The sequence below is a fragment of the Monodon monoceros genome, unplaced genomic scaffold (genome assembly GCF_005190385.1).
Source record: "Monodon monoceros isolate NGI ecotype Baffin Bay Population unplaced genomic scaffold, NGI_Narwhal_1 Super_Scaffold_6, whole genome shotgun sequence".
NCBI classification, from domain to species: Eukaryota; Metazoa; Chordata; class Mammalia; order Artiodactyla; family Monodontidae; genus Monodon; species Monodon monoceros.
The window spans coordinates 25,450,775-25,594,953 of record NW_021703783.1 but is presented as its reverse complement, the minus strand read 5'-3'; the positions used below and the strand labels follow the sequence as shown (position 1 = coordinate 25,594,953).

Sequence of the window (144,179 nt, the reverse complement as noted above, 5' to 3'; positions counted from 1 at the left end):
AAGAGTAAAGGTCTGAGATAAATAATGGAAATGATTGGAAAATTTGCAAGTTTAGTACTGCAGTAAGTCACATCCACCAGCAAAATAATTTTTTATGCTTGACTCTTTTACTTATCATAAATGGTTAAAAGGGGAGGACAATTCTCTTGGATAATCTGAAGCAGAACTTCAAGAATCAGTTTCAGTTCCACCTGGTTATACCCTCAAAATTAGTTTTCCCTTCATACTTTTTTTATATGATCCCATTTGGCAGTCACACCCTCTTGCTGGAAGAATTTCTCATTGTTCTGTGATCAAGGGTATTCATTTGTCTTAACTGGTACTCTACTGTTCGTCATGCAAACATGATTTTTGCTTTGAACACAATTTTGATTTGATACATTCTTAGATTGTTCTTCACGCATGTGTGGGTTTTTAGTATATATCATTTTCCTCTGCCTGGTTAATTCTCACGTATGCTATCTGGGTATTTGTTCATGCTTTTATGTTAACACCCATACTGCTTTGTTCAGTAAAGCCTTATTGCTGGATAATTTGAATATAGTAGCAAATAGCTCACCTATCACTACTAACCACTTTAAAAGCAAAATTGCTTTCTCTAAAGTTTATAATAATGTCGCATAACACATCTTTATCAAATGAATGATTAAATGGATATCAGCTAAGAGAAGAAGTATTATGGCCAACTTTGAGTGGGATGTTACAAAAAGTAGGAGATTCTAATGTTTTAAATATTTTTTGAAGTGTAATAAAAATGGTTTGTGTAGTCGTAGGTTAGAATTTGAAACATTTTAAGAAATCATGCCTAAGCAATAAAGGGTGAGCAGAAGGCTCACCCTAATAATTAGTTTCTGCAGAGAATGGTAAAAGTAAGAGCTGCACCCAACTTCATGTCAACTCCTATGTGCCAGCAGCTCCTTCAGATGCTTCCTGGTGGCTGTCCCAAGACTCCAAGAACCTTGCTGCATTCTGTCCTCCTAGACAAAATTGCTCAACTAAGACTGAGTTCTCCCTGGAATGCTCAGGGTTTCATACCTAAACTTCTCCTCAATCACTGTCATGAGACCAAATTCTAAGAGTTATGTCCCACAGTGTGCTGTTAGCATAGACTCTGAGTCCACATCCTGCAGCTGTTACTACTGCAGCTACTCCTGCTCTCCCTACATTTCTACCATATAAATGTACTGCAAACGGGGGTTCATCATGCTCAATAATACCGTAATGCCCAATCGCAGGGTACCAGGGAGCAGCCCGCTGTTCATAGGCATACAAGACCAGATATTTTAACATCTCCATGTTGGTATATGCCCTTCCTCAAGAGCAAAACCAGATGTCAAGTGGACAGGTGTTTTCTCTCATTCAAGACTTGATCCTTATTTTTGCCAGTGTAATCACTGTCATTGAGACCGAGCACTCAGAACTTCTTATGCTGCACTCTCCAGAGCCTCCATTCTAAGAATGATGAAACCATCTCTGTACTTCAAGCCCATCTAGTCAAAAAGACTGCCCAGAAGCCAGTCAGCAGTGCTACTGAGGTCCTGAGGCTTAAAACTGATCAGGGGGAGGGACTTCCCTGGTGGCGCAGTGGTTAAGAATCTGCCTGCCAATGCAGGGGACACGGGTTTGAGCCCTGGTCCGGAAAGATCCCAGATCCCACACGCTGCAGAGCAACTAAGCCCGTACGCCAACTACTGAGCCTGCACTCTACAGCCCGTGAGCCACAACTACTGAGCCAAAGTGCCACAACTACTGAAGCCCGCGTGCCTAGAGCCCGTGCTCCGCGACAAGAGAAATCAGTGCAATGAGAAACCTGCACACCGCAACGAAGAGTAGCCCCTACTCGCCGCAACTAGAGGAAGCCCACGTGCAGCAATGAAGACCCAATGCAGCCAAAAATAAATAAATAAAATAAACAATTAAAAAAAAAACTGATCAGGGGTAACAAGAAGAAACTCATGTTTCATCCAAGAAAACTAGCTAAACACTGAAAAACTTCAATAGTATGTGTGGGGGGGTGGTTACAAAATAAAATGAAATTTTAAGTAGAAAAAAAATTGAAACACATAGACTGAGAAAATGCCATGTTTAACAAACAATGCTAGTCTTAGATTATTTATATAGCTTTAAAAAAGCAGAGAGGAAGGAAGGAAGGAGGGAGGGAAAGGAAAAATATAAAAAGGGAGCCTCTTTATCCAGAAATCAATGAGAAAGGTATAAGCCTTGGTTCTATATACCCTGAAACTACCTTTTCAAGTTAGTTAACGGTCCTTCATAGCATAGTGCTACTTCTTTATTTATCATTGGTATTGCATAAATTTATGGCTGATGTACTTTATACTGATATGTTCGTATTTTTGTTATGTTGAGAATGCTTTATAGACTCTTTTGTAACTAAGACATAATTCACATCCTTTACTACATAAATTATTTGTAGCCATATGTAATCTTGATGTTCTGATGATTGACTGAGAAAAAGGCACAAAAAATTTCAAATAGTATCTCTGGTGCCAGGACAAACCAGGAGCATTGTGATCCTAACAGTTGTTCAAAGACTGAATAGTACTGACTTCCACTGCATACCAGAAGCCCACAGTAAGAAGATAAGCTACCAGATATGACCTTCACGTCTGACATCATCAAATTAGGAGGAAGAATTTCAGCAGCAGAGCAAATTACAACCTCACTCCATTGGTCTACCCAGTTAACACTGCATATTACAGAGTGGTGCATATGTGCAAAAGGAACCACTTCAAGTATCACAAACACTCACTATAGGATGCAGATAATGGTAAGGAGACTGATTAATGTTGTAAATTTGGGATAGCTTTAATTATATATGTTATTTCAAAAAGTTCTTCTTACTAGCAGGGTTTAAGAAATCATGACACCGACGTGAATTACAAGATCAATACAACCTTCCAAGATTCTGCAAACCTCGCACTTCTGTCTCCTTGACATTCTCCTGTTACACTTGAGACAGGCTGTTGAGATTGAGGGGGAGGCTGAATGGACAGCCTGAAGAAAGTTGTAAAAGTTTGTTAAAACCTGATGAGGGAATTTTGGAGAAGCAGATGGCTCAGAACAAATAAAAAGATTGCTAAGCTCTGTTGGAGGTTCACCTGAATTTAGAGGTCACAGATTTATTGTGGTGTTTGCATGCCAGACCCCTTAAATTTATTTTCACATTTAATCCTCATGACATCCATATACGTAAATATAATTTTCCTGATTATACAGAATTTAAGTCACTAATATAAGCTTCCACTGCTAGTTAGTTAGGGTTTTATGGTTGTAGACAACAGAAAATTACTCTGGCTAATATAAGATAAAAGGAATTTCTTTTAAAGGATGTGTGCAAGCTGACAAAACAAAGAGGAGGCTAGTGAACCAATATGTAAAGGATGAAACTAAAGCATTTTTACGGGTCTCACTAATAGAAATGGATAGACTGATTCTTTAGGACATAGCTGCCTGTGTAAATCACTTAATGTCTTTGGATCACTCCACTCCAGAGTCCAATTCCAGAGAGAGAGAGAGAGAGAGAGACTATTTGCCCTAGCAAAGGTCATATGCTTACTTAGCGGGGTGCCTCCAGGATTGGAACACAGTGTTGGAGAGTTAATTCACCAAAGGAGAATTGGGATGCTGTCACCAATAGAAAAGGGGCTGCGATCTCTTACCATACTAAGATATTACATAGTTATTGACTAAATTCCCAAGCTGTACATTTTATCCCTGTGACTCATTTATTTTGTAATTGGAAGTTTGGAACTCTTAATCTCCTTCATCTATTTCTCTTCTCCTACATCATACCCTTGCCCTCTGGCAACCACCTGTTTCTTCTCTGTTCTATGATTCTGTTTCTGTTTTGTTATATTATGATAATTTTGAAATGTATAGAAATATTGAATCACTGTGTTGTACAATAGGAACTAACATAGTGTTGTAGGTTAATTACACTTTGAAAACAAACAAAAAACCAAACAAACTCATAGAAAAAGAGATCATATCTGTTACCAGAGGCAGGGGGTGGGGGAGGGGGAATTGAATGAAGGTGCTTAAAAGGTAAAAACTTCCAGTTATAATATACATAAGCACTAGGGGTGTAATGTACAACAATTAACATTGCTGTATGTTATATACAAAAGCTGTTAGGACACACACCTATGGTCAATTTATCTGTGACAAAGGAGGCAAGAATATACAATGGAGGAAAGACAGTCTCTTCAATAAGTGGTGCTGGGAAAACTGGACAGCTACATGTAAAAGAATAAAATTAGAACATTCTCTAACACCATTCACAAAAATAAACTCAAAATGGATCAAAGACCTAAATGTAAGGCTGGATACTATAAAACTCTTAGAGGAAAACAGAACACTCTTTGACATAAATTGCAGCAGTAACTTCTTTGATCCACCTCCTAGAGTAATGAAAATAAAAACAAACAAACGGGACCTAACTAAACTTAAAAGCTTCTTCACAGCAAAGGAAACCATAAATAAAATGAAAAGACAACCCACAGAATGGGAAAAAATATTTGCAAACAAAGCGACTGACAGGAATTAATCTCCAAAATATACAAACAACTCATGCAGCTTTATATCAAAAAGTAAACCAAACAACCTAATCAAAAAATGGGCAGAAGATCTAAATAGACATTTCTCCAAAGACATACAGATGGCCAACAAACACATGAAAAGATGCTCAACGTCACTAATTATTAGAGAAATGCAAATCAAAACTACTGTGAGATATCACCTCACACTGGTCAGAATGGCTGTCATCAAAAAATCTACAGTCTACAAACAGTCAATGCTGCAGAGGGTGTGGAGAAAAGGGAATCTTCTTGTACTGTTGCTGGGAATGTAACTTGATACAGCCACTATGGAAAACAGTATGGAGGTTCCTTAAAAAGCTAAAAATAGAACTACCATATGACTCAGCAATCCCACTCCTGGGCATATATCTGGAGATTCAAAAAATACATGCACCCCAATGTTCATTGCAGTACTATTTACAATAGCCAAGACATGGAAGCAACCTAAATGTCCATTGACAGAGGAATAGATAAAGAAGAGGTGGTACATATATACAATGGAATATTACCTAGCCGTAAAAAAGAATGAAATAATGCCCTTTGCAGCCACATGGATGGACCTAGAGATTATCATACTAAGTGAAGTAAGTCAGACAGAGAAAGACAAATATACGATATACTCATATATGGAATCTAATTTTTAAAAAAATGACAAAAATGAACTTATTTACAAAACAGAAACAGACTTACAGATATCGAAAACAAATTTATGGTTACCAAAGGGGAAAGGTGAGGGGTGGGGAGGGAATAAATCAGGAGCTTGGGATTAACATACACCTACTACTATATGCAAGATAGATAACCAACAAGGACCCACTGTATAGCACAGAGAACTCTACTCAATATTCTGTGATAACCTCTATGAGAAAAGAATCTCAAAAAGAATGAATATATGCATATGTATAACTGAATCACTTTACTGTACGCCTGAAACTAACACAACATTGTAAATCAACTATACTCCAATAAAATTTTAAAAAGAAAGGAAGTTATTAGGAGAGTACATTCTAAGACTTCTCATCACGAGGAAAATGGTTTTTTTCTATTTCTTTAACTTTGTATGAAATGATTGATGTACTTAGTGTGGTAATCATTTCATGATGTATATAAGTCAAATCATTATGCTGTACACCTTAAACTCACAGAGTGCTGTATGCCAATTATATCTCAACAGAACTGGAAGAAAAGAAACAAAGAAAAGGGGTTGGATGATGGTGAGCAAAAGTTAGTAAGTATCCACAGCAGATAAAATAGCAAAATTAAGATGTGAATTTGTCAGATGTAAAACCTAATGTTGTATGTTCTTTACCAAGTTGCCTCCTGATAGGAATGGAGAAGGTAGATTGCCATGTGAGGTTAGAGCACAAGTGAAACAGAAGAGTAAGAATGTGCAAACTTTGAGAATGCAGGAAATGATGGTGGCTGACAGGGTCTCTGAGCGAGGGAAGAGAGTGAGGCCAGGAGGGGACTGGAAAACCAGGAGAAGTGGAGGGACAAGGCAGTAAGACATGTGAAGTGAGGACATTTCTGAGAATGTTCTGAAATGATGCCAGAAATTCTATTATGTAAACCAAGCTAGAGATGTCCTGAGAAGCTGAGTATGTCATGAAGGGTCATCAAAGAACAAATACATTTCTAATTGTGTTTTAGTTTCTGACATGATCAGAAGCACACTAGTCATTTGGTTTATTGAAAAGTTCAGCAGGAGGGAGACAGTTAATGGCCATAGACATCTTAAAAATAAAAGCTGCCCCAGAAATATTATGGCTTTGTGTTAAACAAAGAAAAAATGAAAACTATATTGATCATGATATTTATTTATTTATTTATTGGCTGTGTTGGGTCTTTGTTGCTGTGCACGGGCTTTCTCTAGTTGTGGCGAGCAGGGGATACTCTTCGTTGCGGTGCATGGGCTTCTCATTGTAGTGGCTTCTCTTGTTGCGGAGCACGGGCTCTAGGCGCGTGGGCTTCAGTAGTTGTGGCATGCGGGCTCAGTAGTTGTGGTTCCCGGGCTCTAGAGCGTAAGCTCCGTAGTTGTGGCACGTGAGCTTAGTTGCCCCGCGACATGTGGGATCTTTCTGGACCAGGGCTCAAACCAGTGTCCCCTGCATTGGCAGGAGGATTCTTAACCACTGTGCCACGAGGGAAGTCCTTGATCATGATATTTAAAAAGTAGAGAATGTCTGAAGAACATTTTATGAATGAACTTATTTTTCTACCTACCCCCTTTCCCAAAGAACTGCGCTATGATTCTAATTCTCTCAAACAACAGAAGTGTTAACAGAAACCTAGAGGCAATAGGTTTTAGGTGCTTAAAGATAGTCTTACTGGTTGGAAAAAAAAAAAGTAAAAAGGTGTCTTTATTTGCTTTGTATGAAAGAAAGGAAAATACATCAGAGGAAACCTGCCATTTATGAAAAGAGCAGAGCATACTGAAAATGAACCTTCCTAGAGAGTAGAGAAATGGCTGTGGCTACAAAAAGGCAACATGAAGGATCCTTGTGGGGATGGAAACACTGAATCTTGCCTGTATCAATGTCAATATCCTGGTTGTGATATTGTACTATAGTTTTTGTTTTGTTTTTGCAGTACGTGGGCCTCTCACTGTTGTGGCCTCTCCCGTTGCGGAGCACAGGCTCCGGACACGCAGGGTCAGCGGCCATGGCTCACGGGCCCAGCCGCTCTGCGGCATGTGGGATCTTCCCGGACCGGGGCACGAACCCATGTCCCCTGCATCGGCAGGCGGACTCTTAACCACTGTGCCACCAGGGAAGCCCCATGAACCTCTATTGTTCTACCGGGAAGCCTGTGTTTTTCAACTGTGCCAGTGAGTAGTGCATAAGTCTGGGGAAAGTGTGAGTGTGCCCACTTGGCTACATCTTACAGTCAGCTTTATTAAGATGATATTTTGACCTTCATCTGTCTGACTCATATCTCAATTGATTCTGAATTCAGGAGGAAGAATGGGACAATATTTATTAGGTACCTGGTGCTTGCAAGGAAAGTTTTTTCAGCTGGTCTGAATTCTTAGATCAGACCCAGCGACCCTGTGGACATAACCTTAGATTTGCCTTCTTGCCACTCTGCTCTCCAGAATGTAGTGATGTAAGATAAATGCGGAATGTTAGTGGGTCAGATTACACCTGGTTTACAGAAGCACTCACTGTGAAATCTCTGACTGATGGGTTGCAGCTGCACTGGGAGGCATGTGACTTGGCACTCACTCCTAGAGAGACCATGCAGCAAGCATAGGACACACACAGGCAAGGGAAGAGGAAGGGTGGCTGCCCTAAGGTGAAGTTGTCTGCACCGGGCTCTACCTCATTCTTGGGACTGAACCCTGAGGAGTGGAGGAGAGTAGGAGCTGCACCTAACCTGTTGCCAGATGTCAGAAGGCCTCTGCTATTTGGCTTTGTGCATTGTTACTGTGTATCTTTCAAAGCTAAGTAAACTGGTGTAGGTGCCGGGAACATGTCTTGATCTGTGAGTCTTTTTATCAATTTTGAACATAGGACCAACCAGTATTAACACTTGTAGCAAATAGTCCATGAAAATTCCAATACCTGCTACCTGCTCTTCAATAACGAGATAAAGTTCTTTGTTAAGTTCACTTGGTTGTTGCAGTACTTCTGTAGGTTAGTATATATATCACTCATTTCAACTTTATTTCAATTTTCCTTCCTTTTTTAGAGAAGCGGGAAAATAAAAAACTTACCTTCTCAGATTTCCTTTCCGTTAGAGGTGATCTCATGATTCAGTTCTGGCTAATAAAATATAAACTGAATTTTTCTGGCCCTGCCCCTTCTACTTCATTATTCTTCCCCAGAACACATGTGTGATGCCTGAGGCTTGGCAATCATTGCTAAATATGGTAAAGTGCAAGACAAAAGGGGATGGTTTCCTTGATGGCATTATTGAGCTACCATACCAGTCTTGGACCTCCCCTTTCCCAGACTTGCTGGTACATGAGACAAAGAGATCCTTTACTGTTTTAAGCAGTCAAGTGCAGTCTTAACTGACATATTCATCAATTCCATGTGTTGTAGGCAAAATAGTGGTCCCCTAAAATGTCGATGTCCTAATCTCTTGAATTTATGAATATATCACCTTACATGGCAAAAGGGGCTTTGCAGCCAGGATTAAGGACCTCCAGGTGAGAAAAGTATCCTGGATTCTCCGGGTGGACCCAATATGATCATAAAATTCCTTATAAGTGGAAGAGAGTGGCAGAAGGAAGGATCTGAGAAAGAGATGTGACAACAGAAACAAGGTCAGAGGAATGCTATGTTGCTGGCTTTATAGGGGGAAGGGAGCCATAAGCCAAGGAATGTGGGCATCCCCTAGAAGCTGAAAAAAGAAAGGAAATATTTATTTTTCCCCAGAGCCTCCGGAAGAAACACAGTCTTTCCAAAACCCTGATGTTAGCCTAGTGAGGCCTGTGTCAGACTTCTAACCTTTTATTTTTGGCTGAGTTGGGTCTTCGTTGCTGCACGGGCTTTCTCTAGTTGCAGTGAGCGGGGACTACTCTTCATTGCGGTGCACAGGCTTCTCATTACGGTGGCTTCTCTTGTTGTGGAGCATGGGCTGTAGGTGCGAGGGCTTCAGTAGTTTCAGCACGGGGGCCCAGTAGCTGTAGCATGTAGGCTCAGTAGTTGTGGCACACGGACATGTTCTCATTTAATTTTTTGCTATATATTCTTTTTTGCGGGGGCTGCATCAGGTCTTGGTTCCGGCATGCAGGAGCTTTTCGTTGCCATGAGCGGGCTTCTCTCTAGTTGTGACGCACAGGCTCCAGAGCACACGGGCTCAGTAGTTGCGGCACACAGGCTTAGTTGCCCTGTGGCATGTGGGATCTTAGTTCCCCAACCAGGGATGGAACCCACGTACCCTGCATTGGAAGGCGGATTCTTAACCACTGGACCACCAGGGAAGTCCCTGTGTATAAACTTTAGAATTAGTCCGTCTCTTAACATTTTTTTCTTAAAATAGGGGTGGGTTTTATAGATGAATTTAGAAAGAATTTTACGTTTTATGATGTTAAGTTATCCTATCCTATGCCTTTGCATTTATTCAAATCTTCTTTTGTTTCCCTTGGTAGTTAGTTAAAAGTTTTCTTTGTTTACTGCACATTTTCTGTTACATTATTCCCAGGAATTCAATCTTTCTTTTGCTATTGTAAGTAGAGCTTTTTGAATAGCTTGTTGTTTATATGTATGAAAATGAGTGATTTCTGAATATTAATTTCATACTAACCCACCTCAATTGTCTGATAATCTGTAAGATTTTGTGTTTTCCTCTTAGATTTTCTGGGCATATAATCATATCATCTGCAAATAATTTATAAATTTACCACTTCCTTTCCATCAAAATTATTTTTTTCCTTTTTTGAAAAGTTGACTACTATACAATACCTTAACGCTTGGCAATATTTTTGAGATATAATTAAAATACAATAAAATCTATGATTTTAAAGTGTGTAAGTTAGTGATTTTTAGGATATTCACAAAGTTATACAGCTATCACCACTATCTAATTCCAGAAGATTTTTTTTTTTTTTTACCGGTACGCGGGCCTCTCATTGTGTGGCCTCTCCCGTTGCGGAGCACAGGCTCCGGACGCGCAGGCTCAGCGGCCATGGCTCACGGGCCCAGCTGCTCCGCAGCATGTGGGATCTTCCTGGACCGGGGCACGAACCCACGTCCCCTGCATCGGCAGGCAGACTCTCAACCACTGCCCCACCAGGGAAGCCCCCCAGAAGATTTTTGTCACCCCAAAATAAACCCCATAGCCATTAACAGGCATTTCCCATTCCTCCCTCCCCTTAACCTCTGGCAACCACTAATCTACTTTCTGTCTCTATGAATTTGCCTATTCTGGACATTTCATATAAATGGAATCATAAAATACGTGCCTGTTTGGCTTCTTTCACTTAGCATAATATTTTCAAGACTCATCCACATTAGCAAGGTTCATTACTTTTTTTTTTTTAATTTTAATTTTTGGCTGCACTGGGTCTTTGTTGCTGCGTGAAGGATTTCTCTAGTTGCAGCGAGCTGGGGCTACTCTTCATTGCGGTGGGCGGGCTTCTCATTGCAGTGGCTTCTGTTGTTGTGGAGCATGGGCTTTAGGTGTGTGGGCTTCAGTAGTTGCAGCATGTGGGCTCGGTAGTTGTGGCTCACAGGCTCTAGAGTGCAGGCTCAGTAGTTGTGGCACACAGGTTTAGTTGCTCTGCAGCATGTGGGATCTTCCCGGACCAGGGCTCAAACCCATGTCCCCTGCATTGGCAGGCGGATTTTTAACCACTGTGCCAACAGGGAAGCCCCCTCATTTTAGTTTTGATTTGTATCTCCCTGATGATTAGTGGTGATGAGCATATCTTCACGTGCTTATTGCCCCTTTGTATTTGGAGAAATGCCTATTCAAATACTTTGCCAGTTTTTTAAGTTGGGTTGTCTTTTATTGTTAGGTTGTTAGAGTTCTTTATATATTCAAGATACTTATCCCTTATCAGATATATGACTTGGAAATACTTTATCCCATTCCATAGGTTGTCTTTTCAGTTTCTGGATAGTGACTTTTGAAGCACAAAAAATTTTAATTTTAACGAAGTCCAATCTATGTTTTTTTTTTTTTTTTGTGGCTTGTGCTCCTGGTGTCATATCTAAGAAACCATTGCTTAATGCAAGGTCACAGAGATTTATATCTATGTTTTCTTATAAGAGTTATATATATATATATATATTTTTTTTTTTTTTTTTTTTGACTGTGCCACTTGGCTTGGGGGATCTTAGTTCCTTAACCCAGGTCCATAACAGTGAAAGTGCCAAGTCCTAATCACTGGACCACCAGGGAATTCCCAAGAGTTTTACCTCATATTTAGGTCTTGATCCATTTTGAGTTAATTTTTATATATAGTGTGTGGTACTTGGGTTCCAAATCGTTCTTTTGTTTGTAGATAATCCAGTTGTCCCAGAACTGTTTGCTAAAGACTATTCTTTCCCCTATTGAATTGTCTTGACACCTTTATCGAAAATGAATTGATCATAAGTGTATGAGTTTTCTCAATTCATTCCATTTATGCCAGTACCACACAGTTTGATTACAGCAGCTTTGAAATAAGGTTTGAAATGCAGAACTGTGAGTCCTCCAACTTTTTTTTTTTTTGCGGTACGCGGGCCTCTCACTGCTGTGGCCTCTCCCGTTGCGGAGCACAGGCTCCGGACCCGCAGACTCAGCGGCCATGGCTCACGGGCCTAACCGCTACCATGGCATGTGGGCTCTTCCAGGACCCGGGCACGAACCCGTGTCCCCTGCATCGGCAGGCGGACTCTCAACCACTGCGCCACCAGGGAAGCCTGAGTCCTCCAACTTTTAACTTCTTTTGTTTGGTCATTTTGGTCATTCAGGGCCCCCTGCAGTTTTATTCAAATTTAAGGGCCAGATTTTCCATTTCTGCAAAAAAGGCTATTGGAATTTTCGTAGATTAATTTGAGTGAATATCATCAATATTAGGTCTTCCAATCCATGAACACAGATATCTTTTCGATTTCAAGTTTTCTTTAAATTCTTTCAGTGGTGTTTTGTTTTTTGAGTATAAGCCATCCACATTTTTTTGGTTAAATTTAAGTATTTTATTCTTTTTTATGTTATTGTAAATGAAATTGTTTCCTTAATTTCATTTTTGGATTGTTATTACTAGTGTATGGAAATACAACTATTTTGGGGACTTCCCTGTTGGCACAGTGGTTAAGAATCCGCCTGCCAGTGTAGGGGACACGGGTTCAAGCCCTGGTCCAGGAAGATCCCACATGCCACGGAGCAACTAAGCCCATGTGCCACAACTACTGAGCCTGCGCTCTACAGCCTGTGAACCACAACCACTGAGCTCACGTGCCTAGAGCCCCTGCTCCACAACAAGAGAAGCCACTGCAATGAGAAGACTGCGCACCACAACGAAGAGTTGTCTCTACTCACTGCAACTAGAGAAAGCCCGCACGCAGCAACGAAGACCCAATGCAGCCAAAAATAAAGTAATAAAAACAAGAATTAAAAAAAAATACAACTATTTTTGTATATTGATATTATATTTCCACAACATTGCTGAACTCATTTATTAGCCCTAATGGATTTGTAAATTCTTCAGAATTTTCTTTAAATAAGATTGTTATCTGCAAAAAGAGATAATTTTACTAGTTCTTTTCCAATCCAGATGTCATTTATTTCATTTTCTTGCCTAATTGCCCTGGCAAGAACCTTCAGTGCAATGTTGAATAGGAGTGACAGGAGCAGGTATCCTTGTGTCCAGAATTTTTATACTTCTAATTTTTCTTCAAATTATAAAGATAATCACATTAGATAGAAAATGTTAGTGGAAATAGTAGTCATAATTTTTTAAAACTTTTGTTAATGAGAGTGGCTCTAATATTTTCCTATTGAACATAAGCTGGCTTGGGGGTTAAAATAGATTCATGTTAAGGAAGTGTTCTATATTCTTATTCTCTTTTTTTAAAAACATCTTTATTGGAGTATAATTGCTTTACAATGGTGTGTTAGTTTCTGCTTTATAACAAAGTGAATCAGCTATACATATACATATATCCCCATATCTCCTTCCTCTTGCATCTCCCTCTCACTCTCCCTATCCCACCCGGCTAGGTGGTCACAAAGCACAGAGCTGATCTCCCTGTGCTATGTGGCTGCTTCCCACTAGCTATCTATTTTACATTTGGTAGTGTATATATGTCCATGCCATTCTCTCACTTCGTCCCAGCTTACCCTTCCCCCTCCCCGTGTCCTCAAGTCCATCCTCTATGTCTGCATCTTTATTCCTATCCTGCCTCTAGGTTCTTCAGAACCTTTTTTTTTTTTTTTTTTAGATTCCATATATATGTGTTAGCATACAGTATTTGTTTTTCTCTTTCTGACTTACTTCACTCTGTATGACAGACTCTAGGTCCATCCACCTCACTGGACAGCTCCATGTAAAAGAATGAAATTAGAACACTCCCTAACACCATACACAAAAATAAACTCAAAATGGATTAAAGACCTAAATTTAAGACCAGACACTATAAAACTCTTAGAGGAAAACACAGGCAGAACACTCTATGACATAAATCACAGCAAGATCCTTTTTGACCCACTCCTAGAGAAATAGAAATAAAAACAAAAATAAACAAATGGGACCTAATGAAACTTAAAAGTTTTTGCACAGCAAAGGAAACCATAAACAAGATGAAAAGACAACCCTCAGAATGGGAGAAAATATTTGCAAATAAAGCAACTGACAAAGGATTAATCTTCAAAATTTACAAGCAGCTCATGTATCTCAATATCAAAAAAACAAACAATCCAATCCAAAAATGGGCAGAAGACCTAAATAGACATTTCTCCAAAAAAGATATACAGATTGCCAACAAACACATGAAAGGATGCTCAACATCACTAATCATTAGAAAAATGCAAACCAAAATTACAATGATGTATCACCTCACAGCAGTCAGAATGGTCATCATCAAAAAATCTACAAAGGCTGGAGATGGTGTAGAGAAAAGGGAACCTTCTTGCACTGTTGGTGGGAATGTAAATTGATACAGCCACTATGGAGAACAGTATGGAGGTTCCTTAAAAAACTAAAAATAGGACTACCCTACGACCCAACAATCCCACTACTGGGCATATACCCTGAGAAAACCGTAATTCAGAAAGAGTCATGTACCACAATGTTCACTGCAGCTCTAGTTACAATAACCAGGACATGGAAGAAACCTAAGTGTCCATCGACACATGAATGGATAAAGAAGATGTGGCACATATATACAATGGAATATTATTCAGCCATATTCTTATTCTGTTTTTGTTTTTGTTTTTGTTTTTTTTGCGGTACACGGGCCTCTCACTGCTGTGGCTTCTCCCGTTGCAGAGCACAGGCTCCGGACGTGCAGGCTCAGCGGCCATGGCTCACGGGCCCAGCCGCTCCGCGACATGTGGGATCTTCCCGGACCGGGGCACGAACCCACGTCCCCTGCATCGGCAGGAGGACTCTCAACCACTGCGCCACCAGGGAAGCCCCATATTCTTATTCTTTTAATGACATTTTGATTCAAAAATAGATGTTAAGTGTTTTTATCAAATTCTTTGCAAAGTCTGTAGAATTGATCTTTCTCAGATCTATTCATAAAATATATGTCCTAATATTTAATCATCCTTGTACTCCTGAAATAAACCCGATTTTGTCATGTTATTTCTTTAAGATACTGCAGGATTCCCTTTCTTAATATTTTAGTTAGTATTATTTCATCAATATTTACAAGTGAGATTAATGACCAGGTTTTTTCCCCTATAGTCTTTGTCAGATTTAGTTTTGAAATTATTCTTGCTTTGTATAAAGAATTTGGAAGGTTTCTTTTTTTATATGATGAGATAGCTTAAATAATTTTGGCATTAGGTGCTCCTGAAAGGTGCAGCATAACCACCTATGAAATGCACCTGGCACTTTTTTTGTGCTTTTTTTTATGGTAATTAATTCGTTTAGACTTTCTTTTGAGATCAGTTTTGGTAAATGATAGTTTCTTTAAAAAGAATCTATTTTGGGACTTCCCTGGTGTCCCAGAGGCTAAGACTCCATGCTCCCAATGCCAGGGGCCCGGGTTCGATCCTTAGTCAGGAAACTAGATCCCACATGCCGCAACTAAGAGTTTGCATGCCGCAACTAAAGATCCCGCATACCTCAACTAAAGATCCCGTGTGATGCAACTACAACCTGGAGCAACCAAATAAATAAATGAAACAAATAAATATTAATAAGTAAATTAATTAAAAAATAAAAAGTATCCATTTTATCTAGAATTTCCAAATTTTTGCACCAAGTATATTTTTGCTTTTTTTCTTAATTAACTTAGCCAAAAGTTTACTTTTTCAAGCAACCAGCTCTTGGGTTATTTAATTCTACCATGTTTGTTTGTTTGCTTTATAATTAAGTAATTTCTACTTTTATCTTTTTAATCTCCTCTTTCTATTTTCTTAGATTAATTTTCTGATCTTTGTTGAACTTCATTTGGATACCTCATTTGTTTTCATTCTTTCTTATTAGTTGATATAGTGAAATTTTCTAGGTGCTTTGTTATTTATTCACCTGTGAATAAGACCTAGTTTGGAATATTTGTAGAGCAAGATTCTAGGATATGTTTGTGTCAGCATAACTTGGAATATATGCAATTTATATCTGCAAAACCAAAATCATTTAAGAAGGCACTGACAGCCAGTGAAAAGGCTGGTCAAACTTAGCTTGACATAACTTTAGTCTGTTAAAGGAAGGTTAGGCCCTGAACTTTATGCAAACTTTCTACACTGTAATTTGTTTGCTCTATCTAAGACCCAAACTCCACCCCATGTGCCTAACCACTGACTAATACTTCCTGCCTTGATCTTCCTGTTTTTGCAATATTTGACATAGTTCGTTAAGTTTAGGACTTTCCTTACCGATTTTAATACACCACTTCTTCTTTCCACAGCCACCTGTCCCATGGTCTCTACATATAAAGCTATGCTTGGGCACTCCTTCTCAGAGATGTTTCTGGCTTCAGTTTTGAGTATCTGCCTATTGCAATAGTCTCCCGTAACGAAATGTTGCTTTGCAGACTCACCATTTTGCCTTGATACCAGAAGAATTTGTAAGACACTTTGATTCCTAGAGTTACATTGACTTTTCTCTAAGTTGAAGTATAGTAGGTTTACTATATTATTTATATTAGTTTCAGGTGTACAGCATAGTGATTCAGTATTTTTCCAGATTATACACCATTAAAAGTTATTACAAGGGCTTCTCTGGTGGCGCAGTGGTTGAGAGTCCGCCTGCCAATGCAGGGGACGCGGGTTCGTGCCCTGGTCCGGGAAGATCCCACATGCCGCGGAGTGGCTGGGCCCGTGAGCCATGGCTGCTGAGCCTGTGCGTCCGGAGCCTGTGCTCTGCAACGGGAGAGGCCACAACAGTGAGAGGCCCGCGTACCGTTAAAAAAAAAAAAAAAAAAAGTTATTACAGGATAATGGCTCTAATTCCCTGTGCTATACAACATATTCTTGCTCCTTACCATTTTATACATAGTAGTTTGTATCTCTTAATCCCATTCCCCTAATTTGCCCCTCTCCACTTCCTTCTCCCCTTTGCTAACCACTAGTTTGTTTTCTATGTCTGTGAGTCTGTTTCCATTTTGCATATACATTCATTTGTATTATTTTTTTAGATTCCACACATAAGTGATATCAAATAGTATGTCTTTCTCTGTCTGAGTTATTTCACTTAGCATAATACCCTCCAAGTCCATCCATATTGAAAATGGCAATATTTCATTCTTTTTTATGGCTGAGTAATATTCCATTGTATACATATATACATAGCACATCTTCTTAATCCAATAGTCTATTGATGGGCATTTGGTTTGCTTCCATATCTTGGCTATTGTAAATAGTGCTGCTATGAACATTGAGGTGCATATATCTTTTCAAATTAGTGTTTTTGTATATTTTCTGGATCATATGGTAGTTCTATTTTTAGGTTTTTTTTTTTTTTTTTTTTGGCTGCACCATGTGGCTTATGGGATCCTAGTTCCCCAACCATGGATTGAACCTGGGCCCCAGCAATGAAAGTGCTGAGTCCTAACCACTGGACTGCCAGGGAATTCCCTATTTTTAGTTTTTTGAGGAACCTCCATACTGTTTTCCATAGAGGCTGCACCAATTTCATTCCTAGCAGGTACAAGCGTTTCCTTTTCTCCATATACTCACCAACATTTGTTATTTGTAGACTTTTTGACAGGTGTGAAGTATTACCTCATTGTTGTTTTGAATTGCATTTCTCTAATAATTAGTGGGTTGAGCATCTTTTCATGTGCTTTCTGACCATCTGTCTGTCTTCCTTGGAAAAATATTTATTCAGTTCTTCTGCTCACTTTTTGACTGTGTTGTTTGGTTTTTTGTTATTGAGTAGTATGAGCTGTTTATGTATTTTGAATATTAACACTTTATCAGTCATATCATTTGCAAATATTTTCTCCCATTCCATAGGTTGTCTTTTTGTTATGTCCATGGTTTCCTTTGCTGTTGCAAAAGCTTTTAAATTTAATTAGGTCCCATTTGTTTATTTTTGCTTTTATTTCTTTTGCCTTAGGAGACAGATCCTCCATTGATTCTTGGATTGTAATTTTGCTGCTAGTGATTTCTACATTAACTAGTATGTTTATATATATAGTAGGTTTTTGGAATCCCCTAGTACAATCCCTAGCTATTCTGAGCAAATCCAGGTCAATATATCTGCTAGTATGGCATACTATAAAAGTATTTAAAGTATAATGTTTCCTCTGAACACTGCTTTAGCAATATCACATATGTTTTGATATGTAATGTTTTCATTATCACTATTTTCTAAATAGTTGTAATTCTATGTGGATTTTTCCCTTGGGTTCAAGAACTGTTTAACCTAAGATATTTTACTTCCAGATGGGTAGAAGATTTTGTTTTCTTGTTACACCTTCTAGTTTTATTGCATCGCTACTAGAGAAAGCTGTCTGTACTGTTTTATCTTTTTTAGAATTTATTGAGGTTTCCTTTTTAATTGGGAATATAAATAGGAGGTATATTCTCTATTTTCAGAATCACAGAATTTGATATCTATAAATTAATTTTACCTTATTAATTATGTTATTTAAGCCCACTATATCCTTCATTTTTTTTAATGTGCTTCATCTGTCATGGACTGAGGGGATGAATTAAAGTATCCTGCCACTAATGTGCTTCTGTTCACTTCTCTGTGTAGACCTTAACTTTTACTTTAAGGGCTGTGTTTAAATTGATGCCATGTTATCTGTACATAGATATCTGTAAACGCTCTCTCTCTAAATTGGGCCCTTTAGCATATGAAGTGCCCTTATTCTTATTTAATGCTTTTTGTCCCAAACTCAGTCATATTTGAAATGAAGATCATGACCACTTTTTTTTGCATTAGCCTATTCAGGTTTGCCCACTTATCATTTTTTTTTTTTCATTTCCTATTCTTTTGATGGTTTTAAGTTTCTCATTCTTTACAGTGTTAAATTATTTTTGTTTTGTATCCAATTTGACTTTTCCCCTTTTACTGGGTGAGTTTAACTCATTTATAATTATCATAATTATTGATATGAAAGATATATTTAGTCATGGTTATGTTGTGTTATTTTGTGTTATGATTCATGTTTTCAAGGTTAAAAAGTAATTTCTTGTGTAAGATTTTGCATGGTTTTATGTGCAGTCTTCTGATGATTATGAATGTTTGTATTTTTATGTAATGTATAATCTTCTTTCTTTAGACATTATAAATGCCCTATTCTGAATAATAATTAAATTAGTAGCTTTCCTCTTCCTTCTCCCCTTTCTCTCCACAACTTCCCAATTTTAATTAATTATATTATCTTTCTTAATATTATCTTTCTGTTTAATAACAATTATCCCCACATTTGTTTTAGTTTTAGTCTTATTTACCTGCAGTCCTTATGCTATCTACCTTATTCTTTCTAGTCATCTCTTTGATAAAACGTGTCCACTGGCAGCTTATTCAAATGAGTTCATGGAAACAATACCCCTAAAATCTTCTGTTTTCAAAATTGTTTGCCTTTATACCTAAGCAACAGTTTGACTGGGTATAGAATTCCTGGGCCACACCTCTTTCCTTGAGGATTTTGTCTGTATTGCTATATCTACAATGTCTTCTAGGAGTGAATGTTGTGATCAAATACAAAGTCAGCCTAAGTTTTCCTAATTATAAGTAACTTATTTTCTTTAACTTTCAAAGAATACTTTATTTTTGAAATCTAATAATGTTATGAGGACATATATTGGTGTTGACCATGTGGAATCATTTTTTAAATTAATATGTGTCCTTGTACATTTTCAGACTCAAGTCTCCTTTCATTTCTGCAGTTTTTTCTTGAATTATATTTTTCCTATTCCATTATTTTTTTCTTCTTTGCTTTCAGGATCTGGATTTATGTTTCTCATCATTTCTGGAAAGTTCACAGCCATTATCTCTTTATATATTACCTCTATTCCTTTCTCATTTTTCTTTCTATTTGGAACTCTATCAATTGTTAGATCATATCATTCTATCTTCCATGTCCTTTAATCTTTCTTTCATATTTTCCTTTTTTGTTGTTGTTGTTTCTCTTTCCTGAAGTTCTTCAGATATATCTTTTGGTTCACAAATTCTCATTTGAGTTATCTAATCTAGTTAATCTCTCCACTGAGGGATTTTTTTTTTTTTTTTGCTGCCAACAATTATATTTTTTATTTCTGATTTCTTTGGATTGTTTCCAAAACATTTCTGTTCATTCCTGAGTGGATTTTTTTGTTTGTTTGTCTGTTTTTTTGTGGTACACAGGCCTCTCACTGTTGTGGCCTCTCCCATTGCAGAGCACAGCCTCCGGACGCGCAGGCTCAGAGGCCATGGCTCACGGGCCCAGCCACTCCACAGCATGTGGGATCCTCCCGGACCGGGGCACAAACTCGCATCCCCTGCATCAGCAGGTGGACTCTCAACCACTGCGCCACCAGTGAGGCCCCATTCCTGAGTGTTTTTAGCTGAATGTTCACTTTTCAAATTGCATGCTTTATTTAACACACTTCCCATATATGTGTTTTATGTTATATGTATGTAATTATAACTCCAATACTTGAAATCTTTGGGAAATTTAAATCTGCTGTTTCTTGTTTCTGCTGATTCTCACTCATGGTTATTGCCTTCTTGTGTGTTTGGTAGTCCTGTTTGTGAGTTCATTGCTTGATCATAATATGTGGGAGTCTCTGAACCAAACTTGGATAGCTCTCCTTCAGACAAGGTATGTTTCTGTTTCTGTCAGTAACCAGGACCACTCAATCCTTCTTGGAGTTTGGGCTTAGAGTGTTCCAGGTTCAGTTTGTCCATACAGCTGCCATTCCAAGATTTGGTACCCACTACAATTGTATTGCTATAGGAATACTTCCTTAGGCCAACACTGTACTGTCTGGCTTCCTGCCCACCCAGGCAGCTTCCTGCTACTCTGGCTCTCTACTGTTTTTCAAGCCATCAGGAATTTGGATTATGACCCAGCATTCTGCGTGTGAGTCTGTTTGACCTTGACTTCTCCCCAGCCAATGGAGGTAGGCCATTACAGGGATGTTTGCAATGTAAAGTCTCTCTTCTCCCTGACTGTCACAGATGCAGACTGTTTTCTGCAAAAACAACTTGTCCGTGTGATACGTATGTTGCTACACTTTCTGCTTCTTGGAACTGTATGGGGTCTAGAGAAGCTCCTCCAAACAGCCTGTGAATCTCATTCCTACCTCTGAAATGAAAGATTTAGGCTCTAACAAGAAATTTAAGTTATGTCCTTAACCTTTACGCAGTATATTTAGCTACTTAATCCTAACCCTGACCCATATCAAATCCCAAACCCTAAATCTAACAAGATCTTTCTAAAATATGCACTCTTAACATCCTCCCATACTCAGCCCTTCTACTTTTTGTAATTTAGGGATTTGTCTTATAATTTCTTCTGCTCAGTCTGCTTGTCACTTCTGAGTGATACTCCCCCAAAAAGGAAAAATTCTAACTATACTGCTGTCTTCAAATCTTAAGTCCCACTATATCTTTTGTGATAATTTCATTTTTGAAGGTACAAGATGCACTTTAAAAACTGTGTTTGGCAGTTTGTCTCCACTAACATTCAACTACTAGGTGCAACTCATCTTGGTTTAAAATATTTTCACAAGACTTTAACTTTTCGTGTGGTTACTGTTGTGTGGACTTCAGTGTTTAAAAAAAATGTTATCAAGGATTTTGAAAGTGTTTTACTAAAGCAAAAACATAATGATAAAAATAGTAATGTAAACATTAAAGTTCAGAATGTCATAAATGTAAAAAAATGGACAGTACTTCCATTTTTAGGTAAATCAAGAGGCAAATATGATAATTTCATAGAAACAAGTGAAAAAGAAAAAATATAAACACAAGTATGAGAGTGGATATCTAAAAACTCACAATCCAGCTACTTTTTTTTCTCACTGTGTTATCTTCTGAGAAACTTGGTCAAGTTTCGGTATGAAGTTAATGCTTTCATTTCAATTTCTAACAAAACGCTGTGGCTTCTGGTAACCCAATTAAATTTTTCATTACTAAAACAAAAAATATGGTACAAAATTAAATAATTCTTTTGCTAAAGTCAGAAAGAGGCCAAAACTGCAGATATTTTATACAAAGTTGCACTCCTTATACACTAAAATAGGCAGTTCTTACTGTTCTTGAAAGGTTTGTAAAAATCAGCTGCAAAGTTATTGAAAATACACTCAGAGCAAAACAAGCTATTGGCAAAATGCTATTGTCGTATTATTCATCATTGTGTAATGTCAATGCCATACAATGTGAAAGAGGAATTATGGCCCTGTGTATACGCTACCAAGTATTGTTTAGAGCTGGATGAAGCCACTAACCACTAGAAAATGAATCAGTTCGTGGCATATATGTGGTGTATGAAGGAGAAGTGCTAAAGTAATTTTTGTTCTGCTCATTACTAAAATCCATTGCTTCAGGAGAAAATATTTTTATTTAGATTATCAGTATTTTGTAAGCTATAACATAGACTGGAGGAGTATGCTGGATTCAGTTCTGATGCTACACCAGCTAAATACATGTAACAATGCAAGGTGCACTTTAATGCCAATACATGCATTGCTTTATAAAGAAGAACAGGTGGTCGATAATATGCCTCCAGATCTTATTTAAAAGAAACTGTAAAAAACATGAATAAACCAAAGGTTGGTCACTTGTCCAACTCCCCAGTGTGTTGTGTAAAGCCAATCAGGCTTTTATCTGCATCACCAATGAAATATCCCTTATCAAAGTCGCCAAACATTTTTATCTTGTCAAATCTAATGATTTAAGTCTCTGTCCAAATCATAGTTAATCTCTTAGCAATATTTGATCATTCTTTTTTCTTTGAAACATTTTTCTCTCTATGCCACATTTTTTTCTCTAAGCCACAGTCTCCAAAATTCTTCATCACTGGCTGTTCCTTCTTAGTCTCCTTTTGTCTATATTCTTTCTCTATGTAATCTCAACCAGTCCCATGGCTTTATGACAACAATATGGTATAGATTCCTATAGCCCTGCTTCCCTCACTAAACTCCAGATTCATTTATTCAATTGTTTGTCTTTTTTTTTTTAAGTGCTTTTATTTATTTACTTATTTGGCTGCATCATGCGGCATGCAGGATCTTAGTTCCCAGACCAGAGATCGAACCCATGCCCCCCTGCAGTGGAAGCACGGAGTCTTAACCACTGGACGGCCAGGGAAGTCTCTCCAATTGCTTTTTTGACTTCTCTGCTTGGGTATTGAAAAAGCTACTCAAAATTAACATATCCTAAAGATAATTTTGTTTCTTCCCCCCAAACCTTGCTCTTTCTGCATTCATTGCTGTCTCAGTTATGGCACCACCATCCACCCTTTTGCTTCAGCCAAAAACCCATGAGACATTCCAAATGGTGTTCCTGATTTGTCTGTTGTTCCACTACAACTTGCTCTCCACATACAGTATCCAAAGTGATTATTTCTTATTTATACTTTTAAATCTATGAAATATAGTCTACATACAGAGAGTATATACAATACGTTATAAAGTGAATGTCCATGTATCTACACACAGCTTTAGAAATTGAACACTATATTCAAAAGAATTATGTTAAACTCTCTACCTCACACTATATACAAAAATTAACTTAAGATGTACCAAAGATCTGAATGTATGAGCTAAAACTGTAAAACTCTTTGAAGAAAATATAGGGATAAATCTTTGTGTCTGTGGATTAAAATATGACACCCAAAGTATAAGCAACCAAAGCAAAAATATATATAAATTGAGCTTCATCATAATTAAAAACTTTTGTGCTTCATAGAAATGGAACTTCTGTGTTTCATAAGGCTACTTCCTATTCATATCTCTTCCCTCCTGTTGAAATAACCACAGTACTTATTTATTTGTGTTTTGGATCATTCTGTTGCTTTACTTTAGTTTTACTATATATATATATATATATATATGTACAATATAGTTTAGTTTTATCAATCTTGAAATTATATAAATGGAATCCAACTGTATATGTTCTTTTGTGACTTGCTTCTTTTTTCTCAATATTATGTTCATAAGCTCCATCCATCCTGATGGATATAGCTGTAGCTCTGTATAAAATTTTATAATATAACATACCATAATTAATACCATTAGATTATACTAGTTATGGACTTTGGGATGTTTTCAGTTATTAACAGTGCTACAATGAACATTCTGATACATGTCTCCTGATACTTATGTGCAAGTTTCTCTAAGATCTTTATCTATGAGACTGTAGATATTGGACTGTCTAATAAACATGAAGGTATGCATCCTCATTTTTCCAAAATAGTTACACCAATTTAATACTCTGACAACTAGTAGAGGGTGAGTTTGCATTGATATTGTCAATGTTTTGGTAATGTCACATTTTTTCCCACTTTTACCAAGCTAGTGGCTTATACAGTTATGTTATTGCAGTTGTTTTTTTTGGGGCGGGGGGTGGCTAGTAAAGAGCTGGCCTTTATTTGCCTCAGAGATCTCCAGGCATAAGTCTCCTCACATAAATTAGGTCTGAACCATTGGACCAAAGGTTAAGGTAAAAGGGGGCTTATAATTAGACACAGAATGGGCCAAGCTTCCGGGTAACTGAATGTGCAGGTTTCTGAGAGAAGCAGTCTCCAAACTAACCAGAAATGACTAGCAAGTCTTCTCTTGTTTGGTGTGTTTGCCTTATTATTTCTCTCTTCCTTTGTTATAGACAATCAGTAGCTTAATGCACAGGGAGAATTGCAGGCCTGTAAGCTTTGTATGCTTTTATGACGGAGCCCAGCCCTCTACTGGGAGTATATTTGAGCTGATTCCAGAGCAATTAGCTGAATGGAGCATATTTGATTGTTATAATGAGTAGAGCAGAACTATCCAGAAAACTGTCCTTTACATCACATCTCCCCCTTTGGAGTTTTCTCAGTGTTAGTGGAGGTCGTTGTCTTTGAGACTCAACTTCTTGAAACCTTGAAGAGCATACATCCCACCCCGGATTTGATGGACTCTTCTCCTTTACCCTGCTCCAGAATTGAGCTCCAGGCCCTGGGCAAGATCTCAGAAGGAGAGGAGCTGACCGTGTCCTATATCGACTTCCTTAACGTCAGCTAAGAACGCAAGAAGCAGCTGAAGAAGCAGTACTACTTTGACTGCACGTGTGAGCACTGCCAGAAAGGGCTGAAGGACGACCTCTTCCTGGGTGTGAAAGACGACCCGAAGGTACAGGCAGCCCCACCACTGGAGTGCTTCTGGGCATCTTCCCCAAGAGCCAGGCAAGGGCAGATTCCACAGCTAACCAAGCTACCGCTGCCCTTATGGGTGGTGGACAGAGCACTGCAGATGGGTCCCAGCTAGCATCCTGGTACCACTGCTTGCCAGGTGTTTGAGTTTGGGGAAGTTACTCTGTTTTCTCATTTGTAGAATAGGAGTGATGGCCCCCACTACAAGGGGTTGTTACGAGGATTAAACAAGATGATATATGTGAAAGGAGTGGCATAGAGAGTAGACACTCAGTAAATTTAAGTTCCTCTTCTTGCCCCTTTGCAGGTTAAGTGATGCTGAGAATTTCATATAGAGAGACAAGATGGGCAAAGAGATTTGTTGTCTGGTTATCACAAAGATATTCCTAGTCCCATGGAAATTGGCAATGTGGAGATCGGGCAATGTTTAGATTGCTTAGTATGCTTAACTTGCCTAATTGATGGTGAGACCACTGAGCATTGGAAGTCTTACCAAGGGGGATGTCAGGAGCTCTGCTGAGTTGAGAGATAGCTAGGCTGCCAGGTGTCAGAGTAGCCGATTAAAGCAGCAAGCCTTTAATCACTTCCTATGATGGTAAAGAAGGAGACTGAGACTACAGCAGGTGCCAACTCCCCCTGGTCCATTTTTCCCCCATGGGAAGGCACACAGGTGGAGGGTCAGATGGATCAGCACAGATGTGAGGGTCGGCTCACTGCTGAGGGACCCAGAACAAAAGGCTCCAGCAGTTTTAGGGACCCTGAGGAGCATGTGTTGGGGAGGAAGGTGGGGGAAGGGTGAGGAGTGGAAAAGTACTGGGTACAGAGTCAGAGTGGGGAAAAGTGCCTTCAAATCTCCCCCAACCCTCCCTTCACAATAAGCAGGTCTTAGTAGAGCCTCCTGAAAAGACCTCAAGACCTCAGATAATCAACTATATTTCAATTAAAAAAAAAAAGAGAGAGAAAGAGAGAGAGACTTAGGAATGAAAGCAACCTGGGCCAGGAATGCAAATATGCGAAGAGCGTGACCTGCCAGGGGGACCTGAGTCCTTGGCTGCATTTCCCTTCACAGACTGTCATGCACTGGCCTGCACCAAATCCCTTGTGGGGAGGGCAGCTTTCCCCCAACCCATGAGGCCTGCCAGGTAGAGCCTTTGTAATTGCCTATGGTCGGGTCTGAAAAATCACACATAGGTTTTTAACCGGGAGCCATTTTCCTTGGGGAGGCTAACCCTGCACTTCTATATAATTCACAGTTCACCAGAGGATTTAAGATACAAATATACTTCTGAATTAACTTCTGCATCCTAAGTGTGAGCAGAAACTTTTCTCTGGTTAGAGCAAAGGCTACAAGCAAGCCCTTTTTTTTTTTTTAACACCTTTATTGGCGTATAATTGCTTTACAATGGTGTGTTAGTTTCTGCTGTATAAAAAGTAAGTCAGCTATACACATACATATATCCTCATATCCCTTCCCTCTTGCGTCACCCTCCCACCCTCCTTATCCCACCCCTCTAGGTGGTCACAAAGCACCAAGCTGATCTCCCTGTGCCATGCAGCTGCTTCCCACTAGCTATCTATTTTACATTTGGTAATGTATATATGTCAATGCTACTCTCTCAGTTCTTCCAAGCTTAGCCTTCCCCCCTCCATGTGTCCTCAACTCCATTCTCTATGTCTGTGTCTTTATTGCTGTCCTACCCCTAGGTTCATCAGAACCATTTTTTTTTTTTTTTAGATTCCATATATATGTGTTAGCATACGGCATTTGTTTTTCTCTTTCTGACTTCACTCTATATGACAGACTCTAGGTCCATCCACCTCACTACAAATAACTCAATTTCGTTTCTTTTCATGGCTGAGTAATATTCCATTGTAGGGCTTCCCTGGTGGCGCAGTGGTTGAGAGTCCGCCTGCCGATGCAGGGGACACGGGTTCGTGCCCTGGTCCAGGAAGATCCCACATGCCATGGAGCGGCTGGGCCCATGAGCCATGGCCGCTAAGCCTGAGCGTCTGGAGCCTGTGTTCCGCAACGGGAGTGGCCACAACAGTGAGAGGCCCAAGTAATGCAAAAAAAAAAAAAAAAAAGAAATTCCATTGTATATATGTGCCAAATCTTCTTTATCCATTCATCTGTCAATGGACACTTAAGTTTATTCCATGTCCTGTTATTGTAAATAGTGCTGCAGTGAACATTGTGGTACATGACTCATGTTTTTTTCAGGGTATATGCCCAGTAGTGAGATTGCTGGGTTGTATGGTAGTTCTATTTTTAGTTTTTTAAGGAACATCCATACTGTTCTCCATAGTGGCTGTATCAATTTACATTCCCACCAACAGTGCAAGAGGGTTCGCTTTTCTCCACACCCTCTCCAGCATTTATTGTTTGTAGATTTTTTGATGAAGGTCATTCAGACTGGTGTGAGGTGATACCTCATTGTAGTTTTGATTTGCATTTCTCTAACGATTAGTGATGTTGAGCATCCTTCATGTGTTTGTTGGCAATCTGTATAACTTCTTTGGAGAAATGTCTATTTAGATATTCTGCCCATTTTTGGACTGGGTTGTTTGTTTTTTTGATATTGAGCTGCATGAGCTGCTTGTATGTTTTGGAGATTAATCCTTTGTCCATTGTTTCATTTGCAAATATTTTCTCCCAGTTTGAGCATTGTCTTTTCATCTTGTTTATGGTTTCCTTTGCTGTGCAAAAGCTTTTAAGTTTCATTAGGTCCCATTTGTTTATTTTGTTTGTTTGTTTGTTTGTTTGTTTTGCGGTATGTGGGCCTCTCACTGTTGTGGCCTTTCCCGTTGCGGAGCACAGGCTCTGGACACGCAGGCCCTGTGGTGATGGCTCACAGGCCCAGCCGCTCCGCGGCATGTGGGATCCTCCCGGACCGGGGCACGAATCCGTGTCCCCTGCATCGGCAGGTGGACTCTCAACCACTGCACCACCAGGGAAGCCCTATTTTTGTTTTTATTTCCATTTCTCTAGGAGGTGGGTCAAAAGGATCTTGCTGTGATTTATGCCAAAGAGTGTTCTTCCTATGTTTTCCTCTAAGAGTTTTATAGTGTCTGGCCTTACATTTAGGTCCTTAATCCATTTTGAGTTTATTTTTGTGTATGGTGTTAGGGAGTGTTCTAATACCATTCTTTTACATGTAGCTGTCCAGTTTTCCCAGCACCACTTATTGAAGAGGCTGTCTTTTCTCCATTGTATGCTCTTGCCTCCTTTATCAAAGATAAGATGACCATAGGTGTGTGGGTTTATCTCTGGGCTCTCTATCCTGTTCCATTGGTCTATAGTTCTGTTTCTGTGCCAGTACCATCCTGTCTTGATTACTGTAGCTTTGTAGCATAGTCTAAAGTCCAGGAGCCTCATTGCTCCAGCTCCGTTTTTCTTTCTTCAGATTGTTTTGGCTATTCGAGGTCTTTTGTGTTTCCATACAAATTGTGCAATATTTTCTTCTAGTTCTGTGAAAAATGCCATTGGTAGTTTGATAGGGATTGCATTGAATCTGTAGATTGCTTTGGGTAGAATAGTCTTTTTCACAATGTTTTTTCTTCCAGTCCAAGAACATGGTATTCTTCTAGTCCAAGAACAAGCATCTGTTTGTTTCATCTTTAATTTCTTTCATCAGTGTCTTATAGTTTTCTGCTTACAGGTCTTTTGTCTCCTTAGGTAGGTTTATTCCTAGGTATTTTATTCTTTTTGTTGCGGTGGTAAATGGGAGTGTTTCCTTAATTTCTCTTACAGATTTTTCATCATTAGTGTATAGGAATGCAAGAGGTTTCTCTGCATTAATTTTGTATTCTGCTACTATACCAGATTCATTGATTAGCTCTAGTAGTTTTCTGGTAGCCTCTTTAGGATTCTCTATGAATAGTATCATGTCATCTGTAAACAGTGACAGTTTTACTTCTTTTCCAATTTTGATTCCTTTTACTTCTTTTTCTTCTGTGATTGCTGTGGCTAAAACTTCCAAAACTATGTTGAATAATAGTGGTGAGAGTGGGCAACCTTGTCTTGTTTCTGATCCTAGAGGAAATGGTTTCAGTTTTTCACCATTGAGAACAATGTTGGCTGTGGGTTTGTCATATATGGCCTTTATTATGTTGGGGTAAGTGCCCTCTATGCCTACTTTCTGGAGAGTTTTTATCATGAATCGGTGTTGAATTTTGTCGAAAGCTTTTCCTCCATCTACTGAGATTACCATATGGTTCTTATCCTTCAATTTGTTAATATGGTGTATCACATTGATTGACGTGCATATATGGAAGAATCCTTGCATTCCTGGGATAAACCCCACTTGATCATGGTGTATGATTCTTTTAAGGTGCTGTTTGATTCTGTTTGTTTGTATTTTGTTTAGGATTTTTGCATCTATGTTCATCAGACATATTGGCCTGCAGTTTTCTTTTTTGTGACATCTTTGTCTGGTTTTGGTATCAGTGTGATGGTGGCCTCACAGAATGAGTTTGAGAGTGTTCCTCCCTCTGCTATATTTTGGAAAAGTGTGAGAAGGATAGGTGTTAGCTCTTCTCTAAATATTTGATAGAATTCGCTTGTGAAGCCATCTGGTCCTGGGCTTTTATTTGTTGGAAGATTTTTAACCACAGTTTCAATTTCAGTGCTTGTGATTGGTCTGTTTATATTTTCTACTTCTTCCTGGTTCAGTCTTGGAAGGTTGTGCTTTTCTAAGAATTTGTGCATTTCTTCCAGGTTGTCCATTTTATTGGCATAGAGTTGCTTGTAGTAATCTCTCATGATCCTTTGTATTTCTGCTGTGTCAGTTGTTACTTCTCCTTTTTCCTTTACGATTCTATTGATTTGAGTCTTCTCCCTTTTTTTCTTGGTGAGTCTGGCTAATGGTTTTTCAATTTTGTTTATCTTCTCAAAGAACAATCGTTTAGTTTTATTGATCTTTGCTATTGTTTCCTTCATTTCTTTTTCATTTCTTTCTGATCTGATCTTTATGATTTCTTTCCTTTTGCTAACTTTGGGGTTTGCTTTAGGTGTAAGGTTAGGTTGTTTATTTGAGATGTTTCTTGTTTCTTGAGGTAGGATTGTATTGCTATAAACTTCCCTCTTAGAACTGCTTTTGCTGCATCCCATAGGTTTTGGTTCATCATGTTTTCACTGTCATTTGTTTCTAGGTATTTTTTGGTTTCCTCTTTGATTTCTTCAGTCATCTCCTGTTTTTTTAGTAGTATATTGTTTAGCCTCCATGTGTTTGTACTTTTTACATTTTTTCCTGTAATTAATATCTAGTCTCATAGCATTGTGGTCAGAAAAGATACTTGATATGATTTCAAGTTTCTTAAACTTACCAAGGCTTGATTTGTGACCCATGATATGATCTATCCTGCAGAATGTTCCATGAACACTTGAGAAGAAAGTGTATTCTGTTGTTTTTTGATGGAAAGTCCTATAAATATCAATTAAGTCCATCTTGTTTAATGTGTCGTTTAAAGCTTGTGCTTCCTTATTTATTTTCATTTTGGATGATCTGTCCATTGGTGAAAGTTGGGTGTTAACATCCCCTACTATGATTATGTTACTGTCGATTTCCCCTTATCTGGCTGTTAGCAATTGCCTTATGTATTGAGGTGCTCCTATGTTGGGTGCATAAATATTTCCAATTGTTATATCTTATTCTTGGATTGATCCCTTGATCATTATTAGTGTCCTTCTTTATCTCTTGTAATAGTCTTTATTTTAAAGTCTATTTAGTCTGATATGAGAATTGCTACTCCAGCTTTTTTAAAATTTCTATTTGCATGGAGTATCTTTTTCCATCCCCTCACTATCAGTCTGTATGTGTCTCTAGGTCTGAAGTGGGTCTCTTGTAGACAGCATATATATGGGTCTTGTTTTATTTATTTATTTATTTTTGGCTCTGTTTGGTGTTTGTTGCTGTGTGTGGGCTTTCTCTAGTTGCAGCGAGTGGCGGCTACTCTTCGTTGTGGTGTGTGGGCTTCTCATTGTGGTGGCTTCTGTTGTTGTGGAGCACAGGCTCTAGGCCTGCAGGGTTCACTAGTTGTGGCACACGGGCTTAGCTGCTCCACAGCATGTGGGATCTTCCCGGACCAGGGCCGAACCTGTGTCCCCTGTGTTGGCAGGCAGACTCTTAACCACTGTGCCACCAGGGAGTCCCCATGTCTTGTTTTTGTATCCATTCAGCCAGTCTATGTCTTTTGGTTGGAACATTTAATCCATTTACATTTAAGGTAATTATTGATATGTATGTTCCTATGACGATTTTCTTAATTGTTTTGGGTTTGTTTTTGTAGGTCTTTTCCTTCTCTTGTATTTCCTGCCTAGAGAAGTTCCTCTAGCATTTGTTGTAAAGCTGGTTTGGTGGTGCTGAATTCTCTTAACTTTTGCTTGTCTGTAAAGGTTTTAATTTCTCTGTGGAATTTGAATGAGATCCTTACTGGGTAGAGCAATCTTGGTTGTAGGTTTTTCCCTTTCATCACTTTAAATTTGCCCAGCCACTCTCTTCTGGCTTGCAGAGTTTCTGCTGAAAAATCAGCTGTTAACCTTGTGGATATTCTGTTGTATGTTATTTGCTGCTTTTCCCTTCCTGCTTTTAATATTTTTTCTTTGTATTTAATTTTTGATAGTTTGATTAATATGTGTTTTAGCGTGTTTCTCTTTGGGTTTATCCTGTATGGTACTCTCTGTGTCACTTGAGTGACTATTTCCTTTCCCATGTTAGGGAAGTTTTCGACTATAATGTCTTCAAATATTTTCTTAGACCCTTTCTTTTCTGTTCTTCTGGGACCCCTATAATTCGAATGTTGGTATGTTTAATGTTGTTCCAGAGGTCTCTGAGACTGTCCTCAATTCTTTTCATTCTTTTTTCTTTATTCTGTTCCCTGGCATTTATTTCCACCATTTTATCTTCCAGCTCACTTATCCATTTTTCTGCCTCAGTTATTCTGTTATTGATTCCTTCTAGAGTATTTTTAATTTGAGTATTGTGTTGTTCATCACTGTTTGTTGCTCTTTAGTTCTTCTAGATCTTTGTTAAATGTTTCTTGTATTTTCTCCTTTCTGTTTCCAAGATTTTGGATCATCTTTACTATCATTACTCTGAATTCATTTTCAGGTAGTTTGCCTATTTTGTCTTCATTTATTTGGTCCTGTAGGCTTTTACTCCTTCATCAGTAAGATATTTTTCTTCATCAGTAAGATATTTTTTTGTTGTTTCTTTCTTTTTTTTTTTTGATGGGTGGTGCTGTATTCCTGTCTTACTGGTTGTTTGGCCTGAGTCGTCCAGCCCTGGAGTTTGCAGGCAGTTAGATAGAGCTGGGTCTTGGGGCTGAGATGAGGACCTCCGGGAGGCCTCACTCTGATTAATATTCCCTGGGGTTTGGGGTTCTCTGTTAGTCCAGTGGTTTGGACCCAGAGCTCCCACTACAGGAGCTCAGGCCTGACCTCCGGCCTGGGAACCAAGATCCCACAAGCTTTGTGGCATGGTAAAAAAATAAAAAGGGCTTCCCTGGTGGCTCAGTGATTAAGAATCCATCTGCCAATGCAGAGGACACAGGTTTGAGCCATGGTCGGGGAAGATCCCTCATGCCACGGAATAACTAACCCTGTGTGCCACAATTACTGAGCCCGTGCTCTAGAGCTTGTGAGCCACAACTACTGAGCCCATGTGCCACAACTACTGAAGCCCACGCACCTAGAGCCCGTGCTCCACAACAAGAGAAGTCACCACAATGAGAAGCCTGTGCACTGCAATGAAGAGTAGCCCCTGGTCACCGCAAGTAGAGAAAGCTTACACGCAGCAACGAAGACCCAATGCAGCCAAAAATAAATAAGTAAATAAATTTTTAATATTATTTTAATAAAAATGATTAAGATGGTCAATTTAATGTTATAAAAAAAGGAAGAAAGAAAGAAAAAAGGAGCAGTACAATATCAAAGGATAAATAACAAAATAAAAATAGAAAGATAAAAATTTTTTAGGAAAAATAAAAGTATAATTGAAACCACTGCAACAAGGTAAAATAAAACCACAGCAGAAAAAAGAAAAAAAAGGGGGGGAGGCAACAAGCCAAAAGGAGAGATCACTAACAAAGTATAAAGAATAAAATAGAATTAGAAAAATAAAAGCTTCATTAGGAAAAATAGAAATATAAAAGAATCAACAATAATGAATCAACAAGGTAAAACAGAACCCCGATGTAACAGAGGAAGAAAGAAGAAAAAAAACCCCTTGGCTATGGGGGCGGAGTTTAGTTGGGTGGTGGAACCTTAGGCAGGGGCGGGGTTTAGGTGGGGGGGGGGACCTAGGTGGGGGGGGGTGGTGATGTTTGAGCATGGGGCAGGGCCTAGGCAGGGCAACGTTCAAGCGTGGGGCGGGGCCTCTGCTTAGGACCTGTGCAGAAGGGGAGAGGCAGCATGTGGAAAGGAGGGCACCTGGAGTGTGGAGTTCAAGAGTTTGGAGCTAGGGCCCTGCGTGAGGGTGAGTGGGTGTGGTTTAGGCCCAGCTCTGTTGGAGGGTGTCTCCGAGTGTAGAGGTAGAGGCCTGGGTGGGGGTGTATTGGGGGGCTTGGGCTTTGTGCGGCAGAAGGGAGGCTCCGAGGTCAGAGGATTAGGCCTGGGAGCTCAACAGGCTCCCTGGTGCCTCAGTGGACAGGGAAGGCGCTGGCCCCGCTCTGTTCCGTTCCTTCGCACCCCTCCCCCACCATCTCTCCCAGGGTCTCCGCCTTCCCCACTGGACCGTTAACCGTGGGTGGCTCCCGCTGGGTGTAGGGACTCCTCCCCTCCCCCAGCCACCCCTCAGGGGTGCTGGTCCCAGAGGCCCAGCCTTTACTTTTGCTCCCCCTTCCCTCCCTCCCACTCCCTCAGGACCCGCCCAGCTGGAGGGGGCCTATGTGGGCAGAGGATCAGGCCTGGGATCTCAGCAGGTTCCTGGGGGTCCAAATGGTCAGGGGAAACCTGGCCACGCTCCCTTTTGATCCTCTGTCCTCCCAATGGTTCCCCAATTTCCCCCCTTCTGGCGTGGGATCCCTTCCCCTCCCCCAGCCACCCCTCAGGGGTGCTGGTCCCGTCCCACCTCCACTTCTCCTCCCCCTTCACTCCTGCCACACCTCACATCCTACCCGGTCACTGGGGTTTCCTCCCGTTCCCTTAGGTGTCCATGGTCCCTCACAGCTACCTGGTAGATGCCCTAGTTGTGAGGAGATGCTAATTCCACGTCCTCCTAGTACACCATCTTGACTCTGCCCCCGTTATTGCAGTTTTAATACGTATTTCCCTGGTTAATTAATGAGATTAAACATTTTTCATATCTTTATTGACTATCTGCATTTCCTCTTTTGGAGAACTGCTTAAGTATTTTGCAAATTTTCTAATTGTGTTCTTTTTCTTTTATCATATTGATTTGTAGGAGTACTTTTAATACTCTAGGTACTAGTCTTCTTCAGTTACTTGTTTTGCAGATACTCCTCCCAAATTTATGGCTCCAAATTGATCTGTTAAAAATGCCTATCGGGGCTTCCCTGGTGGCGCAGTGGTTGAGAGTCCGCCTGCCGATGCAGGGGACGCGGGTTCGAGCCCCGGTCCGGGAGGATCCCACATGCTGCGGAGCAGCTGGGCCCGTGAGCCATGGCCGCTGAGCCTGCGCATCCGGAGCCCGTGCTCCTCAACGGGAGAGGCCACAACAGTGAGAGGCCCGCATACCGCAAAAAAAAAAAAAAAAAAAAAAGCCTATCAGATCTAGTCATATCCTTGTAAAGTATATAATTTAATAGATTTAAATATTTTCAGAGTTGTGCAACCATCACCACAGTCAATTTTGGAACTTCTTTATCCCCCTCAGAAGAAACCCTGTACCCATAAGTAGAGCATTTGCTCTTTACACGTGAATGCTAGTCTCCAGGTTTCATAAGACTGACAACTTCTTGACAAGTCTCAAGTAAAACATTACCATCTCTAGGGAGACCAAGTTACTGCCCCTTTTAATTATTCCCTGACTCTCTGTGGATGACAGTGTTTGTTGCTTACACTAATTCCCTGTGCCCTCCTCTTCTCTTTTAACAGAACCCTGATTTTGTTCAAGTATCAGGTGGCTATATGCTACAGGGGCAGTCAGGCCCATCCCCAACCCAAGAGATAAAGCACGACTGATCTAAGCCAAAGGTGATGTCTCATTTCCCTTGGCAATGATTAGTTTAGTCATGGTATGCGTTATAATACAAGGGTACTGCTGGGGGTTCTTCTAGGCAAATATTTTGTGCTCTTACAATGGGACATGTGAGAAAACACAGTTCCATTTTCCCTGCCTCCAGACACCTTAGCATGAGAATATATTGCTTAGACCCACAGATCCATCTTACAAGCATGAGAGGAAAACTCAAGAGAATCACAGAGATGCTGAGCTGGAGTCACAATGCCATTGAGCCACTGAGTAACCAGCCCTGGAACCATCCTACTTTGACTTTTCATGTGAGATAAAAACCTTAAAGTTAAAGCATTTTGAATTGGGTTTTCAGCCACATCTATCCTACCTCATAATCTATTACATTGCCCTCTTTTGTTTTCCTCTTAACACTTAGTTTCTGTAATATTTTGTTTATTGCTTGTCTCCATCAATTAGAATGAAAGCTCCTTGAGATCATGGTCCTTCTCTTCTTTGCCACTGTACCTGAAGCATCTTAGGTAGTACCTGGTATCTAGTCAATACCAGTAATTATTAGTTGAAAATTAATGAATGAACAACACCTTTATTTCTCTCTTTCCCTTACTTCCAGTCCTTCAGCAAGTCTATTGGTTCAATCTTCAAAATATATCCAACTCTGACTACTCTGACCATCCCTGGGGCTGTCATCAGTGCATGTCCAGGTGGGAAGTGTTGTCTCACCCTCCCGTTCACCTGGTAAACTCCCCACTCTTCCTATTTTCACTGACTCTACTTTTGCCAAGGTACATGCAGGGCATTGGTCTGCCCATATGAACCCACAGTCTAGTGGGGGAAGTGGGAGAGGGGTACTGACACAGATCTTTTCTGTGTGAGATATGAGGAATGCAGAGGTGGGTATGGTGGTCTGGGCGGGTGGAGAACTGCAATCCCCACTCCAGTTGCACAGAAGACTAGGCAAGAAGAAAGGAGCCCCTCCTCTGTGGTCTGTGTGGGGGTAGGGGTAGGGCTTAGGATTAGGGTCAGGAACATTTCTGTTTCCTTTGTGTATATGAGGAGAGGCCAGACAAACCCTTGCACCTGTTCTTCCCCTCAAATAATACTCAAGACAAAAATAATCCCTCAGTCCACAGTGAGTATATCTTGTCATACAAATAATTAGGTGGGAAGGCCCAACCAGCTCCATTTCACAGACAGAAAAACTGAGACTCATCAAGAAGCCATTTCCCCAGGGTTGTGCATCTCTTCTGCAGTAAGGCCACAAGCAGACCATAGGCCTTTTCATTCAAGAGCAATTCACATTACAGCTCGCTGAGCACCCAGCCCAGAGGCTCCCCAGAACAGGGGCTCAACACGTAGGTGTTTCTGACCCTTTCTGGACTCCTCTGAGAGGCCCTCCTGTTAGAGATGGGGAACCTGAGAGGAAAAGTGACTTGGCAAGGAATAACAGAGCAGACAGGCTGACCTGCTGCAGGAGCTCTGATTTTAATCATAAGAGTAGCCAATATTTATAGAGTACTCCTGGGTGGTAAATCCTATTCCAAGCCCATTACACATGGTATCTTTTTTCATCCAACAGCAACCCTGCAAATTTATATACCTCAAGCTCACAATCCCTAATCTGTAATTCGGAAACAAAAAACCTCTGAAAACTAACAGACTTTTCCTATATTTGCTGCCCAAACTCTTTTGGTGGCAAAATTTGTCTCAAGCAGATGTGAGGCTATTTCAATTATTTATAATTTTTTATATCTTTTATTTATTAATTTTAAAGATCAGGGAAAAGCATGAATAGCCATACCTTTATTAGTTTTCTATTGCTGTGTGATGATATTACTACAAAGTTAGTGATTTAAACCAACACATATTAACTGTCTCTAAGTTTCTGTTGGTCAGGAGTCTGAGTGTGGCTTAGCTGGGTCCTCTGCTTAGGGTCTCACCAGGCTTCAATCAAGGTGTCAGCTGGGACTGCAGTCTCTTCTGAATTCAGATGGGGAAGGATCCACTTCCAAGCTTACTTGTGTTATTGGCAGAATGCATACCTTGAGTTAGTAGAACTGAGGGCTTCAGTTCGGGTGTTTTTTTGTTTTTCTTTTTCTGCCTGTCAGCCAGAGATTGCCTACATCCTGGTTGTATGGGGTCCCCTAATGTGGCCACATGCTTCCTCAAAGCCGGTAAGAAGTGGGGCGAGGGGAGGCTGAGACTGAGACTCCAGCAAGATGAGTGCTGCAATCCTATATAACATAATCACATATGTCTAATCATATACATCCTATTACCTTTGCCTTATTCTTTCAGTCAGAAGCAAGTTACAGGTCCTGCGTAACACTTGAAGGGACTAGATCACATACCACCAGGAGATGGGGATTGTGGGGCCATCTTAAGAGTCTGTCCACCATAATTTTGATACCTTTCAATGCAGAAATGTTAATGTTTTGATTATGCCCTAGACCCCCATGGGGGTGTCTCATAATATCTGGTATATGTACCATGACATCTTTCTAAAATCCTGAAAGTTTTGAATTCTGAGACATACTGTCCTCATGGGTTTTAGGTATGGTACTATATTACTATTGCCATTTTACAAGTGAAGAAATTGAATTACTCAGGAGTCAAGTGACTCAGTCTAACACACTCACATCTGTGTTTTTCTCCTCTACTCTCAATACTGTGGTACTCCAAGGACTAAAAACAAGATAAACTCAAAGGCCAACATCGCAGGGACAGAGAGTTACCAGACACTTATCACTCTGTCACATAGTGACCATTACAATATCCCCGAACCCTCCCAAACAGCATATGCCCTGCTCCTTTCCCATCCCATATAAGGAAAGGTATTTGTCCTGTTCTTCTCCCGGTCTGCACACTGGAAGTATGCATACCCTGCCCAATCAGCAGGTGACTCACATGTTCCTTTGTTCCCTGGCTATAAAAACAGACCAGTAACCGCTGCTTGGGGTCGGCTCTCCTGGATTATCAGGAAGTCAGCCCGCTGTTCCGGCAGTGACCCTTCCCTTTAATAAATTCTGTCTTTTTTATATTCTGCCTTGTGTCTGGAAATTCTTTTCCAACCCACACTTGGACCACGACAAATACTACACTACTACACTTCTTCACTTCTGACCCCAGCTGTGTAGGTTTTCCACACATCAAGCAGTTCTGCAATTCCAGCTGGCTGTCCTATAATTAAACTCAATTCTGACACTATTTACCTGGAGATAGCATCAGATCCCATAGGTTAAGGATTCAGTCCCACAAGGCTGCCTTCCCACCAGATGCCAATTGCAAGTCCAGGTTGTCACCTGGGCTTCTGACCTTCTAGCTATAAATTGGAGGTTCCCCTCTCTGGGTTCAATTATACTTGCTAAAGTGGCTCATAGAACTCTGGAAAATACTTTACGTACTACCTGTTTATTATGAAAGGATATAACTTAGGAACAGCCAATGGAAGAGATATATAGAGCAAGTTTTATTGGTGATTGATTCAGTCCCAGGCCCCTCTCCCCTCCCCAGAGGTTGGGGGGCAGGGGCTGAAAGTTCCAACCGTCTAATCACTAGCTGGTTCCCTTGGCAACCAGCTCCCATCCTTAGGAACTTTCCAAAAGTCAACTCATTAACATAAACTCAGGTGTAGTTGAAAGGGGCTTTTTATGAATAACAATGTTACTGAACTCAAGTCCCTGTGCCTAACTCACAGTGAGGCCAAACAATACTGAAGTTCAGAGTTTGGAGCAGAGAAAGGTTTATTGCAGGGCCATGCAGGGAGATGGGTGGCTCAGGCCTTAAAAAGCCTGAACTTCCCGAAGGCTTTCAGCAAAGCCCTTCTAAAGGCAAGTTGAGAGAGGGCCATGGTTAGTTGTTGCAAACTTCTTGGTATTGGATCCTTTGTTCTTGCAACTGTCCATGTTGGTCAGGTCACCATGTTCCTGTAAACATCCAGCAAGACAGATGTTATTCTCTGTTCAGGTCACGGTCAGGTTATCCTGTATATTTCAAGCTATAGGCAACATTCTTTTACAAAAGGTGCAGAGCCAGCATGACTAAGCACAGGCAACAGAGCACAAAGGTTAAAGTAAGGTTAAAGCAAAAGGAACAGATCTAATATGGTGTCAGATTTGTTCTTCCCTATTAGAACAAGATGTTCCTCTGAAGCTGTTTCAGGAACAAAGACCAAATACTATAACAAAAGATGCTTCCCTTGCTCTTATTGCTTAGGAAAGTATGAGGGTTTTAGGAGCTCTTTGCCAGAAACAGGACAAAGAACAAATAAATATATATTTCTTGTTATAAATCACAATATCACACTAATCTTGGGCCAAAATAAGGGTTCAGACTCTGAGGTCAGGGCCCAACCATGCAGGCTCCATGGTTCTGAGATTTAGGGGTCTATGATGAAGAGATTCCAAGTGTTATCACTGCCATGACAGCAACCCAGGGTCAAAGGCTTCAGAGCCCCAGGCACTGAGGTCCTGTAGATACACATGCTTCCTGATGCCATTGTAATAAGGAAGAACAAATCTGACTCCATATTAGATCTGTTCCATTTTACTTTAAACTTTGTGCTTTGTTGCCTGTGCTTAGTCATGCTGGCTCTGCACCTTTTGTAAAAGAATGTTGCCTATAGCCTGAAATACATAGGATAGCTTATTCGCAAGGCTCTTGACTTTTAAGAGTTCATTCATATAGAGATAAAAAGTTGCAGAACAGAGATTAACATTTATCTTGTTGGAGGTTTACAGGAGCATCATGACTTGCCCTAAGTGGACAGCTGCCAGAACAAAGGCTCCAACACCAAGAAGTCTGCAACAACTAACCATGCCCCTCCCTCACCTGGCCTTTAAATAGGCTTTGCTGAAAGCCTTTGGGGAGTTCAAGGTTTTTCTAGTGCATGAGCTCCTTGTGTGGCCCTGCAGTAAACTTTTCTCTCCTCTAAACTCTGTCATTTCAGTATTATTTGGCCTCACTGTGTGTCAGGCACATGGACTTGTGTTCGGTAACACCATCACCGCTACCACCATCTCCAGCAGCACCACTGCCACCACCACCACCACCACTGTTCTTTTTCCCTGGAGGGCACCTTCCACCTGTTTGTAAGGGGATTGAGGATTCTAGGTGGGGGCTCTGGAGAGGTGTAGCCTTTGAGGAAACCACTACCAGGCTCAGCTCTGTTCAAGACATGCTGTGATTCACTCCCCACAGCTTCCTCCATTCTTCACACTGCAGCCCAAATGGTAACAATCCCCTTCTTTAAACTTTTAGTGGTTTTCATTGCATCTTTTTTTTTTGGACAGTTTTTAGTTGTACCTTTATTCATCTTAATTCATTACAAATGTACTTGTTTTAAAGATCCTATAGGGACTTTCCTAGTGGTACAGTGGTTAAGAATCCATCTGCCAATGCAGGGGACACGGGTTCGAGCCCTGGTCCTGGAATATCCCACATGCCGCGGAGCAACTAAGCCCGTGCGCCACAACTACTGAGCCTACGTGCCACAACTACTGAAACCCCCATGCCTAGAGCCTGTGCTCTGCAACAAGAGAAGCCACCACAATGAGAAGCCCGCGCACCGCAACGAAGAGTAGCCCCTGCTCCCCACAACTAGAGAAAGCCTGCACGCAGCAATGAAGACCCAACACAGCCAAAAATAAATAAATGAATAAATAATAAAGATCCTATAAATAGTGTCTACCCACTAATGTGGGATATAAGTCACCCCTCTCAGCATGGTATTTTTGTCTTTAGAAAGCAGAATTCTTATAGGAATCTTATTGATCACACAGTGGTTACAAGAATGTCAGATATAATGATGTATACAATCTAAACAGGACAGGCTGATTAAAAATGTACATAATGCAAAAATATACTTATTAAAAGTTAGCCATGGGGACTTCCCTTGTGGTGCAGTGGATAAGACTCTGCACTCCCAATGCAGGGGGCCCGGGGTTTGATCCCTGGTCAGGGAACTAGATCCCACATGCGTGCCGTAACTAAGGGTTTGCATGCCACAACTAAGGAGCTCGTGTGCCACAACTAAGACCCAGCACAACCAAATAAATAAATATATATGTATATATTAAAAAAAATTAGCCATGAGGACAGATGAATGCAGTGGGAAGAGTAGTTGATTGGGGTTGACGGCCCATATACAGTGACACTGCTCTTTCTTCCTCCATTACAGTAAAAAACTGCCACTAATAGATACAGGTATTCCACACACATCTAACTACACAAAGGTAGGTGGTGACCTGCTACGTGTATAGTCTAAAGTGGGTCTGTGATCCTTCTGTGATAAGTCTCACAAAAATAGTACATAGTGAATCCCATGCAGGTAGTAGGAAACACTGGTTATCCATTCTAGTTAGACTTTGAAAATGTTTAACTTTTGACATTAATATCTGTAAAGAACATGTTTCCTTTTGCTGTTTTCAAAATTAACAGGCACATAGAGTGGAGGAATTTTGATGGTTGCTTTTCCTAACAGTGATAACTGAAATACTCTTTTTAAATTTTTTTGAATTTACTTATTTTTCACTGCATTGTGTCTTCACTGCTGTGCACAGGCTTTCTGTAGTTGCAGCAAGCAGAGGCTACTCTTTGTTGCGGTGCACATGCTTCTCATTGTGCTGGCTTCTCTTATTGTGTAGCATGGGCTCTAGGTGCAGGGGTTTCAGTAGCTGTGGCACATGGGCTCAGTAATTGTGGCACATGGGCTTAGTTGCTCTGCGGCATGTGGGATCTTCCCATACCAGGGCTCAAACCCATGTCCCCTGATTTGGCAGGCAGATTCTTAACCACTACACTGTCAGGGAAGTCCCTAAAATACTCTTTAAAATACTTTTTAGTAACATATTTCATTCACATACAACATAAAACGTGGATCATCTACAGCTTTAAGCTGAAAGGTAGAGGACATGCATCTGAATTTTAATGCTTTTACTTTCAGTATTCTGCAGTTTTCTACCTTTGCCGTGAAGAATGAAAGTGATGTAACTGCTTGTTTATTTTCCATTTCATTTTGAATAACATTCAAATTCAGTTCTTTGGTCATCAAGGTTTTACCTGGTCTGGCTTCTGACTTTTCCAATCTTATCTCCTACTATTCCTCGCTCCACACTGACCTCTTTCAGTCCTTCAAACTTTACTAAGTGCATTTTTTGCATCAGAATGTCAACCAAAAAAATAATGCAGGAGGCTCCAAATAAGAAAGGAGTTTATTTGGGGTCTTAAGAACTGCAATTCGAGAGATACAGATTCAGGTGAACCCAAAGGAGAGTTCTGAGGAAGAGAAAGGGTCAGGAGCTTATAAAGACAAAAAGACAAGGCTGTTAAAAGTTGCCTGGCAAGAATTGTGATTGACTCTGATATGAGTCAGAAAATATCTGTCCTTAGGAATTACAAGTTGTTTTAGGATAGGAGTCCAATAATTAGATAGACTATCACGAGTTATTTTAGGGTAAGGATCCAATAAGTATCTTGGGTTTCTGGCAGGTGTTCTGGATTACTTCATCAGGTCAAAAGGTCAGATTCCATCCAGACTGAGATGTGCATAAGCCATACTTCCTTAATGGTCTCCTGGCTCCATTTTAGAGAGCTCTCTTAGCAATGCTGACTCCATTTTTACTTTCCTTTCACGAGAGTCTTTCTCTTCCCTCTGTCCCCAGATCTCTGCATGGTTATCTCCTTTTTATAGTTCAGGTCTGAAGTATAAAACAATTAAATAGGGAAACAATTAGATTGGGGTTGGCTCTAATGCCATGGCATCCTATGTAAGCAAACCAAAATCTAAGCCTGTAAATGCCTCAAAGTTATGATATCAAAACACTTAACCAATAACAAAGAGCCAACTAAGCTTTAAGCCATAGCCAACCAAATAATTTCCTTCTTTGCTTTCTCTGTGTAAGTCTTTCCTCCCAAATCCTATTAGCAGAACACTCTTAACCACTTCTAGTTTGGCACTGCCCAATTCTAAGCAGTTTTTGCTCAAATAAACTCTCAAAATTTTTAATAAGCTTCAAGTTATCTTTTAATAGGTTTCAGCAAAAATGTCACAGCCTCAGAGATGCCTCCCTTGACCATCCGAGCAAAAGTAATCCTTCTCTCATCTCTCGGCCTCTCCCGACACCCTCTCTCTCCCTGATCCTATCTTGTTCTTTATAGTCCTTATCTTATCTCCACATGTTGTTTGTTTGTGTGCTTGTTTTCTATCTCTCACACTAAAATCTATACTCCGAGGACATGTTTGTTTACTGATACATGCTCCCTGGCACATAGTAGGTATTAAATATCTGTTTGAATGAATGTAGTTAATGGATTTTAAAAGTCCCATTTAAATGACCAATAAATGTGAGTTAGGAATCATATAATTTTGTAAAAATAAAAATAACTGGTGACGCTAACTAGAAAAAGACAAGGTTGTCTTTGCAGTGGGTCAGCATCCTGATGAAGGACAACAATTGCCATCCCTGTCACTGTTACAAAACTGATCATTATTATGTTGGCATTACTAAGCGATTATTCTTAATTTTCAAAATGTTAATGACATTTAATTACATTATCTAAAAATCAGGGCTTCCCTGGTGGCGCAGTGGTTGAGAGTCCGCTTGCTGATGCAGGGGACGTGGGTTCATGCCCCGGTCCGGGAAGATCCCACATGCCGTGGAGCGGCTGGGCCCGTGAGCCATGGCCACTGAGCCTGCGTGTCCGGAGCCTGTGCTCCACAACGGGAGAGGCCGCAACAGTGAGAGGCCTGCGTACCGCAAAAAAAAAAAAAAAAAATTCAGTGGTCTGTTTATGAATTGGATATTTTCCACTCTATCCTTCTCTACTCTGGGCTCTAACAAGCCGACCTTTATAGATTGCATAAACTAGGATCCCTTGACCTCTGATTTCTGGTTGGGTTGAGGACATGACCGCAACAGCAGACCAAAAGGAGAGGTAGAGAATGGGTTAGAGTATTTATTCTTCCAGCTCTCTCCTGGCTGGGTTGCCACAGGCTGTTTACCCTAACTGACCCAAAGGCCATAGCTCCTTTTAGGTGGGTGTGGCCATTCTCTCCAGGTCTCGGTAACTTTCCCTCCCTGCCCTTTCAGGACTAGGAGAGGTAAGGGCTTCCTCCTATTGCTAGTCCTAAGGTATTGAAACATTATTACCCCTGCTTTCCCTTAACTGTGCCCAAACCTTTGTAAGCAGCCCCTTTATTAACACCTCCTTGCTTATCCTGTTTGAATTCGCCCAGCTGTTTCCTGCCTTGGATCTGGAGTCATACACTGTATGCCTCAAACTCATGAGAATTTGAAAGACATGGATCTATATAGCCTAGAAACAAATTAAATCAAGGATCGAGCTAATGGAAAATTTTAACAATGCACAAGAACTCATGATCATGGGCACTATTGTTTCCAATTTGGAGTGAAGACATAAGTTGAGATATAAAAAGAAATTAAATAAAAAGAATGCATGTTATTTTCACATTACCTCGAATTAAGGACACTCCTACTGGGAAATAACCTGCATATGGTAGGATAATAAAGTAGTGGCTCATTTGGCTTATCTTTATTCTATTTGCCCTAAGCCCCCTTCAAAGTTATAACCTAAAGATCAGGTTTTAAAAAGGTACCAGACAAGGGATTGGCTACTTTCTACTCCCATCTTTGCCATTTTCCTGCTCGGAAATCATAGATGTGGTCAAGACGGCAGAGTAGGGAGACCCTGAGCTCACCTCCTCCCATGGGCATACAAAAATTAAAACTACTTATAGAGCAACTATCTATGAGAATGACCTGAAGACTAGCAGAAATGATTTTCCACAACTAAAATATAAACAAGCAACCACAGTGAGATGGGTAGGAGGAGTGGAGACACAATATAGTCCAGACTCATACCCCTAGGTAGGCAACTCACAAACAGGAGGATAATCACAATTTCAGAGATTCTCCCCAAGGAGTGAGGGGTCTGAGTTCCACATTAGGCCTCCCAGCCCAGAGGTCTTATACCAGGAAGACGAGCCCCCAGAACATGTGGCTTTGAAGTCCAGTGGGGCTTGCTTATGCAAGAGGCAGAGGGCTGTAGGAAACAGAGACTACACTCTTAAAGGGAGCATGCAAAATATCACATGCTCTAAGATCTAGCACAGAGGCAGTAATTTGAAAGAAGCCTGGGTCAGACCCACTTGCTGATCTTGGAGAGCCTCTGGGAGAGGCAGGAGGCAACTGGGAATCACCCCTGGAGACAGAAACTGGTGGCAGCCATTCTTCTAAGTTCATTCTGCCATGAAGACAATGGTGTTGACAAGCGCCAACTTAGAATCTTCCCTCTAGCCTATTAGCACCAGGGGTTACCTGTCCACTAGTGGGAAGGCATCAGTCAGTCCTGGACCCCTTCACCCCCAAGACCCAGCCTCTCTCATCAGTGGGCCAAGGGCACCCCCATAAGACTGTCAGCTGATTTTTCAAGCAGAAACTTTGCCGGCCAGAAGGGAGTAGCATGATATTCAAAGTGAATTAAAGGAAAAAAACCTATAACCAAGAATACTCTACCTGGCAAGGCTATCATTCAGATTTGAAGGAGAGATAAAGAGTTCACAGACAAGCAAAAGCTAAAAGTCAGCATCAATAAATTGGCTTTATAAGAAATGTTAAAGGGACTTCTCTAAGCAGAACATAAAAGACCACAGCAAGACATGTGAAAACTACGAAAAGAAAAATCTCATTGGTAAAGGCAAACATACAGTAAAGTTAACAGGTCAACCACTTGTAAAGCTGGTAGGAAGGTTAAAAAACAAAAGTAGTAAAAGCATCTATACTCACACTAAGTATTTAAGGGATACACAAAACAACAAGATGTAAAATATGATGTCAAAAGTATTAAACGTTGGTTGAAAAGATAAAAGAAAAAGAAAAAAGGGAGGAAAAAAGAAAAAAAGAAGAAAAAAGTTAAAGAGTGGGAGCAGAGTAAAACTGCAAGGTTGTTAGAATGCATTCAAACTTGAGATCATCAACTTAAAATAATCAAGTATATGTATATAGGTAATTATATATAAACCTCATGGTAACCACAAACCAAAAACCTACAATAGATACACACTCGTAAAAAGAGAAAGGAATCCAAACATAACACTAAGGATAATCATCAAATCACAAAGGAAGAGTACAAAAGAAGAAAGGGAAAAAAAGAACTATAAAAATAACCAGAAAACAAGAAACAAAATGGCAATGAGTACATACCTATCAATAATTACTTTAAATGTTAATGGACTAAATGCTCCAACCAAAAGACATAGAGTGGCTGAATGGATACAAAACCAAGACCTATATATATGCTACCATCAAGAGACTCACTTCAGATCTAAATATACACACAGACTGAAACTGAGGGAATGGAAAAGATATTCCATGCAAATGGAAATGAAAAGAAGACCTGGGTTAAAAATACTTATATCAGACAAAATAGACTTTAAAAAAAGACTGTAGGACTTCCCTGGTGGCGCAGTGGTTAAGAATCCACCTACCAATGCAGGGGACAAGGGTTCAATCCCGGTTTAGGATGCCATGGAGCAACTATGCCCACGCGCCACAACTACTGAACCTGTGCTGTAGAGCCCACGAGCCACAACTACTGAGCCTGCTCACCACAACTACTGAGGCCCGTGCGCCTAGAGCCCGTGTTCCACAACAAGAGAAGCCGCTGCAAAGAGAAGCCCGTGCACCGCAACAAAGAGTAGCCCCCACTTGCGGCAACTTGAGAAAGCCCATACACAGCAACAAAGATCCAATACAGCCAAAAATAATGTTTATAATAAATAATAAATAAATAAATAAATGTATTTTAAAAAAAGACTAACAAGAGACAAAGAAGGATATTACAGAATGATAAAGCAATCAATCCAACAATAAATATAACTTATTATATTTATAATAATTGTAAATATTTTTGCACCCAACATAGGAGCACCGAAATACATAAAGCAAATATTAACAAACATAAAGGGAGAACTTGACAATAACACAATAGTAAAGGACTTTATTACTTTTCTTCCAATTTTATTGAGATATTATTGACAAACAGCACGTATAAGTTTAAGGTATACAGCAAAATAATTTGACTTACCTCATGAAATGACTACCACAAAAAGTTTAGTGAACATCCATCATCTCTTGAGATATGAAATTAAACAGAAAAAATGTTTTTCCTTGTGATGAAGAAAATCTTAGCATTTACTCACTTAGCTTTCTTTTTCTCTTTTTTCTTTTTCTGCAAAACGCTTTACTGTTTTCATTTGGTCCAAGGCTTGGGAGAGGGTTCCAGGGTGGTTAAAAAGCTGCCTAGAGGCTGCAGAGTGGGACTTCAGGTAGAAGCCCTGACACCAGAGGGGCTCCTCAAATGTTTCTGGGCTTCAGAGGCTCCTAGTCATGCTTGCGGTTAAGCCTTTTAAGCCTTTTGAAGAGATACTCACCCAGCCCAGCCTGGGGACCAGCCAGCCTGCAGATGTTGGTCAGGTGGTCGCCCAGTTTCTAGATGAGTTTCACCTCCTCATCTAGGAAGTGACTCTCCAGGAAGTCACAGAGGTGGGGGTCTGCACGGGCAGAACCCAGGGCATGCAGATCCAAAAGGGCCTGGTTCAGGTTGTTTGCCATGAGTACAGCAACTTCCATAACATCCTGGGTTTACCCCTCTCATCTTGAGGTGGCTTCTGCACATCCTGGAAGAGGGTGTGGCTGCCACGATGGTTTTGCATTTTCAAGAGACGGTCCTGCGGTGCCCTTGTGATTCTCCTTGGCCAGTTCGTGGATATAGTGCCCCACGCCCTCCGGGGCCACATAGTCACGGTGGAAATAGAAGCCCAGAGAGAGGTAGGTGTGGGAGGCCCACACGTGCATGTTAATTCTGACGAATCTGGGAGGTCATGTTTGTAAGGAGTTGAGGCCAAAAAATGGTGTTGGCTGGTGCCAGTGGCTGATTCTGAAGGTTGCAACTGGAAAAAATGTTGGAGGATGGTTGCAGAGGCTGGAGCATGGAGGCGTCCCTGGGTCTGTTCAGTCCAGACACTGTTGAAGCAAGAGACAGATCCGTGGGACTCCAAGCACACTGCAACTTAACTTTCATATATAATATTCAGCAGTGATAATTATATTTAGCAAGTTGTACATTACACCCCTAGTACTTATTTATCTTACAACTGGAAGACTGCCTTCATCCACTTTCCCCTCCATACTCACTGCCTCTGGTAACCACAAATCTGATCTCTTTTTCTATGAGTTTGTTTGTTTATGAAATATAATTGACCTACAACAATATGTTAGTTTCTATTACACAACATAGTGATTAGATATTTCTATACATTTCAAAATGATCGCTATGATAAATATAGTTACCATCTGTCACCATACAAAGATATTACACAATTATTGACTATATTCCCCACAGTGTACAACTCATACCCATGACTCATTTATTTTATAACTAGAAACTTGCACCACTTAATCTCCCTCACCTATTTCTCTTCTCCTCCCCACAAGTCCTCCCCTCTGGCAACCACCTGTTTGTTCTCTGTATCTATGACTCTGTCTCTGTTTTGTTATGTTTGCTCACTTGTTTTGGTTTTCAGATTCCACATATAAGTGAAATTATATAGTATTTGTCTTTCTCTGTTTGATTTAATTAATTTCACTTAGCACAATATCTTCTAAGTCCATCTATGTTGTTCCAAATGACAAGATTTCATTATTTTTTATACCACATATTCTTTATCCATTCATCTATTGATAAGCACTTAGGTTGCTTCCATATCCTGGCTATTGTAAATAACACTGCAGTGAACATAGTGGTGTGTATTTTTTTGAATTAGTGTTTTTGTTTTCTATGGATAAATATCCAGGAGTGGAATTGTTGGATCATATACTAATTCCATTTTTAATTTTTTGAGGAATCTCCATACTGTTTTCCATAGTGGCTGCACCAATCTACATTCCCAACAGCACTGCATGAGGGTTCCCTTTTCGCCACATCCTCACCAACACTTGTTACTTGTCTTTTTGATAATAGCCATTCTGACATGTGTCAGGTGATAGCTCACTGTGATTTTGATTTGTATTTCCCTGATGATTAGTGATGTTGAGCATCTTTTCATGCATCTGTTGGCTATCTGTGTGTCTTCTTTGGATAAATATCTATTCAGGTCCTCTGCTCATTTTTTAATCTGATTTTTTTTGTTGTTGTTGAGTTGTATGAGCTCTTTGTATATTTTGGATATTAACCCCTTATCAGATATACTGTTTGCAAGTATCTTTATATTCAGTAGATGGCCTTTTTGTTTTGTTGATAGTTTCCTTTGCTGTGAAAAGCTTTTTAGCTTGATGTATATAGTCCCACTTGTTTATTTTGCTTTTGTTTCCCTTGCCTGAGGAGACATACCCCCCCAAATATTGCTAAAACCAATGTCAAAGAGCATACTGCCTATGTTTTCTTCCAGGATTTTTATGGTTTAGGACTACATTTAAGACTTTAATCCATTTTGAGTTATTCAAATATATGGTGTGAGAAAGCAGTCCAATTTGATTCTTTTGCACATAGCTCATGACTACATGCTTAAGAATCCAGCTGTACAGCCTGATTGCTTGGCTTCAAATACCAGCTTTACCACTGATAAGCCATGTGGACTTGGACATGTTTCTTACTCTCTTTGGACCTCTGTTTCCTCATTTGCAAAATGGGTGATAATGATAACGATACCTACCAATCAGGGTTACTTTGAGGATTATATGAGTTAGAACTTGTAAAATGCTTACTGTGTGCAAGGCATTATTCTAACCACTCAATAAATATTCATAGTCATCATCGATACTGTTAAAAGAAAATTTTCCAGAGATAATTTACTGATCAAGTAGGCTTTTATTCAGCAATTCATAAATGGGACAGCATCTAATCTAGCAGATAGAAAGGAGCTCAAAAGAGCCATACAAGGCAAGAAATGTTTACAGACCAAAGCAAGGAGGTATAAGGAAGTGACACTGGGCATTTGCTGATTGGTTTTAACCAATGGCAGTGTTACTTCCATTATATGGAGCAAAGGGAAATCTTGGAGCCACGTCAGGTTAACTTCTACTGAGCAGGCAAGCGTTGACTGGTTGGCCTAGGTCTTCTGTTGGGAGAGCAGAGGATAGAAACTAAGTTAAACTCTGATTTGCAAATGTGGGGGCTTTACATAAATGATTCCATCTTCGGCCTACCCTGGTCACTTTAACAATAGCCAACTGAAATGACTTTGGGTTAGTAATAGATGATGATGTGCATGTTATACTGAATTGAAAATTAATATTAGAGGAGCAATTGCTATTTTTTTTTAATTAATTAATTTATTTATGGCCGTGGTGGGTCTTTGTTGCTGCATGTGGGCTTTCTCTAGTTGCGGTGAGTGGGAGCTACTCTTCATTGTGGTGCGTGAGCTTCTCATTGCAGTGGCTTCTCTTGTTGCAGAGCACAGGCTCTAGGCATGCAGGCTTCAGTAGTTGTGGCACATGGGCTCAGTAGTTGTGGCTCGCGGGCTCTAGAGCGCAGGCTCAGTAGCTGTGGCGCATGGGCTTAGTTGCTCCACGGCATGTGGGATCTTCCTGGCTCGAACCCGTGTCCCCTGCCTTGGCAGGCGGATTCTTAACCACTGCGCCACCAGGGAAGTCCGCAATTGCTGTTTTGAATCCAGATATAATCAGTATGGCTTAAGAGTGAAGAACCTAACTCATGGCCTATTCTTATATTTTGAGATACGACATGTAAAGATGATTTGAACAATTTATTGCCATCTGCTTATGTGCACACATGTTCTTATTATTGACCCAATATTCACTTATATATAGCATAAGAGATATACTTAAATCATTTTATATATATATACTTATTATATATTTGTATACACACACTAGGAATGAATAACATGATTTAAGGAAAGTAATATTGTTTATTATTCTTATATAACCTGCCCAGAGGAACAAACTATAATAAAGTTTTCTTTATATGGTATCTAGGGAAGGAAATGGAGAAGGTTCTGAGCTAGAGGTAACTACAGTAAAGTGGACACAGCAAGCAAAGAGGCAAGAAAGGAAAAATGACATCTTGCCCTTTGCCCAGCCTGTCCACAAATCACTGACCATGCACCAGAAGAGACCTCCATTCCTAATAACCTTGCATTCCAAGATAAACAATGAATAATAGGAACCTCCTAAAAGCCTTGACTAACAGGAAATCCTAAAAGCTTTGCCTCCTGAGATAAGCCACAAAAACAAGAACATCCTGTTTTTCTTACCAAAAGACAGGAACATCTTGTTCTTATCCAATCTGAATTGTCAGCTGCTGTATCTGAACTATAAATATCTGCCATATCATCTGGACTACAATTTCCTCTCATTCTATTTGATGAGCCACTATTTCTAAAGGCCTAGTTCCCTTGCACTGCTAGTAAAAATGTTTCCCTGTGTTCACTATTTGTCTCTGAATTTTATTTTGACAGAGTTCCTGAATAGTCAGCAGTAGTAACTGATTCTCTTGGGAAGTCCTGAGGTCAGATGCACCAAGAGCCAGCCTCATGGGGGGGGGGGCACTTGTGCAGCTGCACAGGCCCCACCCCTGGTTTAATGCTCTGCTATCACCATCTTGAAATTCTTAATCACTTTTATATTGCTCGTCCTGGATGTACCATAAACCTCTCTCCTGAGCGCCCAAACAGTAGAAAGAGCATGGTCTTTGGAGTCTGACACACCTTCTTATTTGGGAAAGTTCTCACTTTATAAAATAGCATGATACTTCAGGCTGATGATTACGTGAACTCATGTATTTATCATGTTTGACATCTGGGTAAATAGGTCCATAAATAATAGTTCTGAATTGCCCCATTTTACCTTCTTTGAAGTAGAGCTATATAGCCTTATACAATCTACTTCTCTTCTCAGCATGGATCTAAATAGAAGCAGCAATTCATTTGAACAAGTATTTATTTGAGTGAGAGTTGGGATACAGTACTCAAAACTTCAAGTTGCAAGCTTTCAAAGATGCGAACGTTTGTTCACACGTCCAATCACGCAAGTTAGTTCACATGTCTTGCGTACATTGTCACATGCGTGCATCCTCTACAACTGGTAGTGGTTTTGTGTACTTTACTGTACAGTACTGTATAGAGTACAGTATCTTTATTTAAAGCCCACGATGTCTGGAAGCAAGAGTAAAAGCAGCAGTGATATAACTGGTACTACTGTATTTTTCAAGGTACCGTACGGTAAGATTAAAAATGTTTTATTTTTTTGTGTTTGTTTTTTATGTATTATTTGTGCAAAACGTATTATAAACCTATTACAGTACAGTACTATATAGCCGATTGTGTTAGTTGGGTACCTAGGCTAACTGTTGGACTTACAAACGAACTGGACTTACGAACACACTCTTGGAATGGAACTCATTCATATGTAGGGGTCTTACTGTACTTACGCATTCATTCCCTCACCTCCCATTCATTCCTCTCATTACAATCAGGCTACACCCTCCACCACCACCTCAGTGACCCTCAGTGACCTCCTTGCTGCTAAATCACCTTCAAGTGTTATCTTAGTTGACCTCTCTGTAGCATGTGACAATTTTGGTGATGTTTATCTTCTGTAGTACCTATTTCTTCCCTTCCTCTTTGGCTATTCCTTCTCAGTGTCAATTGCCAGCCAATTGCTATTCCTCAGCTATCTCTCCAAGGACTGATTGTTCTCTATATACAACTCTATATACAGCTGTTGAGTGAGCTCATCTATTCCTATACCTTCAATTTCTGTCTATATGTTGGTGACTCCTGCTATGAATATGTAACTGTTAGGCTGTTTGAGGCAGCAAGAAGCAGAAAACTCAAGTCAACCAATTTTATCAACAACAAAAGGGATTAACTGAATTATATAACAGAAAGTAGTGTTGAAATAAATTTCTAGGTCCAACATGAGGCTGCTCCTGTCCAGGATGGCATGTCAACAAACCCAAACTTAGATAATTTTCATGTTCCTGTAAATGCTCTGCTTGATCAGAAACACAGTATCCAGCCAGCCAATCCCCAACTGCCAAGAAACTGTGATGATTTCCTTGTTTTCAGATATGCAACCCCAGCCAATCAACTTAAGCCAAATACTCTTTCCTTATTCCCTGACTGACCTGCTAGCCTTATAAGGAAATACCTGACCTCCTAGCCAATCAATCATGCCATTTCCTCATTGCTGCTTCAAACACTGTGTAAAATGCACTGTTGCCCAAACATCCCTCAGGAAGAGTGCTCCACTGTTTGTGAAGTACTGTATTCCCCCAATCCATAATTGTTTCCCCTTGAATAAAGGATATCAAACTCCTTGTTTTATTTTTGTCATCTGATAGTAAAGAGGAGGGGTGGTGTTTATGCATGATTCAATCAGGTCTCCGGCTGTCTTCCTGTGATTCTCTTACTCTGTTTTCCTGTTTAACTTCATTCAAAATGACAATGATGAGAGAACAGTGTTGCTTCACAAAGCATCATACAAATAAATATGAGGAAACTTCTTTCCCAGAAATCTCCAGAAAAACTTTTCCTGCTTCTTATTGGCCACGAATGAGTCACATGCCCACGTGCCCATTCTTGAACCCATCTTGGTGGCTGAGGGAATATTGTAGTTTCTTGATTAATCTAGGCCTGCTAACCTTTGAATCAATTACTATAATAATCACTGATTAGCCTTAATCTGGACCCACCACTGAAGATGAAGTCAGTCCCCAAACCACAGTGCTGCCAAAAAATAAGGTAGGAATGAGATGAGTACGTTAGGGCAAACACAACATACATCAGACCTATATTATTCAGTGGCAAGAAACTCAAATTCTTGACACAGTTATGCTAAGTAACTGAGAGGCTAGTTTGTAAATTGTAGGCCCTAAAATCTGCAGGAAATCATTGTAAAAACACTTCTAAGAATTGTGATATCATGAGGGTTTACAAATCTTTGACCTTTAAAATAATTGGCTAGAAATAACTAGGACTTTGTTATCTTACCTTTTTATATAATTGACATTTTCTTAAAAAGAAAAAAACAGGGGGCTTCCCTGGTGGCGCAGTGGTTGGGAGTCCGCCTGCCGATGCAGGGGACACGGGTTTGTGCCCCGGTCCGGGAAGATCCCACATGCCGTGGAGCGGCTGGGCCCGTGAGCCATGGCCGCTGAGCCTGCGCGTCCGGAGCCTGTGCTCCGCAACAGGGGAGGCCACAACAGTGAGAGGCCCATGTACCACCAAAAAAAAAAAAGAAAGAGAAAAACATAAAAAAGCAGCTGTGACATTTTCTTTTGACTATCTAGAAGAACGCAGGCACCCAAAGTTTAACACCTCGTAATACTGGGGCAGTGACCTACACTTTTCTGCTGTTGAAGAATCAGGTAATCAGCAGGAAGAACTAGATGGATAGCTGTGTAGCATTCAAGCTGGGCAGCACTCAACAAACAGATAGGAAGGACCATGAAGTCTACCCTTATCTGATCTGTCAAGGTCTTCCAAGGTCCAAATGACTCCCAGAGCAGCAGACGATTCTTCCCCCAAAGTACTGAATTCATAAGTAAATACATGTACTATTGCTGCTATTCAATCTCACCTTTAAAAGCAAGACGGCATAATTTCCAGACCTATAGCCCCAAGGCTATATCTTCCATAGACACTGCAAAATTCATATGTCCAAAATTTAATCTCCCCTTGTTTTCAAAAAACCCCTGTAATCCTCTCAGCTCATTAAAATGGCATCACCATATGTCACCCAATTCTCCAAACCCAAAGCCTAGAAATTAGCCTTGACTCTTCTCTTTTCCCCCCACTCCAACCAATCTCTAAATCCTATTGGCTCTATTTCCATTACCTGTTGAATCTGTCTATCCAGTCTGCTGCTATTACTTTAGTTTAGGCTATTAACAAAAGACACCTTTCTAGTCTCCAAGTCTCCATCTGTGACCGCTACAATTCGTTTACTACTTAACAGCTAGAGTTCTTTCAAAAACTCATCCTTCCTATGCATGTACTGTCCTTGCTTAAAACCTATCTATGACTCTGCACAAAGTACTTCAGACAAAGCCTAAACTGTTTAACGTAACACAAGCCATCATGCCCCCATTTTAGCTTTCTAGATCAGAAGGCAAGCCACCACAGCCATCCAACCCAGGCCGCTGCCTGTTTTTGTACAGTTTTCAATGTAAGGTTTTTACATTTTTAAATGGTTGAAAAAAATCAGAAGATGAATGATATTTCATAACACTGACAACTACATGAAATTCAAACCTCAGCATCCATAAAGTTTTATTGGAACACACCTCCCCCACCCCTGCCATTCATATGGTCTATGGCTGCTTTTGAGCTACAAGGTGAGTAGCTGTGACCTCCTAAGGTCAAGGATGAAACCCAGTCCTCCTAAAACCGAGTTTCCCTGCCAAGTTTATGATTAACCTCTCTTGTCCAAAACTTATTCCCTTTCTTGTCCCGCCCCTGTTCCCCTCACGATTGAGGAGTATGAAAGAAAAGTGGGACTGAAACAAAGCAGGACCCTGTGAGGACTTCCTGGGTACAAACTTCTCGTATCCCCTGCTTCTTGCTTGGCCTTCCATGAGTTCCAGAGCAGACTCAAGCAGTTAACGATTAGAACAATAGCCACAGAACTCCTAGCTCTCCTGAAGGGATATAGATAACAATCTGATGCATATCTCTGAGTTGTTCTGCAGAAACTAAGATCCCCAACCAGGTAGAGGATGTTGAACACACGCTGACCACAGGCACACAGACCCCCAGACTGGATGGAACCAAAGGATGATAATTAATATTCCCCAAACATCACCCTGTTACCTCACTACCAACCAATCAGAAAAATGTCCATGAGCTGATTATGCACCCTGCCACCCTCACCTGTAGTGTTGCCTTTAAAAACTCTTGCCTGAAAGCCATCAGGTGAGTTCCGGTCTTTTGATCACCAGCTGCCTGTTCATCTTGCTCGGCGCCCTGTACTTTCCCTCACCACAACCCAGTTGTCAGTAGATCAGCTTGGCTTCAGGTAGGACACGCGGAGCCCAGTTCGGTTCAGCAACAAGGGATGTCCCACAAAACCTAAAATATTTATTTTCTGCCCCCTTATAGAAGAAGTTTGCCTGTTCCCTCCTCTACATGCACCTCACCACTCTCCACTGTAGCCATCCTGAACTATTTGCAGTCCCTAACTGGCCACGTTTTTCTCTCAACCTGCTCCCCCCACCCTTCCATGGGTGTTCCGGTAGAACTAACTCCATCTTAGTATTTAACAGTTGTTCTGATTGTCTTCTTACTTGTCTGGTTCAAGGGTTCACCACTGAAGCCTCAGCACCCAGCACAATCCCTGCCCTCCTTCAGTGCTTGGTAAATGCGTGCTGATTGAATAAGCAGCATCCTGAAGAGATGAACAAGACTGGGTTCCAACTTTCAAAGGCTTACAAAAGGAAGACATATAAACAACAAGTTAATCTACAAGGAAGAATGAAAAAGCACCAAAAAGTAGCAAGTACTCTGCAGCATAACCAAGGAGAGACAATTCCACCTGGGGAAAGGTCCCTCTTCTTTAGAAACCCTTCTGATTTAAACACAAGCCCCTGTCTCCGTGATGAAATGCTTACTGAGCTTTTTTGTAGGCACGTAATGTCCTCATCTGTAAAATAAGCTAAATAATTCCGACTTCACAGGATTAAAAAGAATATGGTTAATTACTGAAAGCACTCAGCTCAGTGCGTGCTTTCTTACAGAAAGTGCTCGGTAAACGGCAGTCACTCTCGGATCCGCTAAAACTCTCTGTTTGACGGTCACGGAGTCTGTATCCAAGGGGGTCCCTGGTGTGCATCGCCAGATGCTCGGCCCAGCATCAAACGCACCCCTGTAGTAAGAGCAGCGACCTCGCAGCCACGCGCGGCTCCAGGGGTACCGGGCTAGGTCGCACGCGGGGCTGGCCGACTCGGGAAAGCGCCGGAGCCCGGCCGCAGGTCTGCAGAACGACAACTGCCGCAGCGCTTCTCTGAGAGTAAGGTTCCTTTCCATTTTATCCCGCCGCCGCTCCGGCGCACGGCGCCGGGCTCCGCCCCAAAGGGGCTCGGCAGTCGCCAGCGCGCCCGCGCCTGGTCACCGGAAGAGGCGGGCGACGTCACAAGGGCCTGCGCGTCTTGTCGGGGCCGGAGTTGACAGACGGTCTCTGGCTGGATTTCGACGGCCCCGGGACCGCGGAAGAGGCTTCCCAGGGCGGCCGCGATGCCGAGCCAGCAGCGGGTCAGTCAGCTCCTGGATCTGTGAGTCCGCCCCGGCCCGCCTCCCTGTCGCCCCGCCCCGGCGCCGCCCGCGCCCGCCTCCCGCGCCCGCCGCCCAGCGCGGCTTCCCTTCCCCGCCCCCTTCTTGCCTCCCACCGAGGAGGCCCCGCGGGTGTTTCTAGACCTGGGTCGCTGGTTTTGTCCTCTCCTCGCTGAGGACCGTCGTACCAGAGGGCTGCCCGGCAGGCTTGCCCCTCTGGCCCCCGATAGATGTCCTATCAGTCAGCCTTGACAGCTCCACGCCCGGGCGGTTCCTGGCAGCGGCCTGTCTCTGACGGGAGCTGAAAGCCTTGGTAAAACAAAACAAAACAAAAAACAAAACACTGGATGGGGCTCTCAAAAGCCTTCAGCAAAGTTCCACCCAGTTACTGTAACAGGGATAAATATTGATTCTTTGACACAGCGCTCAAATCCTTGATTGTGCTTGCTGGGTTCAGCTCCGGTTTTGCTGTTATTCTCCAGTTGTGTGACTATAGGAGAGTAATTTCACCTCTCTGGGCCCTAGTTCTTGATCTACAAAATTAGTATAATAGTACCTATCTCATGGCGTTGTAGTGAGCAATAAACTTAACATATTTAAATCCTTAGAAGGCTACCTAGTATTAAAAGGATTAACCTCCTTATTACTTAACAGCTAGATTAACACCTAGTATTAAAAGGATTAACCTCCTAATTAAAAGGATTAATTAATTAAAATAAATTTTTTTACTTGATATGAATATTTTATTGAGGGAGAAACCAGAAGCACAGAGGCATGTAGTTACAGGATGGCTTATAAAGTGAGCGCGAGGAAGTTGTTTAACCTTTACAATGGTTATTACGTTGGGAGTTTACAGACAGCAGGGGATTGGTTAAAAGTGATTATCTTACGCTATTTTAAGAAGACAATTTACGTTGATTATTAGAGGCATTTACAAGGAATAACCTGTTAAGTGTCACTTACGTTCATGATATAAACTAGATTTGGTTTCGCTTATGTGGTCTAACTGCCTTGGTCAGCTTGGGGGATTTTCAAGCCTGGTCTCCATTTATTTTATTTAAAAAGTCTCCGACTTTTGGTCTTTCTCTCGACAAGCTGAGAGTGTGAACCAATATGGTGTTACTCCCACTACCCCTTAGATGTAGTCCTTGGCATGGATGGTCATGTGGTTGCTGTTACCGGCAGTTATATAGTCACCCTGAATACGGTCAGTGGGATCATTGAGTTCTTCCAGTTGTCTAATCCTGATGGATAACATTTGATGTGTGAGTAGTCGCTGAAAGACATTTAAACTCTTGAGAGGATACAAGGCACTAGGGAGGTTAATATAATGACTATGAGGGGAATAGTAGTCAAGGATTGAAAGATTCTCCAGAGCAGAGAGTCCCAGGAGCCATGATTTAACCAACTAAATAATCAAGGGAAGAAGCGTTGCCTATTTGATTAAAGACTGGCATCTGATCTTTAAGATCTTTTTGATATATTAACATAGAAACAACATTTTTGTTTACCAGTTACAGTACATGCACTTCTGTCTTGGGTGGTTAGGGTGTCTAAGGCTATGCAGTTGTCTAAAATAACTCTGGCTAAAGAATTTACAAATTCTTGCTGTAACTGTAGAGATTTTGCAGAGGATAAGGTCTCTCCCAATGAAGTTTAAGTGCAGTCTTTTGTTGGTGTCTTTTCCAATAAACTGAATCTCTGGGTTCTAATATATGGGGCACATTGTCTTCTTTGGAAGCAGATCACAGAAAGCTTTATGGACCTGTGGAAATAAGCCTTTCAATATTGCATTAGTGCCTTATAGTACTGAACTATGTCATGATTACTTAGAATGGGATAAACATGAGGATGTCCTATTTTAGGAGGCGGTGCTATAGGTAAGCTTCCATCTAAGTAGGCTTCTATATGGTGTGAGCAATCAAGTATTCAATAAGAAGCATTTCTATGGAAACAAAAAAAGGCAAAGATTAAAGATTAGTTGGAACAAATTATAAATGTAGTTGTTGAGTCTAGAGAGCAGCCCGTCGAGAAAATTTTTGGAATTGAGCTCGGATTTTTAGATGAAGGTGGAATGAAGGTGGCAGTTTCCAACTGATAGATTTTCCTGGTTTGCAGTTTGAATGTCTTTGATGATGTCATCAGGTGTTCTGCTGAGCTCTGAGTGGCCTGCATAGAAGTAGGTATGAAGGTTGTCTTGTCTATACATGATCTGTTGTGACTTCTCTGAAGTCTGTATCAAGACTGATAGTTTTAGCTTGTAGGGTTTGAGGAAAAGGACAGTTTTAGTTTTTATTTCAAGTCAGAAGGGTAGGAGAAAATTGAAAATATTAGTTTGGAGAGTCATAGCCAGATACTGGAGAAAACTAGAAGAGTTCAGGACCCAGTCCAGTTTACAGTTAGATACAAAACCTCAAAGACAATAAACAGGACTCGAATTTGATTATGAATATGCCAAAGTTTTCTGTTTAAACATAATTTTTCTCTCTGTAGTCACCTCATTTTTACCAAAGATAATCATAAATAATTTGTTTGTAAAATAAGTCTAGTCTTTTTAAACTTGGCTTGTTATTTACATAAGTGCAGCAAGAACAGTGATTTTATGCACATTCTCAAATACTATACTCCAGTCAAAGCTTTGGTAATATCCAAGGGGCTTTATTGGCTCCATAAAGTCAACTTTAGATCCTTAAAACTGTCTTAATAAGTAAACTCAGGTTAGATCTTTAAAAGCCTCTTTATACTAAGAAGGCAAGCCAAGGACTTGTCCAGTTGTGTCCTGTTACAAAGAGAACAGATTCTTATTGAATTTATGCAAACATCTATATTGCCATGAAAATAAGAATACTTAGTAAAGGTTGTTTTTTTTTTTAAATTTGTTTGTTTTAATTCTGAAGGGATCAGGTAAGGAGAAAAAGTAAATGTTTCATTTTTGCTTTTAAAAGTATACTTTACCAAATTGTTTTAAGTTTAGATAGCTTAGAAGGAGAGGAAAAAAAGGGTTCTTTAAATCTGGAAAACAAGCATTGAAGAACTGACAGTGTTTCAAACAAAGTCATAAAAGTTATAATTATTTTCATCAGTTCATTTGGTCCCATGTAATTAATCATTTTGCTTGATCTTGGGTTAGCAGTTTTATGAATTAAGCAGTTTCTCCATTAGAGTTCTAGAAATTCTTACTCAGTTTAGTGGTATGAGCTTAAAGTTATCAGAAACCTGTATTCCAGAGTACTTGTCAGGGTCCTTTCCATGAATCTCCATAAAGACAAAGCATTTTGGCCTGTAGTTGATTGTAAATGCTTTACTGTGAAGCAAAACTTAGTTACCTATTCAGCCAAAGTGACAACTAAAAGATTTCAAAAGCAAATACGGAAAGTTACATAGTTGTAAAAGACAAAACAAAACCAAAAAAAACCTTACCTCTTGTAATGTTGTAAAGATTCAGTTTTCCTAAGTAGTTAGGTAACATGAAGCACAGGAAATTATTTTGCTAAGACACAGAATCTTTAGTTCCTAGACAGTTTACACAAAAGGTAAAGAAAAACCTTTTATAATACAGTAAGTCTCCTACATACAAACAAGTTCTGTTCCGAGAACGCGTTTGTAAGTCCAATTTGTTCATAAGTCCAACAAAGTTAGCCTAGGTACCCAACTAACACAATCGGCTGTATCCTGCTGCTTTTACGCTTACTTCTGGACATCCTGGGCTTGAAATAAAGATACTGTACTACTGTACTCTATACAGTACTGTACAGTGAAGTACGCAAAAACACAACCCTTGTAGAGGATGCACACATGTGACTATGTATGCCAGACACGTGAACTAACTTACGTGATTGGACATGCGAATGCACGTTCGCATCTTTGAAAGTTCGCAACTTGAGGGTTCATATGTAGGGGACTTACTCTGTCTTATTAAGAGCAGACCAATAATTTAAACTTTGTGCTTTTAACACAGAGGGTAAAAACGTTCTAGTTTGTTTCAGTTTATTATTGAGCTCATTTTTTAAAACCCTTATAAATAATTTTAGCTAACTTTGACCTTCCAACATAAAATTTCTAAACAAGCACTTTCTATATCCATTTAGAGTTTGTGTTATTCCTTTTCTCTTTCTCATTCTGGAATGAACAGTAATTTTACTTTACAAAATTACTGTACAAAATTACTTTCTTTTTTCCATAACAAAAATACAACCTATATTCTTTGCATGCTCTTCTTCTAAAAATACATCCCATTTTCCTCTCATACTTTGTATACAAAGTTGTTTTCTTTCTTTCTTGTTTCTAGTATTTTTTTATATATTGATTATAAATTTTAACCTTTATTAACATTTATTTTCCAGTGAAAACTAGGAAGCATGCAGTTGAGAACTGTCATAATAGCAGCATCCTATAGTAGATTAGCAAATTCATGAATACATAATTACAAAAAATTATATTTTTTAGAGATGTTTTCTCACAGTACAATTTTTTCTTACAGTTTTGTGGAGCTATAATTGACATACAGCACTGTGTAAGTCTGAAATATACAGCATAATGACTTACATACACAATAAGTTTAGTGAACATCTATTGTTTTATACAGATACAAAATTAAAGAAATAGAAAAAAGGGTTTTTTTCTTATGATAACTCTTAGAAATTATTCTCATAACAGCTTTCATAGGTAACATACAGCAGGGTTAATTATATTTATCATGTTGTGCTTTATATCCCTAGTACTTATTTATCTTATAACTGGAAGTTTGTAGCTTTTGACTGCCTTCATGCAATTCCCCCTGCCTCTGGTAACCACAAATCTGATCTCTTTTTCTATGAATTTGTTTGCTGTTTGTTTTTGAAGTATAATTAATCTACAACACTATGTTAGTTACTGTTACACAACATAGTGATTCAGTATTTCTATACATTTCAAAATGATAACCATGATAAATCTAGTTACAGTGTCACCATACAAAGATATTATATAGTTGTTGACTATATTCGCTGCACTGTACATTTCATACCCATGACTCATTTATTTTGCTGCTGGAAGTTTTGTACCTCTTAATCTTCCTCACCTATTTTTTTTCTGCCCCCCATCCCCTCCCCTCTGGCAACCGGCTCTTTGTTCTCTGTATCTATAACTATTTCTGTTTTGTTTGTTCAGTTTTGTTTTTTAGATTCCATATATAAGTGAAATCATACAGTATTTGTCTTTCTCTGTCTGACTTACTTCACTTAGGATAATGCCCTGTAGGTCCATCCATATTGTTGCAAATGGCTAGATTTCATTCTTTTTAATGGCTGAGTAATATTCCATTTTAAAATATATATCACATCTTCTTTATCCATTCATCTGTTGATGGGTGCTTAGGTCGCGTCCATGTCTTGGCTATTGTAAGTAATGCTGCAGTAAACATAGGGGTGCATATATCTTTTTGAATTAGTGCTTTTGTTTTCTGTGGATAATTACCGAGCAGTGGAATTGCTGGATCATATGGTAGTTCTATTTTTAATTTCTTAAGGAATCTCCATACTGTTTTGCATAGTGGCTGCACCAATTTACATTCTCACCAACAGTGCACAAGGGTTCCCTTTTCTCCACGTCCTTGCCTACACTTGTTATTTGTTGTTTTTTGATAATAGCCTTTCTGACAGGTGTGAAGTGATATCTCTGTGGTTTTGATTTGCATTTCCCTGATGATTAGTGATATTGAACATCTTTTCATGTACCTGTTGGCTGTCTGTGTGTCTTCTTTGGAAAAGTATCTATTCAGTTCCACTGCTCATTTTTTAATCGAGTTGTTTGTTTTTTTTAATGTTGAATTGTATGAGTTCTTTGTATATTTTGGATACCCCATATCAGATATACTGTTTGCAAATATCTTTATATTCAGTAGATGGCCTTTTTGTTTTGTTGATTGTTTCCTTTGCTGTGCAAAAGCTTTTTAGTTTGATTTATATAGTCCCACTTGTTTATTTTTGCTTTTGTTTTCCTTGCCTGAGGAGACGTACCCTAAAATATTGCTAAGACCAATGTCAGAGAGCATACTGCCTATGTTTTCTTCCAGGAATTTTATGGTTTCAGGTCTTACGTTCAAGTCGCTAATCCATTTTTTGTTGTTGCGTTGGGTCTTCGTTGCTGGGCGCGGGCTTTCTCTAATTGCGGTGAGTGGGGGCTACTCTTCATTGTGGCGCCACGAGCTTCTCATTGCGGTGGCTTCTCTTGTTGCAGAGCACAGGCTCTAGGCGGACAGGCTTCAGTAGTTGTGGCTCGTGGGCTCTAGAGCACAGGCTCAGTAGTTGTGGTGCACAGGCTTAGTTGCTTCACAGCATGTGGGATCTTCCTGGGCCAAGGCTCGAACCTGTGTCCCCTGCATTGGCAGGCAGATTCTTAACCACCGTGCTACCAGGGAAGCCCCTCTAATCCATTTTGAGTTGATTTTTATATATGGTGAGAGGAAATGTTCTAATTTCATTCCTTTACATGTAGCTTCCAGTTTTCCCAGGAACGCTTACTGGAGAGACTGTCTTTTCCCCATTGTATATTCTTGCCTCCTTTGTCATAGATTAATTGACCAGAAATGTATATTTCTGGGCTCTCTATTCTGTTACATTAATCTGTGCTTCTGTTTCTGTGCCAGTATCATACTCTTCTGATTTCTGTAGCTTTGTAGTATAGTTTGAAATCAGGAAGCATGATACCTCCATCTGTGACTTTCTTACTCAAGATTATTTTGGATATTGGAGGGTCTTTTGTGTTTCCATACAAAATTTAAGATTATTTTTTCTAGTTCTGTGAAGAATGCCATTGGTATTTTGGTAGGGATTGCACTGAATCTGTAGATTGCCTTGAGTAGTATGGTCATTTTAACATTTTTAATTCTTTCAATTCATGAACACAGTGTATCTTTCCATCTATTTGTGTCGTCTCCAATTTCTTTCATCAGTGCCTTATAGTTTTCTGAGTACAGATCTTGTACCCTCTTAGTTATATTTATTCCTAGGTATTTTATTCTTTTTGATGCAGTTGTAAATGGGATTGTTTTCTTAATTTCTCTGTCTGATAGTTCATTGTTAGTATACAGAAATGCAACAGATTTCTGTATATTTATTTGTATCTTGCAACCTTACTGAATTCATTGATGAATTATGGTAGGATTTTGGACAATGTCTTTTGGATTTTCTATGTGTAGTATCATGTCATCTACAAACAGTGATGGTTTTACTTCTTCCTTTCTGATTTGGATTCCTTTTATTTCTTTTTCTTGTCTGATTGCTGTGGCTAGGACTTCCAATACTATGTTGAATAGAAGTGGTAAGAGTGAGCATCCTTGTCTTGTTTCTTATCTTAGAGGAGATGTCTTCAGCTTTTCACTGTTGAGTATGATGTTAGATGTGGGCTTGTCATATATGGCCTTTATTATGTTGAGGTATATTTCCTCTGTACCCACTTTGTTGAGAGTTTTTTATCATAAATCGTTGTTGGATTTTGTCAAAAGCTTTTTCTGCATCTATTGAGATGATATGATTTTCTTCTTCAATTTGTTAATGTGACGTATCACATTAATTGCTTTGTGGATATTGAAACATTCAAGGATGAGATTGGTTCAATCCCATCCCTGGGTTAAATCTGCATTGATCATAGTGTATGACCCTTTTCATGTATTGCTGAATTCAGTTTGCTAATTTTTTTTTTTTTTTTTTGTGGTACGCAGGCCTCTCACTGTTGTGGCCTCTCCCATTGTGGAGCACAGGCTCCGGACACGCAGGCTCAGCGGCCATGGCTCACGGGCCCAGCTGCTCCGCGGCATGTGGGATCCTCCTGGACCGGGGCACGAACCCGTGTCCCCTGCATTGGCAGGCGGACTCTCAACCACTGCGCCACCAGGGAAGCCCAGCTTGCTAATATTTTGTTGAGGATTTTTGTGTTTATGTTCATCAGTGATATTGGCCTGTAATTTTCTTTTTTTGTGATATCTTTGTCTGGTTTGAGTATCAGAGTGATGCTGGCCTCACAGAATGAGCTTGGAAGCATTCCTCATTCTGCAATTTTTTGGGATAATTTGAGAAGGACAGGTGCTAACTTTTTTCTAAATGTTTGGTAGAATTCACCTGTAAAGCCATCTGGTCCTGAACTTTTGGGAGGTTTTTAAGTTACTGATTCAACTTCATTCACATTCATAATTGACCTGTTCATATTTTCGATAGTACAGTTTTTTAATCTGGGAAAAGACATGTTTATTATAACCCCAAGTAGCTTCTATCTGTAAAAATTAAGAAGCCAAAAACTTATGATAAATTTATGTTTAGCAATTAATGTTTCAGTATATTATCTTATTTGGAAATGATCTAGATAGGATATAATAGATAATGAATATCCATCATTTAAGTTAACTTAGTATAAACTTTTATCTTACATCTATTTAATTTACTTGTTTTTAGTAAATATGCTTGGATTAAACAGCTAATCATCATCTTATATTGTTTTTCTTGCTGCCAAATTTTATAATATAAAGATAGCATGAGCTTATTTTACTAGTAAACCTGGGTAGAAATGTTTGTATATTTGCATTATATTTAATGTTGACAACCCTATTTTATTAAACCAACACATTTAAAGTAGCTTTTATTTACCAAATATCATTCCAGATCACACCAACTTGAAAAGCATTTGGATTAGTTTCTATATTTCTGAGAATTTTAAGAGCGCTTAATTTATATACGTGCTTATTTTCCTTTAAGCAGATTAAATAGAGCTCTTTAAAAAATATCACAGACCATACATGAACTTGTATATACATAAATATATAGACAGACACAAACAGAGATTGTATAACTTTCATTTTTAAATTTTAACCATGTGTCAGGTACAGTAATATAAAACTCAAAAGAATAGCTGGATCCAAATTATTTCTGGCAGATGTAATAAATTAAGGTTACCTGCTGATGGCTAGAGCTTTTTACCAAAATTTTTTTGGTAATTTTTTTTCTGTGTGCTGTAAGGATTCTCTTAGAGAAGCTGTTTTTGGAGTCATTTTGTCTTTTAGAAGCTTTTGCCTACCATCGTCTCTGAGAAATTTGGAATATTCTCTTTTTAAGGGTGTCCCTAAGGTGGACTATCTTATCTAAATTAAAGGTTCCCCAAAGTGGCCACTGCAATTCCAGTCATCCTTCATAAAGTTCACCCATTTTTCCAAAAGGCACAAGATCCTGGTCTGTGATTTGGACCAGGTGGAACCCATCTTCACCTTAGATTCTCCAGGACATCTTAACTCTGAGGGGTCCTGTTTTTGAACAGCTGTTCTGAAACACAGGGAATTACACTCCCGCCCCTTTTTGAACAGAATAGGGTGACTTATGAAAAAGTTTCGACAATAGTTGCTCAGTAAAATTGGAGAGCTCAACACGAAAGGGAGTGAAGCTTGGATTCAAGAGAGGTGTACTGTGAAACTTCTTGGTCAGTGAGAAAACAGTGAGCATAATGGGCTCCATGAGTACTGGCACTTGTTTACTCACCAGCCTCTTGACTAATCAGGGATCTTCTGTAGGTCCCACTTCTGACACCAAAAACTGTCAAAAGAAAATTCAGAGAGTTTTTTTGATATGAATATTTTATTGAGTGAGAAATAAGCTATTTGTGAACAGAGAGACTTCAAACTGAAAGTGGTTAGAAGCTCAGAGGCATGTAGTTACAGGATGGTTTTTAAAGTGAGAATGAGGAAGTTGTTTAACATTTACGATGATTGGTTGTTACAGTGGGAGTTTACAGATGACAGGAGACTGGTTAAAAGTGTTTATCTTATACTATTTCAGAAGATGATTTAAGTTCTGCTTATTGTTATCAGAGGCATATACAAGAAATAATGTTACCTTTTGCTTAAGTTCATGAAATAAGCTATCAATAGATTAAGTTTAACTTATGCAGCCTAACTGGTTTTGTTTGCTTGGAGGATTTTCAAGCTTGGTCTCCATTTTATTTTACTTTAACACTAGCAAATAATAAACACTACTAAATGTTAGTTATTGTTATTATTAGTTATTTCACACCAGAAATTGTGCTGAAAATTGCAGTTATAATGGCAATTGCTTCTCTCCAGGAGCTTTCAGTCCATTATTATTCCCATGTAAAAAAGTTAAGGCTAAGGAGAACAATCACTATAATCTACTGAATGCCTTCTAAAACAGTAGGATTTGACATTTGCGTTATATCTCATAAACTTCTGGCCCTCGGTCCACAGTCAATTTTCATAAAAGGGAAATCTGTTGATTCTCCTTTGTTGATTCTCAGACTTGTGTAGAGTCCTGAGAAAAGTATCTTTACTTTAGTTCTTGGCGAAACTTTTACACCTCATCCAAACAGAATATCCTTTCTGTTAGTAAAGACAGAGTAAGTTAAGGGTGCAAGTTAGGAAAACAGACTACATGGGTTCTGTACATACACCTAACATTTACTAGTTATACAATCTTGAGCAAATGTTTCAACTTATCTGGGATTCAGTTTTCTCCTCTGTAAATGGAAGATGATGATATTATTACCTACCTTACTGAACTGCTGTGAAGATTAAAAGCCAGTACATGTAAATTCCATAAAACAGTGCTTGGCACATAGTAAGTATTCATTTACGTTAGTTATTAATGTTATATCATTCCTACCATGGAAAGCACTGTAACAAGGAATATGTTACCTAAGACCTGACCTTTTTTCCTAAGGCCTAGCTTAATTCCTACTCTTAGTTCCAATCTCTATTCTAAGGCTCCGTGAGGGTTCCATGCAAATGATCCTATGAACTCCTGGGGCCAGAATCAAGTCTTTTGTCTCTTTGTACCCACAGTTCCTTATTTTTAGGAGTTACTATTCAGTTAAGCATGTATATAAAGAGGACATGTGGCATATGAAGCACTATGCTGATGATTGTTGGAAATAACTAGCATAAAAGAGGTATAGTCTTATGGGACTAGCACAAGACAAGTATATGAATAAATATAATCTAGGTATAATAATACCACAAAAGCTGGATTTACAAATGGGAGGAAATGCGTTCAAGAGGGAGTACAGGAATTTCCCTGGTGGCACAGTGGTTGAGAATCCGCCTGCCAATGCAGGGGACACGAGTTCGATCCCTGGTCCAGGAAGATCTCATATGCTGTGGAGCAACTAAGCCTCTGCGCCACAACTACTGAGCCTGTGCTCTAGAGCCCACAAGCCACAACTACTGAGCCTGCATGCCACGACTACTGAAGCCTATGCACCTAGAGCCCGTGCTCTGCAACAAGAGAAGCCACCGCAATGAGAAGCCCGCGCACCGCAACGAAGAGTAGCCCCTGCTCGCCACAACTAGAGAAAGCCCACGTGCAGCAACGAAGACCCAATGCAGCCAAAAATAAATAAATAAATAAATAAATAAAAAAGAGGAGTATAATAATAAGAGCAAAGGCTTGATGAACAGGAAAGTTAGAAATATATGAGAAGACCAGAAAATAGTATTTCTATTTGGCTGGAGAATACAATATGGATAGTGTAATAGTAAGACATAAAGCCAGATAATTAGGATCAGAACCTTGGCCACCAAAATGAAATAAGAGTGTTTAATTCTGTAACATGGGAAGCTATCAAAGGTTTTGGAACTGCTGGGAGCAGAGGGAGAGTTGAATTAGGGGGCAGTTAAGAATAAGAAGACAGGAAACTGTTTTAAAATTTTGGAAAAGAGTAAGGAGAGCCCAAACTAGGAGACATATGTGAAGATGTTCTTGCAGAATTCATTCTGGTAAAAGAGAATTGGAATGTCCATCACTGGGAGAGGTGCCATGGAATGTTATGCAGCTATTAGAAAAGTAAAGAGTAAATGTGTATATATTCACATGGATGGAACTTGAAAACATAGTGCTTAGTGAAAAAAGAGGAAACAAGAATATATTAAGAAAAATTATCCAAAAATTGGAATTAAAGCAAAAAGATGACCATATGACCTTCATTGTCATACGAAAGTGTTGTCTCCCATGTAAAGGTCCACATTTAGGATAATATTTTCTAACCTTTTTTGGGATGAGATATGGTCAGGCTGGCAGTTGTTCAGCAAGCTGTTTCCGGGTTACCTTGGGTTTCTGTTACTTTGGTAACAAGCTTGGTTCAGAATAGCAGTCAACTGTTTTACTAAGTGCACTGTTAAGTCCACAGGAATGGGACTTCTCCGTGACTGAAAACTGCTTGGTTTACATCCTTGCGTAAGTTCTTAACCTCTTCACTGGACCAGCACTTTGAGTAGCACTGCCTTGGAGAATCCTTTGGATCTGTGATATGGTGAACAATTTTGAATAAGGGGAGCAAGGAAAGGCAAAAATCAAAAATTACTGTAAAGTTTTTAGCTTCATTGGCCAGGAGGATGGTGATATCGTTAGATAATTGTGGAGGAGTAAGTATCTTTTCAGGAAAATTAATCAGAACATCCAGTTGAAATAGGCAGTTAGGAATATAATTTAAAACATTTTTAATTCAGCTTTTCTTTCCGCCATCTTTCCATGCCACCATAATGGTGCACATGAATGCCCTGGCTGATGCTCTCAAGAGTATCAACAATGCCGAAAAGAGAGGCAAACGCCAGGTGCTTATTAGGCCATGCTCCAAAGTCATCGTCAGGTTTCTCACTGTGATGATGAAGCATGGTTACGTTGGCGAATTTGAAATCATCGATGATCACAGGGCTGGGAAGATTGTTGTGAACCTCACAGGCAGGATGAATAAGTGTGGAGTGATCAGCCCCAGGTTTGATGTGCAACTCAAAGATCTAGAAAAATGGCAGAATAACCTGCTCCCGTCCCGTCAGTTTGGTTTCATTGTACTGACAACCTCAGCTGGCATCATGGACCATGAAGAAGCAAGAAGAAAACACACAGGAGGGAAAATCCTTGGATTCTTTTTCTAGGGATGTAATACATACGTGCAAATAAAATGCCTCAGAGGACAAAAACAAACAAACAAAACATTTTTAATTCAATTTATTTAAACTAAAAAAACCCGAACAATTAACCCATTTCTCCCACCTCCCACCTCCGAGAACCACCAATCTGTTTTCTGTAGCTATGAACTTTTGTTTGGGGTTTTTTCGTTTTTGTTCTTAGACTTCACATATAAGAGAAGTCATATGGTATCTCTCTTTCTCTGTCTGACTTATTTCACTTAGCATAATGCTCTCTAGGTCCATCCATGTTGTTGCAAATGGCAAGATTTCATTCTTTTTTATGGCTGAATAATATTCCACAGTATATATACCACATCTTCTTTATACATTCATCCATTGATGGACACTTAGGTTATTTCCATATTTTGGCTACTGTAAATAACGTTGCAGTGAACATGGGAGTGCAGATACCTTTCCAAATTAGTGTTTTCATATTCTTTGGATAAATACCCAAAAGTGGAATTGCTGGATCATATGGTAGTTCTATTTTTAATTTTCTGAGGAACCTTTATACTGTTTTCCATAGCACCTACACCTATTTACATTCCCACCAACAATGCACAAGGATTCCCATTTCTCCACATCCTTGCCAACACTTGTTATTTGTTTCTTTTTGATAATAGCCATTCTGACAGGTGTGAGGTGACATCTCATTGTGATTTTGATTTGCATTTTTCTGATGATTAGTGATATTGAGCATCTTTTCATGTATTGGTCATCTGTGTGTCTTCCTTGGAAAAATATAATTTTTAATTTGAAAGAGATATCAAGGAGTAAGTCTAAGATTAGGAGTAAACTTATAGATAGTAGGTGAAGCCATGGTTAAGTTTGAGGAAGAGGATATAGGGAGAAGAAAAGGAGGCCAAAGACCAAATTTTATGCAACACTTACATTAGAAGCAGGCCATTTTGCCTGAATTCATTTCTTTGTTAGATTAATTTACTGTATAATTGATTGGCTAAATATTAATAAGTTGTTTCTTTTAACTATAAAGTTTAGAGCAGTTCATATTGGGTGAGATATCTATTTCTCCTCCCACACCCATACCCTTTTTTTTTTACAGCTTTTGAAGATTTGTTTAGTTTTAGCTGACCACTTTTCATTTTTGTCTTGAGAACTGAGATCACCTATGTTAACCTTTGGGATTGAGAACTAAGATTGCTTACGTCAATATAACTTTTTGCTCCAGGAAATTTCTACAGTCAGTTTATCTAAATAAACATTTGGTTATTAAGGTGAACATTTTGATTGTTAGGGCAAACATTATATTTATCAGGATAGATTATTCATGAAGCTTACTTCAAGACCCCATGTCCATCATTCTTAAACCATTACATCACAAATTTTGCCTAATCCTATCCCATTCCCCATCTTGGAGGGGGAGAACCCTCTTAAACTACTTGAGCTTTCACCCTCAAATCCTGAATGTACTCTTCCCTACCTTTCCCCTATTAAGACACTATCAAAACCCTGTTAAACCCTTGCTTTGTTTGACCAACAGGCTTTTTGGATGGTCTTTGTGAGCCATTTAATAGTTCTCATAGCAGCATATTAAGAAATATTTAATTTGTTTCTGTCCCGGCTCTCTGCTAGTGCTGCTGTAGGAAACTGGAACAGAAAGAGGAAACCCTTTATTCTGTGGAACACATTGCACAGCCTGAGCTCAGAGAAGAGACCAAGAACAAAATGAAAAAGACCGAGAGGAAGAGGGAGGTGGGAGGGCTTCCCTGGTGGCGCAGTGGTTGAGAGTCCACCTGCTGATGCAGGGGACACGGGTTCGTGCCCCGGTCTGGGAAGATCCCACATGCCGCGGAGCGGCTGGGCCCATGAGCCATGGCCGCTGAGCCTGCGCGTCCGGAGCCTGTGCTCTGCAACAGTGAGAGGCCCGCGTACCGCAACAAAAAAAAAAAGGGAGGGGGGAGAAAAAAGGGTGTTATCATGGAAAGAAGAAAACATTTAAAATATAGCTGAAATCTGTATAAAGGAAAATATAAGAGGAGTGATTGTGGAATTTGATTTTTCTCTTCTTCAAGCTAAAATGTTTTTAGCTTGGTCTTGTTTCACGAATGCTGGTAGAAGACTAAAGCCTTGGGTCTTGGGTCAGAGACCCTAAGGACTTTATTATTCATTGCACAACAAGCAGCATGAGCATTAGCATGTTTATGTCACTTCCCCTTGACCTCCAAGACACACGCCAGCAACACAGAAGACCAAGCTGGATACCTACACAAAGGGCAGATTGTGTTACAGGAGACAGACTCTGAATTTGGGGACTCTGCATTTTATAGCAAGCAGTAAGCAACCTCTTTGTTCTGGAGGGCGACATTATCTCACAGTGTTGCTCATTGTAAACACAACCCTGAGAGTGGCCCAGATAGAGTGTCAGGGCCTTATAATCTTGTCATTCCCAGCAAGAAAGGTAAGGCCATGAAAAACCTGTAGAGAACTGCCTTTCCCAACATTTCACCTTTTGGTCCTACCACCTTGGCATCTGACAAATTATCACATGAGTATGACGCTTCTTCATCACACTGATTCATTTAATCAGCAGAGGCTAGGACCAAATATATTCAATTTGTGTCATACAGCAATCAACTAAAGCTATTAATATCGCTCCCCAAAGGAGGATGAGGCCAACTGGCAACTGGCAATATTGACTTCAGCTGTGACTCCAGAGTCCCAGAGTCAGGCAACTGTGACTAAATCCCAGGGGAGACCAGTAGGTCTTATTTCAGAAATCCAAGATGTAGTGTAAGCCCAGGATATTCTCCATTATGGCCTGCACAAGGAAATTTAAGTTTACCTGTTAATCTTTGGTGCTGTTATCTGTAATTACAGGGACATATATAATAGATGGGCCAAGAAAGAAACCCAACTGAGAGATATTCCGTGGCCTATTCTCTATAGACAAGCATATAAAACCAAGAGACACAGGTCACTCTAGTTTGGATTTATTGTTAAACTTGATTTGGATCACCATGACATTGTTTTGCATATATCACATGGGAAAGTGTCACTGAGTAGTTGCAGCCTTGATTGTTAACATGTAGCTCAAGATCACTTGGACATCCAGGAAAACATGCATTTGTATTTGTCATATTGAAACAAGTTGTGCTGGTCCATGTTTTTATACCCTTATGAAGAGAGGCTAGGCAAAGCAGAATAGTTCAAGGCCTTCCATATTTACATGAATTATTCACTTATCATAGCACAAAGACAATGATGAGAAATCCAACAGTAGGTCAGATTGTCAGCTGCAGCGGCTGCTTGCCTCAGGTGGACCATATAATTGTTTTGCCAAGGTGCAATGCTGGATCTAGAGGTGGAAGGGAGCATTAATTCCTCCCCTTCCTTAAGTACTTACTTCCCAGGGTCTAAAGTGTTCCCTCCCCAGGTTCTGGAGTTATTGCCATCCCTTATGATCATAAAATTGGTGTGCCCCATACCAGTGCAAATGATTTCACTTTTTTCCGATCATCTGCTACTCACAGTGGTCAAGTGCAGGAGGGACAAGGGGATTTTTATTTTTGTTATTTTTTTAATTTATTTTTTTGTTACTTAAAAAAAAATATCTTTATTGGAGTATAATTGCTTTACAATGTTGTGTTAGTTTCTGCTGTATAACAAAGTGAAAGAGCTATATGTGTACATATATCCCCATACCCCTCCCTCTTGCGTCTCCCTCCCACCCCTCTACGTGGTCACAAAGCACCGAGCTCATCTCCCCCCGTGCAATGAAGCTGCTTCCCACTAGCTATCTGTTTTACATTTGGTAGTGTATATATGTCAGTGCTACTCTCTCACTTCGTCCCAGCTTACCCTTCCCCCTCTCCATGTCCTCAAGTCCATTCTCTACATCTGCTTTATTCCTGTCCTGCCCCTAGGTTCTTCAGAACCATTTTTTTTTAGATTCCATGTATATGTGTTAGCATATGGTATTTGTTTTTCTCTTTCTGACTTACTTCACTCTGTATGACACACTCTAGGTCCATCCACCTCACTACAAATAACTCAATTTCCTTTCTTTTCACGGCTGAGTAATATTCCATTGTATATATGTGCCACATCTTCTTTATCTATTCATCTGTCAGTGGACACTTAGGTTGCTTCCATGTCCTGGCTATTGTAAATAGTGCTGCAATGAACATTGTGGTACATGACTCTTTTTCAATTATGGTTTTCTCAGGGTATATCCCCAGTAGTGGGATTGCTGGGTCATATGGTAGTTCTATTTTTAGTTTTTTAAGGAACCTCCATACTGTTCTCAATAGTGGCTGTATCAATTTACATTCCCACCAACAGTGCAAAAGGTTCGCTTTTCTCCACACCCTCTCCAGTGTTTATTGTTTGTAGATTTTTTGGTGACGACCATTCTACCTGTGTGAGGTGATACCTCATTGTAGTTTTGATTTACGTTTCTCTAATGATTAGTGAGGTTGAGCATCCTTTCATGTGTTTGTTGGCAATCTGTATATCTTCATTGGAGAAATGTCTATTTAGATCTTCTGCCCGTTTTTGCATTGGGTTGTTCGTTGTTTTGATATTGAGCTGCATGAGCTGCTTGTATATTTTGGAGATTAATCCTTTGTCCATTGCTTCATTTGCAAATATTTTCTCCCATTCTGAGGGCTGTCTTTTCGTCTTGTTTATGGTTTCCTTTGCTGTGCAAAAGCTTTGAAGTTTCATTAGGTCCCATTTGTTTCTTTTTGTTTTTATTTCCATTACTCTAGGAGGTGGATAAAACAAGATCTTTCTGTGATTTATGTCAAAGAGTGTTCTGCCTATGTTTTCCACTGAGAATTTTATACTGTCTGGCATTTAGGTCTTTAATCCATTTCGAGTTTATTTCTGTGTATGGTGTTAGGGAGTGTTCTAATTTCATTCTTTTACATGTAGCTGTCCAGTTTTCGCAGCACCACTTATTGAAGAGGCTGTCTTTTCTCCATTGTATACTCTTGCCGCCTTTATCAAAGATAAGGTGACCATATGTGCACGGGTTTATCTCTGGGCTTTCTATCCTGTTCCATTGATTGATATTTCTGTTTTTGTGCCAGTACCATACTGTCTTGATTACTCTAGATTTGTAATATACTCTGAAGCCAGGGAGCCTGAGTCCTTCAGCTCTGTTTTTCGTTCTCAAGATTGCTTTCGCTATTTGGGGTCTTTTGTGTTTCCATACAAATTGTGCAATTTTTTGTTCTAGTTCTGTGAAAAATCCCATTGGTAGTTTGATAGGGATTGTGTTGAATCTGTAGATTGCTTTGGGTAGAATAGTCATTTTCACAGTGTTGATTCTTCCAATCCAAGAACATGGTATATCTCTCCGTCTGTTTATATCATCTTTAATTTCTTTCATCAGTGTCTTATAGTTTTCTGCATACAGGTCTTTTGTCTCCTTAGGTAGGTTTATTCCTAGGTATTTTATTCTTTTTGTTGCAATGGTAAATGGGAGTGGTTCTTTAATTTCTCTTTCAGATTTTTCATCATTAGTGTATAGGAATGCAAGAGGTTTCTGTGCATTAATTTTGTATCCTGCTACTTACCAAATTCGTTGATTAATTCTAGTAGTTTTCTGGTAGCATCTTTAGGATTCTCTAAGTATAGTATCATGTCATCTGCAAACAGTGACAGCTTTACTTCTTCTTTTCTAATTTGGATTCCTTTTATTTCTTTTTCTTCTCTGATTGCTGTGGCTAAAACTTCCAAAAGTATGTTGAATAATAGTGGTGAGAGTGGGCATCCTTGTCTTGTTCCTGATTTTAGAGGAAATGGTTTAAGTTTTTCACCATTGAGAACGATGTTGGCTTTAGGTTTGTCATATATGGCCTTTATTACGTTGAGGTAAGTGCTCTCTATGCCTACTTCTGGAGAGTTTTTATCATGAATGGGAGTTGAATTTTATAAAAAGCTTTTTCTGCATCTATTGAGATTATCATATGGTTTTTATCCTTTAGTTTGTTAATATGGTGTATCACATTGATTGACATGCATATATTGAAGAATCCTTGCATTCCTGGGATAAACCCCACTTGATCATGGTGTATGATCCTTTTAGTGTGCTGTTGGATTCTCTTTGCTAGTATTTTGTTGAGGATTTTTGCATCTATGTTCATCAGTGATATTGGTCTGTAGTTTTCTTTTTTTGTGACATCTTTGTCTGGTTTTGGTATCAGGGTGATGGTGGCCTTGTAGAATGAGTTTGAGAGTGTTCCTCTCTCTGCTGTATTTTGGAAGAGTTTGAGAAGGAAAGGTATTAGCTCTTCTTTAAATGTTTGATAGAATTCGCTTGTGAAGCCGTCTGGTCCTGGGCTTTTGTTTGTTGGAAGATTTTTAATCACAGTTTCAATTTCAGTGCTTGTGATTGGTCTGTTTATATTTTCTATTTCTTCCTGGTTCAGTCTTGGAAGGTTGTGCTTTTCTAAGAATTTGTCCATTTCTTCCAGGTTGTCCATTTTATTGTTATTTAGTTGCTTGTAGTAATCCCTCATGATTCTTTGGATTTCTACAGTGCCAGTTGTTACTTCTCCTTTTTCATTTCTAATTTTGTTGATTTGAGTCTTCTCCCTTTTTTTTTTGGTGAGTCTGGCTAATGCTTTATCAATTTTGTTTATCTTCTCAAAGAACCAGCTTTTAGTTTTATTGATCTTTGCTATAGTTTTCTTCATTTCTTTTTCATTTATTTCTGATCTGATCTTTTTGATTTCTTTCCTTCTGCTAACTTCAGGGTTTTTTTGTTTTTCTTTCTCTAATTGCTTTAGGTGTAAGGTTAGGTTGTTTATTTGAGATTTTTCTTGTTTCTTGAGGTAGGATTGTATTGCTATAAACTTCCCTCTTAGAACCGCTTTTGTTGCATCCTGTAGATTTTGGCTCATCATGTTTTCACTGTCATTTGTTTCTAGGTATTTTTTGATTTCCTCTTTGATTTCTTCAGTGATCTTGGTTATTTAGTAGCGTATTGTTTAGCCTCCATGTGTTTGTATTTTTTACAGTTTTTTTCTTGTAATTGATATCTAGTCTTATAGCGTTGTGGTCGGAAAAGATACTTGATACAATTTCAAGTTTATTAAGTTTACCAAGGCTTGATTTGTGACCCAAGATATGATCTATCCTGGAGAATGTTCCATGAGCACTTGAGAAGAAAGTGTGTTCTGTTGTTTTTGGATGGAATGTCCTATAAATATCAATTAAGTCCATCTTGTTTAATGTGTCATTTAAAGTTTGTGTTTCCTTATTTATTTTCATTTTGGATGATCTGTCCATTGGTGAAAGTGGGGTGTTAAAGTCCCCTACTATGAATGTGTTACTGTCGATTTCCCCGTTTATGGCTGTTAGTATGTGCCTTGTGTACTCCTGTGTTGGGTGCATAAATATTTACAATTGTTATATCTTCTTCTTGGATTGATCCTTGATCATTATGTAGTGTCCTTCTTTGTCTCTTGTGATAGTCTTTAAGTCTATTTAGTCTGATATGAGAATTGCTACTCCAGCTCTCTTTTGATTTCCATTTGCATGGAATATCTTTTTCCATTCCCTCACTTTCAGTCTGTATGTGTCCCTAGGTCTGAAGTGGGTCTCTTTTAGACAGCATATATATAGGTCTTTCTTTTGTGTCCATTCAGCCAGTCTACGTCTTTTGGCTGGAGCATTTAATCTGTTTACATTTAAGGTAATTATCAATATGTATGTTCCTATTACCATTTTCTTAATTGTTTAGGGTTTGTTTTTGTAGGTCTTTTCCTTTTCTTGTGCTTCTTGCGTAGAGAAGTTCCTTTAGCATTTGTTGTAAAGCTGGTTTGCTGGTGCTGAATTCTCTTAACTTTTGCTTGTCTGTAAAGGTTTTAATTTCTCTGTGGAATCTGAATGAGATCCTTACTGGGTAGAGTAATCTTGGTTGTAGGTTTTTCCCTTTCATCACTTTAAATATGTCCTGCCACTCCCTTCGGGCTTTCAGGGTTTCTGCTGAAAGGTCAGCTGTTAACCTTAGGGGGGTTCCCTTGTATGTTATTTGTTGCTTTTCCTTTGCTGCTTTTAATATTTTTCTTTGTATTTAATTTTTGATAGTTTGATTAATAAGTGTCTTGGTGTGTTTCTCCTTGGATTTATCCTGTATGGGACTCTCTGCGCTTCCTGGGCTTGACTATTTCCATTCCCATGTTAGGGAAGTTTTCAACTATAATGTCTTCAAATGTTTTCTCAGACTCTTTCTTTTTCTCTTCTTCTTCTGGGACCCCTGTAATATGAATGTTGGTGTGTTTAATGTTGTCCCAGAGGTCTCTGAGACTGTCCTCAATTCATTTCATTCTTTTTTCTTTATTCTGCTCTGTGGTAGTTATTTCCACTATTTTATTTTCAAGGTCACTTATCTGTTCTTCTGCCTCAGTTAGTCTGCTACTGATTCCTTCTAGAGAGTTTTTAATTTCATGTATTGTGTTGTTCATCATTGTGTATTTACTCTTTAGTTCTTCTAGGTTCTTGTTAAACGTTTACTCTTTTTTTCTCCATTCTATTTCCAAGATTTTGGATTATCTTTACTATCATTACTCTGAATTTTTTTTCAGGTAGACTGCCTATTTCCTGTTCATTTGTTTGGTCTGGTGGGTTTTTACCTTGCTTCTTCATCTCTGCATATTTCTCTGTCTTCTCATTTTGTTTAACTTATTGTGTTTGGCATGTCCTTTTCACAGCCTGCAGGTTCATAGTTTCCATTGTTTTTGGTGTCTGCCCCGAGTGGTTAAGGTTGGTTTAGTTGCTTGTGTAGGCTTCCTGGTGTATGGGACTGGTGCCTGTGTTCTGGTGGGTGGGGCTGGATCTTGTCTTTCAGTTGGGCAGGGCTGAGTCCAGTGGTGTGTTTTGGGGTGTCTGTGAACTTACTATGATTTTAGGCAGCCTCTCTACTAATGGGTGGGCTTGTGTTCCTGTCTTGCTAGTTGTTTGGCATGCAGTGTCCAGCACTGGAGCTTGCTGGCCGTTGAGGGGAGCTGGGTCTTAGCATTGAGATGGAGATTGCTTGGAGAGCTCTCGCCAATTGATATTACGTCGGGCCGTGAGGTCTCTGGTGGACCAGTGTCCTGAACTCAGCTCTTCCACCTCAGAGGCTCAGGCCTGACACCAGGCCGGAGCACCAAGACCCTGTCAGCCAAGTAGCTCAGACGAAAAGGGAGAAAAAAAAGAAAGAAAAAAAAATAAGTAAAATAAAACTATTAAAATAAAAAAAAAATTTTAATTATTAAAATACTTTAAAAAAAGAGAGCAACGAAACCAATAAACAAGTCTACCAATGATAACAAGCACTAAAAACCATGCTACAATAAACATAAAAATCAGAAAGAAGTCAGTTGCAGGCAGCAAACCCCAAGTCCACAGTTGTTCCCAAAGTCCACCTCCTCAATTTTGGGTTGATTTGTTGTCTATTCAGGTATTCCACAGATGCAGGGTACCTCAAGTTGATTGTGGGGATTTAATCCACTGCTCCTGAGGCTGCACGGAGAAATTTCCCTGTCTCTTCTTTGTTTGCACAGCTCCTGGGGTTCAGCTTTGGTTTTGCCGCCACCTCTGCCTGTAGGTTGCCCTCATGCTTCTGTTCCTGCCCAGACAAGATGCGGTTAAAGCATCGGCTGATTAGGGGCTCTGGCTCACTCATGCCAGGAGGAGGGATGGGTGCAGTAGTTATAATTGGAATACGGGGTGAGCCAGCGGTGGCAGAGGCCGGTGTGACATTGCAACAGGCTGAGGCGCACCATGTGTGTTCTCCCAGGGAAGTTGTCCCTGGATCATGGGACCCTGGTAGTGGTGGGTTGCACAGGCTCCCTGTGGGTATGGTTAGTGACCTGCGCTTGCACACAGGATCCTTGGTGGCTGCAGCAGCGTTAGTGTTTCCTGCCCATCTCTGGTGTCTGAGCTGATAGCCATGGCTCACACCAGTCTCTGGAGCTCATTTAGGCAGTGCTCTGCCTTCTGTCGGCAGACAGGTAAGGAATCCCCTCTCCTCGTGCACCCCAAAACAATGGTTTCTTGCCTCTTAGGCAGGTCCACACTTTTTCCCTGACTCCCTCCTGCCTAGCTGTGGCTCATTAGCTCCCTTCAGGCTGTGTTCATGCAGCCAACCCCAGTCCTCTTCCTGGGATCTGAACTGCGAAGCCCAAGCCTCAGCTCCCAGTGCCCACCCGCCCCGACGGGTGAGCAGACAAGCCTCACAGGCTGGTGAGTGCTGGTCGGCACTGATACTCTGTGCAGGAATCTCTCCACTTTGCCCTCTGCACCCCTGTTGCTGTGCATCCTCCATGGCTCCGAAGCTTCCCATCCCCCCGCCCCCCATCTCCGCCAGTGAAGGGGCTTCCTAGTATGTGGAAACTTTTCTTCCTTCACAGCTCCCTCCCAGAGGTGCAGGTTCCATCCCTATTCTATTTTTTTTTTTATCGTGGTATGCGGGCATCTCACTGTTGTGGCCTCTCCCGTTGCGGAGCACAGGCTCCGGACGTGCAGGCTCAGCGGCCGTGGCTCACAGGCCCAGCCGCTCCGCGGCATGTGGGATCTTTCTGGACCGGGGCACGAAACCCGTGTCCCCTGCATCGGCAGGCGGACTCTCAACCACTGTGCCACCAGGGAAGCCTGCGTCCCTGTTCTTTTATCTCTGTTTTTTCTTTTGCCCTACCCAGGTATGTGGGTATTTTCTTGCTTTGGTGGAAGTCTGAGGTCTTCTGCCAGCGTTCAGTAAGTGTTCTGTAGGAGTTGTTCCACGTGTAGGTGTATTTTTGATGTATTTGTAGGGAGGAAGGTGATCTCCATGTCTGACTCCTCCGCCATCTTGAGGGTCCCCCTAATTTATTTTTTTGGGGGTCACGCTGTGCAACACGCAAGATCTTAATTCCCTGACCAGAGATTGAACCCGGCCCCCTGCATTGGGAGTGTGGAATCTTAACCACTGGACCACCAGGGTAGTCCAACAAGGATATTTTTCCAAAATTTATAGGAATCTATCATATTTCCCACCTTCTTGGGCATGGGCTACTGCAGGGGAACTTGGTGAGCAGTTTACTCAACCAAATGGTCATTATCTTCATAGGATAGAGGTTGGCAAACTTTTTCTGTAAAGGGCTGAAGAGAAATATTTTCAGTTTTGTAGGCTTCTGTCACAATTACTCAACTCTGCCTTTGTAGAGCAAAAGCAGCCATAGACAATACATAATAAAGAAACAGTCATGACTGTGATTCAGTAAAACTTTATTTACAAAAGCAGGCAGCAGACCAGGCTCGGCCCATGGGTTATAGTTTGCCGACTTTGATCTAGAACCAGTTCAATCCAAAAGGAGAATACAGGTGACTAAACCAAGATTAAGTTTGAATTCTATAAGCTCCTTTTTGGCCAGGCTGCCACCCAGCTGTACCAACCAGGCTGGCTTGGGGTAACTGTTAGGGAAAAGAAAGATGCATCATGCTCAGGAAATGTCAGAATAGAATTCTAAAATTTCAGAATTGGTCAAGATAACCCCTCCACCCCTTTTATCCTGATCATTATCTAGAAGGTGGCCAAGGGGATGTGAACTCTTTCAGTGGATGCTTGCATTTAATTAAGATGTGTGGACCAGGAGAAAGTGAAGGAGGTAGAGTCAGAAATCTCTTTAGTTGACTTTTTAAAAAATCCATTTACCTCTTGTTGGAACCAGCAGCTTGAGGATAATAAGGGATATGAAATGTCCATTGAATACCTTGACTATTGGTCCAGTGTTGAGTGAACCTTTGCAATAAGAGACATCATACTGTCCAACTGAATATGGCCTGAAAGGCCAAAAACATAACACATTTTATGTTATGGCCAATGTGGCTTGAGTTGGTTGATCAGACTGGAACAGTGACACCATAACCTGAAAACATATTGACAACAGTAAGGCATCAATGGAGGACCCAAGGCAAGTGGTCAAAGGCTCAATATAGTCAGCTTGTCAGGAGTGAGAGGGGACAACACTCTATGTATTGTGGCCTATTTCATTAGAAAACAAACAGGCAAACTTTTTTTAAAATTTATTTTATTTATTTATTTTTGGCTGTGTTGGGTCTTCATTGCTGTGCGCGGGCTTTCTCTAGTTGCAGCAAGCGGGGGCTACTCTTCGTTGAGGTGTGGAGGCTTCTCGTTGCGGTGGCTTCTCTTGTTGCGGAGCATGGGCTCTAGGCTTATGGGCTTCAGTAGTTGTGGCGTGTGGGTTCAGTAGTTGTGGCTCATGGGCCCTAGAGTGCGGGCTCAGTAATTGTGGCACACGGGCTTAGTTGCTCCGCAGCATGTTGGATCTTCCTGGACCAGGGCTTGAACCTATGTCCCCTGCATTGTCAGGCAGATTCTTAACCACCACACCAGCAGGGAAGCCCAACAGGCAAACTTTTGAAAGGAGGCACAAGACTGGCATGCAGTGGTAGCTTTAACATCAGACACAGATAATCCTTACTTTCCTCGGCCATGATGGTGGATGTGTTGCCATGTTCAGTGTGATGATGGATTCCCAGTAGCAGTGACAGGGATCTGGGTGGGGCATACTTAATTAACAGCATGAACCCAGCCCATTCCATTAGAGAATGAGCCATTGCCATGTATATCAGCTATAATTTGTTTCTACAATTCACAGTCCTAAAGAGGACTTGATCTTTAATCTACCAGTCTGTGGTCTTGCAAATGGCAGACCAGGTGACTAGGCAATTGGCAATAGTCCAAGAGTCAGTAAAAATATAAGCTTTAATCTTAATAGTATTACCATTATCTAAGGTAGATATTGGCAAACTGCTGTAAGTCTAGACAATGAATATTTTCAGACTTGCAGGCCATACAGTCTCAGCTCTGCCATTATAGTGTGTGAAAGCAGCCATAGACAGTACATAAATGAACAGACATGGCTGTGTTCCAAGGAAACTTTATACACAAAAGCAGATAACAGGCCAGATTTGGCCCATTAGCCATAGTTTTCTGACCCCTGGTCTAAGACAGTGGTAACAGCTTTTATTGTATTTACCCAGAAACTGCCTTTGAGAGGACCCAGATGTTGGACTTAGCAAAGACTTAAAGAAACTACTATAAATGTGTTCAAAGAACTAAAGGATACCATACTTACAGAAGTCAAGGGAGAAACAGCTTGGCAGTTCCTCAAAAAGTTAAACATAGAATTACCATATTACCCGGCAATTCCACTCCTAGGTATGTACCCAACAGAATTGAAACTGGGTACTCAAACAAATACTTGTACACAAATGTTCATAGCAACACTGTTCACAACAGCCAAAATGTAGAAGCAACCAAAATGTCCATCACCAATGAATCAGTAAACAAAATGAGGTATATCCATACAATGAAATATTATTCAGCCATAAAAAGGAATAAAGTGCTGATACATGAGCATGGATGAACCTCAGAAACATTATGCTAAGTGGAAGAAGCCAGACACAAAAGTTCACATTTATATGAATTAATTTATATGAAATACCTGAAACAGAAAATTCCATAGTGAAAGAAAGCATATTGGTAGTTGCCAGGTACTGGGGAAAAAGAGGAATGGAAATTAAATCCTTAATAAGTGTAAGTTTTCTTTTGGGCTAATGAAAATATTTTATAAGTATAGAGGTGGTGGTTACACAACATGAATATACAAAATGCCACTGAATTGTACACTTTAAATGATCAATTTTATATTATGCAAATTTCACCTCAATTTCAAGAAAAGGAAAATAAAAGAAGTAAAGAAAGGCATGATGACAATGTCTCATACAGTAGATACAATAGAGAATATTTATATAGAGATAGAAATTATGTATAAAAAAGAACCAAATGAAAATTCTGGAATTGAAAAAGTACAATAACTGAAATTTAAAAATCACTAGAGGGACTCAGTAGTAGATTTGAACTGGCAGAAGAAAGAATTATGAACTTGAAGATAAATAATAGTATGCAATCTGAAGAGTGGAAAGAAAATAGGATGAAGAAAATGGAACAGAACCTCAGAGAAGTATGGGATAAGCATGTCAACATACATGTGATGGGAATACCAGAACAAAAGGAGAGAAAGGAGCGGAAAAAAATTCTTGGAAGAAATAATAGCTAAAAGCCAGATTTAATGAGAAATACTAATCTACACATCCAATAAACTCAGTGAATTGAAATTAACTCGATGAATTTGTAGGATAAATACAAAGAGATCTAAACACAAGTATCATAGTAAAAATGCTGAGGCCAAAGACCAGAAGAAAATCCTGTAAGCAGCAAGAGAAAAATTACTCATGTATAAAGGAAGCCTAATTAGATTAACAGTGGACTTCTTATCAGAAACAATGGAGGCAGAAGGTAATGGGATGACATATTTAAAGTGCTGAAAGAAAAACCTCAACTAAGAATCCTATAAATAGCAAAACCCAACTTAAAAGTGGGAGCAGGATCTAAACAGATGGTTCTATAAAGGAGATATACAGATGGCTGACAAGCACATGCACAGATGCTCAACATCATCAGCCAGCAGTGAAATGCAAATCAAAACCACAATGAGGGGCTTCCCTGGTGGCACAGTGGTTGAGAGTCCACCTGCCGATGCAGGGGCCGCGGGTTCGTGCCCCGGTCCGGGAGGATCCCACATGCTGCGGAGCGGCTGGGCCCATGAGCCATGGCCGCTGAGCCTGCGCGTCTGGAGCCTGTACTCCACAACAGCAGAGGCCACAACAGTGAGAGGCCTGCATGCCGCAAAATAAATAAATAAATAAAACCATTTTAAAAAACCCACAATGAGCTATTACTTCATAGCCACTGGGATGGCTATATTAAAAAAATGACAGATTAGGGACTTCCCTGGCAGTCCAGTGGTCAAGACTCCACGCTCCCAATGTAGGGGGCCCGGGTTCAGTCCCTGGTCAGGGAACTAGATCCTATGTGCATGCCGCCACTAAGAGTCCGCATGCCACAACTAAGAGCCTGCATCCCATGATGAAGATCCTACGTGCCGCAACTAAGACCTGGTGCAGCAAAAAAAAATAAATTAATTAATTTAAAAATAAAGATTAAAGAAAAAATCAAATATTGAAAAGGATGTTGAGAAATTGGAACCCTCATACACTGCTGATAGGAACATAAAATGGTGTAGCCACTTTGGAAAATAGTTCAGTAGTTCCTCAAATGTTTACACATAGAGTTACCATATGATCCAACAGTTTTATGTGACCCAGCAACTGAGCTCTTAGATATGTCCCCAAAAGAAATGAAAACATATGTCCATCCAAAAACTCATACACAAATGTTTATAGCAGCATTATCCATAATAGCCCAAAAGTAGAGACAACCCAAATACCCATAAGCTGATGCATGGATAAACAAAAGACGGTAAAAAGGAATGAAGTGCTGATACGTGTTACAACGTAGATGAACTTGAAAATGCTATGCTAAGTGAAGGAAGCCAGTAATAAAATACCACATATTTTATGATTCCATTTATATGAAATGTGCAGATAGGCTAATCTAGAGATACAGAAAATAGCACCCTGTCTCGATGTGTCCTCACATGGTAGAAGGGGCTAGGGATTTCTGTGGAGCTTCTGGTAGTTCCCTAGGCTGTGGAAGGTGGGGAGGATTGGCAGGTGACTGCTAATGGGTACAAGATTTCTTTTTAGTGTATTGAAAATCTTCTGGAATTAGATAATGATGTTGGATGCACAACTTTGTGGATTCACTAAAAACCACTGTTATATCAGTTATATCTTAATAAAGCAGTTACTCCCCAAATGATCTTTTTTAGTTAAGCTTTTAACTTTTAGAATAAATGACATAACTTTCTATTGATGGTAGAGCATCTGATTTCAATATCATAACAGAGTTGAGGATAATGAGAGCTGAGAGAGTCTAAACTCGTTACCCTTCTTATTTCTTGTAGTCCATCCAGTATGAATTACTTAAAATGTGTAAACAACCTAAATAATGCATAGTTTTGGAAAACGGGAGTGAAATCCATGGAGATGTGCCACCCAGCTCATCCTTCAGGGAAGGACTTTCTGCCCTCCTGTGGGAGGAGGGTGGGCAGATAGCTTCCATTACTCAGCTCCGTCAGAATCTACCTCTGTTGCAGAGCCACCTAGCTTGAGGTCATACTCTTCCAAGAGCAGCCCACATGAATGGCAAGGATATAAAGTCCCAGCCAAAAATAGAATTCCTGTTTAAAAACTAGTATCTTGTGCATTTATTATATGCAGGTGTATGGTTTGAATTTTCACTGTTAATATCCTCAAGATGGATACATAACAGTTAACTATGCTTTGGAATTTGTGAATACTTATGAGGTCTGCTATGGTCTGAATGTTTTTGTACCTCTAAAATTCTTATGTTGCAGTCCTGCCCCTAAAGGTATGCTGGTAGTAGCTGGGGCCTTTGGGAGGTGTTTAAATCATGAGGGTGGAGCCTTATGAATGGGATTAGTGCCTTTACAAAAGAATCTCCAGAGAAATCCCTAGTCCCTTTCACCATGTGAGGACACATAAAGAAGGTCCCAGCTGTGAATCAGGAAGAGAGCCCTTACCCAACCATGCTGGCACTTTGATCTTGGACTTCCAGCATCCAGAACTGTAAAAATTAAAGTTCTTTTGTTTTTAAGCTACCTGGTCTATGGTATTTTGTTACTGCAGTTCAACAAGATAAAGACAGGGTCCTTAAGAAGAGGAAAACTGAAACCTTCTCTGCGAGGTTTGCTTTCACAACGCAAAGAATACAGGACTCTCCTGCAAAACTACTTGTGCAAAGAAGCGTTAACAGTCAAAATTTATAAAGTATCTAAAGAAAAAAATCACATGAAAGAGACTCAACAGAAAATAGGAGAATTGACACTTTAAGAGCTACAGACAATAGAATTTTGAAAAATATTTTAAAACAAAGATATTGGAAATGTTCAAAAACAAAGGAGCAGTTATCCTTAAGGGAAGGATATAGATAAAATAACAGACAGATCTTTTAAAAATTAAAAGCCCTAAGAAAGAAAAAGGTAGTAATTGAAATAACCACCTAAATTCCTTTGCATGTTTCATAATGGATGATAGACTGGATTTTGACCACATCCTGTCTTAAAATAAGACCTACTAGTTCCCCCCACCCCCACCCCCTTCCATACTTTTTCACAGTTAGCTGAGTCTGGGACCCTGCAGGCACTTTTTTTTTTTTTTAAGTTTTTTTTTTTTAACTTCTTTATTGGAGTATAATTGCTTTACCTTGGTGCTTTATAACAAAGTAAATCAGCTATACATATACATATATCCCCATATCTCCTCCCTCTTGCGTCTCCTTCCCACTCTCCCTATGCCACCCCTCTAGGTGGTCAAAAGCACCGAGCTGATCTCCCTGTGCCATGTGACTGCTTCCCACTAGCTATTTTACATTTGGTAGTGTATATATGTCCATGTCACTGTCTCACTTCGTCCCAGCTTACCCTTCCCCCTCCCTGTGTCCTCGAGTCCATTCTCTATACCTGTGTCTTTATTCCTGTCTTGCCTCTAGGTTCTTAAGAACCATTTTTTTTTAATTCCATATATATGTGTTAGCATATGGTATTTGTTTTTCTCTTTCTGACTTACTTCATTCTGTATGGCAGACAGAGTCCATCCACCTCACTACAAGTAACTCAATTTCGTTTCTTTTTATGGCTGCCGGCAGGCACTTTTGAGGTCATCATTACTGCAGGTTGGCCTTATCCTGCTACTTAGAGTACTATTGATAATAGCTTTAATTAAATGCTTTAAGTGACAAATTGAACAGATTTGGTTTTAGCCTCTGTTGGTCAAATTAATTAAAATGGCTGACAGAGTGGCATACTTACATGAATATTTGAATTCAGCCAAGAACATGTTGGGGTAGATTGTTGGGAGAGGCAGTGCTGTGGACCTGCACATTTTTGCTGGGTATACCAAGAATGCGGGACCTTGATTACCTAGGACATTTCTCAAGGTTGTGTTTGTAGCAGACAGACTTGAGGGATGAAGTATTTTCCCCTTCCAAAAAGAGCAGTCTTGCTTCAGTTTGATATAAAAATGGTGAATTCCCCCAAGCTCAGTGTTCTTCTCCTGTAATACAACCCACTGCATGGGCAAACATCTATCTTGACCTACCTACATTATATTTGCAGGACTTGGAGGGCATGGGGAACCAACAGAAACATGACGCTCTAGCTACTGCTCTTGTCATTAGTAATAAAGTCCTTTTTCTCTGACCCAGGGATCTCATGTCTTCTACTAGCATTCATGAAATGGTAATAAAGCTAACTCATAAACAAGTAAGTAGGGTAAACTCTCAGACTCTGCACAGTTCTTGACAATTGCAAAAATCAATTACAAGAGGGTTTTTAAGTCAAAAAGTGAAAGGTAAAACAATGAATGAATTTTTTCTAGAAGAAAGCATAGGAGACTATTTTCATGAATGTAGAACAGTGAAAGAGTTCATAAACAGGACACAAAAAAATACTTGCTATAAAGAAAACACATTGGACTTCATCAAATGTACTTCTCTACAACATAAAACATGATTAAGAGAATGAAAAGGCAAACCACAGAATGGGAGTCTATAATTGCAACATACATAATCAACAGAAGGCTCATGTCTGTAATATAAGAGGAACTCCTACGTACCACTAAGTAAAACAGTCAACCCAAAAGAAAACTGGACATGATACTTGAACGGAAACTCCAAGAGACTATCCAAATGTATCAATACAATAAAGGAATGAAAATGTGCTCAAATTAATAATCTGGGATTGAAATTTAAAGCCACAATGCATTGTTACTATACCCTCACTATACTGGCAAAAATTAAAGAGACTGACAATGCCAAGTGTTGACAAGGATATGGATTCCAGAAACTTTCATTGACTGATGGTAGGATTTTGAATCAGTACAAACACTTTGGAAAACTGTTGGGCATTAAGCTAAACATATGCATACCATATGAGTCAGCAGTTCCACTCCCAGGTAATAAACTTGATTGAAACATAGGCACATGTGTACCAAGAGACATGTCCCAAAATATTCATATTAATATTCCTAATAGTAAAAAATTATAAACCACCACACTGTACATCAACAAATAGAAAAATAAATTGTTTGTACAGTGGAATATTATGCAGCAGTGAAAATGGGCATGAACAAACTATAGCTATCTACAACAATGCAGATGAATCTTGCAAAGATGTTAGCAAAAGAAGCCAAAGAAAGATGGTGGAGCAATAGTAAAACCAGACTGAATGGTTTTACTGAAGTGAAAAACATCAATATAGATAGAGACATTACTTAAGGGTAAAAGGAATGTTCCACGAGAAGATAAAATGATCATGAATTTGCAACCAACACCATAATCTTATAAAAAGGAAAACTATCACAATTACAAGGACAATTGTCAAATTTAGTTATGGTAGGAAACTTAATACACGATATTTTATAAGGACAGAAAGAATACTATATGCTCTTTATGCATATATACTTTAGTATTAGAAGTATAATAAAATCATGGACAGAAACTATTTTTAAAACTTCATGGTAGTAGTTGTTTCTGCAAAGGGAGATAAAGAGAGTCAACCTGAATAGGTTGACAGAGGCTTTAATTTTATCTGAAATGTTATATAATGGATTTAATCTTATTAATATTATTAGTATTAATATCATAATTATATTATTGATTAATAGTTATATTATTAATATTATTAATATAATGTTTTGAAATGGATTAAAGACCTAAACATAAGGCCGGATACTATAAAACTCTTAGAGGAAAATATAGGCAGGACACTCGTTGACATAAATCACAACAAGATCTTTTTCGATCCACCTCCTAGATTAATGAAAATAAAAACAAAAATAAACGATTGGGACCTAATTAAACTTAAAACCTTTTTCACAGCAAAGGAAACCATAAACAAAATGAAAAGACAACCCTCAGAATGGGAGAAAATATTTGCAAACAAAGCAACCGACAAGGGATTAATCTCCAAAATATACAAACAGCTCATGCAGCTCAATGTCAAAAAAACCAACCCAATCAAAAAATTCGCAGAAGATATACATAGACATTTCTCCAAAGAAGACATACAGGTGGCCAAAAAGCACATGAAAAAATGTTCAACGTCACTAATTATTAGAGAAATGCAAATCAAAACTACAATGAGGTATCACCGCATACCAGTCAGAGTGGCCATCATCAAAAAATCTACAAACAGGGACTTCCCTGGTGGTCCAGTGGTAAAGAATCTGCCTTACAATGCAGAGTATGCGGGTTTGATCACTGGTCAGGGAACTAAGGTCCCACATGCCGCGGGGCATCTAAGCCCGCACACCACAACTACTGAGCTTGCACGCCTCAACTAGAGAGCCCACATGCCACAAACTGCAGAGCCCATGTGCTCTGGAACCCGTGCACCACAGCTACAGAGCCAACATGCCCTGGAGCCAGTGTGCCACAACTAGAGAAGAGAAAACCCACATGCCACAACTAGAGAGAAGCCTGCACACTGCAACGAAAGATCCTTCATGCCTCAATGAAGATCTTGCATGCTGCAACTAAGACCTGATGCAGCCAAAAATAAATTTAAAAAAAACAAACTACAAGCAGTAAATGCTGGAGATGGTGTGGAGAAAAGGGAACCCTCCTACACTGTTGGTGGCCATGTAAATTGGTACAACCTCTATGGAGAGCAGTATGGATGTTCCTTATAAAACTAAAAATAGAACTACCATAGGGCCCAGCAATCCCACGCCTGGGCATATATCCAGAGAAAACCATAATTCAAAAAGATACATACACCCCAATGTTCATTGCAGCACTATTTACAATAGCCAGGACATGGCAACAACCTGAATGTCCATCAACAGAGGAATGGATAAAGAAGATGTGGTACATATATATAATGGAATATTACTCAGCCATAAAAAAGAATGAAATAATGCCATTTGCAGCAACGTGGATGGACCTAGAGATTGTCATACTAAATGAAGTAAGTCAGACAGAGAAAGACAAATGTATCACTTATATGTGGAATCTAAAAATAGGGTACAAATGAACTTACCTACAAGAGAAAAATAGAGTTACAGTCATAGAAAACAAACTTATGGTTACCAGGGGATAAGGAGAGGGGGAGAGATAAATGGGAGGTTTGGATTGACATATACACACGACTGTATATAAAACAGATAACTAATAAGGATCTACTGTATAGTACAGGGAACTCTACTCAATACTCTAATGGCCTATGTGGGAAAATAATCTAAAAAAGAGGGGATATATGTATATGTATAACTGATTCACTTTGCTGTACACCTGAAACTAACACAACATTCTAAATCAGTTATACTCCAATAAAAATTTTTTAAAAAAAGAACAACTTCATGGTAGTAGTTGTTTCTGCAAAGGGAGATAAAGAAAGTAAACCTGAATAGGCAGACAAAGGAGGTTTTAATTTTATCTGAAGTGTTTTCTATCTTATGAAAGATACCTGACACAAAATGATAAAATAAATTTTTAAATTCTTGGTTTTGGGTACATGATTTATATCATTCTATTTTATTTTTCTGTATTTTTGAAAATTTTCATTATAAAATGGTAATGTACATAAACTAGCAAAAACTTGTAGAAATAAAAAGAAAAGTTGATTTCAAAATACAAGTATTGCAAACTAAGAATTCTACAGATTTAGTAGAAAAAATAAGAACATAGAAGTATTAAGATACTCATCAATAAATAATCATATACACAATATATTTGTGTACTAATCAATAAATAATCATATACACATATTTGTGTATACATACACAGAGAGAGATATTTAGACACACATATATAATACACAGAAAGAGAACATTACATTTCTCAGATAGAGAGTATACATTCTCTGAATATTTATAGAGCATATACAAAATCAGTCATGTATTTGACCACAAAAATAACTCTTACAAATTTAAGTAAAAAACAGCAAAATAGACAAAGGATATGAGTAGACAATCCTGAGAAAAGAAAATCTAGATAGCCAGCATGATTATGAAAAGATATTAAATTTACTAGTAATTAAAGAAATACAAATTAAAGTAATGAGATACCACTTTTCACCCATGAGATCTTCCAACATTTAAGAGTAAGTAGATCTTAAAAATAGTGCTAAGGGATTTCCCTGGTGGGGCAGTGGATAAGAATCCACCTGCCAGTGCAGGGGACATGGGTTCGAGCCCTGGTCCGGGAAGATCCCACATGCCGCGGAGCAACTAAGTCCGTGAGCCACAACTACTGAAGCCCATGCACCTAGAGCCCGTGCTCTGCAACAAGAGAAACCATCACAATGAGAAATGCATGCACCACAACGAAGAGTAGCCCCCACTCGCTGCAACTAGAGAAAGCCCATGCACAGCAATGAAGACCCAACGCAGCCAAAAATAATAATAAATAAATAACAAAAAAATAAAACAAAACAAAAAAAACAGTGCTGAGTGAAAGACTAAGCAAATCTATGACAAATACCACATACATAAATTAGAAATACATCCATATAACAATCATGTTGAGGGTACATACAACAAAAGGATACATATTAGACATTAGAATGGTTTCCTGGAGTGGTGGGGGATGAGATTGGGAAATGGACATAATGGAAAAATAAATAAAATGAACAATAATACCTACTGCTTAAGGATGTAGAGGAAAGGGAACCCTCCAACACTGCTGATGGAAATATGAAGAAAACAATCTGACACCATATGTTAACATATCCTAGAAACAGTGGAATTCTCATCAATAGGGGATGACTAAAGTCATCCACACTGTGAAATATTATATCGGCATTAAAGGAAACTTAAAACCACACTTGATGCTTTAAAGAATTTCCTAAGGTATTATTGAATGAAAGAGGGTGTAGAAAAGTGAGTATACAGTGATGCCATTCTAGGAAACAGTGATCTCTCCCCACCCCCAACCTAACCCTTTAAATGTATGTTTGAGTACATACATACATGTGTGAGTAAACGTGTGTGTGTACAAGCACAGAGAAAAAATAAGAGGGAACATACACTGAATAGGGTGAGGAACTAAATAATGGAAGGAGGAAGGAAAGGAGAGGGAAAGGCAGAGGCAACCAAAAGAAGAAAAAATAAAGATTGCACTAAAAAAATTCAAGTGTATGATCATATTTATTCATGAATGTAAAAGTGTATATATGAGGGAGTATTTGTAGGCAGAAATTAAATAAGGTTTGTATTGGGCTTCCCTGGTGGCGCAGTGGTTGAGAGTCCACCTGCCGATGCAGGGGACACGGGTTCGTGTCCCGGTCCGGGAAGATCCCACATGCCGTGGAGCAGCTGGGCCCGTGAGCCATGGCTGCTGAGCCTGCGTGTCCGGAGCCTATGCTCTGCAACAGGAGAGGCCACAACAGTGAGAGGCCTGCATACCGAAAAAAAAAAAAAAATGTACACCCTGTTTATGAAAGGACTAAGCACTAACAAATAGCATTTGGAGGTTCCTTAAAAAAATTTTTAAAAATAAATAAATAAATAAAAATAGAACTACCATATAACCCAGCAATCCCACTATTGGGCATATACCCTGAGAAAACTATAATTCAATAAGAGACATGTGTCACAATGTTCATTGCAGCACTATTTACAATAGCCAGGACATGGAATCACCCTAAATGCCCATAGACAGATGAATTATCATAAAGAAGATGTGGCACATATACACAATGGAATATTACTCAGTCATAAAAAAGAACGAAATTGAGTTATTTGTAGTGAGGTGGATGGACCTAGAGTCTGTCATACAGAGTGAAGTAAGTCAGAAAGAGAAAAACAGATACCATATGCTAACGCATATATATGGAATCTAAAAAAAAAAATGGTACTGATGAACCTAGTTGCAGGGCAGGAATAAAGATGTAGACATAGAGAGTGGACTTGAGGACACAGGATGGGAGGGGGAAGCTGGGACGAAGTGAGAGTAGCATCAACATATATACGCTACCAAATGTAAAACAGCTAGTGGGAAGCAGCTGCATAGCACAGGGAGATCATCTCGGTGCTTTGCGATGACCTAGAGGGGTGGGATAGGGAGGATGGGAGGGAGGCTCAAGAGGGAGGGGATGTGGGGACATGTGTATGCATATAACTGATTCACTTTGGTGTACAACAGAAACTAACACAGTATTGTGAAGCAATTATTCTCCAATAAAGATCTATTTTAAAACAAACAAATATTAGGAATCAGTACCTGTACAGTGTAATTTACTATATTGTATTTGTATTTCAGATGCCTTTGGTGCTTCATGAAGAATATTTCTAGATATATCACAGACATTAAGCCTTTGCCACCCAACATAAAAGATAGACTGATCAAAATAATGAGCGTGCAGGGGCAGATAACAGATTCGAATATAAGTGAGGTAAGAGCATATACAAAGAGCATGTGTAGCCTGTAAAGCAGGCTATTATATTTTACTGTTTAGCTATGGTTTCAGATTTTTGGAACAGTGGTTTATAGTAGGATTAGTAATAATTTTAAAATATAATAAAGTGTTGGGGTTCTTTTTTTCTCCAGATAACCAGAATGTCCATGTGTAATAGTTTCTAAAAAATCTTCTCCCACTATTCTTTCAGGTGTTTCTCTTGTCTTCATGGTACCAGCGTCCATGAACTCCATATTTTCAAGAAGTTTAAACTTTTTGATTGAGTTCACATTAATAAAGCTGGAAAAAAATTAAAATGCTGGGTGAATAAACAAATGGCAAAAAAAAAAGACCCACAGTAAGAAATATATATGTTACATTGTGACGCTAGCACACAAGCCACACCTCTGTGTAACAGTACTCTGTACAGTACACTTGGATATTTTCTATTTTATTCTAGTATGTCTTATTCCATTTAAAAAATGATCGTAGCCTATTGACTTTGTCCATTCATGGTTAGCAGTCAGTTAAAAATCACTCTTCTAAATTCTTCTCATTCTTCTTGGGTACCTCACTCCAGCTAATTTATACTTACTCCCCTTCACTAACTAAGCTAAAATTAACTATTCTGTAAGGGAATAAGTGTAGTAAAGGCCTCCAACCTGAATTAAAATTCTAGCCTTGCTACTCTTTCTGACGTTGAACCACAGTTGTCTTAACTGTAAAATGGGTTTGCAGCTATCATCACTCACTGCCTACAGAGACTGAAACTACTTATTGCTGACTTTACTACATATTCTGCCCAAAGCCTGTGATCAAAAGGAAGCAAGCTCTGATGGTAGCACTCCCCATATGTCTACAATGGTGACTTCACATTGGAATTGTGCTTCAGTGTGCCATAGTGTTTCCTCTACATTAACTTGATGTGCCTTTAATGCTTTATTTTCTTCCTGTTAGCTTGCATTTGAACATAGACATTTTAGTGTTGTAGTCTGCTTTGCTCCAGCTCTTATTGTTGATGGTTCTGTGGATGTATATAATGTATGTGTGGCTCACAGATGAAACATTGACGCTACAGAAAACGTGGTTTTCTTCACTTCCCCACATCCCTTTAACCTGTATTTCAGTGACTTAAATTTTTGTTTTATGACAATCCTGAACATTCACTTAAACCTAATTTTACCTGAATAAAAAAGGGCTAAGGGGGTAAATGAGATAGAAAAATCAAAAGCGTTATTTCCCTTGGTGTTTCCATCTAATCCCCATCCTTATGAAAGTCCTGCTTATGAAATTATTTAAAAGACCAGATCTAACATTTTTTTAAAAGTTGCACACATCTGGGGATGGCTTTTTTTGAAAAATTTCCTAAATCTTTTTATAGTCTCTGGGTGGAGAAGGCCTTTTTAAACATGACACCAAGTTAGAAAACAAGAAGAAAAAGATTGATAGATTTAAATATATAAAAGTATAAACTTCTTTATGGCAAGAAGAAAAAAATTAACAAACTAGGAAAAATATTTGCAGTATGTATGAAATTCTATTTTGTTTTATCTTGCCAATGTAAATCATGCCTGCAAACTACTAAGAAAAATCAAAACAAACAAATAATAAAATAGAAGAATCAGGAAATATTCCAAGGAAAAAATATAAATCAGCAATAATACGTAAAAGGATATTTAACCTTATTAGTAATCAAAGTCACAGTTTGTCTTTCAGTTTAGCAGAGACTTAAAAAATAGTAATACCTGGTGCTGGCAATAGTGTGGGGAGCAATCACTTTTATCCCCTGCTGTGAGAGTATAAATTGATTTAAAGAAACCTTTTAGGAGGACAGTTTGGCATTCTATCAAAAGTCCTAAAAATTTGCTTACCATTGACTCAAAAATTTCACTTCTGTAATTTTTTTCCAGCTTTATTGAGTTATAAGTGACATATAACCTTGTGTAAGTTTAAGGTGTACAACACACGTGATGACTTGATGCACTTATATATTATGAAATGGTTACCACGGCAGGTTAGTTAACATCTCCATCACCTCACATAATTACCATTTACTGGTGTTAATCTCAAGAAAATAATAATTTAAAAAGCACACAAGAATGCTCAGCATAACATTTTCATAATAATAAAATAGCTAACAGTTATATATAGCATATATTATAAGCAAGGCACCTTTATTTCTCACAAATATCATCCTCACCTTAATGAGGATACTGAGGCACAAAAAGAAAGCAGAGCTTGATCACAATCACAGGGTTGGAACTCAGGCAGCCTGCCTCCAGAGTACATGCTCTTATACACTGTACTATATTGCCTCTTAAAATCAGTCTGAATGTTCAACTTAAGTGTTTGCCAGTGTAGGATGCATTTAATAAGTTACGGTGCATGCATAAAATGAAATAGTATGCAACCACAATTAATTATTTTTATAAAAAGTGCCCATTTATAAATATATGTGATCTGATCCCATTTTTCTTCAAATATTTTTTTAAAAACTCAGAAAGCATCAAAGCTAATATTATGTTTGTCACTGGGTGTTGATATTATGGGTAATTTTAGCTATAACTAGTTAAACGCATAGCCTTTGGAATTAGGAAGATCTGGCTTCCAATCCTAGCTCTGCTCCTTTTTTAGCTGTGTACTTTGTGTTGCTACTTAAGCTCTGGGTGACTCAATTTTCTCATTTATAAAATAGCAGTGACCAATCTCTTAGGGTGGTGTGTGTGTGTGTGTATGTGTGTGTGTATGTGTATGTGTATGTAAGAGAGAGAGAGAGAGAGAGAGAGAGAATATTAAATGACATATTTTATGTAACACTTAGTACCCTTCCCGGTAAGTGCTCAATAAATAGAAATAGTTATTTGTATCATTTCTGTAATTTTTCTGTGCTGTCTGAATGTTTTATAATAACAGTACATTACTTTCATGTTCAGAAAAGTGTAAGCCATTTCTATTTTCATAAAAATAAAGCAAAAGAGAAGGAAAATACCCCCAGAAAAAGAGCTCAGAATGCTTTGAAATTGATCTGCTATTTGTTGCCCTCAAGTAAACATTCAGGAATACTGGGTTTGTTTGTACTAGCTCCCAAAAATAAAAATGAAGGAGGTAAATATTCTAGATAAGCATTTGGTATATAAGTGCCTGAAGACTCGTACTTGCTGAGCAAAGAGACACAGAGTTAGAATCTCTAATAATAGGAACCACTGGAAGAGGATAAGCTCCCACCACCACCTTGGTTCTGCTTGCAGGTCTAGTGGGTCCTTACTCTGTACCAGCTGTCTCAACAGTGCTCTGTGTCCCAGTAAGACTTTGGGGACACTAGAAGCTGCACCTCCAGTTGGAAGTAGGTTGGTTTTTTCCTGCTCTATGTATCTGTCTTCACACAGATATGTTTCTGTATTCTTTGCTGTATTTTCCACCTGCTGTTTGTCTTTTATGACCATCAAAACACTGAATATGGAATAAACATTTATATTTATAGGAAATATTAATTTCTCAAAATCATGTATTTATTATAGATTTTACATCCTGAAGTCCAAACTCTAGATCTACGAAGCTGTGATATTTCAGATACTGCTCTCCTGCACCTATGTAACTGCAGAAAATTGAAGAAATTAATTTTAAATTCCTCAAAAGAAAACAGAATTTCCATAACTTCAAAAGGTATGTTTATTAACACAATGAATTGGTTGAGTACTATTCACCATCTGGCATAATTTTGGAGCAGAGAAGGGGAAAATATGTTAAAAGAGAGTATAAGTATGTCAAAGAAATGGGCACTGTATTTATCAATAAAATATTCAAACTAAGCTAAAGAATCCAAATTAGAATTCTTGCTTATAATCAGTGCTGAAAGTTGGGAAATACACTAAGTCACTACCTTGAAGTTTAAACATGTTTAAAATAAACATGGATAGATACCTCTATATTTTAAATATTTTACCTAGTATAGTGAAACCAGAAATGACCAGTTCATACTTTGTTAAGGCTTTCTTGTAATATTACAACAGAAAGTTAGATCATCATCAGGTTAAATTTACTAGGCACTCTCCTGTCAGCCTGTTCACTGCATAGTTTTGTAGCCAGAGCATAAGCTGCCCCATTTTGAACAGCACAAAACTAATCATGTATTTTCCACTTCTGCTGCCATAAAACTATATTAGACAATGACTGATTGACTAGGAAAGAACTAATCCTGCTTGCTTAATTCCAGATACCAACTTCAAAGACATTGGCCTGGAAGATGGCAACAATTTATACTATAAGCCAGTCAAATAGCAAAATCACCAAGCTCCCAGTTCCCTGAAAGATATAAAGGTCTAACACACACTCCTAAGTTGTTTTTACAGGAAGCATACCCCCACGAGATGAAAACTGCTGACCATCAGCACATAGACCCCAGACTGGTTGAAACCAGAAGATTGGTGTTGCTTGAAACTTCACCTTGATGCCAACCAATCTGAAAATTGTGCACAAACTGCTCATGTACCCTGCAGCTCCCTCCCTCACACTGCCTATAAAACCTTTGTCTCCCATCCGGCAACTTGGAGATGGTCTTAGGACAGTAGTCCACCAGCTTCCCAGGTTGCTGGCCTCCTGAATACAGCAGACTTTTCCTTTTCCACCAATACTTGTCTCTGGAGTATTGGCCTTTCGAGCAGCAAGCAACTGAACTTGGTACTGGCCTTGTCCAGTTACAGGGTTTTTTTTGTTTTTTTTGTTTTTTTGCGGTATGCGGGCCTCTCCAGTTACAGTTTTTTATAGCCAGACAAACTGCATTTTTCAGTGTGACTGTTACATGAATTAATGGATTTTTACCATTTTTTTTAATAGAGGATTTTTATCTTTTTCTTCAGTATAAGAAAGAAAGAGTTATTTGGCTACCTAGGTTTCTGAAAAATCTTGTGGGTAGTTGGCTCTATTTTACAATCAGCTTGGTTAGCAAGTTAAGATATTCATAATACTGCAAAGAAGCATAAGTTTTAAAATGTTTACACAAATATTGATTCACTAAAAAGAACTTTCATGCTGGACACTAATGAATAAAATAAGAGTTCTTTCTTAAGATATGGAAAACAATAAAAATGACCTACACACGAATTTACCATCTTCCCTTTTGTGTATTTTGCCCATGAAAGTTTCTTTTAGCAGTGCTATAATGTTTGTCCATGACTAAAGAGCCCAGGATTCCTGAAGTACGTTTCTATTTATGTGGCACATTATCACGTACCTGTCACCAGAGTGCTTTTACATCAGTTGAATTGAATTTAAGGGCTTCTGTTTTCTTGACCGTTGACAAAATGTAAGATTGGTCCAGGCATGTTGGTAGCAAAGGGCAGAATCAAAGAGGGAAGAGAGAACACAGAGATACAAGTATGATTCCTAAGGATAAGCATGAAAACTATTACTTAAGACATTTGGGCCATTTAACTTTTGATTTCTTTTCAGAGTCCACGAGAAAATTAACTTTATTTAAAACTTTTAACAAAAAGGAGAATCATCTACTATTTAATTACCTATTTTGGTTCTGAATGACTTTTGGCTATTTCCTAAAAGCAAGTCTAATCATAAACAAAAAAGTCTTGTCATTAATTGCAGATATTCTGAAGAATATACTACAGATTATGTAGAGAATTCTTGAAACATTCCAAAAGAGTTTTAAATAATGACAACATCGCTGGAAATAAAGTATATCCCCACATGCACTACTTTGAAAAAGGCTAACATGCAATTGGATGTATCAGTACTGGTGACTGATGAAATGAAAATCAGTCACATTTGTCATATATAAACATATATAGCTCATTGATACAGAATTATGTTTTCCCTCAGGAATAAAAGCTGTGGCTTCATCTTGTTCTTACCTGCACGAAGCTTCTTTGAAAAGATGCTGCAATCTCACTGATGAAGGAGTCCTTGCTCTTGCACTCAATTGCCGGCTGCTAAAGATCATTGATTTAGGTGGCTGCTTAGGTATTACTGATGTGTCCTTGCAGGCATTAGGAGAAAACTGCCCATTTTTGCAGTGTGTTGATTTTTCAGCTACTCAGGTAAATGAAATACAGACTTGAAAGGTAGAGACTGTATGTATTTGCCCAGAGTATTTCCATAACTCATCAGAACATAATTAATTCTTTTTGTTGTTGCTAAAAATTTTTTATTTGTTTATTTATGTATTTATTTATTTTTGGTTATGTTGGGTCTTCATTGCTGCGAGCGGGCTTTCTCTAGTTGCGGAGAGTGGGGGCTACTCTTCATTGCAGTGCACGGGCTTCTCATTGCAGTGGCTTCTCTTGTTGTGGAGCATGGGCTCTAAGGTGTGCGGGCTTCACTAGTTGTGGTGTGTGGGCTTCAGTAGTTGTGGCTCGCGGGCTCTAGAGCACAGGCTCAGTAGTTGTGGCGCACGGGCTTAGTTGTTCCACAACATGTGGGATCTTCCCGGACCAGGGCTCGAACCCGTGTCCCCTGCATTGGCAGGCGGATTCTTAACCACTGCACCACCAGGGAAGTCCACTAAAATTGTTGGCTTCATGCTTTGAGAGTTAAATAATTACAGTATAATTTGGCACCCCCCCCCCAATTATTTTCAGTAAGGGTGGAAGGTATGTGTGGCTAAGACACCTTTGCCAAACGGGAGGAAATAAAACTATATCTAAATAATTAATAATTTTTATAAAAGTTTGCTTCCATCATCTCCATTTACGTGCTATGTTCCTTTTTTCCTTTGCTCAGGTATCTGACAGTGGTGTGGTTGCGCTTGTTAGTGGACCTTGTGCCAAGAAATTAGAGGTAATTTTAAAATATCTGTAAAGATGATGATTATCTGAATTCACATTATCCTCAGAAATTCTTTTTTAAACCTAGAAGACAACCAGTGCCTTATTCTCAATTAGATATTAACATGGACTTTTTTTTTTTTTTTTACCTCCACCTCTTTATTCCCAGAGTGAAGAAAAACTGGTTAAAATTAGGAGATAAAGTATACTTTATAATAAATCCCATTTTACTTCCAATAAAAGTTCTTATTCTCCAGAAATTTTAGCTTCTAATACATTTAAAGATAGTCTTATTATGGATGAAAATTTATCAATGTAAAATGACATTCTTTAGAATTTTCATGTCTGGCTGATATTTTTACCAGGACTACTTATTCTCTTGCCAGTGTATTTTTCTTGACATCATATTTATTCTCTTGCCATCATCTTTTTCTGAATCCATGAAGGGATCCAGACTATACCACTGTGGCGTAAAAATTATTTTGATCTGAAGATGTCTGAGAAACAACAAGGGTTAAAAAAAAAAAAAAAGACTTTATCTTAAACCCCACCTTCCCCCATCTGCCTAAAAGCAGACCATTCCAAAAGAATTCAACTGCCTCAAACCCCCTTTAAGGTAGGCTTCCCATACATGGGGAAATCAGATGACAAATTGCATTAAATAAACATTGTCACAAGATTATCGTTAAGTCCCATCTATTCTCCTAAAGTTCATTTTGTCTTCCCTAAAAAGTCACCTGTTTTTCTGAGTGTCCTTTCTCCCCCTCCCCTTCCCCTATTAAGATGGTATATAAACTCTAAATTCTAGCCATTTCTTTGAGCCACTTTCTTTGTGATCTTGTGAATAAACTTCATCTTTTCTCTTGCTAATCTTACTGTCAGTTTAATTCGAAGGCTTCCAAAGACAAACATAAGAGGATAGAGAAAAGATTTTTCCTCTCCAGAAGCCACATTGTGCAGCTGTTTGAAAAGATCTTAAATTAGTGTTCAACCTTTGTATCCAATGACTGATGTGATACCTGTAACCTATTTCTAAATATGAAGAAGACTTTTGTCCCAAGATTTTGTTTTTTTCCTTTTTCAGTTTACAGTGTTTTATTTTGTTTTTACTCATAACTAATATAGCTGTGCTTTTCAACAATAAATCACATCAAATCCTTTTTGGAAGTAAGCTGGCTATAAATGAATTATAAAAGTTAGTAATCACTATTATAATAGAATGGTGGTGCCATGTTTTTGCCAAAATATTTCTGCTTGATTTAATGCTCAAATAGTTTTTTGGTGATATTTATATATTTGCATTCTGCTTGTATTTATGTGTGTATGTGTGTATATAAAATAGCATATATATTTTTACAAATCTTTTAATTAAGAAATTCCTTTCTTTAAAATATGAAGTTCCAAATTCCAAATTACATTCTAACTGTAGGGACAATAACTGCCATAATTTTTACTGTTTAAATACTAACATTTGTTGAGCACTTACTACATTCTAGCCTCCATGCTACTGCCTTATATTCATTAGGTTATTCAATTTTTACGTTATCCTATAATCACCATCATTTTTTTTAACATCTTTATTGGAGTATAGTTGCTTTACAGTGGTGTGTTAGTCACCATCATTTTTAACAAAGTTCTCAAACAGTTAACCTAGTTTATCACTTCCTAATAAAACCACCAGGAAATTAGTTGTTATGCAGTGGTAGGAAATATACCTACATATTTACTTCAGCTTTATAAAATTAGGAGCACCAACCTAAGCAGACTTAGGAAAAAATCCAGTAACCAATGTGTTGGTCATTGTAGTGTCATTGAATTTTTCACTTTTTCAATTTTCCAAAGCTTATTTCTGTTAAGTGCCAAAACATTTTAATGGAAATCTTTCTGAAATTTGTTAGAACTTAATTCCTTCCTTAAAGGAATATATTTTAACCTTTGGCTCATAGCATCTTTCTGACTGAAACTGAAATACAGATGTCTTCATCTTTTTAACTGATTCTTCTCTTTTGGGTAACATGTATGCCTGCTATTTATTAGATACCCTGTTTTAATCTGTTGCTTTTAATTTGTTCAATTCTGGAAAATTAAATTACCAATGTTGCTAAATAGTTTATAATTTGAAAATAAATTTGATTAAAAGTCTAAGGACCTCTCTTAAAGATTGACATTTAGTACAAACGTATGCTACAGCGTTTGTTGAATGTCAGGATTGCCTCTGAAATCTCTGTTGATCTGAGTTCTCAGTGAGCATGGACCATTTTGTTCATCACTTTGTTGTCATTTTATCCCCAGGTTTGACTGCAGTTCCAGACACATGGTAGCACCTAATAAATGTTATCATATTCTTAACTTCATATTACAGTCATTTTATAGTTTTCTGTAGTCTTCATGATTAAAAGTTTAATTTGCTGTATAAAATTATTCATTTATTAAACAAATATTTATTGAGTATCTGCTGTGTTCTAGGCACTGGCATATCAAAGAACAAAATCTGTCCATGTTATGTATCACTTTCCTTTAATCATTTTTCTAATGTTGGTAATTCAGATTATTTACAGCTTTTAGCTACTGGAAATATTCATATGTTGGGACATATCACTTTTTTCTTCCATTGCTATAATGAACCCTCCATAATGAAACAAGTGGATCAATAGGTATGAATCCTTTTTTTAATGGTCCCAAATTCAGATTGCTGAATTGTTTCCCATAAAGGTTATGTTGTGAATTCACAGTTTTTGCTAGGACCCCAATTTGCCAGAGTTGAATATTTTCTTTTTTTTAATGCCTTAATATATTTTAAATGAAACCTGACTTGAACACTGTTCCTTCCATCTCTTGTTCTCAGTTGTATTTCATTGTCTGTAGCCTTTGCCAATTCATATCATAGGATGCCTTTGCCAATGTATAATATACAATGCTTTCTGCCTCAATTTTTATGAGTTTTCAATATATTCAAGTTTCCTTTATTTCTAAGATATGATTAATTATAATATGTACACCAACATAGTATTTCTTTTCTCCTGAAAAGCTGATATTACCATAAGTATACATATCAATTACCACATGAATCTTATTTCCAGAATTGTTAAATTTTTTTAATGTGGGCAAATATACATAAAAATTGCTATTTTAACCATTTTTAGTGTACAGTTCAGTAGAATTAAGTACATTCACATCATTGTGCAGCCATCACCATTAACTATCTCCAGAACTTTTTCATCATCCCAAATTGAAACTCTACCCTTTAAACAATAACTCCCCAAAATCTTCTCCCCCAGCCTCTGGCAACCTCTGTTCTATCTTCTGTCTTTATGAATTTGCCCATTATAATCACATTTTTTTTTTTAACCCATTCATCCATTGATATGTTTCCACCTTTTGGCCATTGTGAATACTGCTGCTATGAACATAGGTGTACAGATATCTGTTTGGGTCCCTGCTTTCAATTCTTTTGGGTATATCCCTAGAAGTGAAATAGCTAGATCATATGCTAATTCTATGTATAATTGTTTGAGAAACTGCCATACTGTTTCCATAGCAACTGTATACTTTTACATTCTCACCAGCAATGCAAAAGGGTTCTGAATTAGAACAGTAAACAAAAGATAGATAATGTTTCAAATATATGAAAAAGTATAGAAAGTAATATAACAGACCTGTGGACCAACCACTTGAATTTTAACATTTTCTGCATTTGTTCCAGTTCTTTTTTAAAAAATTATTATATGTTACATCTAAAGCTCCCTCCCCTTATTTATTCCCCCTTTCTTCCTTCAGAGGTAACCACTCTTCTGTGTATCTTTCCTTCCATATTTGGATGCTTCATCTCTCTCTCTATGCATATGTGTGTGTATGTGTATATATATTCATAAATAAGATATTGTATTGTTTTATATGTTTTTAAATAGTACATAATAGTTTCATAGTGTATGTGTTGTTTTACAATTTGCTTTTTTATTCAAAATTATGTTTTAAAATTTTTTCAAGCTTTATTGAGGTTTAATTTACATACAATAAAACTCACCTATTTTAAGTGTACAGTGTGATGAATTTTGGTAATTGTTATACAGCCTTGTAACCACGACCACAGTTAAGTATAGAATATTTCCATCACCCTAAGAGGTTATCTCCCATCCCTTTGCAGTCAGTGCCCTGCTGTGGCCCTCTCCCAAGCAACCACTGATTTTGTCAGTATAGTTTTGCCTTTTCTATACTTTTATATGAATGGAATCATGCAGTAAATTGTCTTTTGGTTTTTTACTTTTTTCTTTTACTTCTTTCACTTGGCATAATGTTTTTGAGATTCACCCATGTTGTTGCACGTGTTAATATTTCATTCCTTTTTTTTTCTGAGTAGTATTCCATAGTCTGGAATATGACACAGTTTGTTCATACATTCACCATTTGATGGACATCCAGGTTGTTCCAATTTTGGACTATTATAAATACTGCTATGGACATTTGCATACAAGTCTTTGTGTAGACATATGGTTTCATTTTGAGGGGGTAAATACCTAGAATGAAATTGCTGGGTCATATAGTTGAGTACATGTTTAGCTTTATAAGATGCTACCATAGTGTTTTCTAAATTGTCTGAACTAACATTATGTTTAAGATTTATGTCTATTAATACAAATAGATATTTTTCATTGTAACTGTTTTATCTTATTACAATATATAAATGAACCACCATTTATTTACCCAGTCTCCACTTCTTTACTATTACAGATAATATTGCAATTGGCATATTTATAAGTTGTTTCCTTACGCACATGTACAAGAGCTTCTCTCTATATAGTGGACATCTGCAGTTGGAATTGCTGGGTTCTGGGGCATACTTACTGTCAGTTTTAATAGATACTGCCAAATTGCCTTATAAAGTGGTTGGGCATTTAACTCTTAAAGGTGCTATACCTTCCAAATTACTACAGAATTTCACTGGTCCTTTCTATAGAGTTTTTCTTGCAAGTTGATATTTGGGTTTTTTGTTATCAGAGTACAGTATTTCCCAAGCTTTTTCACACTGTTATTATTGTCCTATTTTTCCTTTTGATTATACTTTCTTTATTTTTAAATAGGAGATTCATATGGGATATTGTGTGAATCTGACTGATGAAGCTGTAGAAGCTGTCCTTACTTGCTGTCCTCAGATATGTATATTACTCTTCCATGGATGCCCCCTGGTAACAGGTTAGTATGAGGCTGCTTGGGTTCAAATCTTGGTTTCACCTTTTAATAACTGTGTGACCTTGAGTAAATTACTTAACCCATTCCATTATTCAGTTTCCTCACATTAAGTGGGTATAATGACAGTATCTACCTCATAAACTTGGTCATGATGATTATCTGACAACACTTCATATGGTGCCTAGCACATAGTGAGGGCTCAGTAAATGTTAAGTCATGATGATGATGGCGATGTGGTGATGGCAAATGCTCAGTAAATGTTAACTGCCTTGAGGAGGACGATGGTGGCAGTGGTAGTGGTTATGATATTAAACGTTATGCTTTATGAAGTCAAGTTTATAATATTACATCTTTCAAATATGCTAAATGACCTGCTTTTTTTTTCCTAATTTATTTTATTTACTTATTTATTTTTGTCTGTGTTGGGTCTTTGTTGATGTGCACGGGCTTTCTTTAGTTGTGGCGAGTGGGGGCTACTCTTGATTGCAGTGTGTGGGCTTCTCATTGTGGTGACTTCTCTTGTTGTGGAGCATGGGCTCTAGGCGCGCGGGCTTCATTAGTTGTGGCATGCAGTCTCAGTAGTTGTGGCTCGTGGGCTCTAGAGCACAGGCTCAGTAGTTGTGGTGCATGGGCATAGTTGCTCCGCGGCATGTGGGATCTTCCTGGACCAGGGCTCAAACCCGTGTCCCCTGCATTGGCAGGTGGATTCTTAACCACTGCGCCACCAGGGAAGCCCCATAAATGACCTGTTAACTGTAATCTCATCAAGCTGTAGCCATTGAGATTCAGAATCATTTGGCTAATGTGGTACTTCACTAAAGTAGTCACAGCCCTTTTGGCTTGTATAAGAGCCATAATACCCCTTTCACATCACCCCTACAGTGGGTCCCATACCACAATATAACCAGGATCTTATGTGTGAGTTAGTACTTATGCCCAGCCCTTCCAGCTCTTTTTCCTAATTACAGTCTAATAGTTACTATCCTAGAAGTCCTTTTTGTTTGTTTGTTTTTGTTTTTGTTTTGCGGTACGGGCCTCTCACTGTTGTGGCCTCTCCCGTTGCGGAGCACAGGCTCCGGATGCGCAGGCTCAGCGGCCATGGCTCGCGGGCCCAGCCACTCCGCGGCATGCGGGATCTTCCCGGACCGGGGCACGAACCCGTGTCCCCTGCATTGGCAGGCGGACTGTCAACCACTGCACCACTATGGAAGCCCTAGAAGTACTTTTGACATCTTCTGGTTTTTCTTGTGTTTGGACTGCCAATCTAAACTAAGCCTGTAATGGGTTGTATTTGGTTATCAGTGACATCTATAATGAAGACTAAATCTTATTTTAGGCAGACATCTCTCAACACTAAAGCCAAAAGTGATGTTAGAAACTGTTACCAGTGGGTACCTCTAGGGAAGGTTGTGGAGAAACAAGACTAGGAAAAAGCTTTCACCATATACCCGTTTGTCCTTTTGAATTTTGTATCATGTGAATGATTTTACCTATTAAAAATTAGTAATCATAATTTTAAGAAAATAATTTAGAACCAGAAAAATTCATGTGACTGAGTACGGGGAATTGGTACATGTGAACACTATTCTGGGGGTTATGAGAAGGCAGGCAGAGGCTCTCTGGTCATCAAACAAGGCAGAAAATTATATTCTAACAAGTAGGCTATTATTGTAAGGTGGAGGAGACCACAGTATGTGAAATGTAATAACAGCAATTTTGGATAATAGGTCTTTTCAGAATACCAAGTAAAAGTATGTAAATCTACTCACTGAGCTATATGTACATTTAATCAATACATTGAACAAGAGAGTGGTACTCACAAAGTGACTCCATTTTCCTCACACTATATTAATTACAGGTTTAATCTAAAGGGCCTAATATTTCCCAAAGCCAAATGAAAATCTCCGACATGTGCCACTGACTTTTCTTATCATTCTCAGATAGTTAAAAGTCTTGTCATTTCATATCACTGAAACCCTCTCATTTCAGCAATTAAAACGTCTTAGACCCACGTAATACTCCAAACAAGTTCAAATTAAAGCTTTTTGCTCCTCCAGTCAGCTCAAGTTTGCTGTAGGTGGAAACGCTGCTGCGGGTAAGGGGACGTTGTTACTCTGTTTTACCACCTCGCGCTTCTCTTCTTCCTTTCCCAGCTTGCCCACCATGGTTTCTGACCCCACCAATGTCAGTACAGGGTGGGACTGCAGTGGGCAGAAGGGAAGGGACGGGAAAGGAAAGTCTAACTTGACTACTACGGCTGTGATCTAGCGGCAGCACTGAGGGCCTGTGGGGAGCTCATCCTGATCCGTGCTCTCTCAAAAGTGGGGCACTTCTGATCTTCCTCAGGGTCCACTTTCCGCCACTCCCCTCATCACTGCATATATCTCCTACATCTACAGTTCTCTTGATTCAAGCAAATGTGTCTCTTCTGGCTAGTAGCTAGCATTTTCTTCCTCTGCACCCAGGCAGCTGGTGGTACACCTTCAGTCTCTTTCTGTTGAGGTTTCCTAGACCATCCAAGTTGCTTTCATGAGCAAACTACAAGGCAACCCATGCCAGCCCACATCTGTCCACAGGAAACAATACTTTAGACAGTAAGAGTGCAGGTTATTTCCCAACTTCAGTCCTCTCTTTAGCCACATGGACTCTTACCATAGCCTTTTGCTTTTTAGTTTTCTCAGGTCTGATATTAGTGTAATGTGTCTCCCAAGCTCCAAGGGACAAATCAGATTCTCCAACTGATCTCCTTAGAGCCCCCTCTCACTAGGCTTGAAGGCAAGAGCAAGCACCTGCAACCCTCTTTCGACAACTCAAATCATAACTGTCTTCAAAAAAATCCTTTCTTCAATTTCCGGTTTTCCGTCGCTTCCCACTTTAACACTTTTATATCTTTGAATGGATGAGGCACCACGGATTCCAAAATGAGTTTTCAGCCAAGCATTTGCAAATCATGTACAAGTCTGGTATCTCATTTTGGAATGAGAGAGTAGCTGGTACCTCTAGTCCTGGAACCTTAGCTGAAATAGTTAATGTTTTAATGTTCTGTTATGTTTGTCTCAGGATAACTTGGCTACATAACATGTTATAAACTCAGCCTTTGCTAATTTTATCTTGATTATCTTTCTGGCTACAATTTGGAAATAGTTAATTGGCATTTTCCCTCTACTTTTAATAGAAGTGAAGACAAACTATACACACAGTCAACCAGAAAAACTTATCCTTAGGCAAACTGCTTAAAACAATCATCAAAGACCCTATAGGTAATGAAATCTTTAGAAGGTACAACCAAAAACTTAAAATTTGAGTACAACAAGGCCAATAATAAAATGCTTAAAGGTGCCTGTATCAATATAGAAATGACTAACAAATATGAATTTTGAAGTCTGGAAAATATGTTGCAGTCATTAGTCAGATTTTTAAAGCAGAAGGCTTTTGAGATAAATTATATAATTACTGAGATCACTGGAAACCAAAGATGTATTATCAGTTGGTGAATTCAAGAGAAATGCCTACCTGGTATGATTATAGATACTAGGAAAACTTAATCCCACTAAATCTTTCCACATCCACATAATGGCTCAGAATACTGAATTTACCAACTATCTTGCTGCTGAGCAACAGCTACATAACCCCCCCTCCTCAGCTCAGTCTTCTGGGAATTCCCTTACCTTACTTCCTTTCTGAGTAAGTGGAAGTTCTGTTGTGAGGGACTCCCCTTCCATGCAAACCTATCAAAGTGCTGCCCAATTAAAGCTCGTTGTGTGCTACTGCCACCTTGTGGTCGTATCTTTTTCCTTGATCTGCCCCACAATCCCTTGATCTCACTAACTACAGTTATATGGTATGGTGTTCTAGAAGACATCAAGGGATAAAGCATAAAACAAAATATGTTTATATGTCCAAATGTTTGGGAAATGCAACATACCACTATAATGAATATTAATTTCTCAAAGGCTCTGAGAAATACTATTGCTAAGAAACTTAACTTTTTTTATCTAAGTGCCAGGGAGTTAGACGTTTTCCTCTACACTTTTAGGTTCTTCCGGCTGGTATAAGAATTAAATTGATAGGAGGCAGATTAAGAGGCGAAAATCAAACAAAAGTTTAATAACATGTATACATGGAAGAGACCCAGGAGAACTGAGTAACTCACCAAAATGGCTGAAACCCTCGCCTTAAATAACATTTTCAGCAGCTAAAGAGGATGTTGGGGGTAGAGGTTTGGGAATTCAAAAGGGAGGAAGGCAATTCACATGAAAGATGAAAAAGCAAATGTTTGGTAAACAAATATTTGTTGGGCCATGCAGCGCAGTTGCGCCATAAAGGTACTCTCATCTCTGGGCCCTGCTGAGTTTCCACCACCACACCTAGCCCATATTCTTGCAGACAACCTCTGGCGATAACTTGATCTATACTTCTTTTAGGCAGTAAGGAGGAAGGTCAAAATTTCTTCTTGAGTCTTTTGGTCCTTGATTGTTATCAGCTTGAAATAATCCTCATGCCAAAGAGACATTTTGGGGTGGCACGTTTTGCTCCCCCACCCAAGCATTTCCCACATATTTTTTAACACAGAATAATTCATGTATTATTATTTTGATCCCTCCTTTCACAGAAGAGGAAAGTGAGAAACTGAAATGGTATTTGTCCATTGTGACACAGTTTTTAATAACACTGCTAAAATTAAACAAAAATCTCAAGATAAAGTGAAATGAGCACCAATCCCTAGTCTCCTACCATCTCTCCAAAACACTGAATAACTTAACTTCTGTGGACCTCAACTTTTCCTTACATATAAATGTCAGTCATAAAATTGGGTGATCTGATAATAAGAGTTCACATACAATGGCTTTTACCGATAAAGCTTCTTAAAGATAAAAAAAGCTGAAGTTTTTCAACTACCCAGATCATCTCTACTCTTCCCGCTTTCCCGTCAGCATCTACCATTGTATATTTTTGCTACCATCATTGAATGAAAATAAAGTGGACTAATATATTCACCATATATATATATATATATATATATATATTTTTTTTTTTTTTTTTTTTTTTTTTTTGCGGTACGCGGGCCTTTCACCGTTGTGGCCTCTCCCGTTGCGGAGCACAGGCTCAGGACGTGCAGGCTCAGCGGCCATGGCTCACGGGCCCAGCCGCTCCGCGGCATGTGGGATCTTCCCGGACCAGGGCACAAACCCGTGTCCCCTGCATCGGCAGGCGGACTCTCAACCACTGCACCACCAGGGAAGCCCTCACCTTATATTTATTTGTTAATTTCTCTTCTTTCCAGAAAAGACAAATGCTTTTTTTTTGCCTGATAAATGTTCTTTCTTCTTTCATGACACCTTATATGTTTCCTCTTACGTATTCATGTGATTGCTCACATCTGACTAGATAAGACAATAATGATACATATTCTATAAAAAGAATGTATGTATATCATATGTTTGTGCAATTCTAGTGTTATGTTATCCTCAAAGCAACCTGACCCCCAAATTGGCAGTGTCAACTGTAGTTACTCATCAGATTCCCTGAATTAATAGGTTTATCTTCTCCACTGTAAGTTTTTATAAAATTTCTTAACATTACAATCAGACTGTAAGCAAAACTCCACATTATAAATTAAATCTTGAAACTGTTAGAAGCACTCTGATTTTATTTCTGCAGAAGAGACCAAAAACCTAAGCTGCTATTTAAAATACTGTAGATCACAGACATTATGGAAACAGAAAATAATTTTTAAATGTATTAAATTATTTTAATTTAAATTATGTCTGCAATGATTTTCAGTAATTTCAACTCACACAGTTTTATTAATCTCCTACAATGGACATGTATTTCAGTTTCTATCATTATCTAGACGTGTTTCACAGTAATCACAGGCATCTAAGTTTAGGTTTTAGAAGGGCAATGAAGCAATTAGCACGAGAGTCCTTATGTTTACATTGAAAGGCAGGAAAACCCAACAGGAAATCTGCCACTTTGATTTAATCGACTCAAATTTTAGTGATATCAGAGGATTTGTTTGATTCAAGGATCAGCTTGATTACTTTACAAGCAAGTTCTTTACTTAGATTCCTGGATAATAAATATGTCAAGATTTACCACAAAGAGACAAGTGGTTTGCTTCAGAGTTTCCCTGTAATTAAAGCTGATTCCTTGCTTCAAGGACAACTACTTTTTAAATTTCATATATTTTATTTTCTAAATCCTATATTATTTTCTTTCCTTATCATTATTTATTCATACATTACTAATCCAGAATTACGAAACTTCTTTATGCCATACACTGTAGTGACGCATTAGAACCTTGATCATTGTTTGTAAAAATGTGTCCAGCCTCACTTTTTTCACTGTGTATTCTATAAAAATGTCTAAATTACATTTTCCTTAATCATTTGAAAAACTTAGTTTGTTAACTTATATTTCCCATAGTTTCTTCTTTTTCTTGGGGCTCCAAAACCTCCCATAATGAACCTCTTTCAAAAAGTGGTCTCCAACTACATTAGTCAGAGATTTTTAGAAAGATGGTAAAAGCTTCCTTAGAAGTCATCTACACAACTCCCTTGTTTTAAAAATAAGGGAACAGAGATACAATGAATTTAGGTGGCTTGCCCCAAATCTTAGAAATAGTTAATAGTAGAACTGGAAGTATAAACCTAAATCACCTAATCCACAGTTTCTACTTCTTTCCCCAGTAGAGCAATTTCCTAATAAGCCTTTGGTGTCAAGTGGTTTCACTATTAGTAGAAAAGGGAAGGAAGTAGGAGAGTGACATCAAGCATCAGTAGTGTGATTGGTATAAACGACCTTTAGAGTCTTTTTCAGTCCTGAGAGTCTGTGTTTTGGTGAGTGGCAGAATAAGCCACCCCAAAATATGCCTCTTTAGCATAAGGATTATTTTAAGCTAATTTTTCGCGGACACTGGAGGAGCTCTGAAAGCAGTAGAAGTTACCCTTTTGTAAGGAAAATATACATTTATAAAGGAAATCTCCATTTGTAAAGTGTCTCCCTCTCTGTACTAAGAAGGGAAGGGTGACTCTAAATCAGAATCATATTCAGTGGAGAAGGCACTGACTTAAATCTGTATAGTGAATCTTACTGTTACCAAACCAAAATCAGGTCTCCTTGCTCCATGTGCAGCAAAGCCAATCTACTGACACCGGGTTGTGGTGCAGGGTGCAAGCAAGGAGAAAGGACAGCTGATGCTCAAAAGACTGGAACTCCCTGATGGCTTTCAGTCAAGGGTTTTGAAGGCAACGTTAGGGATGAGGGTCACAGGGTGTGCGATCAGCTTGTGGACATTTTTCTGATTGGTTGGTGGTGAAATAACAGGGTGATGTTCTGGGAATCTTAATCATCAATCTCCTGGTTCCAGTCAGTCTGGGGTCTGTGTGCTGGTGGTCAGCATGTAGTCAACATCCTTCACCTGGTTGGGGGGGGCGGGTCCTAGTTTCTGCAGAACAACTCAAAGATATGTCAGATTGTTATCTCTATCCCTTCAGGAGGAACTAGGAGTCCTGTGACTCCATTGTTCAAGCTATTATTACTTTTCTTGTTTGCCTGCTTTCTTTGTTTCTACATTTTCTACTTCTCTAATCATTAACTGTTTGAGTCTGCTCTTTGGAACTTGGGGAAGGCCTAGGAGACAAAAGCTTTTTCTGCAAACAGGAAGTGGGAGACATGGAGGGGCTTGTACCCAGGAGGGCCCAGCAGGGTCCTGCCTGGTTTCATTACCCTTGTTTACTACGCTTTTCCTGGTAACTTCCCATAACCGGTCTCCCCACAACACCAAAATCTTTCTTTTGTCTTTAGCTGAAGATGGTATTTAAGGTGGTGGCTTGGGCCCTCTCAGGGAGTTTACTCATTTTTCCTGGGTATCTCCCATGTATACATGAAGTATACTTGTTGATAAACTTCTGTTTGTTTTTCTCTTGTCTGTCTTTGGTCACAGGGGATCTCAGCCAAGAACTCAGAAGGGTAAAGAGAAAATTATTTTTCCTCCTCCACAATTTCTACAGAGTATTCTGGCAAGAGATATGAAATACTTAGAGACCCCACAGTTTCTCCCTATAGCGTAATAAACTTACAGGCATCGAATATTCCTACTATTGACTCACTGCTCTAAATACTGTATACTTTTATGGGGAAAAGAAAAGCTGCCTGAGGAGACTTTGAGTAATGTAATACTGCCCTCTAGCATCCAGTTTTTAAAATTACATAAAAATATACTGTATGCTCACAACTAGAGGGAAAAGTGTTTTTCTATTTATGTACAATAATAAATTCCTACAGAAGAGTGACAAATATAGTCAGAAAACAAATATTTACATATAATATTTGATAATATATTCATAACTAGTAAAAATGCCAAAATAGTCTTAGAAACACCAGCTAAAGTGAAATTGGGAAGTACACGTTTCCAATTTTGTTCTTTTTCAAAACTGTGTTGGCTCTTCTGGGTCCCTTGAATTCCTATGTAAATGTTAGAATCGTTTTGTCAATTTCTTTTTAAAAAGTTTGCTGGAATTTTGCTAGGGATTGCATTGAATCTGTAGTCAGTTTGGGGAGTACTGCCATCTTAATACTAAGTCTTCTAATCTATGAACATGGACATCTTTCCATTTATTAGATCTTCTTTGATTTCCTTCAACAATGTTTTGTAGTTTTCAGAGTATAAGTTTTTCATTTCTTTTGTTACACGTATTCCTAAGTATTTTATTCTTTTTTTTTTTTTTTTTCGGTACACGGGCCTCCCACTGTTGTGGCCTCTCCCGTTGTGGAGCACAGGCTCCGGACACGCAGGCTCAGCGGCCGTGGCTCACGGGCCCAGCCACTCCGCTGCATGTGGGATCTTCCCGGGCCAGGGCACGAACCCGTGTGCAGGCAGACTCTCAACCACTGCGCCACCAGGGAAGCCCTATTTTATTCTTTTTGATGGTAATGTAGATGAAATTATTTTCTTAATTTCATTTTGTAACGGAACCCAGGTTTGGCTGCTTGCCACTAATATGCCAATAATTCAAGAGGCAAGTGTCAGTAGAAAAGAAAGGTGCTTTGGGACTTCCCTGGTGGCGCAGTGGTTAAGAATCTGCCTGCCGGGCTTCCCTGGTGGCGTAGTGGTTGAGAGTCCGCCTGCCGATGCAGGGGACACGGGTTCGTGCCCCGGTCCAGGAAGATCCCACATGCCGCGGAGTGGCTGGGCCTGTGAGCCATGGCCGCTGAGCCTGCGCGTCCAGAGCCTGTGCGCCACAACAGTGAGAGGCCCGCGTACTGCAAAAAAAAAAAAAAAAAAAGAATCTGCCTGCCAATGCAGGGGACATGGGTTCGAGCCCTGGTCCGGGAAGATCCCACATGCCGTGGAGCAACTAAGCCCGTGCGCCACAACTACTGAACCTGTGCTCTAGGGTCCGCGAGCCACAACTGCTGAAGCCCATGCACCTAGAGCCTGTGCTCTGCAACAAAGAGAAGCCACCTCTATGAAAAGCCCGCACACCACAAGGAAGAGTAGCCCCCTCTCACCGCAACTAGAGAAAGCCCGCCTGCAGCAACAAAGACCCAATACAGCCAAAAATAAATAAATAATAGAAAAAATAAAAAGATATCACCATTAAGAAAAGAAAAAAAAAGGTGCTTTAATCAGAAAAGACAGGGTGATTCCCTGGCGGTCCTGTGGTTAGGACTCTGTGCTTTCACTGCCAAGGATCCGGGTTCAATCTCTGCTCGGGGAACTAAGATCCTGCAAGCCACACGATGTGACCAAAAATAAGAAGAAGAAGAAGAAAGAAAAAGAAAAGATAGCAATCTGGGGAGATGGTAAACTCATGTCCAGAGACCAACTCCAAAGATTCTGCTCAGCCATGAGAGTTTTTAAATGGAAAAATGGGGGAAAGAATCTCATTGAATCATTGAGGCATGAGGTTGGGTTTTGCATCATTCTCCATTGAGTGCAGACTGGCTGACTCTTTCTTCAGAGAGAAGAAAACCTTGCCTGCATGGTCTGCCTGTAGGGTTGCTAAGGGAGCTGTTGGGGGTAGAAAGCAAGTCACTTTTTTAACTGCTTAATTCTTCATACTTACTTCTTTTTATCTAGGAAAAGAATCAACAGGTTAGACAAGGCATGATGTGCGTTCAGGAGAGCATAAGTCAGGAGTTAGTTTCAATTGCTTAGTGATCTCATTCCTATAATTAGGTTCTTTTAAGGTTAGAGGGGAACCCAAATGGGCAAACAGGAAAAGGACAAAGAGCTGCTTTTAATTTTTGGATTGTTCATTGTGTAGAAATAAATTGATTTTTGTATATTGATCTTGTGCCCTGCAACCTTGCTGAACTCATTTATTAGTTCTAATTTTTAGTGGATTCCTTAGTACCATATTACCTAACTACAAATAAAGAGTTTTACTTTTTCCTTTCCAACATGAATGCCTTTTCTTTTTCTTCCCTAATTTCCATGGCTAGAACCTCCAGTGCAGTGTTGCATAAAAGTGGCAAAAGGAGAAATCCTTATCTTTTTTTTTTTTTTTTTTTGGCGGTACGCGGGCCTCTCACTGTTGTGGCCTCTTCCGTTGCGGAACACAGGCTCCGGATGCGCAGGCTCAGTGGCCATGGCTCACGGGCCCAGCCGCTCCACGGCATGTGGGATCTTCCCGGACCGGGACACGAACCCTTGTTCCCTGCATCGGCAGGCAGACTCTCAACCACTGCACCACCAGGGAAGCCCCAGGGAAATCCTTATCTTTGTTCCTGATCTTAGGGGGAAATTATTTAGTCTCTCACCATTAAGGATGATGTTAGTGGTGGGTTTTTCATAGATGCCCTTTATCAGGTTGAGGAAGTTCCTTTCTGTTTCTGGTTTGTTGAATGTTTTTATCATGAATGTTGGATTTTATAAAATGCCTTTTCTGTGTCTATTGAAATGATCATGTCGTTTTTGTCCTTTATTCTATTAATATGGGTGCCATAGGCAGAAATATGCCCCCACCCAAAGATGTCCATGTTCTAATGCTCAGAACCTACAAGTATACTGACCTTAAAATAGGGAGATTATCCTGGATTACCCAGGTGGGCCCAATGTAATCATAAGGGTCTTTAAAAGTAGAAGAGGGAGACAGAAGGAGAACCATAGAGATGGCAGCATAAGAAAGACTTTGTCCAATGTTGCTCACTTTGAATATGGAGGAATTCAAGGAATGTGGCGGCCTTTAGAAACTGGAAGAGTCAGGGAGGTGGATTCTCCCCTAGAGCCTCCAAAAAGAACGCTAAGCTCCTAATACCTGCTTTTAGCCCAGGAAGGCCCATTTTGAAATTCTGACCTTCAAAACTGTACAATAATAAATTTGTGTTGTTTTAAGCCATTAAGGTTGTGGTTATTTGTTACAGCAGCAAGAGGAAACTAATACAGTGTACTACATTAATTGATTTCCAGATGTTAAACTAACCTTGCATTCCTGGGGTAAATTCCAGTTGATCATGGCATGTAACCCTTTCTGTGTTGCTAGATTTGGTTCGCTTGTGTTTTATTGAGGATTTTTGAGTACATGTTCATAAGAAATATTGGTCTGTTGTTTTTTGTGTATGTGATGTTTTTGTCTGGCTTTGGTGTCAAGGTAATACTGACCTCATAGAGTAAGTTGGAAAGTGTTCCTCCCTTTTCTATTAGTATAACCACTACAGCTTTGTTACAGTTGCTGTCTGCATGATATATCTTTCTCCATCCTTTTACTTTCAACCTATTTGAAACCTGTCCTTAATCTAGATCTCCTGTAATAACAGACTTCCTCTATAATAACTGATATTTTTTATGACAATGAAAACTGTGCATTTGTTATATTTTTAGCTGCTTTTAAAAAAATTAGCTGCTGAAGTAAACCTTTGTTTTCACAACTATAACTTCTTGTTTCCAAACACTCTCTAGTTCTCTTTCTTGCACTAAATCTTTAATGTTTTGGCTTATTTTTGTTTTACTTAAAATAAAACTTAGTAACCATGTGTTGGGCCTGCTTTTTTTCCTAGTGGTCTACGAAATCTTTAAGTCTGAGAACGACTAAACTAGAAATTTCCCAAGACTAGGTTAGAGATATGTTATACACACAACATAGGTTGTATCTATGGAACAAGTTTATTAAACTCCTGAATAATTTTTAAAGTAATAAAATTTTAGCAGTATTTTTGCATTACAGCATTAAAAGCATTAAAAGATACTATAAAACTGACTTTGCAAAAGATATGTAAACTATATTAAAATCACTGCTATATATTGTGAATAATTGAAAACCATCTAAATGTCCAGTCATACAGATTGGTTAAATTACAAGGAATTCATGTAATAGTTATCTATTTAAAATCATGTTTTATAAATATTATATGACATGGAAAAATGTTCAACTACAGGTCAAGTTGTCCTGTTTTAGTAACTACTCTGTCCCCTAACCCTCATGGGCATGTTGCAGCTTCCCAAGGTGTTTTACCATACCTGTTGGCTTTCTTTAATCATGTTTTCTTTAATCACTCCTTTGTAGTTAAAACCTGTTCAAGCACCCTAGTTTAGTGTGTCATCTACTTCCTGCCAGGACCCTGAGAAACTTTAACCCTATTACTCTCTGGTTGGTGAAATTAAGATGAAATTACAGAGAAAACAGTAAATACCTGTTTTTTAGAAGTATTACTATGATATGTTTACTGCAGCTAATAATAGTGATGGTTACCACTAATTAAATGTATTTTTAGCTTATAGTATGCTTTATATATCATCTCATTTAATCCTTTAAATAACGCTATGAGATATAATAGTTATCATCATCCCCAGTTTATACATGAGGACACATTCAATGTCTTTGATTACTGTGAATTAATATATTGTCATTGTTTTCTTTTGTAGATCATTCACGAGAAGTCTTGGAGCAATTAGCAGGCCCAAACAAACTAAAGCAAGTGACGTGGACTGTATATTGATGCTTATTGAATCTTATCAAAGCTATGATCTTCATACAACTTTCCCAGGAAACAACGCTCTAGAGATTGGCTTTCCAATAATATGATTTATGCTTTGAAGTTAACCAGGCTCTTAAACATTTTAATAGTGCTGTTATTTCTAAGTTTGTTTGAGGAGTGATTGTTCTTGAAATGACAATCCTAGCATGCCCTCTGATGTATTTGGGGAGGGTATTGTGTTTGTTTCTTTAATAGCAAAGTTTTAAATTACCTGTTTTCCCTGGAAATTTCCTTCTCCTACCTAGATATTTGAGCTGCTGTAAGAGAAATTTACCAATATGGATAAACATTAGGAGAATTCTAAGTAAAGGTATTTCTAAAAGCATTAATTACCTACCTAGCTATTTTTTGGCTGCTACCTTCCAAATTATTTAAATGTCCACTGGCCAGAAAGCAAAGCTGAACATCAGGCCTGTAACTTCTTCACAGAATTTATTATTTCAATGAAACAAAGGAATATAATAGTTTAATGTCATAATCCAGGACATCATATACCTTAGCCATTCAGCATATGAATGTTACTGAGTATGGCTACTTTTCCCAAATACATGCTATTCATCTACAAACTTTCATCCTTAAAAACTGCAGTCAAGAATGTGTAAGAATGCGTAAACACGAAATGTCATCACAGAGGTTGTATCCTGAAGCTCTACTGGTTTCACATTGTGAAACACACAGGTCTTAGTTTTCAAATGAAATGTATTATTCTCTATAATCACAAAATTCTCTGAAGTATACTGTGCTTAAACTACCCCCAAATTCAGCATATTCCCTGTGCCATGAGCCTGTCTCAGTCGGACTTTTCTTAAAGATTTCCTATTTTAACTGTGATGTAGTGAATAACAGGGAAAGTGTGGTATGGTAGATTTCTTGTATATGTTTAGAAGGAAGGGTTTACATATTCAACTCTACTCCTTGTCCTTACTATTAACTACTTTATAAATGTGATATGTTTATAGCGTAGATAACATATATTGCCACTGCAAAGGTGGTTCATATGTATATATGTGTAAAATGGGTAAGGCCTGTTCCATCTATGAAATTTTTCTGAAGACAAATTCAGTAAGATTTAATATTGAACACCTAACCAAGTCAATAGCTTTTTCCGCTTTGGGGGAAACTAGTTTCAAGATCTAAGGTATCAGGTTTGTAGAGTCTATAAAGGACTCATCATCCTAAAGCAGTTTGCAGCTTGACCTTCTTTTTTTATACTGCTAGTTACCTTAGCTGTTTCTCGGCACTCTGTTTAAAATTTGGGTCTCCCATCCCTATCCTACCTATCCCTGTCACCCTTATCTGTCACTCTAGACTCTATTTTTCCCCTTTCCACCTGTCACCATCTGACATGTTTTATTTTTTATTTGTTATCTGTCTCCCCACCCTAGTATATAAGCTTCATGAAGACAAATTATTTCTCTTTTTTTCACTGCTGTATCTCCAATACCTAGAACAGTGTCTGGTACATAATAAGCACCCAAGTATTTGTTGAATGAATAGACAAGAAAATAAATAAAAGTAATACCCATACTTCAAGTTTCTGGTCTGTGACGTACAGAGATTAGATGTCATCACTCCTGTCCTCACAAGATAAAAGCTGAACAAACTGAAAATCATGAAGCAGTACAGTGTTTATTTCAAAATGGACTTGTATTAGTGGTAAATATACACTGCAAACTCTAGGGCAACTGCTAAAACACTTTTTTTAATAAATATAACTGACATCCTAAGGGAGGAGAGAAGATGGAATCACATAAAATCCTCAATTAAAACCAGAAAGGGGGGAATTCCCTGGTGATCCAGTGGTTAAGGACTCTGTGCTCTCACCGCCGAGGGCCTGGGGTGTGATTCCTAGTCAGGGAACTAAGATCCCACAAGCCATGAGACGCAGCACACAAAAAAAAGATAAAACCAGAAAAGGCAGAAAAAGTAGACCACAAAAAAGAAACAACAAAGGCAACGAATAGGGAACAGTTATAAATATGGTAGAAATTAATCCAACTATATCAATAATCTCTTTAAACGTGAACAGTCTTAATACAAACATGTTTGTTATGCTATGAAGTCATTTCAAGGATCACTGTTATATATATATGGGCAATTTAAAAATATTTTAAGCAATATTTGGACGTCTCAAAGACCTTCTTGTACCCTCCTCATAAATACTTAAGAAAGGATAACAGAAACAGTGTTGTAGATATTTATTTCTGGCTGTGTTGGGTCTCAGTTGCGGCACGCGGGATCTTTTGTTGCGGCGCTCAGGCTTTTCATTGTGGCGCTTGGGCTTCTCTCTAGTTGTGATGCGTGGGCTTAGCTGCCCTGCGGCATATGAGATCCTAGTTCCTCAACCAGGGATTGGAAGGCAGATTGTCAACCACTGGACCACCGGGGAAGTCCCATGTAGATATTTAAAATTAAATCTACTCTTGGCCTCTTCAAGCTGATTTCCAACAGTGCTCCAGAGTATAATTTCCTTTAATTTTCTCTGTCTTATCTTGCTGAGAAGGACAATACCCAGCAGACTATCCTGAATTTTCAAAGAATATGTCAACAAAACTCTTTCCTCTCAAATGCCATCCAGTGCCACTGTAGCCTATCATTTCCATTGATTTTAACCAATGCTGAATCAAAATTTTGAGTTTATAATTAAGCCCCAGTAGACCGATGGAAATTGGATACAACAAGAGTTGATTCATTGGGTTGTAATAAACTCTGACTTCCAGAGTCCAAGAATCACAAGATCCTCTGTGACCCAGCTCCAAAACTCCCACCTAATGATATTGTTTTCCTGCCTAAGCAACAACCTGCCCTTAACTGCTTTCTCTACATTTCTTTTGAATGACTGTAGCTCTGATCATGTCTCCCTGGTATCCTAATCCCACTGGCATGTGTGTATTGTTAGAAAACATAAAATGCAAGTGTCATAAACAATTCCTAAGCAGTATATGAGAACACGAGAGTACAGCTGACCCTTGAACAACACGGGTTTGAACTGCACTTATATGTGTTTTTGTTTGGTTTGTTTCAATAAATACTACATTACTACACGATCCATCCCCGGATGCAGAAACTTGGATGCGGACTGTAAAGTTATACATAGATTTTCAACTCCAGGGGGTGGGTGGGGTAGTCAGCACCCCTAACGCCCAGGTTGTACAAGCGTCAATGGTACATTCGCAAGGCTGCGTTTTATACCTGTAACATATATCGTGGTCACGTTTTGTTTTAAATTGGAGAATAGGAAATATAATACATGTAATCAGTACGAAATTACAAGACCCAAAAGTAAGAACTAGGTCTCCCTACCACCCTCATCCACCAGCCACCTGGTACCCTCTCAGAAGACAACCACTGTTACCAGTTCTTTCCAGGGATATTCTATATCTACTACAAGTAAATATGCATTCTTTACACATACATTCATAGGTAGGTATATACATACATCTTTTTTACATAACTAGTGTATACTGTACACATTCTTCACATTGTTTTTCATTTATGTCCTAATGTTCTTATTGATATATAAGATCCTGACAAGCTGGGGCATGTAGTGGTGGCATAACCAATTTCTAACTGACCTTAGTAAACCATAAAGAGGCATCATAAGGTATCACAGTACTGAGTATGTAGGAAATTCTAAAATCTTTATCTGTGTTTCTTAATTGATGCCCTATTATGTACTTATCCTATATTACACACTTTATACTTTATTATAATAACCCTTTGAGGTGCAGTTTATTAAATTTTATTACTATTTCATAGGTGAAGAAATGAAAGCTCAGAGAGCTTAACTAGCCCAAAATCCCAACTAGAAAGTGACAGAGTGGCCTCACTCCGAAGCCCATGTACAGTAAGTCCCCTACATATGAACGAGTTCCATTACGAGAGTGGGTTCGTAGGTCCAACAAAGTTAGCCTAGGTACCCAACTAACACAATCAACTATACAGTACTCTACTGTAATAGGTTTATAATACTTTTCACACAAATAATCATAGAAAACATACAAAAAATAAAACATTTTTAATCTTACAGTAGAGTACCTTGAAAAGTACGGTAGTACAGTACAACAGCTGGCATCCAGGGGCACTTTAATATCTTTGAAAATTCACAACTTGAAGGTTCGTATGTAGGGGACTTACTGTATTCTGTACCATACCAACTGCATCTCTGATCTTAACAGATAATTTTTTTAAAATATAGTATTCTTCTGTATTTTTTATTTTGTTTAATTCAAAGATACATCACAGTTGTCCTCAACTATAGAAAGAGACTCTGCTAAAATATCTAATTCCTCTCAGCTACTTGAATTACATGTGGATATTGCCTTCTATAATTATATTCCTATAGCAGTAAAACTAGAAAAAAATTACAGATAGAGATTTCTATATTTGGCTTACTGCAGAACAAGTTACATGACAAAGGGTGACAAAACTTCAACCTTTATATTTTGGAAACAAGATTTGCCATTTAACACAAATTTCCTTCTTTGAACTGGACAGTCTTTAGGGTTAAACCCAAACATAGCTATATCCATATTGGAGGTACTGCAACAGCTCAAGGCTGAAATTCCCACACCGTGCTTGTTGTCAGTCCGTTGTTCTCCTGCCTAGTGGGCTCTGGAAGTGAATATTCTGCTACTTTGTGCAGTTGATGCTGAATGCTATGTCCACTGAACTGGGGTCGCCCAGGGTCACCAATCAGTACTCGAGTTCTGTAGACCCAAAAGCAATTTTTCAGCCATTGATGTAGACTGTCTGCAAGGTCTTCATCATAAAACATATCTCCAAGCACAACAAGGTCCCACTTTTCTTGTTCCAAATCCAGCATGTTTTTGGTTAAAATGGGAAAAGGATTCAGTTGGTTCAACTCACAGTTTAGTGTAATAGCCATTCCTGCAACTTTAAAAAAGCACATAGTGAATTGGTATATGCTAAGTTTTAATTCCCTATTAATTAATTTAAATAATCTAGAAAATCTCCAACAATATGTTTTTTTCCCCATTCTGTTGAAAGTTGTTTTTTTAGGTAAAGAAGCCTAAAGTATATGCCAATATAAGCTATTTCCTGCAATTCTCAAATATATGAATATCCTGAAAACAAAACAATACCAAACACCTGGAAATGTTGAGGTTTTAAGGAACATTTGCTGATCTACAAGCCTTGTGCAGCAGGATGACAAGTTGGACCTGAGACCCCATATACAATAAAGCTCCTCAAGGGCTAGATCCTCAGTGAAAGGGAAGACTAGAAGAAAATCAGATAAAATTAAACCTTACCTGTCTCAACTTGGGTTCGAATGGAATAAAATCTCCCTCAAAGACACTGGCCTATCTTCACTTGGGTTTTGGTCAAATAAACACTACCTACATATTTCAGGAAATGCCTAGCCCAGCAATGACCAACAGTTAAGTGCTCCCAGGTTGGAATCACTTTGGTATATGTGCCAGACACAAATGGAAGTCCTCCTGTGAAAAATGCACCATCAACTCAGGCCTCAGAGGATTCCCACAGATAATGTCCCACTGAGAGTAAGTTCACAATATCAGATTATAAGATTCACATGGAAATGGGCTAGGCTATGATGGGTTGAGGGATCTGTAGATATTTATCCTGGAAGAGAAAAAGATGAGCTTCAAATATTTTAAAATGTGAAATTCTTACTAGGGTCTATGTCATTGGCCAAGATCGTTAAAGCTCCACTCATCTTAGCAGCGATAGCTGTAGCTCCACATCCACTCCCAATATCTAACACAGATTTTCCTCTGACAACGTCAGGATTATCCAAAAGATACCTAAATTAGAAAGAAAAGGGAAAACATTATCTAAGATAGAAGAAGGTCAATAAGAGGTGTACAAAAATATTTCTTTGGATTGACTGGACAAAGAAATAGTGAAACTTAGAAGAATTTGGTCCAACATTGGCAAGTCTGGCCTGACTCGAATGAGATAAAATGCCAATCTTAAGAGCTGGGCAGAGGTGGCAGAGAGAGGACCTAGTCATTTTGGTCTTTCTCTTTGGCAGGTGTGAAGAGCAGCAGTTCCATACAACTGACTAATCATGCTCTTCAAGTCAACTTTTTAGAAGTATTGAGCACTTATATAATCTAGAAACTACTAAGCACCAAAAACACAGACTGACAAAATACTGCTAAAACCAGGACTTAGTAAGCTAGATGCAAAATTCACAGTCTCCTTTTCATTGTTCAACAGAGAGTGGTTTTACCTACTGCTTGAACTGTTTTATAATGACCTCTCTGGTAAGGTACAATCAAAGTCCAGTTCAACCAAAGAATTTGGACCTGGGCTAGTAATTACCAAGCAAGTGAAGATGAATGGGAAAACACTGAAATAATAAATGTCAACTGACACTCGACCTTAGTATTGTAATAATAAAGAAGAGCAGAGGGAATTCCCTGGCGGTCCAGTGGATAGCATTCCACGCTTTCACTGCTGAGGGCCCATCAGGGAACTAAGATCCAGCAAGCCAAAAAAAGACTAAGGAACTATGGCAAGGTGGGGATGTAGTACCCTGTCAAAAGGGGCACCTGTTACCCATCTTGAGCTAATTGTTGCCCCACAGAAATGGGGTGTTATCAGAGATTTAAATCCAGTGTTATCAGATATTCTTTTTTTTGGCCCTGCCTCGTGGCTTGTGCCGTCTTAGTTCCCCGACCAGGGATTGAACTCAGGCCAGGCAGTGAAAGCGCCGAGTCCTAACCACTGGACCACCTGGGAATTCCCCAGAGATTCTTTTTTTCCAAATCGAAATAAATTTTTACATGCAATCCCTCAAGTTTTAAATGTTAGCAACTGATTTTTTTTTAAGTTTACAAGTAAAGGCCAAAGAAAACACATCTGTGGATCACCTATTTGTGACCTCTGATTCAGACAAGTCTCTTAAGGAATTTGATGGCACTTATATTTGGAGCTGATAAATAACAACTTGCATAGATATCACTTAAAATGTATTCTTTTTAATGATATAAGTAAATAAAGCTTGAAAATTTGGCAACACAACAGCCAGAATATTGGACTTGTTAGATATTGGAAAGCTTTCCAGAATTTAGGATTCTCCAAAAGCTCTATGTTTGCATTTATTTATTTTGCATTTAAAACTATATACAACCTGAATTCTGCTAGACCGTACCATTCCTGTGAAAGAGAAGTCCTTATCCTTTTCCTTTCAGTTTTGTAACCTCAAGGCATAAAAAGGTTAAATCATTTACCAGTCTAAGAGCAAAGACTAGATTAAAATGCTATAAATTCTTGCCTTTGTTTCAGTGGCTGTTTTAATAAAAAGCACTGTGTGAATGTGTGAGAAAATGTCCTAAAGAAGACCTTTGCAGTATGGGGAGTTAGAAAGGGGGAACCTTAAAAATGCAGAGGCAATGCCGCAACTAAGAGCCCGTATGCCACAACTAAGACCGAGCACAGCCAAATAAATAAATAAATATTTAAAAAAAAATAATTTTAATGCAGGTGCAACTCCAGAGTTCACCTGAGTAATGTCCCAATCACTCACATCCCTCATCCTTTGGGAGCCTGGGAAGAGGCAGTGATGGAGGAAGTGTAAGGTTTAAGGAGCAATATTTACAGGATTAAACCAGGCGACCTGAAGGACTGGGGCTTTAAGCTCCACTGAGGAACTCTGCACAGGCCATGCATCATGAACCATGAACCTGAGAACAGTGTGAGATTTCTGGATCATGACCAGCTACCTAGGGTCTTGATAGCTGACCTAGGATTTCTCTTGGGGAGAGAGCTATATATCGGGAAACACCTTGATAAGCTTGGAGCAGAAGGTAAAGCTATGCAACAAAGCAACCCAAAACTTTTCCTAAACTGCTCTAAATTAAGAAAAGAATTTGGGGTTTTACTCTGGTTTTCTGTGAGGAGCAGGGAGAACAAGGCATTGGAAGGGGCTGAAAAGAGTAAGGATATGCGGAGCCCTAAAGGTTCCCGCTTCACTTACGGCCGTACCTAGACAGGGCTTGGCCTCCTGGCCAGTAGACTGCCCAGTAAGGATCACTGTGGGGCCACAGGTCAGCTCTCTCCCACCAGAACTTGCATCTGGGGGTCAAAAGCCGCAACTGGATTTCAGGGGTGAGGCTACCACGGCTGGTGACTTCAGTGTTCTCCTCCAGGAAAGCTTTCATCTCAGGGTCCAAAAAGCTTCCGGTTCCCCTCCAGGGGCAGTGGCCCCAGGGAAACAAAGGAAAACCGCTGCTTCTCACAGCCTTCCGAAGGACACCACAGCAGTTCATGGCAAATGATGTAAACGCTCTCCAACCTGGGCTCAAGGCCATCGGTCCTGTCCCAAAGCACAGGTTTGTTGGTGCTGCTCTTGATAACAGCTGCTCCTCCTGGGGAAAGAATAAGGGTCTGGCTGCCAAACTGATCTCAACTGGAATCTCTGGACCTCTAGAAACATAAATAATACTGAAAACTCCAAGGCTCACCAACACTTCCAAATCCTATTGCATAGTAAGAAAATGTTAGTGTTAGCTCTGTAGCAGATGCTGCACAAGTGCAAGTTCATTTTAGGTGAAAGCGTTGGTGCATTAATTTAGGAAAATCCAATCTTCTAAAAGATGCCTTTCCACAACAGAATCCTTTTCAGTAACTTATAACAACAAATATACAAGCATCTGATTTTGAGAGAATCCTCAGGAACACGCCTTTTACATAAAATAAGGTACACCTTTAAAGTTCTTTCATTCATTTAATAAATCACTTCCCTTTAAGCAGGCACTGTGCTTGGCAACTGTGAACAAAATAAACAAAGTCCCCATCTTCAGGAAGCTTAGATTCTAGTGATGGAATAGAGCAATTATCAGGGCAAACACAGTTCTTGCCTTTATGAAGTCTAGCCAAGATTGTGCAGATTACCAAATTGTAACTGTGGTTAGAGATACACAAATTATACTGACTGCTCAATAAAGATAGTCCTAGCATAAAACATCAATGTAATCAAGATTCAGGTGTTTTCCTAAAAACAAACAAAAACAAAACAAACAAAAAACTATGGATTTAATTGTAATAAAAGAATATCAACTCCCAAATCTCTTTCTGTAAATACCTCTGAGGAGTCATCTTTACCAAACCTGGACTTAACAGAAAGACACCTTGATAAAAATAAGAATGAGGAAGAGCAGTTTAAGCACAAATTATACACCCAGTTGTTTGGGACCTCTGATCTGTTCTGCATAAATATATAAATAGTCTTACATCCACCCAAGTACTTAGAGTAGGGGCCCCAAACTCAAATGCCTACCCAGGGCCAGACTGGTGATAAATGAGTGATGCAGGCTGGTTGTTAGATCACAGAAGGGCTGTGGCAAACTAGAAACTATTTCAAAACAGTCCAAAGGAGCCAGCCAGGGGACACGTGACCAGATCTTTCAATTTCTCAAAACAATCCAGCTATTTACCCATAAACTCCCACTTTTAAACGTGGGCAGTTAGTTAAAATACCAAGACACGAGGAGGGGCAAAATTGTCTGTGAACCAAGGTCAGACCTTAAGTGGGTGCAGCCCACGTTTATCCCTTGTAATCTCAGGGTCTCTAACGGCCTGACCTCATTGGACTAATCGTGTAGGGAAGGATCGGGTCAGCCCTTGAATCTCACGAGCCTAAGGTTTGAAAAGAAAGCAGAGCAAATACAAGATGATTGATTTTGGACACCCTGTCATGCAGACCGATGATGCCCCGCCCACGCCAGCACCAATGAAGCATCCGTTATGAATATGTGATTATGCGGTGGACACTTGGTACCTGGATTAACTGGTACGGTGAGAAGACAGGTTTAAAGGGGCAAGTTACAAAGTGTTAGCACGTAACTTCCCTCGAAGGAGGACGGGAGTCAGTCTTAAAGGGGCAGGCACAGTCCTCCTTTTCTCCTTACCTGGCTGTGCTAACACCGTCCTGGGAAGCTAAGCACAGGGCAGGTCTGTCACTAGCCTTTGCGCCTCTTTTCGCGCCTTCTTTACAACTGCACGCTCGGTCCCACTTCCCCCCCCAGAGCCGGCCCCCAACACCCAGCACCCCCACCCCCGCCCTGCGTCCCCGCTCCGCCCTCCTGCTCCGCCCTCCTTCCCGGCAGCACTTTCTCTCCCTCACCTGGGCTTCTTAAAGGGACAGGAAGTGCGAAATCAGCCGGCGCCCTGACCTAATTTGGGAAATAAGGGAATGTCAAATACTGATTTCTAAAAAATCCACTCTGAAGCCGTGGATCATCTGCTTCGTGTCAATCACATTTCTAGGCACTGGGCATAGAGCGGTGAGCAAAACAGACACAGCACAAACCCTTAATGACGCTTATATTCAACTGGAATTAAATCATAATATGTCATCCCTTTTATAATAATTTTCATACACGTACAATCTTTTTTGTTTTTCAACTGTAACTTCTCATTTCAATAACACTCACTGATTCTCTTGCTAGTAATAATTCTTAATAGATGTTCAAGATCAGTTTGTCTAGGGACTTCTCTGGCAGTCCAGTGGTTAAGACTACACGCTTGCACTGCAGGGGGCGCGGTTGCATCCTTGGTCAGAGAACTAAGATCCCGCATGCCGCCCACCCCCCACTCCCCACTCCCCACCCCCGGTTGAAAAATCAATTTGTCTAAGGATTTTTTTTTTTTAATGGATGAGCAATCAAGCCACATTATTTTTGGCTGCCTTCGGTCTTGTTGCTGCGCATGGGCTTTCTCTCGTTGCGGCGAGCGGGGGGCTACTCTTTGTTGCCGTGCGCGGGCTTCTCATTGCGGTGGTTTCTCTTGCTGCAGAGAAGGGGCTCTAGGCACGGGGCGCTTCAGTAGTTGTGGCTCGCAGGCTCAGTAGTTGTGGCGCACACACTTAGTTGCTCTGCGGCATGTGTGATCTTCGCGGACCAGGGCTCGAACCCGTGTCCCCTGCATTGGCAGGCAGATTCTTAACCACTGCGCCACCAGGGAAATCAAGTATTATTGTTTTTAACCAGCTTCTGTATTCTATCCCAGTGATAGTTTTAAAATCGATCTGCTTCTCTCCATCCCTCCTGCCTCTGCCTTATGATTGCTTGCTTGAATTCCTGCTACTGGTCTCTCTGCAATCCTGCCTTCCTCTATCCCATTCTCTATAGTGCAGCTGAAATGTTTTTTTCTGAAACTTTCATTCCATAGTCCAAAAAAAGGCTTTACATTCCTACAAGATAAGATAAACCAGATAAGCCAAGAGAAACAGACTGTAAGCCCTGAGAAACAAACGTGGATTTTCTTTTCTATTGTTTGGTGGTTTTTTTTGTTTGTTTGTTTTTTGGTTTTGGTCACGCCACTTTTCATGCGAGATGATCTTAGTTCCGCAACCGGCGCCCCCTGCATTGGGAGCTGCCTGGTCCTAACCACTGGACTGCCAGGGAAGTCCCGCCCTTTTGTTCTTTTTAATTGAAAGAACTGTCTCGCTTTTATCAAAATTGACCCAAATGCAACAAAGCAGACCCATCAACTGTCTGATAACAATTGAGCTATCATCTGACCTTGTGATTTTTGCCTTTAAATATGTGCCTACATTTTTGTACACGAGCCAATTCTCTAATAACTGGACACTCTTGCAAGTGCAAGTAAAAAAAATTTATCCCCATACTCAAATTTGTTTTTAAGCGTTTTTTGAACAAGTTATTTAATTATACTTATTAGCTGTATGTCCTTGGGCACATTATTAAACCTTCCTAATGAAGGGGATTAGGATATGCCATTGTGGCACAGGAATTATTTTGAGCGAAAGAGTTTCTGGAATCTCTTATCTGCCTAATGCTGACGCTCCCAAAAGAACTCAACTGTCATAAAACTCCTCCTTGAGAACAACTTTAATCTTCTTGGACTTGAGAAGTGGGCACCACACCCAAACAGACATTGTCTCAAGGCTATCATATCTCCTATCTACTCTCCTAAAAAAAACATTTATCTTTCCAAAAAGTCACTCCCATAAGTGCCCTTTCTCTCCTTCCCCATCACCTATGATGAAATAAAATATATGTTTTTTAAGGCAGGACAAGAGAATTTAAGCATAGCAGATGCCCTTCCTGACAGGGCTCTTCCTAATGTGCAATATGCATCTACATTATACATTAACCAGACCTCCTCAAAGGCAGGAATGTCTGCTCAACCATAAAGATCATTTTTTCCCCTTCTTCTGACGCCAGCAATGTAACTCCTTAGAAGATAACATTCTTTTCTTAATCCTGTAAGGGGTCATGGTGACCTGCTGCTCCCTTCCTACATGTAGGTCTGGACTTTGTATCTCTGGTTAACGTTATGTAAAATGTCAGTGTGTCATTTTGATGAATGATCCTTTGTCTCAAAAATGTATATAAATGTGCTTTCGACTTCTAACTAGGGGAACAGTCCTCAGAGTTTTCTGAAAGACTGTCTCCAGGGTTATAATCCTCAGGTTGGCTCGGAAAAAACCCTCTATTTCTTCTTTAGATTGACTATTAATTAATTTTTCATCAACACCTACTAAGTTAGGTATATAAACACAAAATTTTAACCACCCCCTATGAGTTATTCATCACTGAATTCTCATGTGCCTATGCACTGCATGTGTAAACTCTGTTTTTTTTTCTCCTGTTAATCTGTCTTTTGTCAGTTTAACTTGCAGATCCCAGACACTGAACATAACAGGGTAAAGGAAAGTTTTTCCTCCCCTACACTAAGTATCAGTGTTCTCCTCTGTGAAATAATAATGTATTGGGAGGATTTAATGGGATAAAAAGTAAAGTGCTTAGCGCAGTTCCTGGCATATCGTAAACGCTGTGATTATCATTATTGGACTATGGAGTTAGTGCTGGTAAGATGCAGACTGGAGGCTGAAGATCAGGTTTTCAGCGAAGAGTGAGGGGATCAGATTTGAGTTTTAGAAAACCGTTTTAAGCTGCTGGTATGAAAGAGAGAGGTTGGACTGAAGAAGACATCCCTTGAAGAATGTGGTGGTAACCCAAGCAAGCACTGATGAGGGCATGGAAAGAATTGGACACATCTGAACGTGACTCAGGAAAAGCCATTAGCAGGACTTGGAGAGCAATTAAATATGCTTGCTTAACCATAATGAGAGACAATCTAAGGGAAAGATATCCTTTTTTCTTTATCAACTTGACCTGAATGACCGTGCTATCTGATCTCATTCTTCCTTGTTTGAAAGCCTCTCTGGCTCCCCATGCCTTCAATACCAGAGCCGAATTCCTGATCACAGCTTCCGAAGCTCTCAGTAATCAGTCCCTACTTACCCATCCTGCCTTGTTTCAGAACGCTCCCCTCTTCTACACTTTGCTTTCTTGTGGCAAGCCCTTGTCCTCTCACTCCATGCCTTGCTTAAGACAAAGTTGCTGGGGCCACCACACATACACCCTCTCCTCACTGACCCTAACCGCTTCCTTACCCTTCAGAACGCAGCTCAGAGTTAAGGCCCTCAGAAATGGCCCCTACACACACACTGATCTTGACATTTTCTTAGCTTCCTATAGATATATCTGTAAGGCCAACTGGCCCGAGGCAGGGGAACGCAATCAGACTCAGGTTGCATCAGACTGAAACTTTCCGGACCACCCAGTTCCAGGAACTGACCTGGGGACTTTCTGGACCACCCAGTTCCAGGAACTGACCTGGGGACTTTCCACCCGGCCCAGCCTTCCCGCCTTTCGAGGGGCGGGACTAACGGTCCCAAGACTGATGCAACCGGCACCAGATATTGCCACGATACCGAAAAGACCACCAAATAAGGAATACTCTGCGCCCTCCCGGATTCACCACACCCCTTTCCCTTCTTCCCCTATAAATTCTGCCCAAACCCTCACCCGGGCGCGACTTCTCTGGCCCCTTTCTCTCGGACCAGTGAAACTCGCCCGGGAGCGTACCCAAATAAAGCTTGTTTAAGCTCTTCTCCATTTCTTGGTGCCGTTCCTTACAATATCCAGCAAGAGCGCCATGCAGAACTGTCACTGCCTGCCTCCTCTACTGGGCTTAGAGGCAGACCATCTCACTCCTCTTTTACCTTCTGCCACAGTTAAGACACTCAATAAATTCTGTTAAATGAAAGAGAAAGCAAATAAAGGAGGAAATTAACAAATATTATATATCAGTGTCTCATTTCCAAATGTTATTTTTAACAGCTTTATTGAGGTATAACTTACGTACAATAAACTTCACATATTTAAAGTGTACAATTTGGTGTTTTGCTATGTGTATACCCTCGTGAAATTGTCACCAGAATCAAGAGACTGAACGTATTCAGTGCCCTGTGTTATCTCTCCCTCCTGTCCTCCACATCCCCTCCATCCCCAGGTAGCTGCTGATCTGCTTTCTGTCACTATAGATTAGTTTGCATTTTCTAGATTTTTATATAAATGCAGTTATACAGTATGTTCTCTTTTGTCTTTGCTTTCACTCAACATGATTACTTTGAGATTCATCTGTCGTTTCATGCATCAATTGTTCACTCCTTTTCATTGCTAAGTAGTTTTCCACTGTATGTATATGTAAAATGTGTTTATCCGTTTATCTATTGATGAATATCTGGAGGGGTTGTTTGTTTGCTATTACAAATAAAGCTGCTTTGAATATTTGTGCACATGTCTTTGTATGGACATATGCTTTCTTTTCCATTGGGCAAATACTTAGGAGTGAAATGGCTAGATCACATGGCGGTGTGATTAACTGCAAACCTTCTCCAAAAGGGTTGTCATTTTCCATTCCCATCATCAGTGAATGAGAAACCCAATTCCTTCCATGTGATGGGGAAAACAATTTCATTTTTCTGAGTTGCGGCCTAGTCGTTTTACAGTATAAAAACACCACTCACACCTGGAGTCTGAGCATTTAGAAAAAAACTTGAGTCGAAGATACCCACAGTAAGTACCCGCTTTGTGTTTCCCGGGGCACCTTTTAAAATAACCACTTTGGGTTAAGCCTGCTAAAAGTTAGTGACCTCTGCCCAACTACCTCATGAGTAACAGGTGCTTGCTACCCTGCTCTCCATCTCCTGCTCACCCGGCTCTCCCTTCCCCCAGCTCATTGTACCCTCTTGCTTCTGGGGTGTGTAAGTAATAATAAATCTTGTGATTCTACTTCCTTTGTGTGGGTGTGCTGAAATTGCATCTTCAATCAAAATGACCTGTGGGGCTTTACTTCCCTAAATGGGAGCTCGGATGCTGAGGCAGCCTGACCCTGGATGGGTGTCTTGTGCCCCTTCATTCATCAGGTCATAATCTACATATTCTTTTTTTTTTTTTTTTGCGGTACGCAGGCCTCTCACCGTTGTGGCCTCTCCCGTTGCGGAGCACAGGCTCCGGACGCGCAGGCTCAGCGGCCATGGCTCATGGGCCCAGCCGCTCCGCGGCATGTGGAACCTTCCCGGACGGGGGCACGAACCCGTGTGCCGTGCATCGGCTGGCGTACTCTCAACCACTGCGCCACCACGAAAGCCCCCTAGGTAAGCTTTTAAACACCGGTCACTAAGTCATGCCTAAAAATTCCGGCATCTGGCCCTTTAAGGCCAGTTTGTTGTAGAAAGGATTGCGCGCCCACTGAGAAGTGAAATCCTCAGCCAACTAAAGCTATAGTGCCATCTAGTGGTAATTTAGGTGCATCTGAACTAAAATGGTAAAAATAAAAAATAATAAAGAGCAAAGATTCTCACCCACAATTTGACCACACACTGGTATACTTGTTTAGTTGTAGGATGTGGCAGAAATACTTCGCACTGATAAAAGTTAAGGCCTGGGGCTTCCCTGGTGGCGCAGTGGTTAAGAATTTGCCAGCCAATGCAGGGGACACGGGTTCAATCCCTGGTCCGGGAAGATCCCACATGCCGCAGAGCAACTAAGCCCCGAGCGCCACAACTACTGAGCCTGCGTTCTAGAGCCCGCGCACCACAACTACTGAAGCTTGTGAGCCTAGAGCCCGTGCTCCACAAGAGAAGCCACCGCATGAGAAGCCCGTGCACTGCAACGAAGTGTAGCCCCCACTTGCCGCAACTAGAGAAAGCCCACGCGCACCAACGAAGACCCAACGCAGCCAAAAATAAATAAAATTGATTCTTTAAAAAAAAAAAAAAAAAAGGAAAAAAAGAGTTAAGGCCTAAAATTTAGGAAAGATTTGGTATCACCCATGACACATTCTCCATCTCTGGCTGTCTCCCTTTCTCTCTCTCTCTCTCTCTCTCTCTCACACACACACACACGCACACACACACACACACTCCACAACTAACCCCCCAGGAAATCCATAGGCTCTACCTTCAAAATATACCCAGAATCTGGCCTCTCTTCACCACCTGCAGCACTTCCCTCTAGTACAAGCCACTATCACCTCTAGCCTGGATTATCGTGATGGTCTCCTAACCAACCCCTTGATTTCTGCCCTTGCTCCCTGTGGTCTATTTGCAACAAAAAAGCCAAAGTGATCCTTTTAAAAGGAAGTTAGGTCCTGTCGATGCTCCCCTGGAACCCTCTGACATCACCCCGTTGCCCATTCCCGTCACATCCAGCCCAGCCCCTTCTCTGACTTCCACTCCGACTGCCTTCCCCTTTCGACGACTTTTCAAATACACTCGACCAACTTTTGTTTTGTTTTTGCTGTCCTGCGAGGCTTGTGGGATCTTTTTCTCCCCACCAGGGATTGAACCCGGGCCCTCCACAGTGAGAGCACGGAGTTCTAACCACTGGATGCCAGGGAGTTCCCTCCGCCTACAGTCTTGATGTTTTGTAAACACACCTTGCTGTTTCCTGCTTCAGGGTCTTCACACTTGCTCCACCAACAGCCTGGGATGATCTTATCTTAGACGTGTGCACAGCTAACCCCTCATATCCTTGATTTTTGTCAAATGCTTTTTCTGCATCAAAGAGAGGATGGTGTGGTTTTCCCCTTCACTCTGTTAATATGGTGGATTACACTGATCAACTTTTGTATTTGAATCATCCTTGCCTTCCAGAGGTGAATCCCACTTAGTCATGGTGTATAATCCTTTTAATGTGCTGCTGAATTTGGTTGTCTAGTACTTTGCTGAGGATTTTTACCCCCCAACTCCTCTAAGTCTTTGCTCAAATGCTACCATCTCCATGAGGTCTGACCACCCTACTTAAAATTGCGAACAATTTCCCAGCTTTGTTTTTGTTTTTTTAAATTTATTATTATTATTTTTTTTTATATTTATTTTTGGCTGTGTAGGGTCTTCATTTCTGTGCGAGGACTTTCTCTAGTTGCGGCAAGCAGGGGCCACTCTTCATCGCAGTGCGTGGGCCTCTCACTAACGCGGCTTCTCTTGTTGCGGAGCACAGGCTCCAGATGCGGAAGCTCAGTAGTTGTGGCTCACGGGCCTAGTTGCTTCGCGGCATGTGGGATCTTCCCAGACCAGGGCTGGAACCCGTGTCACCTGCATTGGCAGGCAGACTCTCAACCACTGCGCCACAAGGGAAGCCCCCCAGTTTTGTTTTTCTCCATAGACATTCATCATTTATTTGGCTTGTTGAACTCCCACGAGGACAGGGACTTGCCGTGAGGACAGAAATTTGTTCCCTTTTTCCCTTTTCTCTAATTGAGGTCTAATTCACATACGCTGAAGACACAAATCTCACGTGAACAGTCTGATGAGAATTTTGATAAATGTAATGCACGTAACCATGTAACACACACCTATTGAAACATAGAACATTCCCATTGCCCCAGGAAGTTCCCTTCTGCCCCTTCTCAGTCAGTCTCACACATCCACCCACTCACTGTGTTGATGTCTATCACCATAGGTTAGCTTTACTTGCTCTGGAGTTTCATACAAATGGAATTATACAGTTTGTACCCTTTTGTATCTGGCTTCTTTTGCTCAGCATAATGTTTTTGAGATTCAGTCACATTGTTGCTTGCAGTGGTCCTTCGCTCCTTTTTCTTGTTCAGTAGCATTCCACTGTGTGAACATAATTCATTTTTTTTCCCTCTTTTTCTGATTATTGACATTTGTGTTGTTTCCAGTTTGAGGCCATTATTGATAAAGCTATAAAGCATCTATGAACATTCTTGTAGAACTCTTCTTGTGGGCATATGTTTTCATGTCTTTGGGGTAAATAACTAAGAGAGGAATTGCTGGACTATAGGGTAGGTGTATGTTTAACTTTATAAGAAACTATTGAACAGTTTTCCAAAATGATTATAACATTTTAAGATTCCTACCAGCTGTGTGTAAGAGCTGCACATCATGGACTGTAGTGTCAGCCATTTCAATTTTAGCCATTCTGCTGGCTGTGGGGTGGGATCTCATTGTGGTTTTTAACTTGCATTCTCCTATGACTTATTTCCACATGCTTTTTTTTTTAATATAAATTTACTTATTTATTTTGGGGCTGTGTTGGGTTTTCATTGCTATGCGCGGGCCTTCTCTAGTTGTGGCAAGCGGGGGCTACTCTTTGTTGCAGTGCATGGGCTCTAGGTATGTGGGCTTCAGTAGTTGTGGCACGAGGGCTCAGTAGTTGTGGCTCACGGGCTCTAAAGTGCAGGCTCAGCAGTTGTGGCACACGGGCTCAGTTGCTCCGTGGTATGTGGGATCTTCCCAGACCAGGGCTTGTACCCGTGTCCCCTGCATTGGCAGGTGGATTCTCAGCCACTGCACCACCAGGGAAGTCCCCTCCACATGCTTATTGAAGGCTGGGATTTTGTCCATTTTATTTATTGCTTTATTTCCTGCCCATTAGTGCAAGGTGGAGCCCATATTAGGATATCAATGAATATTTGTTGAATGAATTAATCAATGATTTACTCTAAGAAATAAACAAATTAGATTGGATTCAAGGTTGTTATCCCTTAATAATAACCCAAAGAACATTCTCTCTGACTTGGATTTTGAAATCTTTCTTTAGTGGAAGAGAAAAGATATCCTAGCTTAGTTCACTAGGAATGATATTCAACTCACAGCCCATTTTTCCCATTATGAACTAATATTACATTGATAGTCATGGTAGTTAGAATTTGCCATAGTGCTTTAGTTCCCTAAAACTTCGTTTAAATTTTTTCAAATTATTTTATGCCCATAGTGCTGTTGCTACTTTTGAACATCATCAGGCTTTTATAGCTTGGGGAGAAAAAAAAATGTAAGAACTTTTAATAAAATTTAGGTAACTAATTGGAAATTATCCTTGGGTTTTTATTTGATACGCTCAGAATTCTTAAAGTGTAATGACTACCATGTGCACAAGCTTTCATAAACTATTACCTTATTTAATAAAGAAAAATTAGGCTGGGAATAGAGGTGTTAAACTATAAGAATCTCTGAGGTTAGAATTTCTAACAGTAGTAGGGAAAATTTTGTTTTAATGGAAAACTATGCATTGTTTAGCCTACAGCCTCTCTCAGTCATCCGAGTCTGATTCTCTGGGAACTATTTTACAACTTTGTAAATTGTAGACAGCTTACAGCAATCCTAAATAAATCCCAACCATAGTCATGTAAATCTTGTCCTGTCCAGTTTCCTTCTCTCCTGCTCTACAGAAAAAGAAGCTAGTTTTGCCTCCATCTGCAGATTCATTTCAGTTCTCCTGCTCTATGAATGAATCTGTTGGAGTCCTCTTTGAACTAGTTGTAACAGCTTACCTGTGTCAAAAGAAAATTCAGAGGGAATTCCCTGCCTGTCCAGTGGTTAGGACTCAGCGCTTTCACTGCCGGGGCTGGGCTCGACATCTGCTCATGGTACTAAGATCCCACAAGCCAGCGAGGTGCGGCCAAAAAAAAAAAATTCAGAGAGCTTTAGTTGATATGAATATTTTATTGAGCAAGAAAAACTTCACAAACTGGGAGATTTGAAAACCAGAAGGGATAAGACACTCACTTTCAGCAGCTACAGCTCAGTTAAATAAGGAAGGATGTTGTTTTCTATCGCGATTGGTTAATAGAAACTTACATTCTTGCAGGGAGTGTAGCATTGCACAAACTTACCTGTTTATAGCTGATGGGCTAGGAAGCTGTAAGGGCATGCTGATGTGAAGAAAGCTTAAGTTTTGTTTAAGGTCAGAGTCAGCATTTGGGGGAGATCAGGACAGTTGAAGCTTTGGTTATGGGGCTAGGGGTGATTGCTTAGGGTATATTCAAACTGTGGCCTCCATTATGGTTTTTCTTTGACACCAGTTTCCTCATTAATGAGTTTTTAAAAATATTTTACACATGTTCGTTTCATAATATCTGTATGGGAGTAATAATTTTGCCCTTTGGAGGATAATTATCCTTTAATTAAATAATTGGCTGATCAATTAAAGAATTAGTTAACCATATAAGAAGGCTTATAATTAAGTTCTAACTTTGGGAATCTGGTTCACCTACATGCGTCATTAACAGAGAGAGGAACTGTAGTAACTGGGATCTGGCTTAGTTTAGCCAGAATTAGTTTAGTTGTTTTTTCACCCCACACTTACCTACTGATCAAGCTGATCAGATTGCAGAGAGGTAATTAAGGTAATATTTGATCAGAAACTTGGTCTTCATATATAAATAGATAAACAAAAGGTCCTACTGTATAGCACAGGAAACTATATTCAATATTTTATAATAACCTATAGTATAAAAGACTGTGAAAAACAATATATATATTCATATATATACATATGGCTGAGCCATTTTGCTATATCCTGGAAGGTAATATGGCATTGTGAATCAACTATACTTCAATTTAAAAAGCTTTATATTACAAAAAAAAAAAAAGAAAGAAACTTGGTCTTCAATAGACATGGTTCTTATGTCTTTTAAAAGCGAAAGTTGTCTAAGATAGACTAGCTCTATATTTTCTCTGCTTCAAAATATATTTTAAATGTGGCTTGTGACAGGAGCTATTCTTAGAAACAAACAAAATGCTATCTTTTTTCCAACAGTTTCATATTAAGAGACTGAATATACAAATGAACAATGACCAGTCTGTATGACAATAGACTCTGAGCCACAACCTTGGCAGCAAGCAGTCCCAGAAGCCAAATCACAACCTCTGCAGCTATTAGTCCAGAATGATCAGATGAGGTCAATGACTGCCAGCTTCCTTAATATTTGCCCCATTTCCAACTCAGGAGCTACCGGAGAAAGGCAAAATGCTCCTCAGACCAAAAGCATAAGATGCCCTACTCTAGTCAGCCCCCCTCCTGCTTCCGGTGCCAGCAATCTCCAATCACTGCTCACCTGGGGACTCTCACTCCCCTGTGGGTCTCTGCCCAAAGTAAGAGATGCTGGCTGATTCCCTTGCTAGAGCAAACTCCCAATAAATAGCCTCTGTTCGTTCTCATCTGGGTGCCCTTCGTTTATTTCCACATAATACATTTACTTCACTAGAGAATCATGAAACTTATATGAAGAATTTATTATTGGCCCAGAGGAAACACTCAGAAAACTACAGGTTCATTCGTTCTTCCTGGAGATCAAAAAGTAGCTAGAAATTCCTCAACTATATTACTGATATGAAATCATACAGAAAAGTTGTGGGACAGCAAACAAGAGAGTTGAACTCTAAGGCCAGTCATTTTTGTTATAAATAAAGGTAATATTACAAATGAAACTTTAAAAATAAACTTGATTTTAATTTTCAGTACAGGAAAAAGTCCCTTGTTCCCAGTTTCTCAATCTTAAAGGTGAAAGGGACTTGTCCCTTGCCAAAGTTCGTTGGTTACAAAAGTCAAAATGGAGATCTGGGGAGATGACGCGGTTTACCAGAGAGCAGCGGGGAACCCCAAGCATAGCCTGGGTGTCTTTGGCCATGAACCCTTTCTCCCAGTAGCCTCAAATAAGCAAACACCCTAAGAAGAAAACATTTGCAAATAGTTTCCAAACACGTCCCCCAACATTCCTTCAAGTCATATTGTAACCCCTAAACTCTGAACCTCAAATCTTGCTTACTCCTACTTCAGTTTTCTTTCTACAGCATCACTTCACCTTTGTCTGTTTCCAATTTTCTCATCAGCAAAAACTGTTTCAAATGAAATATTACCCAGAGCCCAAGAAGGCACGTGGGCTCCTCTTCACAGGTGCCTCGGTGCCTCCCCTCCGGAGGGCGCTGCACTTGTCTTACATAAGCGTTAGGAATCAGAATTAGAATACCTGCACCTCCAAGTAACCCAGGGCAGTGCTTTTCAAACCTTAATATGCAGACCAGTCACCTAGGAATCTTGTTAAAGGTCAGATTCTGGTTCAGGTCCTGGTGGTGCTGGAGAGTCTGCATTCCTGTCGAGTTCCCAGGGAAGGCAGTGCCAAGCCCCACCTGAGAAGAGTTTTAAAATCACACACGTGGGGCTTCCCTGGTGGCGCAGTGGTTGAGAGTTCGTGCCCGGGTCCGGGAAGATCCCACATGCCTCGGAGCGGCTGGGCCCGTGAGCCATGGTCGCTGAGCCTGCGCGTCTGGAGCTTTGTGCTCCGCAACGGGAGAGGCCACCACAGTGAAAGGCCCGCGTACCGCAAAAAAAAAAAAAAAAATCACACACGTATATCCCTCACTACTAGTTTAGGTGCACATATTCAGAGCGGAATCTGAGAGCTGTCATTTTAAAAGCTCCAAGGGCCAGTTCTGTTTACAAACACAGTGCTACAACAACGTATTCCAAACTGCCCTGATGATAAGAACCACCTAAGACACTGGATTCAATGCTAGTTCTCAGGTCTTCGCCTGGAGGTGCTGATTTAGTAGGTTTGGGGTGGATCCCAGGAATCTATTTTAAAAGGGACACAAATGACTACCAGCCCAAAAGTTTGGCAGACGATGGCCCTCAAACACAATTTATAAACCATTCCATTCTGCTTTCCAGCTTTTGGATTTCTTCATTCTTTGATTCATTCGACTTTGTCACGGCCGTCTCGGATCGGGTGGACTCCGACTGGGTCCTTTCCTTGCCCAGTGCCGACGGCGCCAATTGGACGAGACCAGGTTTGGCAAAGCAGAGGAGAAACTATTCGTTGATCAAGGAGTGGGCAAGGGAGAGCTCCTGCTCTGAAGACCCCTTCTCCCTGCCGGGGGGTTGGGGAGAGCAGGAAACTTAAGGGGTAAGAGGTGGGTGCACCACTAGAATTCTGGGAAAGGGGCGGAGAGTTCCAGAAACAGCTGGAACATGTGCAGTCCCTTGAGCTCCCTTGCACACGGACTAATTGTGCCTCGCAACGTGCAAGTCCCACCTTTGGGCGGAGGTCCTAGCATGGTAAGGGGCAAAGGCAACTTTTAGACACTTTGGGGCTCTTCTGTGTAGGCGCTGCCCTCATGGTCAGGCTGGAGCTGGTTCAGGGCAGTTGACTGTCCCCATCTTGGGCCTTTCTAGCTCTGGCTGGTTCTGCGGTTTTGCTCATGTGGTGTCTGCCATAGTTCCTGTTAAGCGAGCACAGCTGTGGGCATAGATCAATGGATTGTGGTGGGAAAAGAGAAAGTAGGTTAGTCTCCATACACGTGTGGGTCTCCTCCCTGTGACAGCTTTGGTGTTAACTTCTGAATTATCTCTTCCAGGGCTTGATAAACTGCTGTTTCTTCAACTTTGCCATAATCAGACTTTCAGGTGGTGATTCTGAAAGGACCCTAGGCATCCCCCAGGCATTTTGGAAAGTTTAATTATTGTTTATGTAGGAAAAAATGAACCACAGAATCTAAGCATGAGCCTTTATTTGAGAATACCTGGCATGAGAAATCTCAAGAGGAGCAGTCAGTTTAGGGGAAAAGAGTAGACTGTTTTTTGTTAATTTTTATTTATTTATTTTTGCGGTACGCAGGCCTCTCACTGCTGTGGCCTCTCCCGTTGCGGAGCACAGGCTCCGGACGCGCAGGCTCAGCGGCCATGGCTCACGGGCCCAGCCGCTCCGCGGCATGTGGGATCTTCCCGGACCGGGGCACGAACCCGTGTCCCCTGCATCGGCAGGCGGACTCTCAACCACTGCACCACCAGGGAAGCCCAAGTAGACTGTTTTACGGGACTTTAGCAAGAGGGGTCTGTCAAAATTCAGATCGTTCTGGGAATAGAGAAGAATTGTTCTTGAAGATTAGCAGCCCTATCTTTAGCCATCTGGATTTTGCTCACAGTGCTGGGAAAGAACTGATAGGGGCTAAAGTCCTGTGCAAGAGGGTTGGGCAGAAGAGCCATTGGGACAAACACCTGCCAGGTTCTCAGTGGAAATTTTCTAGTCTTTCAGGGTCTTGCAGTCCCTAATTTTGGTCGACATGGATACTGAGTCTCATATCTAGGACTTACCACATCTTGGTTTGTTCAGTTTGTTCAGATCTATGTTACTCCTGACGATTGCTATCTCAGACTCTGCAAAGAACAGGCACCCAAGCTTCCCATGACTTTTGCCTTTGTAACTCCAGTCACTTGACAAGTGAGTGGTTGCACAGAGGAGAATATAGCAAATGACTGTGGAGACAAGTATTAGCATGAGATTTATCAGAAGACCTTGAACAGTGCCTCTCAGTCCTGTTAATA

General features: G+C 39.6%; 2 protein-coding genes and 1 pseudogene across 5 annotated transcripts; 2 read left to right on the top strand and 1 right to left on the bottom strand.

Annotated features, from left to right (window-relative positions):
- The first annotated feature begins 57,275 nt into the window (after positions 1-57,275).
- On the top strand, positions 57,276-121,687 carry AMN1 (antagonist of mitotic exit network 1 homolog). 3 transcript variants are annotated; one of them, XM_029204997.1, is made up of 7 exons: positions 57,276-57,433; positions 94,657-94,789; positions 98,311-98,455; positions 100,625-100,842; positions 101,525-101,581; positions 106,647-106,758; positions 119,627-121,687. In XM_029204997.1, exons 2-7 carry the CDS (start codon positions 94,673-94,675, stop codon positions 119,698-119,700), a joined length of 723 nt encoding a protein of 240 aa, XP_029060830.1. In that variant the 5' UTR covers positions 57,276-57,433; positions 94,657-94,672; the 3' UTR covers positions 119,701-121,687. The 3 variants fall into 3 exon arrangements, with proteins under 3 accessions (XP_029060830.1, XP_029060826.1, XP_029060829.1); XM_029204993.1 differs by having other exon boundaries at positions 57,284-57,453; XM_029204996.1 differs by lacking the exon at positions 94,657-94,789 and having other exon boundaries at positions 57,290-57,433.
- On the top strand, positions 69,939-70,394 carry LOC114885309 (annotated as a pseudogene). The gene has a single exon (XR_003791070.1). The product of XR_003791070.1 is annotated as a 40S ribosomal protein S15a pseudogene (transcript).
- Positions 121,688-123,823: 2,136 nt separating the features above from the next.
- ETFBKMT (electron transfer flavoprotein subunit beta lysine methyltransferase) lies at positions 123,824-129,704 on the bottom strand. Its single transcript, XM_029206197.1, has 4 exons — positions 129,642-129,704; positions 127,717-128,099; positions 125,398-125,528; positions 123,824-124,635 (listed from the first exon to the last, which is right to left on the bottom strand). The coding sequence occupies exons 2-4, from the start codon at positions 128,040-128,042 to the stop codon at positions 124,292-124,294; spliced, it is 801 nt and encodes a 266-aa protein (XP_029062030.1). The 5' UTR covers positions 128,043-128,099; positions 129,642-129,704; the 3' UTR covers positions 123,824-124,291.
- Positions 129,705-144,179: the final 14,475 nt, after the last annotated feature.

What these genes read in the sequence shown, in the direction of transcription:
- AMN1 (XM_029204993.1), top strand. Translation starts at nt 57,416, where the DNA reads ATGCCGAGCCAGCAGCGGGTCAGTCAGCTCCTGGATCT. An exon ending in AATTTCCATAACTTCAAAAG is followed by an intron (nt 98,456 to 100,624) that starts GTATGTTTATTA and finishes GTTTTCCCTCAG; the next exon opens with GAATAAAAGCTGTGGCTTCA. An exon ending in CTTGTGCCAAGAAATTAGAG is followed by an intron (nt 101,582 to 106,646) that starts GTAATTTTAAAA and finishes ATTTTTAAATAG; the next exon opens with GAGATTCATATGGGATATTG.
- ETFBKMT (XM_029206197.1), bottom strand. Translation starts at nt 128,042, where the DNA reads ATGGCCTTGAGCCCAGGTTGGAGAGCGTTTACATCATTTGCCATGAAC. An exon ending in GGAGGCCAAGCCCTGTCTAG is followed by an intron (nt 125,529 to 127,716) that starts GTACGGCCGTAA and finishes TTTCTAATTTAG; the next exon opens with GTATCTTTTGGATAATCCTG. An exon ending in GGCCAATGACATAGACCCTA is followed by an intron (nt 124,636 to 125,397) that starts GTAAGAATTTCA and finishes GCTTTTTTAAAG; the next exon opens with TTGCAGGAATGGCTATTACA.